The sequence below is a fragment of the Melitaea cinxia genome, chromosome 4 (genome assembly GCF_905220565.1).
Source record: "Melitaea cinxia chromosome 4, ilMelCinx1.1, whole genome shotgun sequence".
In the NCBI taxonomy this organism is placed as follows: domain Eukaryota; kingdom Metazoa; phylum Arthropoda; class Insecta; order Lepidoptera; family Nymphalidae; genus Melitaea; species Melitaea cinxia.
The window spans coordinates 13,680,349-13,824,527 of NC_059397.1; the positions used below are offsets into that span (position 1 = coordinate 13,680,349).

The window sequence follows — 144,179 nt, forward strand, 5'->3', positions numbered from 1 at the left end:
TTTATTTGGTGTTAATAATATCCTATTCTTTAATATTTCAATTTAAACTTTTTTTAGAACAGGTTCAGCAGAGGAACATGCTACCGTTGAAACACGCTTATTTCTTGGTCTCGGAGTTTCCTCTATCATTCATCTGGATAAAAGTTTTGTCTGCAACATGGACAGTTTCAAAAGGCTTTGAGATTATAGAATTATCAAACAATAGTTGAAATTTACGGTCTGCAGTATTGTCCGTGCTAGATGTCGTAGTCGCATCGTCGTTTGGATCAAAATAGGGGAGGTCGTAAGTAGCATTTATGAGTTTTTTTTCTTCCTCATCCAGCATCAAGTCTATTACAATCCCATCTAAATCTTCTGGTGTGGTGTGTGCCGGGTAGTTATTATCATGAGCATATATGACGTCGTCAACATTTTGCAAATTTGTATCTATGTTCATAATATCAGAATTCACAGGAATTGGTAAGTCAGCTTGATTGATGTCCACATTTTCCTTGTTAGAAGCCAGTACATCAGGAATTCTAGGTTTTGGTAAGCAGTCTAAATTGTCAACATGAATATCAGCTGCAAATGTAATTACCTCAAAATCAGAATTACATTTCTTGGAGACTTTTGGAAAAGATTTTTCTTTCTTCTTAATGTTTAGTGAATACTTGGGACAGTTTTTTCCATCAGTTTCAGCATCATCAGAGATATCAATAACTACAGACTCGGAATTAGCAACTTCCAGGGAAGATATGTTGTTAAAAGTCTTTTATAGATATTTACTAGTTTTGTCAATTTTTGGTTTATTTTTAAAGCAGTCTTATAATTCTTAATCAATTTACTTTGGTTTACTATTTTTTGGTTTCTTAGTACCTTTTTCTTCCTGAACTGGAAGCTGTTTTTTCTTTTGTTTTTGTTTACGTTTCTGATTACTCCAAATTTTTCGTTGCTTTTCCTTTTCCTTCTCCGTCAGATCTTTAACTGTTTTGCTTTTAGATTTTACATATTCAGCGTGTTTCTTTTTAATACTTTCCAATTTTTCTGGATTTAGTTTTAGTCGTTCTCGATGCCTCTTCATACGTTCTGCTGGTGTCAAAGCCATTTTTGTAAAACTTTATTGTCTAAAACAAAATTATTAAGTAATATAGTAATATTTTTATATAAAACACGCGGACAAAAGTCGTAATAATACTTTATGACACCTTGGTGAAAAATAATAATTTTACGTACATGTATCGCGCCTTTACCCTTACATTGAGTTACAATTCGTTCCACTGAGTTACAAAATTTCTCAATGGAACGTAACGTTTTGGGTGAGTATACAAAACTATTACTTAAATATTCAATGTTAAACTTGCAATTAAACTTGTTTAGCGATAATTTAGGAATAAACACAATAAGAAATCAGTTGCTTTCAAGCAAGTACATAAAATCATGCAATCCACCCGAGAAAACTACGTTTTTAAATGGAACAAAATTTTTACACTGCAACACGTCTTCTCGCCCAGCCGTTAGTTTTTGTAATCTAACGCTTTGCTTTCAATATTGCAGACAAATCAGACTGTTTAAGAGTATTTCCATTTAAAATAAAAGGATATTTTTTGGTAGTTTTTGAAGAGAGGTAAGAAAATAACGTAACTCAATAGGAATTTCCACCAAGTTAGATTTTGTGCCCTAGTAATTAATTGTAATTAATTTTGTTTAATATTAAAATAAACGAACGTGTGTTATTAAAATCATTTTAAGATAAATATTCCTTTCTTTGGAGATATAATACTCCATCACATGCTTTTTTAAAAACATTCTTTAAGGTGAAACATTATGGCCGATGTGTGGTAGGACATAGGTTTAATAACCATTTAGTAATCATAAATAAAGTAATTTTATTAAAAAAAATTGAGTAACACTAATAATTTGTATAAATTCCGAAAGCCAATAAAGTCTACTACAAAGACAAAATCAAACGTTTAAACTAAACACATTAAATGTTTAAGAAATACCCTATGAACTGGGTAGGACATGCATAAAAACCATACTGACAATGAAATAAAAAATTGCCCACTTGAGTCGTAATGTTAAACAACGTTGCGCTGATTTATGATGAGAGTTATTTATATGGCAATAAAATTTGTCCGTCCCGTGGCGTCATTCCATTTTCTTCATATTTCATGAACATAAGCTCACCTTGCGCTGAGATCGAAATGAAAAGTTGTTTCGTTTGTTCTTAAGCATTCGGAATTTTTATATATATTAAGCAAAAAAACTTATAGTCTAATAAAAATTATATTAAATCAATAAAAAAAATATTACTCACACACCATGTATTTGACACACACACGCTTAATATTTGTTCTCTTTTGTTGATTGTGAGTCTGTAGTCAAATTAAATTTTTTTTAAAAAGGTTCTTTATTTTCATAATTTTTTGGTTTCTTTTAATTGAAATTTTTAATAATAGTCGAATTTCGACCACTGGGCGACCACTAGTATATAGTTTTTGACAAAAATGCGTACCTAATATAGGTTTACTATAAGCAAAAAAAACTCAAGTTCTACTTTTATGTTCAAATTGTATTTTAATTAGAGTAGAAATACGTACAACATGATAAAAGAAAAGATAACCAAATAAAGTATTATTGCACAGATATATTAAAACAAAGAAAAAAGTATTAAGCAATGGTTTATCGAGTTTCAACAAATGAATTAAAAAACATGAAAAACAACAATATTATTGTAATATTCTTCTATTGCCTCTTCTTTAGTCTTAATTAAGTCTTTAGGTCTCATCCCGAATACTGCTTTCGCTACTCACTCGTATAAGACCAGTAGGGGCATTAGGTAGGTACTTCGTTGTCCTTTCAGAATGTAATCGATTATTTACTGTTAGATGGATCTTTCTTCACTATATACTTAAGTATTTTTAATATTTTTACCTGAAATCACGATGGATCAGTCGGAAACAAGCGCAAACCCGTTCGATTTACCTAAATTCTGCTAAGAGTATAAATGTGGATAATTGACTACAAGTTATATTCAACTGTATTGACCAGGAACAAAATCGGCAATAAATTCCATAACTCTTTAGCATAGCAGTTCTTGTTATTTCTTATCCTTAGCGTTCTGGTAATGGAAAACGAAGAAAGTAAAAGATTATCATATTAAGTTATAAAAACCCATAGACAAGGTCTTATTGTGTAATGATTGCAAAAGTATTAAAAATATCTACATACTATCATTACTGGAACATTGCCTAATGTGATAGTACACAAAAAATAATTTAATATAATAATCACTCAAACCTCATAGCATATAACAAAAATAGCCTGCCCTTGTAAATTCATTCAGAGTACAAGAAAACAGGTGACACACCTGATCTGATAGTTTATTAAAAAGGTGTGTGGCGCGAGTGAGCAGCGCCTCCCGCACCAAATTAGTGCGCTCACGAGGCGCACCTCTATATATATGATGGATCATATATATATAGAGGTCACATATGATATCCTTCCGAGCAGCTCAGGGTTATCTATCTTGCCCCTAATAAGGTGAAACATATACACAGCCAGAGCCAGTTGTCTACTAGCCTTCAGTTCTTTATATCCTACTCCACCCAGGATGAATAATGTAGAATACTTCAACGGGTAGAACAGGTATACTTCATACTGTTTTCATACTGATTTCCAATTCCCAAATACTTCAGCTTAAGGTAATCTGAGAACAGACATTTTGCCTCTTTTACTACCCCAGGCTGGGATACCTCACCATCAAAATGAATTCGAAAGATTGCGAGATTCATGTCTTTAATTACGAAAATCCTACCCCATGGTCAACTGGCCGCCTTGTTTACTATTTCTACTTTATTTATTTCTTCTTTATTAAAGCTGTGTTTTTACCGTTGACATTTGGACCGAATTTGATCATTAAGTTGAAAAGTTGTTGCGGTTATGTGTACAGCGCCATCTAGCAAGAAGTGTAACCACTTTGTGATACGTATCAAAAGGTAAATAATTGTGTTTGCAGGCAAACGAAGAAAAACCGACTTCAATTATATCGACAAGTAATACAACGTAGGTAGACAAAAAAAATATCAAGTAAATACGCATTATCAAAGATTAGTCCAAAAGTGGTAATCAGATCTCGATGAAATTTAAATATGACCACATGACAAACATCGGCTTTCGATTAAATTAAAAATCATCAAAATCGGTACACCCAGTAAAAAGTCATTCCAGTATTAAGTCAGTGCGGATTTTCGAGAGTTTCCCTCGATTTCTCTAGGATCCCATCATCAGATCCTGCTTCCCTTATCATGGTACAAAACTAGGGATATCTCCTTTCCAACAAAAAAAGATTTATCGAAATCGGTCCATAAACGACGAAGTTATCCCCTAACATACATTAAAAAAAACATATATAAGTTCGAATTGAGTAACCTCTTCCTTTTTTTGAAGTCGGTTAAAATAGTAAAAAACGTCGTAAACAGACTGATACTTTATCGTCTTTTTCATACTTCTTTGTGTGATACACCATCCCCCGTAGTTCCTTCGGTGCCAGTTGTACTCGTGAAGTGCCGCGACTTCACTTTAGCTGCGGTAAGTTTACCCTGCATCAGCAGTCATCCATTAGCATCCTCAGGCATGGCCGCCGCAAATACAGAAAGGGCCAAGTACCAGAATGTGATCATCGCCTAATGGTCTAGGGTCTTCACGAGCTATGAGGCGCTGCCGTTGATGACGACCATCATGCCACATGATCAAGTACTTACACCACCAGCTGCAGATTTTGCGAGTTTTTCTTATAAGTCTGAAGCAAACCGTGCAGAATACCAACACCCAAAAAGACAAAGAAACACCACGGTCGGGGTACCTGATAAATCCTGTCCAATGTACCTGATCAAGATCGCAAAGTATATGGAATTATATTATTTCACAAACTATATCGAAATACATGTAATTTAATATTAGATACAATAAAATTAAGTCTTTACACATACGTACTACACCATTATATGTATATAAAGCATTTGTATCAATGCCAGATGGTAAACTTAAATATGAACTTTTCAGAATTTAAATAAGTTTTTAAAATTCTAAGGCATAATAGAAGTTATAGTTATAACAATATGTGTTATGTAAGAGGTTCTGAGATATGTTTATTATTGGAGATAAAATGCGAACCCCTTTTTTTCACAGAATAAGAGTTCCATGATCAACATAAGAGGTATTCACAGTAGACTGGTCTCACTGCACTCCTCACTGTCTCAAAGAAAGCATTATAGTAACTATTCAAATTCGGGACAGATTGCTACTACATAATAAAACAAAACTGAATTTATAATGAAACAAACTTACATAAATAACTAAATTATATAATTGCTACACTATACATAAAAACAAATGTTCTAAATTTCATCGATTAATTTAAATCTATTATGCTGTGGTTCAGGTATAACATTAAAATACTTCTTATATATTGTTTGGTCTTCTCTGCCACTGTAAATTCTTTGTACCCAAGTGTGTTCCCAGAACGGATCAAATTTCTCACAGGTTACCACCACTTTACCAGCCTCCATCGCGAAGAGTGTTCCATTTCTTCCTAAACCGACCTGTAATATTTTAATAATAAGTTGTACAATTTCTTTTCCATGTTCCAAGTATATTACTATTTATTTATTTAAATAAATAATGCTAATAGAGCATACAATAAAAGCAATTATCCAAAAGCATCAGCCATTCATAGACAACTTCTAAATTACTGAAAATGAAAACAAACAAAAAACAATATATAACAAATTCAAAATCTAAATGTAATATAATTATACAATTTACTATTTTTGTATTTTTAATTCTATGGGACTTACCTACCACATCATTAAAATATCTCCCAATACTTTGGTTTCAAAATAACTATCACAATAAGTCCCGTAGAATCAAAAGTCACTATGAAATGACTGTGAGAGTTTAATAACTTATACTATTATACTTTTTTTTTAATTATAATCATAATCTATACAAATAAATAAAATTGGAGTGTCTGTTTGTAATATTAAAATAACCGCTTTTTACTAAATACAGGGACATATACCAAAATAACATTTTTTACAATTTGTGTCTGTCTGCCTGTCTGTTTGTTCCGGCTAATCTCTGAAACGGCTGAACTGATTTTGACAGGACTTTCACTGACCAATAGCTGATGTAATAAGGAGTAATACAGGCTACTTTTATTTTAGAAATTTATTTATTTCATAACTCTGCAAACTAAACAATAACCTTTTTGTTAAATTCCTCACGGACAAAGTCACGGGCACAGCTAGTAATAATATAAAATTAAAGGTGATATATAGAATCAAATTATGATGAAGACTCAAAAATTATCGCAATATAAATAGCAGCAGTGCACATTTATCATTAACAAAAAAACTGTTAAAATTTATACTGTATATAGTATATTATGTAACTGAGGTTTTTAATGCCTTTACTAATCGCTTTGTTATAGTGGGTTGAAATTTATTTAATCAATGTCAATTTTATTTCAGACATAATTACACTTACATTTAATCCTGGATGGAATCGAGTGGTTCGTTGAGTAGCTAGCATGTGACCGGCCTTCACATAATGTCCGTCCTGTACCTTCCAACCTCTGTGCTTAGGTTTTACTTTACAATTTGTGTTTTTAGTACTGCCTCCAGTTTTCTTACTAGCATTACGTATGACGTCTGAAAATATATATGATTTTCTTTAATTATAGATTAATATACTACTAAGTTACCTAGTAGTAATTGATTGAAATAGAAAAAGAGTAGTTAATTGATACAATAAAGCTGCAAAATGTGGTTATTGAAGTAACAAAATAATTTGTTTTTATTGTTCCAATTACATGATGATCGAAAATCACATGGTATATTATAATGTAAGACAACTAACCTAATATCGGAGTTCTACTTTTGGCTGTATTTAAAATATAATTAAACGACATTGTATGGTTTGTTTATCTTTTTTTAAGTGTTAAATCAGAAAATAACCTCTCAAAAATTACAGCAGTAAATCTTTGACATGTACAACAAAATTAAACGTCAAACATGTGTTGTTGTTGTTTTAAAATTTATCCCCAATAGGGAAAGGCAAAGGACTATAATCCATACAGCCCGTCAACATGTTATAAAAAATTAAACAGGGTATAAAAAAATGGCAACTCATAAATATAGTGTTTCACGATTGAAAAATATAATATTACTGTACAACATTCGAGAAAAACCGGTCACTATACCTAGGTTAATACTTTCTATTTACTAGCACAAATAGTATCTGCGTTACACTGCGCAACACTACCAAACATTATGTAAGAGCGTTAAATGGAACAGCTTAGTATCTAAAAACAACACTAGATGGTATTCTTATCGGTCAATCAATATTTACTTAATTTACAAACATAACTTTTTAACACGTTTTAGTACTTTCACAATTCGCAAGGATATAGATTATTATTTTATAGTATTAATAATTTTGATTAATAATAATTATTTCAACCAACCATTGTTTTAAAGAAAGTGGATTAGGGCATGTTTATCAGTTGTAGATAACGTTATTTGACGGATGACGATAAAAATAGACTTAGAAAGCGGTAGGTAACTTAAGCCAGTGGGAATTGTTTCTTCTTAATTAATAAACTGCAATTTTAAGATTTGAATATGCAAGTAAAGAAATATCTCAAAATAAAGTAGAATTATATGGTAAAAAAGAACAATAAATCAAAATACTGTCATCCGTCAAATAGCGTTATCCACAATTTGTGAAACAAGCCCTTTATCAAATTCAAAAATAATCATTCAGTAGCCTAACCGAATTTATTTGTTCTCAGCAGACATTTTATCAAAGTAATTATTCAATTACTGTAATGAAATTTGCACCTATACCAATGTGAATAATTAAAACTCTAGGCAGAGAGGAATTTTTTTTTCAATTGGTAGTTTGGACAAATCTCTATCAAACACGACTTTTCCAAATGTCGATCAGTTTAGATCTCTTTACAGCAGCGTCGTCAATGAGCAGTGCTTTATCGAGCACTGCGTTACACAGCATCGCATTTTGTTACAAGAAAAAAAAAAAAAAAAAAAAAAAAAAAAAAAAAAAAAAAAAAAAAAAAAAAAACATTGGAAAGCAACCGTAAAAATTGTACTAAATAAAGTGTAGCATAAAATTTCTGGCTGTCGGCTGTGTGGCTGCGGCAGTCTAGAATTTATTCACCCCTCTCTTACCGTGGATGTCGTAAGAGGCGACTAAGGGATAATAAAGTTCCACTTAACTACCACCTTGGAGTTATTCAAGTCGACCGATGGCGGGATAACTATCCAACAGCTGGCTTTTTAAATACACAGACTAAAGATGGGTAGCAACGTCTTCGGAACGATAAAGCTAGCCCTGCCGTCACCAACCCGCCTGCCTAGCGTAATGACTATGGCCTAATGAGTTCGCGGCAGAAGTTTCGGCCCTCAGTTCCTGGCAGCCCCACTATTCCCTGCTACTACAGCGGTCGTGGTAACGATGCGGCGGGGGTGCTACGAATCACCGGGTTACGGGATGCTACCACCCAATACTACACCTGGCAACGTTCAATGAGCGCACTCTACGTCTGGACCATCGCCTTACCGAACTTGAAGTAGAACTGAGTCATATTAACTGGAACATACTGAGGTTGTCTGAAGTCCGACGAGAGGGAATTGACACAATGATTCTGGACTCCGGGCACTTATTCTACTTCCATGAAGATGATGAGCTTTCCCAAGATGGCGTCGGTTTGTGGAATTCAGCCGTGTGTTAAACCGGGTAGCGCACCTTGTACTTAAACTCACTGACAGTGACTCCCTGAAAGTGTTACAGGTATATGTGCTGACACTTATCATACTTTGACGATGAAGTCGAAAACTTGTATGAAGATATTACAAGGGACATACATGGCACTACTTCGGCGTTCTACAACGGTGTTATGGGAGACTTCAACGCTAAAGTGAGAGTACAAGACACATTGAATCTAGAATCCTAAACATACCCAGACCGGTACTCTTTTCGAAGTTGTTCATGATTATGTCTACCTTGGTCATACCATTTAACTAGGCCGTAACAACTTCGAGAAAGAGGCTAATAGGAGAATTCTATTGGGCTGGGTGGCGTTTGATAGGCTTGTTCGAGTGTTCACTTCGAAAATTCCGCAATGCTTGAAGACAAAAGTCTTCGAGCATTGCGTTTTCCTTGTGTTAACATATGGAGCTAAGACGTGGACACTGGCGTAGGGACTGGTCCACAAGCTTAAAGTTACTCAACGTGCAATAGAACGGGCAATGCTTGGGTTTTCTCTCAAAGATAGGATTAGAAATGAGACTATCCGCGAGAGAACGAAAGTAAGCGACATTGCCCACATAATTACCAAGTTCAAGTGGCAGTAGACTGGTCACCTGTGTCGCAGAGCCGATGAGCGATGGAGCAGTCGTGTCCTGGAGTGGAGACCGCTTCCTGGCAAACGCAGTGTGGGCGACCTCCGGCTGGATGAGGATTGCGGAAAACCGGGATGTCTGGCGCGAACTTGCAGTAGTCTAAACTGAATTATTAAATCCCTGAGTATCTTAGTTTTCAATTCCATTTATTATTAGAATAAGAAAGAATAATAAATTAAGTTTAATTAAAATGTATTTAGTTATTTATTCAAATCTAAGCAACACATACTCGTATACTGAAGTTACACATACTAGTACCTTGGACTAATAGTCATATAATATATAATAGTCATAGACATAATAGATAGTCCAAGCAACAATCATTCTATTTTCAGTCACGTATATAAAGCGTAAAATAAGCGTATGTAAGCGTCGCAAGAGTACTTACTTTTTATAACGTCCAAAGTCCGAATTAGGTGGAATGAAATAATTAAATGGAGGCGACAAAACAGGTTCCTGTTTTTGCGTAAATACTAAAAGTGAAGTTCAGGGTCGTTATTGAATAAGTGAAATCTGTTTAAAACAAAGAGTTGTAATTTTTTACAGTTTAACTTTGCTATGACTATCGTTTGGAGTCGAATTATGATATCTGTTTTATTTTTTCATAAATAAATAAATAAAAATATCTCAATACACACACACGGTCGTCTGCTCCTAAAGTAAGCAACTTAATGCTTGTGTTATAGGTAACAGCCGCCTGGTATAGCTAAATATTTTATTTTTTCGATAAACATACATATAAATACTAAATATATAAATATATATATTACACCCAGACTCGGGATGGGAATCGAACCCACAATCCCCGGACCAGAAAGTAGGGACATTACAAACTGCGCCAACAGGCAAGTCATGTGTCTTTATTGTACACTTTGTTGGTTAGATTTTTATAAGCCTAGCTGTGCCCGTGGCTTCGCCCGCGTTGAAATCAGTGTGTTACAGCGTTTTCCCGGTAAACTTCCAGTGAAACTCTCATCGAAATCGGCTTAGCCGTTCCGTAAACCTTTCTCTTGAAGCCCTCTCTCCATCGGTGAAACCGCATGAAAATCCGTTCTGTAGATTTTGAGGGAATCGAACGCATACACTGTTGGGGACTTTGTTTTATATAATACACTAACTGTTGCCCGCGACTACATCCGCGTGAAGCGCGCATCGCGTCGAACAAAATGGTTCGTTGAATTCGTCAGAATTGTGGTATGAAATAATGTAGTAATAATATAGTATTGTAGTGTAAATATGTTTAAAATATACTGCATGCAATTTAGTTTTTAGTATGGTTCCACATAAATATATGCCACGGAATAGCGTAACGCACGCTCTTTCATGACTCCGTGACGACAGGGGTGAATAAAAAAGTATTCTAGTAACGTAAAGGTTGGATATTGTAAAAAATATTTTTTTTGTACTACTTAAAGGTGATCAATATAAATGTTTCTTGAACATATAGAGTTGCAAACGCGGTTATTTTCCTTTAAACCGACCCTACTGTTTATGTTTCATAGAAACTATCAACCCCAATTAAACCCCCATAACGGTGGAATATCGCAAAATCCGTTCTTAGCGGATGTCTACTAAGTATAATCTACCTGTCTGCCAAATTTCATCTTTGTCTATCTTGGATGGATGGACCATCCAGCGGTCTTTGAGTTCTCTAGAAGAGTGTGTCAGTGACCCTTCTCTTTTATATAAATTACGATGCATTATTTGGGCACCTTTTCACCACCCTTTCATGGAGCATACATTTTAAGTTTCAAGTCTTTTCAAAAACACAGGATTTTCATACAAACTTCCAAACCCCGCTTTATCGAGTCGAGTTTCGTAAAATCCGTTCTTAGCAGATGTTTTGGCCCTATAAGGAACCTACCTGCCAAATTTCAAGTTTGTAGCTGTTATAGTTTCGGAGATTTCGCGATGAGTGAGTCAACCTACCATCCCCAGTTTTAACCCGAAAAGGAAGTTGATTTCTAAAGATACATTATTTGGATACCTTTTCACCATCTATAGAGATTACATTTTAAATTTCAAGTCTCTTACTTCAAAAACATAGGACTTTCATACAAACTTCCAACCCCATTTTACCCCCTTAGAGTGTACCCCCCCCCCCCCCAGTTTCGTAAAATCCGTTCTTAGCGGATGTCTACGTTCTATAAGGAGCCTACCTGCCAAATTTCAAGTTTTTAGGTGTTATAGTTTTGGAGATTTCGTGGTGAGTGAGTGACATTTCGCTTTTATATATGTATATGTAGATATGTAGATTAAAACATACTTACAAAATGAATAGACACACGACAGTAGGCTTAATGCAGAAACAATAACATTCTTCTTGCAAATGTAGAGTTTAATTTCGCACTTGATGCTGTCAAATAGTTTATATCTGATCGCACTCATTGTATTCGGACTGTTAATAAGCTAACCTAGGCGTACCTTCTCTTTATCCTATTCTATTACGTGACTATTTTTATTAATTCTACAAATAATAGTCTTTCTATTTCTTTTTATTTATATGCTGACGAGTTGTATATTTTCCTGAGTACTCTTGTTGAAGATACAATTGCAGTTGTTGATCGTGCTGACAAGAAACATGCAGCTGTAATATCTTTTTGGTGTATATCGTACGCTTCGGCCTGTAATATCCCACTACTGGTCATAAGCCTCTTTCCCCGTGTAGAAGAAAGATCAGAACTTAATCCACCACGCTGCTCCAATGCGGGTTGGCGGATATATTCCTACTATGAGTAACGGTCGCTATCAGGTGTACTTGATAACAACCGGGACCGACGGCTTAACGTGCTCTCCGAGGCACGGTGGGAGACCCACAAGGACTGCACAAACATCCAGACCACGGCAAGCACCTGTTTGGCCAATACAAATGTTTGTCATGTGCGGGGATCGAACCCGCAACCGCCAGCGTAACAGGTACAATCCATGGCTGTAACCGTTGCGCCAACGCGGCGTGATTTATATATCGTTCGGTAAATTCTAAAAAGTGGCAAGCTTCTCTAATAGATAATTTTGTACAACTATCTAAAGTAAATGTTTCCTCTTTTCTGTCTGTTTTTAAGTTTTTTTTTTAGAATTTAATATTTATATGAAGAATATAAATGCTATTTTTGACAATACGTTTAGTCAGGGACCTGAATTGCTGAGATCAGCCTTAAAATATATACGATACAACAGCATTATAAGAAAGAAGAAAATTTACCGTTCTTTAAAACAAAAATATCACTTTCTTACACATTTCTTTATCCTATTATAAGTAAACTAGCTGACTCGGCAAACGTTGTCTTGCCGTTAAACGCTATTTAAAAATAGGGGTTGATCGTAGAGGGTTGAAAATTTAGGATTGTATATATATTTTAATGTTGTATTATAAAAAAATAAAATAAAATAATTTATCTAAAAATTAAAAAAAATAGGGCTGGACTACCCTATAGGGGGATGAAAAATAGATTTTGTTTGATTCTCAGATCTTCCCAATATGCACACAAAATTTCATGAGAATCGGTTAAGCAGTTTCGGAGAAGTTTAACTACAAACACCGCGACACAAGAATTTTATATATTAGATTATGTTATTCGCACCAGTCTGAGACTCTCCTTAACAAACGAAATTTTATCCATAATTTATATGATATATAATAATCAGATTATCGAGCACATCTTAATTGGCTTAAAATAAAAGAGTGTCGTAATTTTCTATTCCTTCTGTACCTTCTTAATACTCCTTCTTCTATTCGTAATCGCCTGCGGAGTTTCTTGCCGATTCTTTTCTGCAGAATCCACATTCCGAATCGGTGGTAGCTTTACTTTCACAAAAATAATAATTTATTTTTAAAGTTTTAATTTGTAAAATGACGATTCGAAAGTGCTCTTTGGGCCTATTTGACTTTGATTTTGATTTGTTTTTGAAACTAAGCCTACCATTTTTGAATTGAATTCTTAAAATACTTCTTAAATTTTTTGAATTTAGGATTGAATGCATGAACCAAAACAATAAAACCATAAAAAGAAGATTGAAAGTAAACTTAATTTTATGTATAACATATATGTAAATATCATGGGTGTATTTGCCAAAAGGGCCATAGCCCGGGACTTCACTCTGCTAGGGGTAACTCAAGCTGACCACGAAAACGCACACTCTAAAACACTAATAAACTCTAATACATACGCTGATTTTGTCTTTTTCCCATAATTTATGGGTCATCAAATTTAATTATAGCCCGAGACATCGAATTTTAAATATAAACATCTACCAAAACTGGGGTCGCTCACGTAAGCTTAAATCTACCCGTAATTACGATTCAGCCTGTAAAATCCCACTGTTATATGGAATATTCCTCTTTCCCGTGAGCAAAAGGATCAGAGCTTAATCCACCACGCTGCTCCAATGCGAGTTGGCGGATATATTCCCTACTTTGAGAAACTATCGAATTGTGACTCTCCGAGGCACGGTGGGCAGACCCACGAGGACTTACAACCAGACTGGAAATAAATATTTGTATAAACACAAATATCCACTCTTTAGTCCACGCTGATACGGCACACGCACCATTGAACCAGAGCAGTCACCACTCATAGTTAATCTTAAGCTAAATATTGCGGAATAAAATTTATTCATCATCCACGAATCTTAACAACAACTACATCACAAAACATCGGCTTAATAATAGCTTAAAATACTTACTATTCGACCTTCAACATTGTAAACATTATATTAACATTACTATATCACTATAAAATTTTAAATGACTAAAAAAGGAGGAGTTTATCAATAAGTCTGTATTTATTTTATATGTATTACCTAATAACTTTTTTTTTAATTCGAAATCTGATACTTATTATCTTTGAGTTATCCCTAATAATACATATTTAATTAACTATCACTGCAAATACCTACCCTACGTTATTTATTTTGTGGATGTAAAATAAAGTGGGTATTTGTTTCTATTGCGAGCAAACACAGTTATTTTATAAACTTATGTGTCTAGTAGATACAGAACACTTTGATCATTTTGAAATAATATAAGCGTATAATAAGTACTGTGATATAATCACCAGTTTGCGGTCAAGTTACAAATGACATATTATTTGGGTATAATTACGCTCGTAGCTTGTAAACCGGTTAATTGTTTACATTCGACGCTGTGAAACGGACGTTTCGATAACGAATTAACTTTTTTTTAAAAAATTCGAGATATTTATTGAAGTGATAATGATTGTGTTTTTATTATTGATAATATTAGGCTTTGTCCTTTTGACGTCCTGGTTGTTATTAAAAAATGATTGCCGTAAAATTAGTGTACCAGGACCAAATCCCTTACCTCTATTGGGAAACGGACATTTATTTGCTACTAAATCCAGAGGTAAGTCTTCTACAGTACCGTCTTTGGTTCCATTGGAAAGTAATAAGTAGTAAATGATAACCAACTATGTCGTTTATTTACGAACAAAACTTTAAAAACAAGAAAGAAAATATAAATTGAATATATAAAACACACACACGGTCGTCTGTTCCTAAAGTAAGCAACTTAATGCTTGTGTATTGTGTATAGGTAACAGTCAACTAGGTATATAGTATAGCTACATTTTTTTTTCGATATACCTACATATAAATACTAGATATGTGAATAAATATATATTACACCCAGACTGGGGGTGGGAATGGAAGTCACAACCCCCGGAGCAGAAAGCAGGGTCACTACAAACTGCGCCAACGGGCTAGTCAAATGCGCCAACGTGCTAGTCGTTTTATTAATAATAATAATAATAATAATAAACGCTTCACACTCAACGGATCCCCCAGTAGGATTTTCTCCTGTGCTGGGGCTCCGGAAACACATACAATACACAAACATAACGCCCAGACCACGACTAACATCTATATGCTCGATATAAATGTCTCTCGTGAGCGGGAATCGAATCCGCGACCACTGGCGCAACAGCCAGTGCGTTAACCGTTGCGCCAACGGTTCGTCTGAAATTCTTAATAATTGAATTTAACGATATTTTAACTCGTCCATTTCATTTTCCTACATTATTCATTTTAATTGATAACCTTTCCATGTTTTTTTTTTTTAATTGTTAGGTTCAACAACACCTTAATCTATTTAATATTGTCTACGGATTTCCCCTTAAAAGATACAATTTACCGCTCTTTCATTAGGTACAAGTTTGCGTAGGTACTTCGAATTATTCGGCATCGCGTAATTTTTACTATCTTATTTGGATACAGGAAAAAGGCAACTTCCTAAAGAGCGTCAAATTAGTAAATATTTACATCGTTTGTCTTCCTAAGTTACATTGGAATAAAATCACGTTGTTTTAATTAGAAACAAGAAATAAGCCTAGAGTGTGTATTTTTTTTTTATCGAGCCTAAAATTCGATTTTTTTTTTTTTTTTTTTGATAATGTTTTAGCGTAAATGTTAACATTTTATTGTGATGAACTCTCTAGGAAACTACTTTAGGAGTACTCCATTTACTGTTTTCATAACTATAATGGCACCGATATTGAATTTGAAATTGTACTTTATTGTGTACGTAGTGTATTTGTTTTTGTATAGTATAAATTAGCATTGCATTGCGTTCAGTCTGTAACATTCCACTTCTGGGCATAGGCCTCTTTCTCCGTGTGCAAGTAGGATTTGAGCTTAATCCACCACGATGCTCCACTGCGGGTTGGCGGCAATATGTCCGTTATGTACTATGAGTAACGATCGCTATCAGCTTTTTATGATAACAACCGGGAAGAAATGTTTGTACAAATATAAATACCCATCCCGAGCGGGAATCGAAACCGCAAACCATCGGTGTTTTAGGCGACTACACGCTCCACTACACCAGAGTGGTTGTTGTAAATTTGTACTTATAATTAAAAATATAACAAAAATTTGCAGCAAGTCATGTTAAGCAGACGGAACGTATTTGCATATTTACAGTCAAAAGAAAAACAAAATGGAACTACAAAAAATAAAACAAGTTTTAATAAACAATTTCAAATAACATAAACTCTAGGTATGTTTTATTTTTTTATTTTATTTTATTTAGGAAACAAACAGTACTATAATACAAGGTAAAAAATCATTTACAACTGATACAAAAACCAATAAAGTTTCCAATAGTAAATAATTCATCAATGAGCTAAAAAGCACACATTAATAAGAAATAATCGATAAATTACACACTGAAAATATAAATAATTCAAACAGTAGTATATTGAATAATTAGATAAATACGAATAGAAACATTTTATACATCTTATCAATTGAATAATAAATAATTAAAAGATAACAAATTCAGTTATATACAACATTAAAAATCAATCATACCAACTACAATACAATTATAATTAAGTGAATTTAAACAAAATCAAACTAACCTACTAAAAATTTATGAATGTGTAAATAATTAATAATAAATTAAAAATTTATTGCATGTCGTAATTCACTCCTTAAAGATTGCACTGAACAAGTAGCAAAATCAATGTTGTTAAATAAAATGCTAGTAGTTACTTTTAATCAATTACAGCAATGATTTTATTTTTTCTAAATTTATGTTCTACAAAATATACTTAAGAACAGTTAGCGAACAATTGAAATAGCAAAAGAATATATTAAAATCAATATTCAGTGATAACTTGTGTCAATTTTTGAAAATTAAAAAAAACTAAAAACGTTCAATAAAAATTTGGATCGAATATTGAAGAACAGTTAGCGAACAATTAAAATAGCAAAAAAATAAATAATAAACAATTGATTTACCCCTGCCAACTTAAGAGAGCCGTATATCTACTTCTGAATTCCCTTATGTTGTATGAGTGTCTGTTTGTAATATTAAAATAACCACTTTTACTAAATGCCTATGGATATATACACGGTACATATACCAAAAGAACATTTTTTACAATTATTGTCTGTCTGTTTGTTCCGGCTAATCTCTGATACGGCTGGACTGATTTTGATGGGACTTTCACTGGTAACTAAACGTTGTACGAAACGTTTCACGAAACCAAAAGTTGTAGTTTCCTTATTGAAGTGAAACAGACCTATTCTAATATATGTATATAGTTATTGACCTATTCTACCTCCTGCTTTTAAATTATTTCTTATACTATTTCGAATACCTCTAACTATAATTTCTGTGTGTAAATTTTTTTAGAGTGCAAAATTGTATTATTTAACTCACGCTATTCCATTTTTTCTTAGTTATGTAACCAAAGGACAAGGACCAGGACAAGACCTTATAAAATTTCGTCATGTTAAAACTTGGTTAAGGTCAACGAAAGTTGTGCGTCGTTTAAACGGCCTGTGTATGTTTAATATACGCGGAAAAATCATACGAGAACAAAAGGATAAAATTGAAAGTAAAGTTCATGTGAAAAACAATCAGTTGTTGTTGATTTTTCGTTTAGGCAATCAATCGTTTCTTTTATAAATACTGGCTGACCCCGCAAACGTTGTTTTGCCATATATGTTATAAACCTCCTTATTCCCCCTCCCTCCCCCTACCCGATATGCACACAAAATTTCATAAAAATTGGTCCTGCCGTTTCGGAGGAGTATTATAACTAACATTGTGACACGAGAATTTTATACATAAGATACGTTTTTATAGCATGTATTGGTTTGCGAAAGATGTGTTATTGTCCCACCTTTTTTTTTCACTTAAATCCTTTAATATATAATAATACCTAAGTCTTATGCATACGTAAAATCAAAGGCGTATTCTAAGATCCAACGCCCCGAGCCAATAAAGTTCGCCCCCCTAAATTGAGGTAAAAAGGGAGTTTTCGAAAAAAAATCGATAAAAAAATAATCGAATATTTTTTGGAATTTTTCAGCTTACCTTTATTTTAGGCTGCCTGTTTCGTTGTTATAAGACTCGGTGTAACTATCAATACCATATAACATATTTCAGCTGACCTTTTTTTATGTACAAATCGACTATTTTTCACATCCCTAGTATTACGTATGCTCGGCATGCATTGTGAAGGGTCACAGAATGTCGCCCCGAGCCATGGCCCCTTTGGCCCTAAGATAAATAATAAACATTACACGCGTATATAATGTAGAATTTATCTCCACGCATGAAATTCATACATCTTGACACTTAATAACAACAAAACTTTTTTGAAAAAAAAGTTAAAATGATTAGACTGCCATGGTCACTGGACAATTCGTCCGTTAAAATTAAGGTGTTAATAGTGACCGAGAAAGATTAATTAATACAATCATACATAAAGTGAACGAAAAACAATTGGTATCGTCATCATCATCATCACTTCAACTAATGCAGTCCACTGCTGGATATAGGCCTCCAAAAATTCGCGACAAAAATGGCGTAAACTCAAGTTTTTTGCCCATAGTCACCACGCTGGGCAGGCGGGTTGGTGACCGCAGGGCTGGCTTTGTCGCACCGAAGACGCTGCTGCCCGTCTTCGGCCTGTGTATTTCAAAGCCAGCAGTTGGATAGTTATCCCGTCATCGGTCGGCTTTTTAAGTTCCAAGGTGGTAATGGCACTGTGTTATCCCTCCTCTTACGACACCCACGGAAGATACGGGGTGGCTATATTCTTTGTTGCTGTAGCCATACAGCTTATTATGCTTATCATGTGTTACTATTAGTAAATACTTTACTCCTCCGAATGGATTTTAATGAAAGCTTACAATAATATCGCTTATAATTTTTAAAGATAGTGTGTGAATTGTCCAAAATATAACGATAATTGTCAAGTAAGTCGGAAAAACATCTGCCATCTGCGAGCTATTCTGGCGTACGCTGCAAAAACTCTATTGAGAAGATAATAAGCTCCAAGTACTTACTAATCCTGCGCAGACGAAATCGCGGGTACCAGCTAGCACGTATATAATTTTAATAATTAATTAATTTACAAAAACAAAAGCAATCATTTTTTTTTTCCTTGTGGATGCCGGTAGAGCAAGCAATTATCTATAAAATGATATTTAATTTATGTGGGATAATTGTGAGATTTTTTTCTAAAAAGGCAGGAAAACATCTTAATTTTAGCCTATTAATATAATATGATGATGATGATTTTAATATATTATCATCACATAAGATTAAAATGTTATATATCATAAATTTTTTCATTTAAGTAGGCTTTAAAATATTAAAGAGTCACTTTTTTTTCACACAAAATTACTATTAAAATATTTATCTATACCATATTCTTTGTATTGAAAAAGCTACGCTTTAGCAGTTAGAAACTATACTTAAGTTTCTTGCCCTGGGTGGGAAACATCGTACAGATCTTTTCTTTTGACTTATGGAAATCCCTTATGGATACACGCCCACGGCCCACGGCCCACGGTAGCCGTGGGTTATGTCGGACTCGCATCGACAACAATCTCTGGGGTGCTCTTTCGTAGTGTTTATGTCGGAATCGCAGGGGTGCTATAGCACTTCTGCTATCCCACCAGCGTTTGCCCTTGCGGGCTCTCTAACACTAAGCGTGCCCTCCTTCTCAGGGCTGATCAGCGAGGATGACGGGTCCCCTAACCATGTACACCCCGACTGATATAATTCTGCGAACTGAACAATAACTTTTTTGTTAAATTTCACGCGGACGAAGTCTCGCGTACAGCTAGTATTGTAATAAATTAGATAATAAAATAGTTAAACTAACATTTTACCTACAGATTATAATGAAGTATTTACTTTCAGAGTTCCTGCCTCTTCTTCACAAACTAAAAGTGGATCATGGAGACGTATATCGAGTACACCTATTCCACACGCCCTACGTTCTATTATCACACCCCAAGTACATAGAGGTTGCTATTAAAACCTTATTTATCTATTATTACAAACTAATTGTCATGTGTTATTATTAATAAATACTTTACTCCTCAAATGCAACTAAGAGCGTACGACCCAATGATATAATAAATCTATTCTCAATTCAAACCAATAAAAATATAATATCTGCTACCTTAATTTTTTTTATTGAAATATTAAATAAAATTTCAAATATAATATGTATGATGTTTTTACAGCCGCTTCTATCTCACACAGAGCTAATAACTAAAGGTCAATCGTATGACTTCCTGAGACCATGGCTCGGCAACGGATTACTGACGTCCACAGGTAAATAATTGTCATATATTTACTCAATATGCATATATCCATATATATAAAAATATCTTACCTTATAAATCGAGTGTTTAATAAATTGCTTGCAACAATGTAAGCATTTAATTGCATTATGAATTAAATTTATTCAATTATATACAATGTAGTAGCAAGCAACGATAAAATATAGCGATCTAACAATAAGGGAAAAAATCTAACACTATAAAAACTAAGGTAATGAAACCATAGTTAGAAAACATAAAATACATTGTAATAAGTGCGTGTCAACTATGTCACGCGACTGGATTACCGTGGCATTAAAAATATATTTACGAGTAATACGCAAAAGGAATGATGAAGACACTTTCTATACTAACGAAGAGATATTATTATTTAATTAGTATTTGAAAAATGTATTATTTATATTATTATACACATATTATACATAATTCCGAAGTAAACTGTGCGCAAGAAACGTTGTGCGGTAAAACTTAACTCTCAGTGTTATTGTTTCACACGATTTCTACCCTTATTTTTCCATAATATGACCCTTATATCATTTCCTAAGGAGTAAATTCAAAAAATTAAAATTTGTAAAGCAATATACGTATCACATTGATCAATTATACGATTTGTTTATAAATATAAATGTTATCTTGACTTTTATAAAATATATATTACTTATTCGTATATGTATGTTATTAAAGAATACATAGGATCTAAATTTTTCACTTCTATCTGTGACAACACTTAAAAGAAATTTAATAGACTATTTTATTAATAGGAGCACACCTCAATTTATGTTTAAGAAGTTTTCATTAAATTAGACGTGGTTTGAAAGTGAAATATTATTTTCAATTTTTTCAAAAATAATCTGTTTCAGCATAATTGATAGAACTAAAATGAATGTATGCGTTTAAGCAAAGTCAGTATCCTTCACAAACTTGTGAGCCGCAGATCAGAGTAGAAAAAAAATACTCAGCAGCATCTAAAAAATTTAGTTAAAATAAATTACATTTAGAGATCATTTTAACCAACATCAAAAAAGGAGGAGGTTGACAATTCAATTGTATTTTTTAAAGTGTGGTTACTCATAACTTTTTGCTGGGTGTACCGATTTTGACGTTTCTTTTTTTTTATCAGAAAGCCAGTGCTTGACGTGTGGTCCAATTTAAACGAGATCTAACGACTACTTTTTGAGTTATCCCTAGTAATGTGTATACTTATCGCTATAAATTGAAGTCGGTTTTTTTTTGTTTGACGTCAAACAATCATTCAAAATTATCAAGGTGAATAAAAAATAACTAAGCGTTTAGCAAGCACAGCGTTTTAATAAGAAAGTCAAACGAAGAGAGAAACATGAAATTATGTTTGTGTACCTACTTATTGATTAATTGTGGCCATAACTAAACGAAGGCTTAAATACAAGTTATTTACCTTGACATTGCATAAATAAACAATTTAGAGTTTTTTTTCTGTCCATTATGAATTATATATCCGTTATGATATAACTTCCAAATAAAATTAATATAAATAAATATTTTATTCATATAATTATAAGGAAGGTCATAGGCATACAAAAGTGTTAATGTTAAATCTTACGTCATTTTTAATTAAAATCTGATAAATTTATATTTACAGCATAAATAATTTAAGACCTTAAATAATCGTATTCTGATTTTTTTTTTTAATTTTATCCTTGTATCTTAATTTAAAAAACCTTCCAAGAACCTTTTCACACAAAGTAATAAAAATACGAAAATGAAATCTGTAAAGTCATTCTCAAGTTAAGGCATAGGCGAAAATAGCGATTAATTTACCTATAATATATGAGTATGAGTATAATATGAGTTACCTATTTAATGCCAATATAAATATACGCTTATTAAATTCGAATAAAATATAATGAAGTGAATAATGAATTCCACAATTTTTTTATCTATATAAATAAAAATGAATGTTGCTAAGCGCATAACTCTACAATGGCTCGACCAATTCGTCTATTTTTTAACTGACTTCCAAAAAAGGAGGAGGTTCTCAATTCGACTGTATTTTTTTTAATGTATGTTACATCAGAACTTTTGACCGTGTGGACCGATTTCGATAATTTTTTTTTAATCGAAAGGTGATGTGTGTCAATTGGTCCCATTTAAATTGATTTGAGATCTAACAACTACTTTTCGAGTTATATCTAATAATGCGTTTTTACTTGGCGCTTTTTTCGTCGACCTACGTTGTATTATACTGCATAACTTTCTACTGGATGTACCGATTTTGATAATTCTTTTTTTGTTGGAAAGGGGATATCCCTTGTTCAGTACCATGATAAGGAAACCAAGATCTGATGATGGGATCCCAGAGAAATCGAGGGAAACTCTCGAAAATCTGCAATAACTTTTTACTGGGTGTACCAGTTTTGATAATTTTTAATTTAATCGAAAGCTGATGTTTATCATGTGGTCACATATAAATTTTATCAAGATCTGATACCTACTTTTTGAGTTATCTTTGATAACGCGTAGTTACTTGACTATTTTTTCGTGGATCTACGTTGTATTACTCGTCAATGAAATTGAAGTCGGTTTTTTTTTCGTTTGTGAGCAAACACAATTATTTTTGTGTTCCTTAAGGCCCACAGAAGGTTTTAATACTTTAAAAAAAATTATAATTTTTACTATTAACTTTTGCCAGAACGAAGTCTGTCCAGGCAGCTAGTAAATAAATAAATATAAATAAATATCTTATAACATACACACACGATCATCTGTTTCTACTGTTCTTTTGTATTTTTAACTTCCAAAAAAGGAGGAGGTTCTCAATTCGACTGTATTTTTTTTTTTTTTTGTATGTTACATCAGAACTTTTGACCGGGTAGACCGATTTTGACAAATTTTGTTTTAATCGAAAGGTGCTGTGTGTCAATTGGTCCCATTTAAATTTATTTGAGATCTAACAACTACTTTTCGAGTTATATCTAATAATGCGTTTTTACTTGACGCTTTTTTCGTCGACCTACGTTGTATTATACCGTATAACTTTTTATTGGATGTACCGATTTTGATAATTTTTAATTTAATTGAAAGCTGATGTTTATAATGTGGTAACATATAAATTTTATCGAGATCTGATAACTACTTTTTGAGTAATGTTTGATAACGCGTAGTTGCTTGACTATTTTTTCGTCGATCTGCGTTGTATTACTTGTTGATGTAATTGAAGTCGATTTTTTTTTGTTTGCAATTTAATTGAGATCTGACAAGTACTTTTCGATTAGTCTAATAATGCGTATTCAGTTGACTATTTTTTCGTCGACCTCATTTATACCTCGTATCTTTTTACTGGGTGGGTACCGAATTCGATGATTCTTATTTTAATCAAATGCTGTTTCTTGTTTTGTGGTGCCATTCAATTTCCATCGAGATCTGAAGACTACTTTTTGAGCAATCTTTGATAACGCGTGTTAGCTTGACTATTTTTTCGTCTACCTACGTTGTATTACTTACTTATCGATGTAATTGAAGTTGTTTTTTTTTGTTTGCAAACAAACACAATTATTACTATTTTATTTAATTATTTTAAATGTTAGATTATTGAGTAGTAATCTTAAAAAAATTTTGACTACCCCGTTGGCGCAGTTTACAGAGGCTTTTTTTTTCTGCTCCAAGGTTCGATTCCATAAAAATATTTGGCTATAACAGTCGCATTAAGTTGCTTACCGTAGAAACAGACGACTGTGTGTATATGTTATATGACACATATTTATTTAATAATCTAATATAAAATTACAAGAAAAGAATTTCATTATGCTATATTTATATATGTATAGTACCTACTTATTGGTATAAAAATGGATCCCCATCTCATTTTCGTTCCCCCTTCAGAAAATATTTACAATTTACAGTTAAGATTATTAAAAACAATTGTACCTAAACGCATACTTAATAATTATAAGAACAACTATAATCAGCTCTTTCGTCATTGTAATGTTATGAATATATATGATAGAGTTAAATTTTCTGTTCTAACCCAAATTAATAATACAACCTTGTTAAATGAAAAACTAAGACCTATAGGCTTACGTAAACTTGATTCAAACCCTAAATATCACCTACCAAAAACTAACAATAAGTATGGAAAGAGAACTGACGACTACTTAATACCCGAATATATTAACGAACTGCCCAGAGAACTGCAAGAAATGTATAAGAGTACCACGAAAACCAAATCACGTTTAAAAAAATATTTTTTACAAAAACAATCTGAATTAACTGAGTGACTCTCTGTACCCAGATAAACCCGCGAGGTTTTCGTGGTACTTAAATTTCAAATTAAAATGTATTTGTTATGTATTGGCCAATAAATTGAAAAAAAAAAAAAACAAATTTCAATATTAGCGTATCCGATTATGTTTTTTTTTTTTTAATTCTAAACATTTTTTTTTGGATGAAAAAGTAAATAAATTGCCTTAATTTTTAAAAAATGTTATAAATATTGCCATTATTAAGTTCATCCGTTTGACAGTCCGTAAGACAGGCTAACGACTGACAGGTCAGGTAGTAGATTAATAAAAACTCTTATAATAAACATGTTTAAAGCAATAATACTTATAAATTATTTTTATAGGTAGAAGATGGAGAACGACAAGAAAATTCTTAACGCCAGCCTTTCACTTCAACATACTGCAGAACTATTTGACAGTTTTCTTGAAAAACGAAAAGATTTTATTGAAAAAGTTACAAAACTTTACGGATGGTAAAGCTTTTGACACTTTCCCTGTTATTGCGTTGACCGCCCTGGATAACGTAACAGGTTTGTAATAAAATGTACCGAGGGAATGTTAAATAAAATCAATCAATCAAAAATATATTCATATTTTTAGCATCCACTCACGATCGACTGCTCCAAGATACGCAACTTAATACAGAAAATAGCTATATGATATACAAATTTATAATGCATTTGTTTATTGAATTCGTAAAACATATATAAATATACGGACTCGGACTCAGAACCCTGAGGCAGAGAAAGCAAGAAAGAATCTCGGTCGGTTCCTGCGCGAATGGATCAATCATTATTTTTGAATACAATGCTACACTCTCAGGCTACACTTATTAAACTACATAATGACTGTGTATTTTCTTTTATGTCGATTGATTTTTATAAGTGCAAGCTTAAAAATGTCTTATAATTTTGTACATGACGTCTTAAAGTTATTCCTTTTTTTATACAACAATGTCGACAATTAAGCGTACGGCTCACCTGATGGTAAGCGATTACCGTAACTTATAGAATGCTTCAACACCAGAAGCATCGCAAGCGCGTTATCCTTACCCCCCCCCCCCCATGAACTCTGGTCACCTTAATCACCACAGGAACACAACACTGCTTGAAAGCAGTGCTATTTAGCTGTGATCTTCTATAAACTTGCGGTACTTCCCCAGTTGGGCTGCTCTAGATTTCGATCAGGACATTCCTGCTGTGCCCTACCAACATTTAGTATTCATCAACGTTTTATTTTAATTGTCAGCACTATGAGTTTATTTCCTAATGGCATAATTTTATTGTTTTGAACTTTGATTGTTTATTGTTGAGGAAAGTATAGATTCTAGTAAAAATAAAGTATAAATTCTATATAACGTTAAATAATTTTGACTGGTCTTCTTTTTGGAGCAATTCATTTAGGACATATACATATATACATATATATATATATATATATATATATATATATATATATATATATACGAAAAAGCGTTTTCAAATATTAAAACTTAAACTAACTAAATTAATAAATAAATGCAACAAATTAGCAATGTACTAAAAAAGCAGTTTTTTTTTAGAGTCAATCATGGGAGTCTCTGTCGATGCTCAGAATAACAGTGAATCTGAATACGTTAAAGCAATTGAGATGTAAGTAACATGCAAATCATACAAATAAATCAATAATTAAAAATTAATAAATGTTAAAGATACTTTAACAATATTACTTTACTTATTTTACTATAATTTATATGTAAAATGAGATATTTTCCATGTGCATGGTCACGTCACTAGTCAGTGCACTCCCCTGCTGAAAGTTCCAAATAAAAAACGATGATTGTATGAGAAGCTATTGTAAACTATTGTGAAACAGGGATTCCAAAATTATCACACAATTTTCATAAATTTTTTATCTGTTTTTATCTGGGCTGGAATTTTCACCAGGGCCGTGACCATGACGCTTGAAATAGTACCTAAATATCGGAAACTCAAAATGATTAACAACAAATATGGTAAATATCCCGGTTTAAGTAATTATAAGCCATAGTATTAATGACCATGAATTTAAAAAAAATATATTTCGTTTCAGTCTCGTAAAGATATTGTCGATGAGAATGAGGAATCCATTTTTCGGTGTTGAAGCATTTTTCAAATTGTTTAAATATAAAAAACAACAAGACGATGCTCTGAAAATTCTCCACTCTCACTCAGAAAAGGTCATCAAAATGCGACGTGAAGAAATAAAAAATTCAAACAAAAGTTTAAATGAAAATTCTGATTTGGGTATAAGATAAAATACTATATTATTAAGTATATGTTGGCGATAGGCCAGAGTTTCGGCGCTCTGAGTCCATTACAGTAAAATAACACACTAAGTATTTCTTAGTTTATTTACGCACAATCGCTGATAAAGAACAGAACGATCCTCACATAAATCAACCGCTTTTATAGTTTCCATACAATAGATACATATCAAATACAACTTCTTTTTTAAAAAAATCAAATAAAGTCAGGTACTCTAAAATAATTCTTAAAATACAGCCTACTCGTAATATTTATAATAAATGTTTTACTAAATTTAAATAACTTCAAATGATTTATGTAATACAAAGGATTATTTATTCGATCATTTGTAAATTGGGTAAACACAGTAAATTGAGTATTTTAACAATAAATGAAACATCAAACGTCTTCAAAACATTCAAACAGTCAAAAATGTGGTAAAGCTTTAGATTAGGTAAAACCGAATTTCGGGACCGTGGGGGGATGGGGGGGGGGAGAGGGTGGGGAACGCTACCCCTGGTACCACTGTCACACCTCGGAACCCCATGGTTATGGAGATATCCATGGTTAAAGTTTTGAGGTTAGAAGAAGAATTTCGAAAGTTAGAGGAACGCTTGGCTCCGGCGCTGCGGGAAGTGCAGCCCTTCCGCCCTTGCGTGCGAAAGCACGCTCACTCATGCTCCGTTCCGCAGCGGAGGCTGGTCGCCGAAGGCGACCAGCCTCAGCCGCTCCTCTACGCATTCGTTCGCGCGCTTTCGCACGGCGGGCGAGGGCTGCCCTCCCTCCGCGCCTCCGCGGCACAAAAAAAACACTCTAGGGGTAGGACAGACCAAGACCACGTGGACAGTGGGGTGCTCCGATTCGGTTTTGGGTATTTTTCGAATTTCTAAACCTATATTCTAGCACGCAATGTTACTAATTTTATTAGAATATTATGTCTGACGCGTTATTTTGTTTAAAAATGTCGATTTGTCAGTCGTTAAGCGTCAGTTCGTATCGTTTGTTGATCTTGCAATCGAGATCGTTTTTACGTAAATTTGTTCGAAAATAAAACGTGAAAGTTGGTGAATGGAGCATATGAGTGCACTTCCCGCTGCACCGGAGTTAAGGTGGAGTCGGACACGGAGCTCTAAGGTATTGTAATATCTCTGAATCACGTAAAGTTAACCCCAAAACTTCAAACACGATATCTTCGAAACCACGAGGTTTACGCGAAACGCACACTACGGGGGGCTAAAAAACCCACCCTCCCCACCACCCTTTACCCTCCCACCCCCATTTCACCCCATAAATTGGAGGCCACTTAACTAACAAATGACCAATTCTTCTTCTAACCTCAAAACTTTAACCATGGATATCTCCATAACCATGGGGTTCCGAGGTGTGATAGTGGTACCAGGGGTAGTGTTCCCCACCCTCCCCTCCCCCATCCCCCTACGGTCCCGAAATTCGGTTTTACCTAATCTAAATCTTAGCCAAAAATGTGTCTATTAAATATTAGATTTCAATAAATAACAGTTTTGTGTGGGCCAACCATGTGGCCGAACAGCCGAATTTCCGGCCACCGGATATCCGGCGGAACTTAGCTGTTTGGTGTATCGCACACACACACACTTGCCTTTCTTCTCGTGGGGGTCGTAAAAGGCGACCGAAGGATAAACCTGGATCAAAATCATCAGAGTCCTGGAGAAGGAAAACTTCATTTGAAACCCGGAATGGGGTCTCCGTCAAGCATTCGTGGCATAGCTCTAAAATGCAAAAGACTCCTGCAGCCGAACTGGCTCCACACGTATCGAGTCGTCGTTCCTGTGGGCCTAGCCAGTGAGGTCGAGAGGGTGGCGCATAAGCAATTCTGCGTTTTCCTGAAGAGTGTCCTAGGCGACACAGTGTCTGTCTGACACTGTCTAAATCGTCTGCAATAGACGTACTTAGACCAATGATGAGAATACTGAATTACTATCCGGTATCCGGCCGGATACTGAATTACTATCTGGTATAGGGCCGGATAGTGAAAACAAGGCCGGATAGGCCGGATACCGGATAATTACCGGATATCCGTTTCATCGCTAATATTCACTTTAACGATAAACTGAAAACATAAATATCCATAGTTGCCAATCATTGGCGATTTGTGCCCATATATACCACAAAAAATACATATTTCAAAAATATCATTATCATTATCATTATATATAATAAAAGTAAGTTGATAAAATGTGCGTGCCGATATAACTCAAAAAGGAGTCCCGGCACGATAAAGGGACTTATATAGTGTGATAGCCTTTTATCCCCCCTCGAACAAGAACCGGGACACCCACGGGAAGAGAGGCGGTGGCTACAATATTTACTGCCGTAACCACACAGCAGATATTTACTTAACTTCTGTAATATATCGTCAATTTAATTTTTAGGTATTAAGAACAAATATGCATTTTTGGATCTACTTCTCCTATCTGAAGTCGATGGTGTTAAGATTAGTGACCAACACGTCAGAGAAGAAGTAGAGACATTCATGTTCGAGGTAATTATTTAATTATTTGTATTTTTTATGTACTTATTAAAATACTTTTATTTTCAGGTTTTTTTTAATTATTTATATTCCTTTAAGACAATTTATTAGAATGACGTCTTTCTACTTTCTAGCATTGTTAGGACAAGAGGCCTATTATCTTTGTAATAACAATCGCGGTTTCGATTCTCGCTTGAATTTTATATGTATTTGTAATTATAAAATCTTTTTATTTTTTATCTCGTATGTGTCGCAATACGTTTCCATCGCGAATTAGAGATCTAAAGTCATCAGACTTATCTTTAATCTTAAGTAGGTGTCTAAGCACTTTAAATTATTTTTGTTAAGGAAATTCTCTGCAAACCCGCAGTAGTAACTGATGTAGGGCATAGCAGGAATTTCCTGCTCAAAATATGGAGCAGCCCGACTGAGGTTGTACCTCGACCTTACAGAAGATCACAACTAAGTAATACTGTTTTCAAGCAGTATTGTGTTCTTGTTGGCGAGTAAGGCGACCAGAGCTCCTGGGCCCCCCCAGGCTGGCATTGGGGATTGGGTCGGCAACGCGCTTGCGATGCTTCTGGTGTTGCAGACGTCTATAAGCTACGGTAATCTCTTACCACCAGGTGAGCCGTACGCTTGTTTGTCGACCTAGTGGTATAAAAAAGAAAAGTATTTTAAAATTAAAATCCACACTTTAGGGACTTTTATAGGCAATTTTTTTAATTTTGCTTAATTTACGCACTTCAGACTGTAATATCCCACTGCTGGGCCTCTTTCCCCTGTGAGAAGGATCAGAGCTTAATCTACAACACTGCTCAAATGCGGTTTGGCGTATAAGTATATTCCCTACTGTGAATAACGAGCGCAATCAGGTGCACATGATAACAACCGGGACCGAAGGCTTAACGTGCTCTCCGAAGCACGCTGGTGGAGCCACAAGGACTGCACAAACACACAGACTACGGCAAACATCTGTATGGCCAATACTAATGTTTGTCATGTGCGGGGATCGAACCCGCCGCCGCCAGCGCAACAGCCACAAACCAGTGCTGTAACCGTTGCGCCAAAGCGTCGTATATAGTGCTAATATATATATATTTAAAACTTTATTATGTCGTTTCTATATCAGGGTCACGACACAACGACGTCTGGAATCTGTTTTACGCTATACTGTCTTTCACATCATCCCGACATTCAAGAAAAACTTATAGAAGAACAGAAAAAAATACTCGGCGAAAAATTAGATAGGGATCCAACATACACGTATGTATATTTTAATAACAAAAACGTTGAATTCTTGTTTTTAGAGGACAAAAGCAACATACAACTTTAACTTTAATATAAGGTAACCATGGTAAGTACTTCATCAAATGCAAAATCAGAACTGAATTATACGGTCCTTATAAGCTATTAATATTCAATTGTTTATTTTTGGAGATATTTAATGAAAAAACCACTTTTATGTAACATTTCTACAGAAAATTGCCTGTTATATCGCATCGTAACATATTTTCGTATTCCAATTACATAAAAGAACAATTTTTTATTCCGAGATCAAGTGAGACACTACTAATAGCATCACAGCAAAATAATACTGTTTTCAAGCAGTATTGTGTTCCTGTTAGTGAGTAAGGTGACCAGAGCTCCTGGGGGGATTGGGGATTGGGTCGACAACGCGCTTGCGATGCTTCTGGTGTTACAGGCGTCTATAAGCTACGGTAATCGCTTACCATCAGGTGAGCCGTACGCTTGTTTGCCGACCGAGTGACATAAAAAAAATTCTTATGCAATTAACGTTATACCTAATTGAATATACTTTTTGACACAGGGAATTGCAGCAAATGAAATACCTTGAACTTGTTATAAGAGAAGGTCTTCGGATTTATCCTTCCGTACCATTGGTAGAAAGACTTGTGACGAAAGATACTGGTAAGTTTATAATTAAATTAAAATAGTAACTTTTCTACTTTGTCGAGTTGAATCGAAAAATTAAAAACAATTGCATTTAAATCAAAACGCACAAAAAATCGTCTTGTATATGACTTACCTATATCACTTATCACTGGAGGCATAGATATTATCTAAAGTTTTAAAAAATATGGGACATTTTAACAGGCCTAATTGGAAATAACATTATCTAATTTTATAGTCTGCATCGTGAAACTAGGGTTGTAGGTTTCATTTCAATACAACATTGCAAGTATGCAAAGTCTTGACTCAAATCTAAAATAATAGAACATAAATTATATTTGCTATCCGAATAAAATATTACACCTCATTATAGGTGCCTCTTTTTGTATTGATTCAAAATATTACGATATATAATATATACGATATATATTATATCGGAACAAAAATATGTATACTACATTTTTATATTCAACAACTAACAAGGTTATAAATATTTTAAGCAGCCTCTCTTTTGTCTAATGCGCTCTAAAGGAATGTGTGATCACGGGGAATATGTGATCACGGATTTTTGTTTGTATGTATTGTTTTGCGTTTAATATTTGGAAATATTTGCCAAATTTACCGTCAAACTGAAAAAAAAGAGTATTCAAGAAGAATTTTAAAATAAGTCTTCATAACTATTCGAAATAACAATGCTTTAATGCTTTATTCATAAAAATATTTACATACAATAATGAGTTCCCTGGTTCGTGTGATAAGCAAAGCCTGTGTCAATGAACCACTGTGCTCTTCAATAATTTATTTCTAAAGCAAATTTTAAAATATAGGTATCTTATCTTATCTTATACTAGTTTCCCGCCCCGGATTCGCACGAATATTTAACAAAAATTTCCAATTCCTCTTTTTTTTAAAATAACTTCTTTCCTTTTCGTTTCGAAATCGCTTGCTTCGCTGTTCAAATCGAACTAACTTTGGTGGGCGACACCGGGCTCTTATATATTCAGAGAGCTAGGCTGTAGGATATTCGAGTAAGGTTGAGAATATTTTCTTTCTCACACCTTCTAGAATGTTCTCGACATTATCGTCCGCCGTAACAATAGGTTCTGCAGCTGTAACATACGTAGTAAAGGCGCGAAATTTATAAACTAAATTTTAAAATGTTGTCAGAACTAATTTGAATAACTAAAACTATGTCGCTTTAACTCCAAAATATAAGTTAGCTACTGCTGTATAAATACCTAAAATTTAATAACTTTATTATAATAACAAATGTAATTTAAGACTTTATTGAAATTGGAATTTTTAATTTCGCGCCATTACTACCATGCTGCAATTGCTCGCAGCGCCTTTCGAAATGCAACCTAAATAATCGTTGTTCTGAATGAAGTCAAATACTCGACAGCAGATGGCGCCACACTTATTTTCCAAGTTGAAGGGTTGGAAAAGCCCTTATATCTTTAAAAACACGTCCTTTAGGTTAAAACGGGAACTTTCTTGTTCGAGGGGGAAAAGGGCTATCACACTATAATATATATAAGTCCCTTTATCGTACCAGGACTCCTTTTTAAGTTTTATCGGCACGCACATTTTATCAACTTAGTTTTATTATATATAATTATAATGATAATGATATACTAATAAATGGAGAGCCAGTTTTTTTCTTTAGTTATACTACGAAAACTACTGAACCGATCGGAATGATACTTATATATACAAATCATAAGATGCATCGTGTGTCGGGGAAGGTTTTAGTAAGTATATCATATGTTGTTGATTACTTATCGTGTAAAAAAAATATGTACGGGCAGAGGTCGTTAGTTTAAATATATGTATATTGTCATTTGGGTTTTTTTAATAATCAAATCTATAAAGACAAAGGTCATCGCGAACGTACCAAGTACACAAGTTTGTTTTGAATTGACTTAATTTGAGCTCAGTATTTTAAGAAATATTTATTAACATGGTACCTACCTTCTTTTAAAATATTAACACAAGTAATTCGTAGTTTTACCCGCTCTACATGTTGTTCCCGTCTTTATTCACTACCATCATCATCACTACTTATTATAAAACGAACCCCGTATTTGTCTCTCTATTCACGAAAAACTCAAAAAATACAGAACGGGTTTTCATACATATATATTTCACAAATTAGCAGAGTGAACAATGAGGAAGGTGTAGGTGTATAGCTTGTTATGGTTTTGTGTTGTTAATAATGAACGCTCTATCTATAAAAATATCTTTTAAGAATAGCTAACTACAATAATACCCATTTTACTTTATATCTAAAGAAAGAATATTAATAAAATTATATATATTTTTGTTTTAGATCTTGGTGATGTAAAGTTGTTAAAAGGTTCAACAGTTATCGTTAATTTTTTCGAACTGCATCGGCATCCGGAACTTTATGACAACCCCTTAGAATTTCGTCCTGAGAGATTGGACACTGTATCTGCTAATTCGGCGAAGAGCGCGTTTAGTTGGCTTGCGTTTAGTGCTGGTCCCAGGAATTGTATTGGTATGAATAAACTTTATTTATTTAAAACAGGCATACTTAATTCTAAAAGCATAGGTATTCTACCAGCTAATCTTAAAACGTTCCTACAAAAGCGGGCATTTGTTGAGGTGCAAAATTGGAAACTATGCATATGTATATAGGGAATATATATAATATATATAGCTACCAAATTTGATTCCTTACCTAAGGATAGCAGCGCCATCTACCAGGTCCAATTGAGATAAAAACTACCCTATCTACCAAGTTGGACCAAATTACAGATGCTTACAAAATTTGATAAAAATTCATCCCACGAAATTTTTATATATATAGATTATTGTCCGATGTGACAACAAATTTACGTTTCGGACACAGACAAATAATAATACACGTGTATAAAATTATTAATACTTTCTGTAGGTATGTATGTATGTATGTAAATGTTTGTTTCCATATTTACCAAGTTGTAATCTTTAATTTTTAATTGATATTTTAAAATGTTTTTTTTTTTTATACATTTATTTCAACAATGTGTAAGGTTGTTCTTAAGGTCAACTGGTAAATACGGCTGTGACAATTAAGGTCCGCCTTTGGCGCAACGTTTTCGGTGTAGATGTATAATATATTCAAATAAATTAATAGGGACTCGTTTCAAAAACTGGAATGGAACACGCATTATAAAATACGCACCTTTTTTGCAGGTCAAAAGTTCGCTATGATGGAAATGAAAGTTATAATAGCGAGTATTGTCAAGAATTTTGTTTTGTTACCAGTGGAAGTGAAAGAATTAGGACTATGTGCGGAACTTATATTGAGATCGGATGAAGGAGTCCACATTAAACTGAAACCTAGAACTAAGAACTATTAATAAATATATACTTTATACTTTAAATTATAAAATACACCCTTGGTTCATACGATAAAACGGTGGTAACATAAATTAACCTTACATTAGTTAGCTTAACCTGGGGTGTCCTAGCATTTGAATTTTGAAGAAAACCTGCAAAAAATATAAAACAAATAATACTTCTGTAAATCAAATATTTTAATAAACGTTAAAAATATTTGTTTGGTACTTAGAGGTATGAATCAATGTTGACACATTGCAATAACAAAATAAAATAGTGCGAAGCTAGGGCGACACATGTACAACAGAAAAGTACTAACAATTAAGATTTGGATTAATAAAAAGTGGTTTAAGTAGGAATTACGATTCCAATAGGTATATTGAATAAATTTTGCTTCTTGTTTTATTAGTTAAATTAATTATATACATATTTTTAACGAAATCATAGGTATATTTTTTTAAGCCAAGTAATTTTGCAAAGCAATACTTTAAAGATAAATATTATAGCTATGACATAATATTATATGAATAAAATTAGGTGTCTAATAATAATAATTAGGTGTTAAGTTAGGTGTTTGTTAATAAAAAATTAAAATATATATTTGTAGCTGTCTGCATATGTTAATCTATAATTATAATAAAATGGTAGGAATGTCAAAACTGTACATTTTTTTTAAAAGAATACTTGGGGTGTAATCTACAATCGATACCGAAAATATAGTTTTTAGAATTTTTGTCTGTTTTTCTGTGTGTCTGTATGTATGTCCGAGATAAACTCGAAAAGTACTGCATGGATTTACTCCAAATTTGACACGAATATTATTAAGAAGTCGGGTCAACATATAGACTACATATTATCACGCTATCACCTACGGGGAACGAGCAGTAAACCTTTATTTCTTCAACGCATTCTATAAGAACGTGTAATCTAACGACGCATATTTGAATGTTGTTGTTATTATGTTAATAACCATGCTATAAGCTAGCTTCACACTATAAAAACCACGCAATATAAGTAACTTAGGCTGATAAACATAATTAAATGAATATGAGTAGTTTAAAGACAATTTTAAAGCAGCGCCATCTATGAGATTTCAAAAACGTCATCATCAATCTCTTTTTGGATATAAATAATTTAAATTTGATCATGTTGGCGAGGTTAATAGTTGTTTTTAATATGTAATAAGGAGTAACTTAGGTTACTTTTAATTTACAAATTTATTTATTTTAAACTCTGTGAACTGAATAATAACTTTTTTGTTAAATTCCACGCGAACGAAGTCGCGGGCACAGCTAGTTTATTATAAAAGTTGTTCGTATGATAATAAATAACTTTCAGTATGTAATGTGTGTATATATATGTAAGGAAATAAATAAAACTTTTCTTTGATTTGAATGTTACGTACTGGCTGTAAAGCAGTGCTGTCAATGCAAATGAAGATATTTTATATTGATGGATTGGGAAAAAGATGACATTGCGGTTAAGACTAAACTTTATTTAATTTGTTTAGATTATTAAAAAAGATTAATAAAGAAATTGACACTGTGAATAATAAACGTTAAATGTCGTTTTATAATGTACGGATCTTGTTGACAATGAAATAAAACGATGTGTTGCTCTGTAAACAAAGATTTATTTGCCTGAGTTATATTCTATGAGAAACTTACACACTATTACACTCTTAAACTTAAGTAAAACTCACCTGTAAACAAAACTTTGATTTGAATGTTACGTACTGGTCGTAAAGCAGTGCTGTCAATGCAAATGAAGATATTATAAATTGATGGATTGGGAAAGAGATGATATTGCGTTTAAGACTAAACCTTATTTAATTTGTTTTGATTATTAAAAAAGATTAATAAAGAAATTGACACTGTGAATAATAAACTTTAAATGTCGTTTCTTTGTTTACATGATTCTTTGAAACATGACCTTATTTTGAATCCACAAAAATATTCATTCACAGTTTACCCTAATATTCCTCGTGGATCTAATATAACCCATTTCTTTAATAGTTTTATAGTACTTAATATGAAGCATAGACGTACTCTTAAATTGAATACTATCGTATTTGATCTGAGAAAGCACAATAGACCATCATACTTGGCACAAAAACTGAGGTGGCTAAACGCATCTGACACAGATAATTATCGGTCATCGCGTATCGCAAACCTTATTGTTAATAGCATTTAGAGGTAGTGTTCGCTTTGCAGCTTTCAAATGTTGGAACGACATCCCACCTCCCATTAGATTTGCTGCAACTCGCTTGAAATTTCGTTATCTTACCAAAAAATGGCTCCTTGAGCAGCAAAAATCGGAATCAAATTTGCAAAAAGTGAAGCTATCAATACATTAATATAGGCGACTGTAGAATTTCATCAGACAGTTGGTACGTAACGCTCACTGAGCTGGATTTGTGAAGATATAAGCTGAGTCTACGACCTTTTCACCAGCATTTTTCTAAAATCTATTAATTCACCATTATCGTCATTGGCCTTAGTCCGTCTATTGCAGACGATTTAGACAGCATCAGACTGTGTCGCCTAGAACGCTCGTCAGGAAAACGCAGAGTTGCCTAAGCTCTGCGCCACCCTCTTGACCTCACTGGCTAGGCCCACAGGATCGACAAGTCGATACGTCAACGTCGTTGTGGGCCTTAGGTGGAACGCGCCCACAGTTAGCGTGTCATTTTATTCAATCAATTCTGTCAGTGTCAATCAATGTGTAAATAAAAATATTATCGTATACTAAAATACACAGGTATTTGCATTTTGCAGTGCTTTGGATAATTGATAAGAAACTTAGTAATAAAAACTTGTGTAAAGTGTTAATGCTATCCTGAATTACAATTCTTTTCAATTGATATTTCAATTCTTCCTCACGTGTGAAATAACTTATATTTTAAATTTTATACTTAATTACATTAAAAATAAAATGTCCACGGACACTTTAAATGTATCTCGTAGAAAACTGAACGATGCTTTAGGTGAAAAGTCAACAAAATACTTCAATCACATGAAACAATGGTTCCGGATGAAACTAACCAAAGAAGAGTTCGACACAGAAGCCCGCGCTTTATTGAGCCCCGACCAAGTGCATTATCACAACGAATTCTTACTCGCATTACTAAACAAAGTTGAAGGTTTGGCAGAAACTTCGATAACAATTGCTCAAGAAAAGGCTAATTCACATAACAGAAATAGCAGACGGAATAAGAGAAATTCTCGCACATCAGAGAAAACAAACTTTGAGCCTGCCGAGTTATTGGAGTATTTGCCACCAACTTCGCCCCCAGGAGCGGGTAGTGATGGAGTCAAGTATGCAACTCAGGTGAGGTTAAACAAAGATCTGAGCTTTGTTAATATTTAATTTAAACTCTGTTTGATATTTAAGCCACTAAAACTACTGACAATTTTTATTTTAATACATGCGATGCAAAACAGAAAAGTCAAAAAGTCAAGAGCACATTCTGACACCTTCCAGGAGTACTGTTTCTGGTTCTAAGTCAAAACCACTTATAAATGTCTTTATATTAAGTTTCTTCTACTGTGAGCTTACGAGACCTATAAATTTTATTCTTCTTCTTCTTCTTGATTAATGGCTTTCAATAGTGCCAAATGAGCACAGATAATTTCGCCAATCTATCATAAATAGAGTTGGCATAAGATTACTTGAAGGTGTCAATTTATAAAAAAAAAAATTTCTTTTTTAACTGTATTTTTGATATTTGTCACTATAATTTTTATTATAAATTTACTTTAATGTCATAATTATTTAATAGCAACATTATGAAATATTTACAGGAAGTATTTCTCCCAGACCATGCCCTGGTTGTGGGTCGGTTTATGTTAGCAGCCTGGGAACTGGGTTTAGAAGGAGCGGATGATGATGCAGCAGATATTATAGTGGTTGCCGTTCAAAATTTCCTCAAAAACATTATAAGTACAGTGGTTTCACAGAGAAAGGGTTACAAGTTAAGAAATGAAAGATTTTTGTACGATATTGGTGGGGATATGCCAAATATGTGGCTGCGTAACAGTAATAAGCTATATGATCCTCAAAATTATGGAAGGGTTCATCTTGATGACAGTATGGATGCCTTAGGCCCGAGGTGTCCACCCACTATTGATGAAGTTGAACATTCAACGGCATTTGAAATAGCATGCAGGTAAGAATAGTTTCTCTTTATTAAAAAAAGCATTTAAATTTATATAAGACTTGCTTTTACCCGCAGCTTTGCTCGCATTGTTATTTTTTTTAATAAAAAGTATCATATGCTACTTCTAATACCTCCAAAAATATGTGTACAAAGTTTCATGATGATCGGTTGAGTAGTTTTCGTGTGAAAGCGTAACAAACAAACTTACATTCACATTTATAATATTAGTAGGGACTAGCTATCCACCCCGGCATTGAAAGGGTAGTATGCTTCTGTCTAAGTAGCATTTCAATACCTGTATCATATGTAACCATTTTTTAGTAGTTAGAATGGGTGGTGGTACAATAATAAGCTACCATTAGTTACTCCGGCTTTTAACAATTATTGTCATTCAACCAAATTACATCAAAGTTAACAACATGTATCCTAAACCTTCCTTGTGAAATGATAAATACCATGTGAAAATCCCAATCACAGTGGGAAACTTTGTTTTATAGTATAAAAAGACCAAGTAATAATAGCCTCGTATTCAACTGTTTCCACAGGATTTACTTCAGTCAGTGTCCAAAATATATAGGTAAAGTCTAGAGCCAAAATAATTTAGTAAAAGTGGACGAAAGCTAGTTTTTTATATTATTACTAAAAAACTTACTTAATTGTGATATTCATACAAGAGTAGATACATGGATATAGATAATTACGAATGTATTTATAAGTAAATTAATGTTTATTTTGTTTATGTCAGTAAAGAATATAGCCACCCCTCTCTTTCCGTGGGTGTCGTAAGAGGCGACTAAGGGATAACACAGTTCCACTACCACCTTGGAACTTAAAAAGCCGACCGATGGCGGGATAACCATCCAACTGCTGTCTTTGAAATACACAGGCCGAAGACGGGCAGCAGCGCCTTCGGTGCGACAAGGCCAGCCTTGCGGTCACCAACCCGCACACATGAATCCACACTATTTTTGGCGCGAACTTGTGGAGGCCTTATGTCCAGCCAGTTGCGGTTTTAGTTTCGAGGGCGCCCCCTGATTGCAATTCAATCCTATATTTAAAAAAGCAATGGATGTAATTACATAACTGTTCAGTAAAATCAGCCCTCAATATACAAAAAAAAAAATGATGAAATTTTAATTTTTCAGTATTTATATCGGCGGACTCTTTTCTTCTCTCATCGTGGTTTTCAGCAATTTAATATTTTAAATATATTGGATTGGATAATTGACATTATTCAGTATTCATTCAACAATTATCTGATCTACCTACCTATCAGAGTCAGAGCCTGTGGCGTCCCCTTATATTCAGCGCACTGGGCGTTCGCCCTACCACGCCCTACCGTGCCCTACCCTAACGCCCTACTGTGTCCAGCAATGGACTGCGATAGGCTAAAGTATTTGTTTATGTCTATTTACTCCTATCCTTTTAGTAATACAAAGAAATAGTTTTTAAATCATTCCTGCAATAATCTTCTTTTATATCAGGTTAAAATAATACATTTTATATAGTATAATGAGAGATTAATTTAAAGTATGAGCCTTGAGAAGATATTGTTAGAGAAAAAATGATTTGCAGTAAACATTCTAATAAGTTTAAAATTTTATTTTCAGTTCACAAACTGCGGAGCCAAACGACGAGAAGTTAACCATTGACGAGTTTTATAATACTTTATTGATTCATAAAAATGTTATAGCGTGCCATTCTGTGTATGCTGTCAATATGGAGAGATTAGCTGTTATGTTAAATCATCCTAGTTATTAAGTGAATATAACTTTAAAGAATAATAAAAACTTAATTATAAATTTATTTTTATTTTACTTATTTATGGAAAACACAGTTAAACCTTAGTAAGTAAGAACTGGATAAGCGAAAAAACTCCATTAGTATGAATATTATCCAGGAACCAAACTTTACATGTATATAATTGTGTTTGCAGGCAAACGAAGAAAAACCGACTTCAATTATATCGACAAGTAATACAACGTAGATAGACGAAAAAATAGTCAAGTAAATACGCATTATCAAAGATTACCTTAAAATCTTATCAGATCTCGATGAAATTTAAATATGACCACATGATAAACATTGGCTTTCGATTAAATTAAAAATCATAAAAATCGGTACATCCAGTAAAAAGTTATGCGGATTTTCGAGAGTTTCCCCTCGATTTCTCTAGGATACCTCCTTTTTTGAAGTCGGTTAAAAAATCTCTATGAGAAATATAAACCAAAAAAATTATGTGGTGTCATGGGACACCAGGTAGGAACGAAGTTCCTTTGGATAGTATAGAAGCAACACAATTTGGAAAAAAAATGTTGAATTTTATATATATATTCTAGTTCTTGATTTTTTTATATAAAAGTAATTAGGAAATTTAGTATTTTAGAAAATAACAAATACCGTAAAATAAAGTAAATCAAAAGTAATAATAATTCAAACTATTAAGTGAAATAAAAAAACATGTCTATTTATTTTTGTCAACCGTATAAAATTACATAATTTAAAAAAAGTTTACTTGTAATATTTTAGTTTTACAAACGTCATATTATACACGTCGTGTGACTGATATTACGTCACTTCCGTTATATATTTTTCTTACGGTTTTAGTATTATACATTTTTTTCAATTCAGTCGCCCAGCCAAATGTCAAGCCTGCCATAAGGAACTTCGTTCCAAAAATTTTATGTGAAAATCCTATTTTCACTTGTAAACTATTCTATAACTGACACTCGGTTATAAAATACTTTACTTTCGTCCGTGTACCTTTAACATATTATGTACGTTATATACCTAATATCCGTTAGTTATCCCTTAGTCGCCTCTTATGACACCCACAGGAAGAGAGGGGATGGCTATATTTTTTACTACCGTAACCACACAGCTAAGTAATGCAATTATGTAAACAATAAAAAAATATATACAATTAATTTTAATTTATAAGATAATGAAAAATACAACATTACATGAACAGTCTTTTTAATTTTATTTAAAATTATTTGTACATAATTATTACATTAAATATTAACAAATGATGTGCTATTACAACATAACAAAATAAAACTATTTAAAAAGGACGTATAAGTCGATAATAATTTTATTGGTATACCTAGAAGAAGGCAGTACTTACCTACTTATTTGAAATAGTTAGATGAAAGAATTACTCGAGAATAGATAATAGACAAAATTGTATACACTAATAAGAATATAATACGAGTTTAGAAAAGAAACAATATTTTGTTATGTACGTAATCAAATAAAAAAGTCAATAAAAATCATAAATATAACTATATCATAAAAATTCCTTTGATCCTGCAAATTTTAAAATAATTAATTAAATTATTGTAATACCAAATAAAAAAACAAACAAATAACGTAAATAAGATATATACAATTAATAAGGACTTCCTGGTTTATATATATATAAATGAATTTTAGGTCGGAAGTCATTTCCGTTCAATACTTATTTCTCAAGACATGAATTCCTACACTATTAGTATACCTAGAGATTTTTCCTATGGGGTGTTGGAGTGTTCAAGGCTGCTGAGCGTGCAATGTTTGTGAACTTGTGTACACAGTAGCTGCGTGTAAGTGTTAAAAGCTATCGGGACAGATATTGAGTATTCGGTAACAGAGTGGGAATCACTGCGCACTGCAGAAATAGTAAACAACAAATCCCAAACAGAAAATATTAAGTAAAGTATCAAGTAAAGAATAGTTTCATTCCGTAGAAAAATAAAAGTAAATAAAATGTAAAGTATTAAGCAATCATTAAATATTTATATCTATATTCATAAAATTATGATTACTATTCCTATTGGTGGGTAGCAATTCGTTATAAAAATTCAATATATTTTTTAATCGAGATAATAATTAGTACCAAATTTTTAACGCCCCTAGAGCGAGAGAAAAGAATCACGACAAGCGCACGAGTGACAGTTTTGACACGAAGTGGAGCAGCTGATCATTGTAAATCAATATGATTACGTAACCCCAGTGCCTCACTTCTACGATGATACAACCCAAAAACCAAAAGACCCAAATATCGTTACTGTTATGTTGAAGGTCAGCGCTCAATATCCGTGCCGATAACTACACAGTTAAGTGGGTTTTTCTTATTTTCTAATTTCTGGTTTTTTTTTTTCAAATTTAGGAAACTATGTTTTGAACATTTGTCGAAGGAAACATTAAAGTTTTATTTTTTTAATAACTGTATTTGCACATCGGTACGATAAAAACACTCGTTGCTTTAACCACTATAACGATAACAACAAGATCTTCATAGAAGCGCGTTAAGAAGTATTGAAAGATACAAAAAAGGATCGTCAGGATCTCACTCTTAAAAAAAACACTATTACCACACCTGCCTGCCTATCTACGTCCATATTCTACACTTCACTATGGTACTTCCTACTGAAAGCTTTATGACCTTGTCATAAGTGGTGAAGATCCTGGCTCTCCAGGATCAGAAGGTGACTGAACGACGACCATTGGCACACTTCGCCCTGGCTGTGGACTACTTGAGCGCTGTTGACTCATATCCTCGATTTCTATCTCTTCTTGCGCCGCAGATCTGTGACCTAAAAATCTTCTCTTCTTCCACACTATATACCCCAGAGAACCAAGTGTAACTGCTATTAATATACCCCCAAATGTTATACCAGCGGTCGATGCTCTTGACATCGCGTTCATACCTAAAATTAATCGAAAAATGTATTAACAAAAATTAATGGATCTTTCAATTTGCAAGTTTAATCTTATCGATTGATAAGATTACCATAGGGGCTGGAGGGCTGGGGTCGGCAACGCGTTTGCTTGCTCCTGGTGTTGTAGGTGTCTATAGCTTATGGTACTCGCTCAGGCGGACTGTAAGCTTGTTTACCACCCTAGTAGTAGGTATCAAAAGATTTACCACAATTAATTTTTGTGTAACAAACGTAAATTAACAATTTAGCTCTATATACATATATATATTTTTAATCAAAGTAGAATCAGAAAATATAAAACAGAAGAAGATTAACAACTTCCATTATTGTACGCCTCCAAGGAGGCTGTGCTTTATTCTTACAAAAGAAAAAATATGGGAAGCGCTCACTCTTAAGCTTCTATATTTCTTATAACAATGCAATAATATGCTTTTAACAAACGCTCTTTCATAGTGGTGTGAGTAGTCGCGTAAAATACTGACGGATTGCAGATTCGATTCCGGCCCGGGATAGATATTTGTATTTGTACAAATATTTCGTTCCGGTTTGAATTTCCTATTCCAGTGGGTCTCCCCATCGTGCCTCGGAAAGCTGTCGATCCCGATTGTTATCATAAATACTTGATAGCGATCGTTTCTCATGGCAGGGATCATATCCGCCAACCCGGAGACTTCATCCAAACCGGCAACGAATTATTTTAACTCTCTCTTCTACTAATCCTTCAAGATTTACTAAAAATACCGAGCTGAGCTTGGTCACCCAGGTACTTAAATATAATTTGAAATATTTTATAACCGACTTCTAAAAAGGAGGAGGTTACCCAATTTGACCGTATATATGTATATATTTTATGTATGTTCGGGGATAACTTCGTCGTTTATGAACCGATTTTGATAATTCTTTTTTTTTTGTTGGTGGTACCATGATAAGAAAATCAGGATCTGATGATGGGATCCCAGAGAAATCGAGGGGAGACCCTTGAAAATCCGCATAACTTTTTATTAGGTGTACCGATTTTGATGATTTTTCATTTAATCGAAAGCCGAAGTTTATCATGAGGTTATATTTAAATTTCATCGAGATCGGATTACAACTTTAGGAGTAATCTTTGATAATGCGTATTTACTTGACTAATTTTTCGACTACCTACGTTGTATTACTTATCGATATAATTGAAGTCGGTTTTTTTTCGTTTGCTTGCAAACACAATTATTTAATACTGTTATAGTAAAAAGAATCGATTAAATAAATATTATGTTGGACATCAACTATTTATATGTACGAATGATAGCAAAACAACGCGAGAACCACTTGACGAGATAAGCTGTTTTATTATTATTTCAGAAAACTATAAACTGAGAAGCCTATTGAAAATAAAAACTGAATATTTCTTAATTTTTTGCAATAAATATTTTTAGTTTCTAACATCACAAAATATCATGTGATGTGCTGAATCAGAGCAATCTTTTACAAATAATTAAAAATAAACAAAAAACCCGCCTGCGTGAAGAATAACTAATAGAAAATCAACTGAAAAAGCTGACAGCAACTGAAAAAGGAGACATGCACAAAGAGAGAATGATTTGACTTATCCTTCAATTTCATGCCTCCGACTGCATATTATCTACGACGTTGCATAGAGTTTCGAAGGACTACCATATTAATATATTTTAAATGTACAGCACAAAATGTTTGATATGGTTTCTATTTATTTCGCTGACTTTGTGTGCATATTGAATTTTTATCTTGTTCCAGCTTTTTCAGTTGATTTTCTATTAGTTATTCTTCACGCAGGCGGGTTTTTTGTTTATTTTTAATTATTATTTTATTTATGTCTTTTTAGTCAGACAAATTACGTAATCGGTTCAATTCATTAAAACAATTTACATCATGTGGTTGATTAAGTAATTTTTTAGGGTCAAGAAAACTGATAGCAAGCCCGGAGAAAGATCTCACTCTGCTCAAAGCAACGTAAGCCTGACCTTTAGCAAATAGGTGACTGCTTAAGTCAACAACTATTAGTTTTAATATAATTAAATTATTATTAAAATTATTTGTTTGTATTTGGTATTATGTATTTGTTATTGATTTTATTAATGTAATTGTAAATTGGTGTGACATTTATTAATTTTTATTTGTAATTTTAATTGTATGTTTTTTTTTTAACCATTGTATTTTATTAGAAAAGCTACACCCCGAAGTTGATCGTCGCCTAGGAGGCGAGTTTGAAATGGCATAGGCGTGGGAAAGAGCAAAGTCCACATTTTTTAAACTTTAATATTGTATTTCTTTATTAGTATTACGGTAATAATAATCATGATATACCTTTTTAAAATCCTTATATTGTGCCCTTCAATTTGATACCCATATTGTAGTATTCGAGAAAAAAAATTTTTTTTCATTAAAATGGCTTCGCGCAGCCGCCATGTTTGATTTTTTTTAATGTCACCTATCTAAGAACACTTGGGCAGGTAAGGCGAACCTAACGATACCTCAATTATGTAAATCCGTTCAGTTGTTCTGGAAATATGGGGTAGTAAAGAATATTACATACATACATACAAGATACGCGCGAAAAACATAACCCTTCCTTGGCAGTCGGGTAATTAACAATGCCAAAAGTATTGATTTTGTTATATCTACTATTAGGATATGAAACAGGCATACAGTCCGCCTATTTGTAAGTAGTTACCGGGGCCTATGAAAGCTTGCAATACTAGGAGCTTTATAATAGATTTAAAATTGTAACAAAATTATTTTTTGTGTGCAAGTAATTGTCGGCGATTACATTGTAATAATTACTTCTCCATATCATGTGATACGCACCTTCGACCTCAAGTGTGATAACGTCGAAAATTTCCTTGCCGTCGTCGAGTCCAGCCCCACAGGTCCAATCTCCCATATCTTCATACTTCACTTTACTGATCGTAACAGCACAGTCTCCTCGATCAAGGCTACTGTTTGACGGATAGTAATATTTCTTCAAAATGGAACTGAAAATAATAACCAAAAGTTATTGTTGTTCGTGTTTACCCCAATAAACCTCGTATAATCTTCATAAAAATACATGTTTTTAATCAGTTAATATAAATATATAAAAAACAGAACACTATACCTACCGAGTACCTACCAATCGTTAATTATGTCGCATTATAATTACTCTTAATAATTTCTACGAATTCTTAAGAATTCTTGATACATATAAATATCACATCCTACACCTCTATTAATACCTACAATTCTATAACTCCATTTTTTTTTTGCTTTTTTAATTAATATCGATAATAATGTTGAAAACATTTCAAGGCACTTTGGAATTGTGGCAAGCGGTAACGTGCTTATGTTACTTTTGGATGCTATAGACGTCCATAAGCTAAGATAACTGATTACCATCAGGAGATCCGTGCGCTTGTCTCCTGCCCTTGTAGTAGAAATAAAATCTGATATTACAACAATACTAACTTCTCTGCGGTTACTGATGAATCTATATTAAAAGATTGGCCATTTGGTGGTTCAAAACGACAATAGCTCAGCGGGATCAATCCCTTCGTGGTCGCACAGGCGATTGTAATAGACTTCCCCAATTTAGCTATAATGAGAGGTTCAATGGCCGCCACTTCATTTACTATTCGCACGTGTATCTTTTTTATTGTTTCCAGTCGATAAGATTTTCTCCCAATATGACACCCCCACTCTCCACTGTCTGCCTTTGTTGCTTTAATCTTTTGGACACATTTTCCATCACTAACAGCTCGTTCTGCAAACCTGTTTGGTAAAAATTTAAGCGATTAAGGGCCGGTTCAACCGGTTGTTGATAAATTTTATCCTGCAAATAAGTTACGAATAGACTTTAACAGTAGGATGTAGAATAGGCCATTAGGACCTCTCTCCTCAATTAATAAACTGCGATTTTTAGAGTTAAATTTTCGAACAGAAGTATCGTATAAATATATTGGAATTAAATGGTAAAAAAAGAATAGTATATCAAAAAAAAATTAACTGTTGGATATTATTATCATAGAGTAGTGTTATCCACAAACTGTGAAACTGGACCTACTTAAATGCAAGATATCCTTGCAAAATCTGTCCTGAATGATATACCTTACTACGACGAGTACTTATTTAGTCTAATGTAGTTCTTAATCTGTATCAATATAAAGTAATAAAATATAAAAAAAAAGTTTTTTTTTATGTATGGTAGGTGCAATATATATCTTTGATTACCATCTCTTAATTGAATTAATGCTTTAATTTAAATCTATACACAATAATAAAATTAAAGTATCTATCTCTGATTTCACAATAACTGTGTTTTATCAAGCACATTTAGTTATTTACACGTTACTAAAACACACACAAACGATTTTAAGATTTTTGTCTGTCTGTCTGTGTATCTGTTTATCCGGGCTAATCTTTCAAACAGCTAAACCAATTTTTATAGTACTTTAGCCAGAAGATAGAGGAGATTGTGGAGCAACATATAGGCTACTTTTTATCCCAGAATTCCAGCGAAATAGGGATTTAAGCTGGAAGAACCGTGTATAATGTGTGGGAGTACCGACCGCTCAGATATATGTGAAATAACCAAACGTTTTCTAGACAATATGACAATTTTTGCTAGCGAATCTATACATTTATAGCCCATTTACCGAGGAATGCTATTTTTTCCCAAATTAACGCAGATAAAACCGCGGGGCACAGCTAGTAATTAATACATATTATTGTAGAAAATGTTGTAGAATGTCATTAATGAATTTGGTCATTTGGTATTTGCAAATTAAGCATTATACCTATTATCCAATATAGTGTTAATTAATTTGCAAATTAATTATTAGATATATTATCTAACATAATGAACATTTAATAAATTACTATATAGGTACATATTTACAATTTACAACTTAAAAACAAATGACCGTTCAGTAAATAATAATTATTACGATGACATTCCGATAAATATCAAACGCTTTTTTCGATAGAAAGGTCGATGTTATCGGTTACTATCTATTACACATAATAATAGAATGAAACCATGTCTCATTACACGTATCGTTCCATTTCATCGGTCAAGTTTTGACTGCTTCGCCTTAATTTACGGTCTTAACGAAACATAGAAAATAAAAGAATAAATGATACGACTCTATTGTACACAGCTAGCCTGGCACGGTTTTTGTCATTTGTAAGATTTACCGTCAAATTTATTTTAATAACCGTGAACTAATTGGCATATCCAAAAGTTTTTGTTTTATAACATCCTTCGGTATATCGCCATTTAGACACCTTTACATCCAGTTTTCTATTGAATCTGTAGCATGTGTGATTTTAACTGAATTCGATTTTAAGATGTCGGGACATAGTCCCTTGATACTATGCACAAAAGCAAGAAACGCAGGGTGAGCAACACTAGAAATTTTTCTCATGCCGATGCCACCGTCTCTAAACAATAAAGTGGCTTGGTTCCATGAAATTATACATGAAAAGATAAATTTAAATAAAGATAAATAAATAAACGCTTGACATTCAACGGACCCAGTAGTACACACACAATACACATGCACAAACGCCCAGACAATGACAAACATCTATATGGCCAATATAAATATCTGTTGTGAGCGGGATCGAACCTGCGACCGCCAGCGCAACAGTCAGTACTGTGACCGCTGCGCCAACGCGTCGTCAATTTTTTTATAATTGAATTTCAGAATGTACCTACATTAACTTCGGTACAAAAAGATAATGTTTTGAAATAGAATAGCAATTTAGAGTAGGTACTGAAGGAATATGAAAAAAAAACCAAGACATAGGAAATAAGACATGACATTGTTTTTACGCCCTCATGAGAAAAATATGTGGGTCTCTGGTGCGTAGGGTATGGGTAGTGCCAACGGAATTCTGGACATGGTGTCCAGTAGACAGGATTGCATATACATGAATCATTGCTGTGCCATTGCAAATGGAACGGTGCAGCTGTGATTCGTGTGTATTGTAACATTTACTTGTAACATTTATTTATTTAAAAAAAATTGTAATAATTAAAGTAAATTAATGTAAATTAAAAATAGTATGTAAGAAATATTGTTTACTAACCAAAATGAGTTAATAGAGAATAACAAAATGGTTACTTTAATAAAGAATATTATAATAATAGGCATGGTCATGGCAGTTAAAGGTTTTATGTTACAAAATATTTGATCTAGTGTCATTATCCAAGTAGAAAACAGCCAACTACATTTGTATGGAGAAAGAGCCGGTATCCTTTCCTCTTAAACATCTCAATCATTTATCTAATAAATATAAATATAAATTAAAAATAGTTTGGATAATCCAAAAGTACACGCCTCCAAATTGTAGATATTTATTAGATAATCAATAATTGAGTTTACCACTCATAAAAAGTTTTCGTATAAGTTAACAATTGTACTTACTAGCTTAAGGAGAAAAAATACTGAATAAAAATTGGATAAATATTCAGAATAATAATTCAAAATATTATGAAGAGGAAAGATTTGATTCTTTGTTTGCATTGAAAAGGCTCCGAAACTACTGAAACGATTTGAAAAATTCTTTCATTGTTGGGAAGCTACACTATCCACGGGTGACTTGGGCTATATTTAAAAAAAATGTATCAATTAATTTTTATTGTTTTAAAATACCCGTGCGAAGCCGGGCGAGCCGCTAGTACTCAATATTCTTCTTAGTTGAAAAATAGTTAACTGACATAGATTAACAAAAAAAAAACAACTTATTTCGTCAAGTGATTCTCGCGTTATTTTGCTATCATCCGTAAATACAAAATGTTGACGTCCTACATAATATTTATTGAATCGATTCTTTTTATTATAATAGTATTAAAAAAATACTTGATAAAATACGATGATATTGATTGTAAAAAAGTGTTCATTTTATATCATATTAATGTAATTTAAAAAAAAAATAGAGGTTTAGGAAGGAATAAGCGCTTCCCGTACTTTTCATTTTGTGAGAAAAAAGCACAGCCTCCTTGGAGATACACAATAACGATTGTACACAACGGATATTTTGTATGCAGCATACAGTTTTAATATATTTATAAATATTTTTGATGAAACTGTAAATATAAATAAGTATAATTAAAACTCGGATTAATTGAGAACTATAAGCATTAAACAATTTTTAATTTAATGAAATCGATTATTTTTGTATTTATATACAATGAAAACAACACTATACCAAAATTATTTGATAAAAACACAGTTAAAACTTCACTTTTTGATAGCATAAGGTATTGAATCTAATAATAACGTACGGGTAACAAGTTACTTGATGTACTTTATATGTACTAATCCAGAAAAATAAAACACTATATTTAAAAATTATCGTAAAACGTAATACTACTTATGTAAGTTTAAAAGTAATTAAAAGACAAAAAATACTCACGAAAATCGCTTTCCGCTTGGATGAACAAACCCACAGTAAGTCATGGGATAATCAGATTTACATTGTATACTTATGTTCTCATTTTCTGACGCTAATATTGTTTCTTTTCCATCAATTTCAAATATTCTAAAAGCTGAAATAATTAAACGTAGCTGAATCACTGAATAATAAATGAATAATCACTTTCTTTTTAAAAAACCATACCGTTTACGTGGACATTTTTTTCACTAGGAATGATTAAAGTTAGTACAACTACGAATAGGCTTAGGTGTAACATCTTACTGTCACTGAGGCAGGACTAACTGTAATGAGCGCCGACTACCCTCTGATGCTAGGTCATGCCCAGAGATAAATGCTTAATGTATATGTAAATATCATATCAATAGGTCACAAATTAACTATAGTCTTCGATATTGCTATAATTTGAATAAAAACAAATAATTAATTGATAATATGTTAAATGTAATATTCATCATTATCGATATTTAACTATTTAAATAAATATTGAAATAATTTGTAATCAAGGAAAAGATGTCGTTTGACAATTCCTATTCGAATTTGATTATTTTTGGTATGTAGGTACCTACTTAGTAATAATTTTCGTTATAACTGAACCAATAACCTCCAGGTAAAGCCAAATTTGTTTAGTTTGTGAATAATAGGTACCTAATATATGTAATGATAATAACGAGATAAAAAAAATTTCAAGGTTTTATTGTATTTATTACTAGTGGTGCCCGCGACTTTGTCTGCGTGGAATTAAAAAAAAAGTTACTGTTCGATCGCTGTTGTCAAATAAATAAATTTTTAAAATAAAAGTAGCCTAAGATACGCCTTATTACATCATCTGCCAGTACAAATCCCGTCAAAATCGGTCCAGCCGTTTCAGAGACTAGCCGGAACACAGACAGACAGAAACAAATTGTAAAAAATGTTGTTTTGGTATACGTACCGTGTATAAATACATATGCATTTAGAAAAAGCGGTTATTTTAATATTACAAACAGACACTCCAATGTTATTTATTTGTAAGTTACGATTGTTGCAGCCGCAGATGCCAAAAAAAAGCAATTTACTTATAATAATTTATTAATCTACATTATAATTAAACTTAATACTAAAGAGGTGATTCCCTACTGATGTTAAGTAGAAGAATGATTTAATAAAAGAAGTTGAAGAAAGGTTTCCTCGGTGTGGCCGTCGCTGCGGTGGTCTCTGCGGTGGTCGCTTTCCGTTGCTTGCCATCTTCATCCGAAATGATGTTGAAATCTTGCACGTGTGCCGTACAGAGAAAATAAGGCTGTGGGCACACCTGGGTTTCTTATATTCAAATATATGGTTTAATTATCTTCGTATGAAGTTAAGTCGGAGGCACATTGATACCGTGGGGTTAGGCTAATGTAACATGTATAAATGTTTTTCAATTGTTTGTTGTTTTATTATTATCATACATATTTTGTACCTATATATATAGTTTATGTAAAAAAAAAATTGAAAAATCATTCAAGTAATAAGAGGTCACAATCGATGTTAAATATTTAATGTAAATATGTACGGTTATATACATACATTCATACTGACCGTACCCGCGGTTTCGTTCGCGAGGTAAAATCTATCTGGATGGATACTCATTATTTTTTCAATGGCGTGATCCTGATCCTGATGATTGCAATTCAATTACATTTTATTTTATAACTTAAACCTTTTGGGATTGAGTTATTTTTGCGCTGTTTTGTTGTTTTATATTCTTGTATTTAATAGAAAAATGTTCGGTTATTTCGTATCTATCTGAACGGTAGATACCCGCGCCCGGTTAACGCGGTTTTTCCCGCGTAAATCCTGATTTCGCAGGAATTTTGGGATCAAAAGTAGCCTATATGTTGCTCCACAACCTCCATTCTCTTCTAATGAAAGTCCCATACAAATTGTTTCTGTAGTTCCAGAGATAAAATCGTTTTATTGTCGTGAAATAACTATATGCACTTGAAAACACAGTTATTTTAAAATGACAAACAGAAACTTCAATTTTATTTACATTATAGAATATGTGGGTACGCCACAAGGTGTCATATGTTAATGTTAAATTGGAACTAAAGATATATAAAGACCTACAAGTAGGAATTGTTAAAACGCATAAGAAGCTTTTGTTTCAGAGAGCACAAGGGATCTGCGATGAGCGACACCTGGAGACCGAACTTCAACATGTCAAGCAAGTACTGCAAGACAACAAGCTTCGGGTACCGCGTCCTCATCACAGTGAACGTGTGAAACCAGCCACCGTTGAACGAGTACCTGCTGTGCTACCTTTTATGAAAGGGGTCACTGACAAGATTGGCTTCATCTTAAAGCGAGCTTCTATAAAAACTTTTTTCAAGCCGCCAAAAACGATAAGTCAATTTTTACCATCTGTCAAGTGTCATATACCCTTACAAGATGCAGGAGTATACAAGCTTGATTGTGACTGTGGTCTCTCATAAATAGGACAAACAAAGCGATCAATCAAAACTCGCGTTAAAGAACATATAGCTGACTTGAAACATCGTCGCTATACTAAGTCTGCAATCTGTGAACACAGTCTAGACACAGCTAGCCATTATATTAGATTCGATAAACCACAGATCCTCGCAAAAGAACACCGATTCCAACCAAGGATGATCCGTGAGGCTATTGAAATTAAAAAACATCCAAATTTCAATAGAGAAGATGGCTGGCAATTACCACCTGCTTGGGACCCCATTATTAATATAATTAAATCAAAAACCAAGCATAATTTACCACAGATTAAAGACTCAATTAGCACATTCTGCGTAGATAGGACTAAATAAATATTGATGTATGTCGGGTAGTTTCGAATAACTTTGTAACGTTAGGACGTCTGACACCTCAGTCCTCCCGTGACCATGGTTGCTGTAAAGTATCCGAAACGTCGGGAATCAAAAGTTAACAATAAACCGCGATAAAATCCGAAAAAAGTGTTTTATTAAACGCATAAGAAGCTTAATAATGAAGCACTCTCTTTTCACATTTGAGAAAATAATTTAAAATCTTACAAATGTATATGTAATGGGTGGCTTTATTAGTGATCGGGACGATTAGTATTAAGTGAAGAATATGATGTGGTTTAAAATAAATAATTATTTATGTCTCTTATAGTTTTTAAACAACTTGTAATATATTTGAAACAGAATCACGACAGTCGTGACCTACAATTCTTTTACAATTTTACTCCAATTCTATAATTTACAGCTTTAAAAATTACTTAGCATTTAGATATTTTTACGTAAATAATAAAACAACAATGTGATAAACAGGATACATTTTATTTTACGACACACGTTCCTTCAATTACATTTACTCAACACTTAATTTAAAAAAAAAAAACTAATTTATTTTCTTCTATTCCGACCTCCTTTGTTTCTTCTGTCTGTTTTATCCGTGCTTAATTCTTGCTGTAATTTCTTTAGCATCTGTGGTGTTATTAAGCCCTTTAACAAGAAAATATTCTAAGCATATAAAATATTTTAAGCCAACGATTAATAAATTTTTTAATACTTATACTCTGTTCGCTTTAAAAAAAATAGAAACTCATCGAAGTCACTTAGCTTAGCCATGCCTTAAATAAATCTGATTAAATTTGAACACCATGTTCAAAGTGACCAATTAAAGTAGACCTTTAGACAGGTGAGGCGTAGATAATTGCGAACTAAGAGACAGCGATGACTCACTATTTTCTTAACACAAATAGACTATACATATTATTATGATAATTAATTATGTCAAATAAATATAAATAATTAAGTGTAGCTTTGTTTTTGCTGTTTTAAAATAGTTTTATTGTTACTCTAACAGCACATCAAGCAAATTAACAGAATATCAATAATTGAACTGTTACAACCGCGTTCAATCACACAGTTCAGGCTTTTTCATAATGTTACTTAATAGTATAAATAATAGTAGTTATTTTTCGATAAAGAGGTTTTCTAACGTGAATCGAAAAAAAAATTAAATTTAAATAGAACTCGAGAGAAATAGGTTTCAACAAACAAATAAGTCTATTTTATAATATTATCACAATAATATTATAAAATAGACTTATTTGACTTATAGACTTATTTACTCACCAGTAAGGTGACCAGAGCTCCTGGGGGGATTGTGGATTGGGTCGGCAACGCGCTTGCGATGCTTCTGGTGTTGCAGGCGTCTATAAGCTACGGCAATCGCTTACCATCAGGTGAGCCGTACGCTTGTTTGCCGACCAAGTTGTATAAAATAAAAATAAAAACAGTACACGTAGATGTTATAACTTACCCTCGCTACAAGCATTTCCGACAATTTTCCTTTAGACTCGTCGACTTTGACTTGTGTATGCATATTACCCATTTTCTTGCCCCTTCCCACTTCACTCATCTCGGGTTCACTACGAAGCATTTGTTCTGAATTTCTTAGTAATCTGTATGCAAAATATTTAAAAAAAAATCTGTCAGTTAACTTTTAACTTTAAGAATTGGTCAGTTGGAACAATAAAGCCTCAAACAACCAAATTTACACGAAATAAATTGTTTTCAATCTTTAGTAGTTTAGACATTTTAAATGTTTGATTCAATAAAAAAAACCGTTTGTTAATCTAAGATCAATACTATAAATAACTCTTACCTTGTGATCTGAAATATTCCTTGTTGGATGATAGCGTCCAACTCAGTCTCCATTTCGCGGACAAGCTTGACGTCAGGAAACATATCCGGGAATCTATAACTGTGAATTGAAAATAGTTGTTTCAATAAACATAATCGTATATTTTTTTTGTATTCAATATTACAATAATCCCTGTTAGTGTACAAAGAAATGGATTTATTTACATTATGTTTTTGTAACAAATAAAAAAAAAAGTTACATGTATTTACAAATGTAGCAACCTAATTGATAATTAAATGGTTTGAAAGCTACCTATTACTTAAAACTCAAGAATTGAACTAGATAAAGTTAACAATACATATACAAAACATATTTTATTGTAATTGGTATCATTTCGGTATAATTCTTTTACCTGAGCCACAAATATAGTTCAAGGACGTCAAAAACCGCTTCTAGATGAACTAGATCCATGATAGTTTTAGGTGAAGGCAGGGGCCAATCAACTACGTTACGCATCCAATTTCTTGTTATTGGCTCATTTCGACTGTATTGACGTACCATCTATATAACAAAAAAAAAAAATTAATGCTATGTAAATTGTATTTTTTAATGTCATTACAGCCTATACAGTCACTGCTGGACATAGGCTTCCACGAGTTTACGCCAAAAATAACGTGAACTCATGTTTTGCCCATAGTCACCACGCTGGGCAGACAGTTAGATGGTTATCCCGCCACTGGTCGGCCTTCTAAGTTCCAAGGTGGTAGCGGAACTGTGTTATCCCTCAGTCGCCTCTTACGACACCCACGGGAAGAGAGGGGGTGGCTATATTCTTTAGCACCGTAGCCACACAGTAGTATTTTTTAATGTGCAACAAAGTTATTCATTATTATTATTACATACATACTCGTTAACAGCATCTACATTTATTGGATATAATGTTGGTTTGTGTTTATAATAATTAACTTGTTTATTACAATACTTTTTTATGTAAGTGACTTCTTCAAGTGAATAATTCACTGTAAATTATTTACTCTGTATCTATTTAATATTAAATAAATGATTTCTATACTAACCTTGAGGAAAGTAGCACAAACAAATGGCAGCTTATTGTTGATAGGCGCGCAACAGAAGACATATCGCGCCCTCAAAGGCAACGGTACATGTTGGATCATTTCCGCCAGGAACTTAAACCCTTCCGTGTTACACATGAAGTAAAGCGAATCGTCTACTGTGCACAGGTGAACGAATATATCCTGAAAATAAAAATTAGAAAATTAATATAGTATAATTGGGTATATTTTGTTTTATGTCTTTGTCAGCAAACAAGCGAACAGAGCACCTGATGGTAAGGATGCTAAGAGAAGTTCGGGTGTGAAACCGCTGTTCTGGTGTTGCAGGCGTCTTTAAGCTATGATAATGCCTTACCATAGGATGAGCCGTAAGCTTGTTTGCCGATCTAATTGTATAAAATAAATGCAGTCACCATAAGGCTACTAAGGCTGGCATGGGGCAGGTGGTAGGCGTATAGCTCCATCTGTTCCGCAGTAGGATGTAATCCAGCCTGTGTTACTGGGTCAGGTGGTTGAGCCAGCAAAGTCTTGAGTGTGGGTAGATCCTCTGGCTTGAAAGTAGTCACGTGGCCCGTCTCCCACGCGCTACCGTATCTTCCCGCCCGACCTGCCGAATAGTCACTTAATTTAAGTACTAATATTATATAATTTTATAACAATTGTTTGATGTGCTTGCGTGTTGATAATTTTAAAATTCGCGTTATCAAACTCAAAAATAACTCAAAAAGTACTAGGCAGATCTCAATAAAATTTAAATGGGTAGTCCCGTTGCATGGCAAGCACCACCTTTCGATTTTTAAAAAAATCATCGAAATTGCTCCTCCCAGTTAAAAGTTCTGAGGTAACTGAGCACCTCCTCCCTTTTTTGAAGTCAGTTAAAAAGAGAAGGTAAGATTCACTTCACTGTATTAGGGTGCAGCAGAAAATGTCCTGCTCAAAATTTGGAGCAGGCCGACTTAGGAAGTACCTCGACCTTACAGAAGATCACAGCTAAACAATACTGTTTTCAAGAAGTGTTGTTTTCCTGTGATGAGTAAGGTGACCAGAGCTCCTGGGGATTGGGTGTTAGGTCGCCAACACCCTTGCGATGCTTTTGGTGTCTATAGGCTACGGTAATCGCTTAACATCAGGTGAGCCCTACGACTGTCTGCCAACCTAGTTTTATAAAAAAAAAACTAATGATGCTATAAAAAGGCCAAGCTATATTCTAATAGAAACAAATGAACGAAATACCAAACATAAGAGAAAAGATCTTAAATTAAAATGCAAATGAAGCAAGCAAATAGTGACATAGCATAATAGTACCAAAACAGAATTACCCTATACTTTCACAAGAGTAGATCAATGCGGAAACGCTTAGTCAAAAACGTCTGCATATAAAAATTATACTACTTTTTTATTAAAATTTAAATCTTAATATACCTGCAATTTGTAGAGCTTGAGATATACTAATAACATCCATCTCTTTATCACCATCTTCGTTCACGACGGGTTTTATGAGAGAATAAAATATTATCCTTCGTATACTCCTGGAAGATTTAAAGCAAACGGTGTCAATATATGTGTATATAAATAATATAGCTCGAGATTAAGATAGAATAACTTGGTTATATTTATTCGCATGTATGTAGATTGAACAAACGATTTTGCAATTGTCTGAGAATAAATTTAAAGTTTATATTAAAAAGAAAACTAATAACTAATGCTTATCATTCGGTGCAGGATTACATAAATGATAGATGTGTGGATTTGTAATTTATACAAGATTTTTTACACAATTTTTTTAAAAGAGCTAAGTAGCTGTGGAGCTTGTTCCTGATTCTTCTCTGCAGAATCTACATCCTAAATCGATATCAGCTTCACTTTGAATGATAATTAAAATTGTAATTTGTAAGATGACGATGTGAAGGTGCTTTTGAAGCCTATTTGAGTAATGTTATTTTTGATTTTGATTGATTGACGCACAAATTTTTTTTCAGTTGAAAATATATATCTATTATGAAAAACGGTAATGATGTACAAAATCGGCCTCTAATTTATGGGGCTAGGGGTGAAGGGGAGGGGGGTTGGGTTTCGTTTATCGTACGTTTGTTCGAAAATAACGTATGAGTCGTGGAACGGAACATGAGTGCACTTCCCGCAGTACCGGAGTTAAGGTAAAGTACAGAAATAACAAAAATTTAACCACCCATAAATTAGAGGCCGGCTATGTACATCATAGCCTGAAAAACAAAACCTTAGCAAGTCATTAAACATTTTTAGTCGCTTTCATACTTGGACATATTTATCTTATACATCATTTATCTTATATAAAACAACAGAATAGCATTCGTAAGAGTTAATTAGTCTGTTAACCAACCAAAAGATTGTAAAAAAACTAAGATCGAAGATTTAATAAACATTTGGAGGTTATTTAGGTTTAATTAATAAAACGAAAAGTAATCGTCTTAAAATTAGTTATTATAAAAAGTTTTCAATGTCGACCTTCGTGCTCGATACATGTTCTACATCGTCTTAAAAAGTTTTCTTTGAGTCTTACGAATGCTATTCTGTTGTTTTTAATTGTTTCTTCTGCCTGTCTCAATTTTCGTCTTAACTCCGCTACGTTGCTAATGTTTTTAGCGTAAACTATTTCTTTATAATATCCCCAGACAAAGAAATCGATTGGATTCAAGTCTGGGGACCGCGGCGGCCATGCAATGGGCCCTCCACGGCCGATCCATCTGTCTCTAAATCTTTCTATTATATGTTGTCTGACTATTCTTGCAAAGTGGCATGGAGCACCATCGTTTTGGAACCATATCACTCAGTCTACGGATTTATCATTTTCCTCCGCACGAATCCTATACGTATGACCCAGCTAGAGCGCCGACAAAACTATTTAACCTTAAAGGAATTGTTTAGGCCAAATCGCACCTTAGAGCGATTGCCCTAGGGTTTAGTTTGCGGCCCGCGTTTAACCGTTGTTCTGTCGTTTCTTACATCTAGTCCATTTACTACTTATGATTTTGTAATACCATTTCGCTGCGTTAGCGACGCTTTTTTCTGTATGGGCTTCATCGGTGATATCGCCAGGTGGCACGGCCCCCCGCCGTCGCCGTCGCCCGCGCCGCTTAGCGGCGAACAGTCTCGATTCCGCTCTCACGGTAGCGGACGTATCGCTGCTCGATACGGCGAATAAAGTCTCGCGTCCGCTCTGTAAGGTGTGGCCGTATCGCTGCTCGACGGCCGGCCAGTTCCCATTGTTGGACTTATTGTATTGCGCGTGCCTCGTGGTTTATTAACTGCTTACTTACTTACTTTACTGATATCGTTTTATTTGCTGTACTTATAACTTAACTGTAAAAGTCTCGCGTTCGCTCTGCACGGTAGTGGTCGTATCGCTTCTCGATATGGCGAAGTGTCTCGAATTCGCTCTGCACGAACGCAATTTTCTGTGTAGCTTTATGAGAACCCCAATGTTGGGTTTGGACTCTTTGCTGGCGTGACCGCACGCAGTCCTGTGAATATATCTAACGATTTATTTGGTAACTGTAAATATTTAATTGCTGTGCTTATAACTTAACTGTAAATATTTGTTGTTGTGCTTGAGACTGTAACTGCTTGTGTATTGACTGAGTTATTTATTTCGTTATAATCAATTCTGTGACGTGTCTGCTGGCGAGTGACTGGGGGTGTCTACTCACTGTCGAAGTCTGGGGGCCTGGGGCCTCTTTCTCGAGGACTGTCAGGACACCTATTTTACACTTAACGTCACACTACACCACACGACCTACACACGTTCCCTGGCGATCTTCGACCCCAATAGACCCTAGCTGCCCTTCGAAGGTAAGTGCAATTTCCTTCTTATTTTTCAACCCCCTTTTTGTATTTGATTGCTCACGCCGCATATCCTGATAGCCATAGGTATTCCGTACCCGACCCTAGGCAGTCCGCCGGGAGGTCGCTGATGGGCCCCGACCTCTGAGGCTCTGCTGGACTGGCTAGGGCCGTAACATTTTGGTAGCAGAGCGTGGTTGCCGTAACATTTTGGTAGCAGAGCGTGGTTGCCGTAACATTTTGGTAGCAGAGCGTGGTTGGAAAAAAACATTTTGGTAGCAGAGCGTGGTTGGAAAAAAAAAAACATTTTGGTAGCAGAGCGTGGTTCCCACGCCTTGAGCTGCGTGAGCTTGTCACTGATAGGGTTAGGTATTTGTATTTTGAGTAGCTTCGGGTAGGTTTAGCCTATGTGGCACATCCCTATATATATTTTTTTTTACTGTTTATATATATTTTTTTTACTGTTTATATTTTCTTACTGTTATTACTGTAATTATTGCTGTGATTTGTATCTGTATTTTTTATTGTTGTATTGGTTGTTGGAATTTATATCACTGCATTTGTTTATCGTTATATATGATGCCGTCACACAAGCAACCCAAGGCACCTGCGCTGATAATTCAGGAGCAGCTGCGCTGGGCGGCGCATGCCCACACACTGATCGGGCGCGCCGACCGAGTGTATAATTTAGCGCAGCGAGCGGATCAGGTTCGGGATCGACTGGCCTTGGTCGAGAGCGCATACACTGAGCTTTTGTCTGCGGATGTGGAGAGCGGAGTCAAGGACTCCGCTCGTCGGGATTATGAGCAATTCGTCGACTTCACGGACGACTTGGTTGAGGCAAGGGGCAAGCTGGCGCATGAGGCGCGTGAGAGCCAGATGGAGGGTCTGGCGAAACTGGAGTCTCCGCGGCGGAAGCCAGCTCAAGCTGAGCTATTAGGTAAATTGCCCACATTGGACTTGCCCAAGTTCTCGGGTGCTATTGGTGAGTGGCTGGCCTTCATAGGCCTCTTTGATAGCTTGGTCCACGCCCGGGGGGACTTGTCCCTCGGTCAAAAAATGGCGTACCTGCTATCTTCTCTTGAAGGGGAGGCCCTTGCGGTCGTTGGTCACTTGAAGTTGGCCGACAACTCCTATTTGATCGCAAGAGACCTCCTCGAGAGGAAGTACGCAAACACCCGGCTGCTGGCTGACGAATATGCCCGACAGCTTCTGAATCTCCCGCTACTGACTGACAGGACGAGGCTACGTCAGGATATTATTAATCCTGTCGTAGTCGCGTGCAATTCGCTGAGGCGCCTGGAGCTTCCGGTCGACGAAGGGGCCGGAGGTTCTTTTTTGCTGCTCCACCTCGTACTGTCCCGCCTACCCCTCGATCTGCGGATCCATTTTGAGGAGAGTTATGGCGGGGACGGAGCGGATCATATCCCGTCTTTTAGAGACCTGCTGCTCTTTTTAGAGCAACAGTGTAGGCAGGTCGCAAACGCGGCGGGCGCTGCTGGCACCTCCAGGGCATCTGAGGGGCTAAACCCGCCCGGGAGGTCATCGCCGACACCGCGGAAGGCAGCTGGAGCTCCTTCCGGAGGGCGCCGCCCTCTCCCTACATATACCGGCCTAGTGGCCAGGGAAGCTCCTCCTCCTCCTACTAACTGCAACTACTGCCGCGGGTTGGAGCACCGGGCCGCGGCTTGCCCTAAGCTGCGGGCTAAGCACGCCAAGACGAGGCGGAACATAGCTCGCGATCGCCGCTGGTGCTTCTCTTGTTTGGAGCGGCACTTGCAAAGGGACTGTCCGCACCAGCGGCCCTGTCCGCACTGCTCGGGTCCTCATCATGAGGCCTTGTGCCTGGGCCCGTGCAGCGCTCCTCCTCACGCCCCTTCCGACCGCGTCTCTGCCACGGGCGGGGGCGCTAGTCAGCGCCCTCCGGCGCGTGACGCTTCTCGCTCGCCCACCAACCACTTCGCCCCAGGTTTGAACAGGGGACATTCCCCTGAGCAGTTGGGGGGTCACCCTGTCAGGGGCGGGGGGGTCTGCACCCCCCCTCCTCAGCGGGTCGAGAGAGAGTTCGCCGCCACTCAGCTGTCGTCAAGACCACTGTCTCCTCCCTTAGCTGAGTGGCCGCGACTGGAGCGCCACCCTTCCCCCCTTGGTCGGAGTCGGCGACCTTACCAGGTCCCTAGGACCTCTTATCTGTCCCGGCCCGCTAGGCCGGGGCCCTCTGAGTTCCGGGCCTCTCCGCTTAGCGCTACCTTGCCGCCGGTGGTCGAGTTGTCACCTGACTGCCGCTACGAGGACCCCCGGCGCGAGGACTGGTCCGATGGAGGCAGCTCCAACTAGGTAGCTGCCGCCCTATCTCCCACCACGGCCACCTCCACTGAGCCTTTAAGCTGTCAAACTGTCCTTTTGCAGACAGCCTCAGTGCAGGTGTACAACCCGAAGGGCGACTGTCTAACATCTCGCGCCTTGTTGGACTCGGGTTCACAACATTGTGTGGCCTCTATTTGGTTGGTGGGAAGACTAGGGCTCCCCTGGAGCTCTGAATCACGTCGAATGTTTGGCATCGGAGGCCTGGAGCCTCCCGCTCCTAGGGGAAGAGCTGAATTAATTTGCTGGCCCTGTCTTAGGGCCGACGCACCATCCGGAGCGTCATCTTTAAATGTATCCCGTGCTACAAACTGAAGGCCGCCATTTCTCACCCTATGATGGGCGACTTGCCAGCCGATCGCGTCACTGCCATCCGACCATTCGCTGGAGTCGGAACTAATTTCGCTGGCCCTGTCTTAGTCAAGTCGTCCTGCTTTCGTAACGCGTGCTCACATGGAGCCTACCTGTGCGTGTTCGTGTGTCTCTCCACTAAGGCCGTTCATCTGAAACTTGTAAGTGCCCTCAGCACTGAAGCCTTTGTGGCCACACTAAGCCGCTTTGTGTCTCGCCGTGGGGTCCCTGACCTGATCCGATCCGACCCTGTTTCGTTTACCAATTTGCTCGCGGACATAATGCCATTCTGTCCGGGACGGGGGATTGTTTAGGCCAAATCGCACCTTAGAGCGATTGCCCTAGGGTTTAGTTTGCGGCCCGCGTTTAACCGTTGTTCTGTCGTTTCTTACATCTAGTCCATTTACTACTTATGATTTTGTAATACCATTTCGCTGCGTTAGCGACGCTTTTTTCTGTATGGGCTTCATCGGTGATATCGCCAGGTGGCACGGCCCCCCGCCGTCGCCGTCGCCCGCGCCGCTTAGCGGCGAACAGTCTCGATTCCGCTCTCACGGTAGCGGACGTATCGCTGCTCGATACGGCGAATAAAGTCTCGCGTCCGCTCTGTAAGGTGTGGCCGTATCGCTGCTCGACGGCCGGCCAGTTCCCATTGTTGGACTTATTGTTTTGCGCGTGCCTCGTGGTTTATTAACTGCTTACTTACTTACTTTACTGATATCGTTTTATTTGCTGTACTTATAACTTAACTGTAAAAGTCTCGCGTTCGCTCTGCACGGTAGTGGTCGTATCGCTTCTCGATATGGCGAAGTGTCTCGAATTCGCTCTGCACGAACGCAATTTTCTGTGTAGCTTTATGAGAACCCCAATGTTGGGTTTGGACTCTTTGCTGGCGTGACCGCACGCAGTCCTGTGAATATATCTAACGATTTATTTGGTAACTGTAAATATTTAATTGCTGTGCTTATAACTTAACTGTAAATATTTGTTGTTGTGCTTGAGACTGTAACTGCTTGTGTATTGACTGAGTTATTTATTTCGTTATAATCAATTCTGTGACGTGTCTGCTGGCGAGTGACTGGGGGTGTCTACTCACTGTCGAAGTCTGGGGGCCTGGGGCCTCCTTCTCGAGGACTGTCAGGACACCTATTTTACACTTAACGTCACACTACACCACACGACCTACACACGTTCCCTGGCGATCTTCGACCCCAATAGACCCTAGCTGCCCTTCGAAGGTAAGTGCAATTTCCTTCTTATTTTTCAACCCCCTTTTTGTATTTGATTGCTCACGCCGCATATCCTGATAGCCATAGGTATTCCGTACCCGACCCTAGGCAGTCCGCCGGGAGGTCGCTGATGGGCCCCGACCTCTGAGGCTCTGCTGGACTGGCTAGGGCCGTAACAGGAATAATAAATTGAGCAAAAAAATTTTTTTTATTCAAATTGGAAATTTTAAGAATTTTCCACCTTGATGTCTTTGAAGGCAAATTTTAGCAAAAGTAGCCCCATTAAGTACAACTTTTTATTTATGATTATGAAAGCTGAGACTTTGGAGAAGTTTTTAAAGCCTAATTAGAAACCATAAAATTGCCTGTTTGGATTTTTAATTCTAAGTTGAAAATTGAAGACATAGTTCTCAAAACGTAAAATTTTCACTTTACACTTAGATTTTCACAATTTCCATCAAAGTTAAGAAGCTGAGTCTTTAAGCGGGAAGCTACAGTTCATGACTATTTAGATACAAAAACAAAAATTCTAAAAAGTCTTCAATTTTTTTTTTTAGAAATTTTTTAAGTTGTTCAGGTGGAAAATTCTCAAAAACATATAAAAAAATTCATAACTCGAAAACTATGCAAAATCGCTGAACATACATAGGGGTGATTCGGATACCCCAAGGGGTGCCCTATCTCTGGAATTCCGCTTATCACTACTTTTTGGGACACCTGTATATTAACATTATTAATAAAAAAGAACTTTTAAAATATAACTTACATATTTAAAATTCTTATATGCTTAAAAAATACTCACAAATTAATACCAAGTCCGATAGCGTCCGTGGCAACCATAACTTTACAAGAACTCTCTGGGTCATTGAATTTGTTCGCTTGTGCTAACTTCGTCCCCGGAGGCAAACTGCCATAAATCACAGCTACTTCATGACCTCTAAAATATGACATTATATCATTGCACATCAATGTTTGTATAACATACACACACTTTAACACTTAATTTAGTAAAAATAATATAAAAAATTTCATAAAAAAAGAAATTATTATGTGCAGGTACATTAAATATAACATAAGAAACATATGTTCTATAAATAAGAAAAGTTTTATATAACAGTACTAGCTGTCCCCGCAAAAGTTGTTTTGCCATATATGTTAATAACCCCCTAAATCCCCGCCCCCTTGTAACTTAGGTGTATGAAAAATCGATGTTGGCCGATTCACAGACCTCTCCGATATGCATACAAAATTTCATAAAAATCGGTCCAGCCGTTTGGTAGGAGTATGATAACTAATATTGTGACAAGAGAATTTTTTATATAAGAATACATTATGAAATAATGTTTTTCATACTTTTTATAAAAAAAATTCAAACAAAAAAATCCTTTTATATTTTATATATAACAAAAAGGGAGCCTATAAGATTATAGGTTAATAACTGTATTTTAGAACATTTTAAATTTAATTTCTATTCGGATACCTGCCTCAACCAGGAACTGACCTCTGTTCTATCGCTCGACTTACACTGTAAATGTCGTTCTTATTGAAACACACTATACAGTCGCCGGCGCGGATATTGTCTAATGAACCGAGTGCCGCGTCTTCCACTTTTAATTCTGTTAGTCTTTTATATGAACGTACCTGGAAAAAAAATTTGAATATAAACAAGACAAAAAACACTTGCATTTTTAATGTTATACTTGTGTTAATAACTGTGTTTGCTCGCAAACGAAAATAAAACCGACTTCAATTACATCGACAAGTAATACAAGGTAGGTAGACGAAAAAATAGTCAAGTAAATACGCATTATCAAAGATTACTCAAAAAGTTGATCGCGATGAAATTTAAATGTGACCACATGATAAACATGGGGTTTCGATTAAATTCATCATCAAAATCAAAAAATCATCAAAATCGGTACACCCAGTAAAAAGTTATGCGGATATACGAGGGTTTCCCTCGATTTCTCTGAGATCCCATCATCAGATCTTGGTTTCCTTATCATGGTACCACACTTAGGATATCTCCTTTCCAACAAAAAAAGAATTATCAAAATCGGTTCATAAACGACAAAGTTATCCCCGAACATATGTATTTTTATTTACTTTTGCATAATATGTTTACCTTTGTTGAACCTTTGGAAACTACACCGATTTTAATATATATACGGTCGAATTGAGTAACCTCCTCCTTTTTTTAAGTCAGTTAAAAAAATATATAATAGTGGCATATTGTTGTTAAGTATCAATTGGAATAGTTATCAGTACATTCAAATATTATTTTTTAGTTTAGAATTAGCTAGAATTGATTTGTAAAACCAAAAAAACAGAGAAAAAAACAAAAAAAAAAATTGGAAACATTCTTTTTTCAACATTTAGAAGTAGCAAGAGATGGTTATATGAAATCAAAGAAAAGATAAAATATAAAAATGTAAATTTTCCAAAAATCTAAATATATTTCGCTATAATTATGTGACACTAACATCCATCTCCTCTCCGGTAGTGTTACAAATTTCTTCTATTAAGCCGATAGCACCTGCTTCTCCACATAAATGTATTTCATCAGCTTGTAAACCTGTTAAATAAAATTTTTGTAGCAACACTGTATGCATAGCAAAATTAACAATTTATGAACTATGTGGTAATGTTTGACTGCTATAATAATTTTTTTTTAGCTTCATCTACAGTAAATATATTTCAGTACTTATCATTACAATTATACTTGTTTAAATTGTTCTGTTTTTAAAATCTGTTTTTATTAGTGTACTTTTTTGTTAGTTCATACTTTTAACAAATAAAAAAAAATACTACCTAGAACTGCTCTAGTCCAAGCCCAGCCTCTTCCTCTGTCACCAATCATCTGAATTTCATCAATTATCGCTACTTCATCTGTAAAAATTTATAAAAATTACATTTATTTCACAGTACTTAAACAAAAATGTTTTTTAACCGTTATATATCTATACAGAAGAATAAAGTACATAAAATATACGATGACAATGAAAATTTCTCTGTTGGTTAGTTATTACATACAGAATTGATTCCAAAACTTTGAAATATTCTAAACAAAATATCCACTCAAGAAACACTACTTTAATCAATCTTTACATGTATGTGTGTTTTAATGCAGACATTTGTATAAGTTTACTGTATAACTACACCATAGTGTAAAGTATGAGAAAAAAAAAAAAAAAATATTATATTTATTTTAAGCTTACAAGTCTCATTTAATGACGTCATTTCAACTGTACATGCAGTATGTTTTGAGGGAGTCAGCTCAGGTTCGTTAAGTAAAAATGACTCTTTCTCGGAGTCCGATTCTGTGTCTTCAGTATCATCAATAAGTGTTGTATATTGAGAAGCATGCCTTCTTTCCTCGCCTGTGATTAAATCACATGGAGTACCCTAAAACATATTACTATGGGAGAAAAAGCATTGTGATATCTTAATATTTTAACTAAAATTTCTTAGAATATTCCAAAGAATTTATAGTGTAATAAAATTAGATATAAATCTTATATATAAAATTGTCATGAAACAATGTTAATTACCATACTCCTCCGAAACGGCTGGACCGATTTTTATGAAATTTTGTGTACATATCAGGTAGGCCTGAGAATCGGCCAACATATATTTTTTATTCCCCTAAGTTATAACGGGGATTAGTAACATATATGGCAAAACAGTCTTTTTTTGGTATCGCAGGGGAACCCATTTATGGGTGATATCCAGGACGCCCGGGTAGGCAGTCCTAGACCGGATGTCGGCTTCAGCACTTGGTGGTGCAATACCGACCAAACCCCTGCGGGAGCCGTCAGCCACTTTAATTGTAAGGTCCCTGATCTGCAGGCAACAGGATCCCTCCAGGGACAGGCTGGCCTCGGCAAAAAGCCCAGACTTCTCCTCCATGGGGACTGTCCCGCTCACCTCTGAACAATCCCGACAACACCATGTCTAGCAGGACCGGGTTCCCATCCCGGCCCGACACGAGCCCCGGCGGGAATTACTGGAGGTGCATTAAGTAGCGCCTCTTACGCACCCCCGTTCGTCGCCTGCGGACGGAGGCCTCTCCGGCGGCCTCCTCTCTCATCCGCTCATTCTCCTTCTGGGACATTACTGTCTCGCAGAAGGAGACCATCGCCATCCAGGACTCGCCGAGCATCGCGGTGATGATGCTCAGCAGTGACAAGTCCCCTCCGAGGACTGTCGTCAGATCGGAACGCAGCGCCACCCATCTCTGGCACACCTCGAGGGTGTGCTGGGCCGAGTCCAACGCCGTGCCACAATCGTGACATCCAGTTGTCGGCTCCCTTTTTCCTTTGGTATGATTAGGTCTCGGCAAGGACCTCCGCCACGAGCTCCCACGGGGGGTCGCCGGCCAGAGCAGTAGCTGCAGCCCACAATACCGTACGGTAGCCCTGGATCACCCTCACCGCGATGATCCTCTGCGCCGACCGCAGTGCGGCCTTATTCCTCGCAGTGAGGCGATCCGCCCAAACCGGGGCTCCGTACGTCGCCATACTCCGGCAGACTCCTGAATGCCGGCTGCCTGCAGGCGGCACTGGATCCTCCCGGGTTCGGGAGGAGTCTGCCCAGTGCACTCGCCACCTTCACGACCTTCGACCCCACCATAGCGAAGTGTGGGCCGAAGGTCCACCCTCCGTCAAGGATCAGCACCAGATATTTAATTTGGGGGCTCATCCTGACCCTCCCCTCTCCGATCTGCAGGGTAGCCCCCGGTGGGGGTCCCTTACGTCCGGTCCCGCGGAAGAGGGGCTTCGGTCTTGTCAATTCTGACACGAAGCCCCCAACTCTTTATGCGGCCACGCAACCTTCTTGTAGTCTCGTCCCCGGAGGTAAACGAGGAGGACGACATCCCGGGGAGGAGACGGCCTCGCAGGACCCAGTCGTACCCGATGTCCCACAGGATCGGACCCAGCACCGATCCCTGTGGGACATCGCATCCGATCCGCCGCCACTCCCCGGAACCCGAACGATTTTAGAAGCCTAGTTTGCGATCGGAGAGGTAGGCCTCCAGCAGCCTCCCCAGATACGGGGGCACTCCCGAAGAGTTTCAGTGCCTCCCGAATCAATGCATGCGGGAGGCTGTTGAAGGCGTTCGCGATGTCCAGCGACACCGCGACCACCACCTCCTTCCCGTGTTCCACTTCACCCGTCACCGCCCGCAGGCATCGAAACCCGAATTGGGATTCTGAGATTCCGGGTCCCGAGCCCTCCTCCAGGTGCTGAACGAGCCGGGAAGCCACTACTCTCCAAGACTTTCCCAGCTTCATTCAGCCACAACACCGTTGCGGGCTCAGCTAGTATATATAATAGTAATCAAATTTTTAACTAAGGAACACAGTAAGTTGAAAACTAGAACACATGATTTTAACAAAAATTTTACCAAATAAAATAATTTAATAAACATTATTCTCTTGTACAAAAGTATACATAGTTATTTTTTACATACCTTACTATTAGATTTGTGGTAAATTTCCGTAGCTAATAATTTTAATGGTCCACAATAGACACCAGATTTTGACGTGAGAAACCTTTCCATAGCATGGTAAGTTTTGCCGGAGTTTGTGGGACCGGCATGAAAAATTATTTTTCTATTCATATTACGAGCCTGAGGATACCTGAGAAGTAATAATAGTGAGGTAAAGCTAAGAAACCATTCTTTAATATAATATAAAAAATAAGCATTTTTGCCCTAATCATAGTGCCTATATTTATATGTTAGAAATATTAAAATGTAAAATTTGTAGTGCTCTCGCAAGTTTCTTGTTAGAACCTAAATACAGCATGTTTCGTAAATAGTGGATAATCCGTTAGTTAACTGGGGTAGCCCTAATGTCGAGCTTCAAGAAAATGTACTTTTTATGTCAGGGTTGCCCAACACTGTAAAAATTGTGAATATTTTTGTGTTTTTTCAAAAAAATTCTACCACGACTAGTAATTTGGTTATAATTTTTACAAATAAAGGTATTTTAGTGTACTTTTTATTTTATTTTACTCGGGAATACTTGTACTATCTAATGAAATTACTATTTCAGACATCATTTATTCTAAACTTATGAAAATTAGCGTGAGAAGATATTTTTATTCGTTATCTTTTGTCAAGATTTAACCATTAATTGTGAAAAAAAATGTACTGCTTGATTTGATTGAATGCTTAATTTGTGTAGTTTCTAAAAAGGTACAACAATTAGTGTTTGACACGCAAAATTACTTTGTAGGAGCGAAAGAACTTATCACGGTCAGAAAATTATTTTTTCACGCAATGCGTCTATGTCCCAATTTAGGCACTAATTAATATCATTTATTCAATAAAAAATGCTATTGCATAACGTAATCTAGCCCAGAGAACTATTCAAAATTATAAAATTAATTTAAATTAAAAACTTGCGACTAACTTCATACCAGTTGTTTCAAGGTTACAACTTTATCTGTACCATTACCAAGGGGTTCAAACTTTGATACCAAGAGATGGCGCATTCAGGGTAAAAGGAAAAATAAGAGAAGATCCAAAAAATTTCGACAAAATTTTATGAACAGATGAATCGACGTGCCGGTGAGATGGGTTTTTAAACATGCATTATTATTTACACAGTTGGCAACTTGAAAACCCGAGACTGATACGTGCAGACAGAGCACAGCAACAATTTATAATAAATTGGGGACGGGAATCATTGGTGGGATAATAATAGGCCCGTATGAATTGCCAGCAACATTAAATGCCAAAATGTTTTTAAATTTTTTACAAAATAATTTACCTGTGCTGCTGCAAAATTTATACTGGAGACAAGAGAAGGAATGTGGCTGCAAAATGACGGGTATCCCGCGCATTTCGCTGTTCGGGTGTGAGAATATTTAAACGACACATACCCAGATAGGTGGACTGGGTGCTTGGATCCAATTTTATGGCCACCACAATCGCCTGACCTGAACCCCCTGGACAAGGCTACGCCCAGTTAACGGATAATCCACTATAAATAATTGTGTTTGCTCGCAAACGAAAAAAACCGACTTCAATTACATCGAAGAGTAATACAACGTAGATCGACGAAAAAATAGTCAAGCAACTACGCGTTATTAAAGATTACTCAAAAAGTAGTTATCAGATCTCGATGAAATTTATGTGACCACATGATAAACATCAGCTTTCGATTAAATTAAAAATTATCAAAATCGGTACACCCAGTAAAAAGTTATTAGGGATTTTCAAGAGTTTCCCTCGATTCCTCTGGGATCCCATCATCAGATCCTAGTTTCCTTATCACGGTACCAAACTAGGGATATCCCCTTTCCAACAAAAAAAGAATTATCAAAATCGGTACATCCAGTAGAAAGTTATGCGGTATAATACAACGTAGGTCGACGAAAACAGCGTCAAGTAAAAACACATTATTAGATATAACTCGAAAAGTAGTTGTTAGATCTCAAATAAATTTAAATGGGACCAATTGGCACACACCATCTTTCGATTAAAACAAAATTTGTCGAAATCGGTCCACGCGGGCAAAAGTTCTGATGTAACATACATAAAAAAAATACAGTCGAATTGAGAACCTCCTCCTTTTTTGGAAGTCGGTTAAAAAACCGACTTCAATTACATCGACGAGTAGTACAACGTAGATCGACGAAAAAATAGTCAAGTAACTGCGCGTTATCAAAGATTACTCAAAAAGTAGTTATCTGATTTCAATAAAATTTATATGTGACCACATGACAAACATCAGCTTTCGATTAAATTAAAAATTATTAAAATCGGTACACCCAGTAAAAAGTTATTGCGAATTTTCAAGAAGTTCCCTCGATTTCTCTGGGATCCCATCATCAGATCCTGGTTTCCTTATCATGGTACTAAGCTTGAATTATCTCCTTTCCAACAAAAAAAGAATTATTAAAATCGGTACATCCAGTAGAAAGTTATATGGTATAATACAACGTAGCTCGACGAAAAAAGCGTCAAGTAAAAACGCATTATTAGATATAGCTCGAAAAGTAGTTGTTAGATCTCAAATAAATTTAAATGGGACCAATTGGCACACACCACCTTTCGATTAAAAGAAAATTTGTCGAAATCGCTCCACCCAGTCAAAAGTTCTGATGTAACATACATTAAAAAAAAAAAAAAAAAAATACAGTCGAATTGAGAACCTCCTCCTTTTTTGGAAGTCGGTTAAAAAATTTAAATAATAATATTTTTATATTCTATAGAATTAAAAAAAAAAAAAAATTCTATAGAATGAGTATTTGTTTTGGGAACCAAGAACAAATTAGTACATGAAAAACAAAAACAAACAATTGTCTTATCAAGTAAAATTATGATTTAATTATTTCAACTTATCTTTGTATGTTATTTGTAAATATATATATATATATATATATATATATACAAAATGAAAATTAAATAATATTATAAGATAAATAAATTGGTTGTGTCGTTACAGCAGTAAGAATATAGCCAACCCCTCTCTTCCCAACCAACTGCTGGCTTTGAAATACACAGTCCGAAGACGGGCAGCAGCATCTCCGATGCCACAAAGCCAGCCCAGCTATCACCAGCCTGCCTGTCCAGCGTGGTGACTATGGGCAAAACAGATGAGTTCCCACCAACAACGGCAACAATTGTGGAGGCCTATGTCCAGCAGTGGACTGTATTAGGCTGAAGTGATAAGATAAATACTATTTATTTACCAACTAGCTGGGGTCCTTAGGTCTGAGATTTTCTTAAGGTCATCTAAACAATCTAGGTGTGGGAATGCAAGTCTAGCATGTCGAAGGAAGTATGGAAACAAATCATCTACGTGTCCTGCACCTGTAAGACAGAAAACCTGTTTGTCTTCAAACAATCTTGCAAATTCACTTTAAATTTCAATTTTGAAGATAGGAATTTTAGGATAACATGTAGATGTGTTAAGGTAGGTCTTTATCTTGTCTATGCTTCAGCCTGTAATATCCCACTAATGGGCATAGGCTTCTTTCTCTATGTAGGAGAAGGATCAGAGCTTAATCCACCACGCTGCTATTTATCTATATAATCACTTAATTTTTTTTAAAAGACATTTTTGGATTGGATGTAAAATGAATTAAATTTTTCATACAGGTACAAACATATGTGTTTACGCTTCAGCCTGTAATATCCCACAGCTGGGCATAGAGCTAAATCCACCATACTGCTCCAATGCCAGTTGGCAGATCATATAAACATAAATGTAAAGATGCAAAGATGCTGTAAGAAGCTACAGTTAATATCTCTACATAATCCAGACTTACATCAAAGAGTTATGAAAGGTTTTTTTTGGGATAAGTAAACTTTAATTAAATTCTACTTACCTACTAAGATATCACTTATCGTTATATGTAAATCCGGAGGTAAATCATGTTCTAAACAATGTCTTCTAAATGATAAAAAAGCCTGATGCAATAACTGATCATCAAGACCGTTTTCTGAAGCAAGTAGTCTAACCTCTGGCTTTTGGTAAAACTTATTTAATATTTTCAAGAGGTCTTGTTTCTTTAAGCGTCCCGTAAACTCTTCTCCTACGTTTATATCATCAGGATTAGGCTTGACCGGTACAGGAACGAATAAAGCTGATGTATTTCCTTTATCATGTTTCTTAGTTCTCTTAAAAACATAACCTATGTTACCAAGTTTTCCTTTTGGAGAATTTAACACACTGCTTATAAAAGGAGAAACACACGGTTGCAGCCGTTCTATACAATATGCGGTATATATTCGCGAAAACCCCTTGTACATTTTAATAAAAACAAAAATAAATGTACAAAAATTTTATATTAGTCTGTCACATTTCTTACAAAAAAAAGTGTTGCTACTTGCTATGTAGTCATATTACATTACTTGGTCTATGATGTAGTCTTGGGTAGCACATGTACGATGTACTAAAAGGTTACGTTAATTAGTAAGGTACGAAATGTAATAGTACCAAACGTCAATTGCTATTCGGACCTAATCGGACTAATCGTACACTGTAACAGTACTATCAACTATCACAGTTTACCGCCACTTTACCGCGGTCCGACGAGTTTATATTGTACGTCTATGGGTCCGAGTATCACACTGTCAGAGTGTTCGATTGCTGTCCGACTGTCCGAGATGATGTTATTCGTACGGCGTTCCTTAGCTCTGAAATGAAACAGCTATGCAGCAGAACGGTACGAACGAACGATTAATGTTGAATTTGTTAAGACCGTACGAGTTACATCGCGTAGCGCATTCTATTCATTTCGCGTTTTAATGTCCCCTTTTTAATCAGTTTTATGAACATACATAAACTAATTCCTTTTACGTAAAAGTATTTTTTTTTTTGGTATCGTTTTTATTTAGCGTAGGTAAGTAAGAGTTGAGAATTCTAGTGATTTAAAAAAACCTTTTAAATACACTTTTACGTAAAAGGAATTTGTTTACGTTATATTTATGGAAATCAAATATTGTGTATAATGAGGTTTGTTATTTCACAATCGTATCTTTGATGCTGGAAGACAAAAAAAATATCAAAATAATGAAAAAAAAAAACAAAAGTATTTCGACCTGTACCACTGTCTTGTAGCCAGGTACTATAAGTACTAATAGTACTAATGAGGCATACTAGTACATTTTTCGAATTGTACGAATAGACTGCGCACCTGACAACGTCCGATTAAGCCCAAGACTATGTGATTTTGTCGTACAAAACAACATAGTAGTACAACATTTTCTTGTTAGTAGGTCACGAACAAAGAGTATATAAGTATTCACGAAACTAAGCCCAGTTTCAAACTTTCAATGGTGAGCCGTGAGAGCAGTGTTGCCAATCCGAATTTTAGAAAATTAGTAGATTATTTGCCAAATGTTGATAGAAGTTGGTAGAGTGTAAAATGCAAAATTGGTAGATGTACCAACTCAATTCAGAACATTTTTTAAGATTAAAAATGCATGAACTGTTCTTAAAATGTTTATTTTTGGAAATTATACATATTTTTATTGAAAAATTTTAAATGTTCTGCGCTAGGCTGCCTGTTGTTTGCTGTGAATTTTTTAGTTCGCAACATTCCCTCTAGAGTCTCCGTGTAAATTCTATTTGACACACTTGCTCCGTCTCATGTCAGGGAAACAGCCTTAAAAGTGGGAGCCGCAGTGGAGAAAGCTCAAATGACTGAACGGCACAAATATTCGTCATAACGTCTTTGTGCCGTTTGCAGTCGAAATACCATATAGTAGCAGTGCTAATTTTTTTTTAACGAGTTCAAGTCATTGACTCTATTGATGACAAGAGGGCTAATGCATTTTTTACCCAGAGAATCGGCATAGTGATTCAACGGAAAAATGTTGCCAGCATTCTTGGCACAATTCCTCGCGGACATGATTTGTACCAAAACTATCTGTAAATATTTAGTTCTTAAGTTGTGAAATGTAAATATGTATAATTTATTTATATTAAATTGCATTTTATTGGTTATATTTCAAAAATTTCTTCGTTACACAGCACACCCATTGATCGTCATGCCTCTGGCGGCCGTAAACCAATTAGCCAACGTACCACCATCTGTAGTTGCACGACCTGTGTATAAAACCGTGGTATGTACTGTACGCTTCAGCCTATAATATCCCCCTACTGGGCATAGGCCTCTTTCCCCATGTAGGAGAAGGATCAGAGCTCAATCCACCACGCTGCTCCAATGCGGGTTAGCGGATCTGTGGCGGTAATTTGAAAAAAAACTATCAATGTCAAATTGTGAATGTAATCATAACTCGATGAACTTTCCGAATCATTCCATATGCGTTCCATCTATAAAATTCACCTTCAACGCCCGACGCATTTTTACGTTAGTGGAACAGCAAATTTTAGCGGTCGTGGTCAATGGCGTCGCGCTCATTGTCGATGGTGTCGTGGGAGTTAAGTGGAACATTTTCTCTTTGGTTTTAATTTTTTTCATTGACATTTTTGACGTGAGTAGATTTCGGACACGACGACGAGAGAATTATTTCGGCTTAGTCCAATTTTTGCATTGATTACGTTTCACATGATAGAAATTGCAAAGTATTTGATAACACAACATTTCATCACAGGCATCGTGACTTAATCGACTAAATAAAGAGAATGGGTAAAGCAAAAAAAGGCAAGAAAAGTCAGACGCCTGAGGATGGGTAATTTTCTTGATATATCATATGTTTCAGTTCTTTTGTATGCATTTCAAACATTTTATTAAATCATTTGTATAATTTTAGGAATAGCGACCTGGAAACGACTACGATTGAGAACTCAAAACCTATTCAAAACAAAAGCAAAAAGTAGGTACCTTATAGGTTAAGTGATACTCTACTTTCTATTTAAGAAACACAATAATGTTATGATGTTATTAAATCTCTTATACGTGTAGTAGTTAACAATACATATGTGAGATAAATGAAATCATAAGTGTTTTGCAATGTATTTTATTAATTTAGATGATGTTGAATCATTCAATATGTTACAGAAAAATAATAGAGTTTGATGATAGTGAGGATGACAAACCGAAATCTAAAACAAAGCTGAAAAAATCCAGCGATACTGAAGTTAAAGAAGTCACAAAGAATATGAAAAATGTGTCTATTACAAACAAGTCACAAAAGAAAAAGGCGGATATAAACAGTGAAGGTAAAATATTCTATATTTGTATAAGACTATATAACAGTAATAATCGTATATTTATTTACATTATACAAATTTGAGAAAAAATATGACTGCTATTAAGAGTGATTCGAAAACGACTCACTAGATCTCAATTAAATTTAAATAGAACCACATGAGAAGCACCAGCTTTCCAATACGAATATAAATCATCTTTTAATGATCAGTACACCTAGTATAAAGTAGTGAGATAATACATTTAAAAAAATAAAATAAAATTGAAAAACTACAATTTTTTTTAAGTCTGTTAATAAGGAAAATAATAATGTAGGCACATATTCATTAAGTATAGCTAAATTAATTTCCTACAATGATTTACCATTCCCACTCAAAGTACGTTGTCAGTTGTTTGTGTTACTAAAGCAATATTGATACTTGAACTTAACTACAGTAGAAGTGATTTGTAACACTTACATTGTATAAAACAATGGTTCCTCCTGGTGTATTTGTAAATATTTAAAAATCAAGTTTTTCTTCGAAAATAGTATTATTCTGTCTGTTGTTTTGTGTTAGCATCTTTGTTTCAACAAAGCCAGCCCTGCAGTCACCAACCCGCCTGCCCAACGTGGTGACTATGGTCAACACACATGAGCTCACGCCATTTTTGGCGCGAACTTGTAGAGGCCTATGTCCAGTAGTGGACTGCGATAGGCTGAAGTGTATGTGTATGTCTATCAATATCTTATCTTATCAAGAAGCAATATTTTATAACTTGTATTAAGTATAAAATTTTGACTGTGTTTTTTTATTTTGTATTATAATATTTTCTTATCTAAATAATTGTTAGAAAGCTTTTAACATCAAATATAAGTTTAATTTCTGTGTGTTATTTATTTTTTTGCCAGCAAGGAATATGAGATCACACATTTAAAAAAGGGGCATTAATAATTAAATTTAAAATTAAATTTTAAATTTTAAATAAATGCATTATGTCAGTGATATTATTATAATAATGTCAGTATTTAGTTTTTATATTAAAACAATTTGGGATTTAAACCTGAGCCTAAGGAAATGTTTAGATTTGTTACAAAAGTTTTCAAGTTCAAAAAATAAATTTGCTCTAACATAAGTATCAAAGGTTTGTTCCAGCCTAAGTATTACTACAGATATAATTTTTATACTTAATTTTTCAATGTTGATACTTTATTACTGAACTAAAATTCAAGTAGTCTGTTTATACACACTTTTGATTCAAAGTGAATTGAAAGTGTTCTTAATGATAGTAAAAGTTTTAAATTTAACAATATATATATATATATATATATATATATATATATATATATATATATATAAGCTTACTTACTACTAACTTAGCTTCTATTAGAGATAGTAATTTAAACTATTACTGCAAAAGACCAAGAGTAATAAATAAAAAACAAATAGTAATAAATAAATACCTATAAATAGTAGTCATGTTTAATATTAACCATTCATGAAATGTTTTACAGTTTTCCCGAAAATTATTTTATCTTTACATGTACAAGATGTATTGCAATTGTTATTTTGAAACTCACGATATTTTGCCAAATTTCGGCGACGTTACATGCGCCACTGTTGCAGGTGATTCGCCCGTACGAACATCGAATCAAAAGTTTTCATAGTGACCATGATAGTATAAAAATCCTGATTAAGTTTCTCTAAATGTAAACAGTAAGTTAATAATATTTGAATTTTTTTTTAATAGATGACTCAGATGTAGAAGTTGACGAAAAACCTAGAAAAAACAAAAAGAAAGAAGAAAAGAGTGCATTTTCTCTTTTAGAAGTTGAAGATTCGGCAGGTTCGGCCCCAGAGGCTCCTCCTTCTTCCGAAGATGAAAAACCCGTTCAAAAGTCTCAGAAAAAGGGTGTGCAGGAAAAAAAAGAACCTGCTGGTAAGAAAGGAAAAAAAGGTAGAAGGAAGAAAGATGACAGTGATGAGGATATAGAAAAAGTGCTAGCGGAACTTGAAATGGAGTATTCAGGTATTAAAAAAGAAGTGATCCCACCACCTGAACTAGAGAAACCTCAAGAAGTTGTTGAGGAAAAGTCTAAAGCTAAGAAAAAAGGGAAAAAAGATGAACCACAGCTAATTCAAAATGAAAACGCAGTTGAAGATAAAGCTAGCGAAGATGAGAACGATATAACCATCAAAACTGCGGCACAGAAAAAAAAAGAGAAGAAGGAAAGGGAAAAGTTAAAGAAGCTTGAAGCTAAGAAAAAAGAGAAAGATCAAGAAGGTAAGAAAGATGTAGAACCAAAAGAATCAGCAAAGCAAGTAGAAAAAAAACCGGATAAACCCGTTCAAGAAAAAGTTCAAGAAGTAAAAGGGCCATCAGAAGAGAAAGAAGCGGAGGGAGAAGTTCCTGCAATTGAAGGCAAGAAAAAGAAAAAAGGAGAGAAAGGTGATAAAGATGATAAAGGAAAGAAAGGCCCCACTAAGAAGACTATTGCAGCTATGCAAGAAGCACTAAAAAAAGTCAAGGAAGAAGAAGAGAGACTGAAGAAAGAAGAGGAAGAGAGAATAAAGCAAGAAGAGGAGAGAGAGCGTCAGCGTTTAGAAGCTATAAGACTTGAGAAAGAACGAAAGGAGAGGAAGAAGCAAAAGGAAAAGGAGAGAAAAGAAAGACTGAAAGCTGAAGGGAAGTTATTAACTCCTAAACAAAAAGCTGAGAAAGCAAGGGCGCAAGCTATGCTGGAATCATTAAAGGCTCAAGGAATAGAGATTGGTTCTACGGAAAAGAAACCTCCAAGGCCAGGTACTAGAATTAAGCCTGTTAAATTAAAATCACAAATGTCGCAAGAAAGTCAAAGTACTCCAGTTGAGGAAAAGAAAGTCGAACTAGTGGTAGAAGATAAAAAAGTAAGTTTACATTTTTTTTATTGAAAAATTAATATTTAAGTATTATTAAACAAAGGTTATCATTCTACAGTAGTAGTATATATACATAAAATGTTATTCAGGAAGAAACATCCCAGGAAGCGAAGAAAGAATCAGACAATGAGTCTGTAAAAGATGCATGGGATGCTGAGTCATCCGATGAAGAAGTAGAGCCGGCTAAGGCTGAACCTTCTCCACCTGTTCAGGAAGTAAAGAAATCAGTGCCAGTTGAAGATAAATCTAAGGAGGTAAACCTTATCCTGCTAAACTTATAAAATAAACCACTCGAAACTTTATTTTTTATGCAACTAGGTTGGCAAACGAGCATATGGATCTGATGGTAAGCGATTATCGTAGCTTATAGACGCCTGCAACATCAGAAGGAACACAATTCTGCTTGAAATCAGTGTTATGTAGCTGTTAGGTTGAGGTAATTCCCCAGGCAAGCTGCTACAGATTTTGATATTTTCTGCTGTTGCCGTACCCCAGTTCAATGTTATACAATCAGCAGCACTCTCTAGGCTTTACTGATGTGTCTAGTCGAGAAACATATACAAGCACATAAGCCCAGACCACTTCAACGCATCGTCAAATAATTAATACTTTAATTGCAATGTATAGTTGATGGTCAGTCTTTAACATAATTATTTAGTTTTGTTGTTATAACAAAAGAAAAAAGAGTATCTGCGGAGTTCCTTGCCAATTCTCTTCTGAAGAATCTATTAGGTATTAGCTTCACTTTTGACAGTAATTGATTAATTAAGACAAATATAGTTTTAAATTGTAAAATGACGATTCAGAGGAGCTTTTGAGGTCTAACTAAATAATTTTTGACTTTGATCAAAATAAAGTTTCATGTTACAGAAAGAAGAAGAAGAAAGTTCAGACGAAGAAGATGAAGATAGTTCAGAAGAAGAATCTAGTTCCGATGAAGACTCAGAGGATGAACAAATGACAGATGCACAGAAGAAACGCGAAATAGTCTTGAAGAGATTAGAGGTATTTTTTATTTATATTTGCTGCTGCTCAAGCTGACAGCTCTCCTTGCAGCGCGGCTCTCGTCGCGTAACTATTAATTAAGAAATTGTGCTTATCAGTTTAATTTAATGACAAGTATATTCGACACCAACAATTTATACTACGCCAACTCGAATTTTCGATAAGTTGGTTTTCTTAATGCAACTTGAATAAATGTGTGTTTTTTTTTTTAAATGTGAAATCGTAATGAATAAATTAACTATTAAAGATACCAAATTTCAAATAAGTTTCTTAATTAATATAAAAGGTATCACGTTTTTCCCTTTTATAAGCCTCTATTGTAAAGTTCACTTTTATGAGTTAGCTTGTTGTAATGACCCATTTAACCTAATTACTAATAATTTACTTAATTACTAATACTTACCTAATTACTAATACTTAATTATTAACCAACTTCAAAAAAGTAGGTGGTGGTGCTACATCGTAACGTTTTGCTGGATGTATCGATTTTGATGATCCTTTCTTTAACCGAAAAGTAGTGCTTGTCGTGTGGTCCCATTTCAATTAGACCGAGATCTGACGTCGATGTAATTGATGTAAATTAGTCGCTTTTTTTTCGTTTGCGAGCGAAAACAATTTTTTCTATAAACATTTTTCAACAGAAACGTCGTGAAGACAACGAGAAGAGTAAAGCTAATAACCCACTACGTGCTGCCGTTGTGTGTGTATTAGGACACGTAGATACCGGCAAGACTAAAATATTAGATAAGCTGAGAAGGACAAACGTTCAGGATGGGGAGGCTGGAGGTATTACTCAACAGATCGGAGCCACTAATGTTCCTATCGAGAATATCAAGGAGCAGACTAAACACGTGAAGGGTGTAAGTTGACATTTAATAAAATAACGTAACAATAGTGTTCTACTAGGCTAATAAACTAAATAACTAGTATACTAGGAACTGGTGTACTAATTGAGTTGACATCGTCATCATAATTTAATTTGGTCTGAATGCTTTTCATCTTTTTCAAGTAGTTTTTCTTTTTGTCTAATATAAAACACTGTCATATAGTTAAATATATAGATTTTAGTTTAAACAAATTGGTCTAGTCGCTATCAAGAAATGCTCGTAGTAATGAATATAGCAAATAATTGGTTAACCTTAATTAACATATTATTTCAGTAAGAGATAATATTTTTCATCTGTATATTCTGTATATATTACATAAAATTGTATGGTTTGTTATAGGTTAATGAAATTGCGTTCAAGTTACCAGGTCTACTTATTATTGACACTCCTGGTCACGAGTCGTTCAGTAATTTGAGAAACAGAGGTTCTTCATTGTGCGATATTGCAATCCTGGTAAGTCTACTTCACTACATACTATGAAACAAAGTCGCTTCCTATCTGTGTGTTCCTATGTATGCTTAGATCGTTAAAACTACGCAACGGATTTTGATGCGGTTTTTTTTAAATAGATCGTTATTCAAAAGGAAGGTTTATATGTATAATACATGCATAATATGGTAGAGAAACACTGATAATTTTATTGATTTCTAACGAATCTTTTGTTGTAGATAGTATTTATTAGCATTGCATCCGTGCGAAGCCGGGGCGCTTCTATAATAAATATATTTTGTCATTGAAATACTTTGTGTATCTGTCTCAATAGTTTTTTGAAGTAAAACTTTTTTACGCACACTTGACTTGGAGAGTAAGCTAGTGAATGCTTGATGAGAGCGTTACGAAAAGTGTGATCGAGCGAAGCGAACGGAAGTTGGCGAGGCGAATGGAAGTTGAGAGGGAGATATAAGTTAGTGAAGATAGAGATAGAGATTAGAGATAGAGATGCTGTGTGGCTACGGCACTAAAGAATTTAGCCACCCCCTCTCTTCCCGTGGGTGTCGTAAGAGGCGACTAAGGGATAACAAGGTTCCACAACCATCTTGGAACTTAAGAAGCCGACCGATGGCGGGATAACCATCCAACTGCTGGCTTTGAAATACACAGGCCGAAGACGGGCAGCAGCGTTTTTGGTGTGACAAAGCCAGTACTGCGGTCACCAACCCGCCTGCCCAGCGTGGTGACTATGGGCAAAACACATGAGTTCACGTTATTTTTGGCGTAAACTTGTAGAGGCCTATGTCCAGCAGTGGACTGTATAGGCTGTAATGATAAAGATAGAGAAAGAGAAAAAAAGAAGTTTTACTTCAGTCGAAAGTACACTCGTTTTTATTTATTATTTATCATGTTTTGAAAAAAATACTATATTAAGAATAAAATTATAATTTGAATAATGATCCAATATGTTATGGCTATAAACTTTTGATTACAAAGTGAAAACTAAATTCTTGCTAATTTTTTTTTTTATGTAAGTATTTAAATGTCTATATATATTCATACGACTTTATATGTGTTATTTCCATTACGTGTGCTGTTCTCTAGTATAAGAGCCATCACATTTTCCACTACTACTACTATACCTGTGCCCATAGTTGGCGGAAGTATTGTTTCTCAAAACGCGCAACATGTAGGCTTCTACATTATCTCCTTTACAACAGAGAAATGTTCATTTTAATTATTGCTAACCCCGATTTAATCCTATTTTAACTTTGGTAGCCTATCCTCCATCAAGCACTTGTCTTAGCACAATATCATAACATTTAATTTATTTTTTAATATTTTATAGGTAGTAGACATAATGCACGGTCTGGAACCCCAAACAATTGAGTCTATTAACCTCCTCAAACAAAAGAAGACACCTTTCATAGTAGCGTTGAACAAAATTGACCGTCTCTATGACTGGCAGAGTGCCCAAAGGAAAGATGTTCGAGATATTCTTAAGTTGCAGCAACCTAACACTCAGTTAGAGTTTGAGAAACGAAGCAAGGATGTTATCATACAGTTTGCAGAACAGGTACAGTAATAACTAATACATATTTAATTTTCTTATACGACTAGATTGGCACACGAGCCGTAAATCAATCTCATCTGATGGTAACCGATAGCCTCCGGTAACTGCTTACGAATAGGTGGACTGTACGCATGTGTGTTAAAAAGAATTGCTTTATTATTACAGTAGTAGAGTTAATAATACCTATGTTTTTCACATTTTTACTTTTCCTAGGGTCTAAACGCAGCGCTGTTCTACAATAACCCTGATCCCCGTACATATGTTTCTCTCGTACCAACGTCCGCAGTTACTGGCGAAGGCATGGGAAATCTATTAGCTATGATCGTTCAAGCTTGTGAAGGGCCATTGCATAAGAGGCTTATTTTCTCTCAACAACTACTCGCTACAGTGCTTGAGGTGAGTAATGATATAACAAGTATTAGTAAAATTCTTTCAAAGTATGTAAGAATGATACATATTTTACCCAGTTTCTATAGTAGTGTCTTGATTTAAAATATCTCATATGTAAGTTTAAATTAGTTTTGCAGTTTAAATCTTACATTGTAGGTTTAATATATTTAAATTAATGTTTATAATTATGTCAAAGAAACAATCATTTATTCATATAAAGGGTTGGTTTTTACAATTTAAACAGCCTAAGTCCAAGTAAAAAAAAACATTGAAACCACATTGTTCTTATCTTACTTATTATTCTGATAAATTTATATTATTTCAGGTTAAAGCAATACCTGGATTGGGTACGACGATTGACACCATTCTCATCAACGGTACCCTGAGAGAAGGGGATACCATAGTATTAGCAGGCACAGACGGCCCTATTGTCACTCAGATTAGGTCCTTACTTATGCCTCAACCAATGAAGGAACTTCGAGTGAAGGTTAGTTGAGTAGGGAATGAAAACATTTCGCCATAAGATGATACACACACCTAATGAAAGTCAAAACTAATATAATTTACAATAAAAATTTAACAATTGTAAAAGAAAGTTAAGGTAGCAAAAATATCAAGCAATAAAATAAAAATTTACATTTTAACATGTACCTAATATTACAAACTTAGGTAATATACCCAGTCTTATAAGCAACCTTAGCTAAGTCGATACAGTCAAAATATTAAGTTTCTCAAAATGTTGAATGTCTCGGTAGACATTACCTTCCATATATCCTCGGCTTTATTAAATATTACAATAAATAAGATATGGTAATGTTAGGTAGTATGAGTAGTGTAGGCCAAGAGAAAAAAAGCCGGAGGAAAAAAATATCAATACTTGACGACCCTCAGTAGGATTTTGTGTTATATTTTCGATCACAATCACGATTCGGCTTATAACATCCTACTGCTAGGCATAGCCTCTTTCTCCATGTAGGAGAATTTTCGATTCATTTATTTTGTAACTTTTAAGTAAAACGAGTCGGTTTTTATCTTGTAAATAAGTTATGATTAGATTTAAATAGCAGGAGGTAGAATAGGGCATTAGTTTGTTTCACCTCAATGAATAAACTACAAGTTTTAGAATCATATTTGCGAATATAATCTCATAAATACAGTCAAATCCGATGGTGAAAAAAAATTATGTATCAAAAACTTAACTGTTGGATATCGTCATCCATTAAATAGCGTTTTGTGGATAATGCTATTTGACAGATGACCTGAAACAGGCCCTTAATCTGCTGCTGCGCTTATCTGCAGATAAGCATTATGTTTTAAAAAATTTCTACGGTTTACTGTAATAAATTTTGTAAATAACAATATTATACTCAAGTAAGATTGACAAGTCTTTCTCAAATCCAAATTATTTGGTTTAAAATTTAAATTGATTATGATGTACAAAATTTAGAGTTGGCACCCAACGTGGGACGTCCTTTTAGTCAAAAAATTTGTATAGATAGGTATATGTTATTGTACTATATATCTTTAAATTTATTAAATTAATGTTTTAGAATGCCTACATAGAACATAAAGAAGTTGTTGGCGCTCAAGGAGTAAAAATAGCGGCTAAAGAATTAGAAAAAGCTATCGCTGGACTTAATTTACTGGTGGCTCAGAAACCGGATGAAGTCGATGTACTGGTGTAAGTTAATGTGTAGTCAATTATATAATTATATTGAATAGAAAAAAAAATATTTTTAGCGAAGGGCTGTATATGGTGTGACAGAGGTTATATGTATATAAGAAGTGGCGAATTAATAACACGAACAACTGAACGATATATTTATTATACGTCCGAGTATCTCAACCAAGTGTCTCATCCTAACAGAGCTGCAACTACCTATCATGAAATGTGCTGACAGCACATGTATATAGAATCTGACATACCCATATTGCCCTGACATATCAATATTAAGATTAAAATGTACACATTACACTACTAAATTAAAAAAAAAATTAAAAGACTAACATTTTAACCCATATTATAAAAAAGTATGAAAAACCCTAGACAAAATGTCTGCTCTTAAGAGACAATAGAAAAACGAATTAACATCCAGAAATGACTACTCCCCAATAAATATAATTTTAATAATTCACCAAAAGATCCTGTTTGATAGATGAATAACTTTGCAAAGTACCTAAACTGCAAGCTTCTTAAAGAAATTAATAAATTGAGTAAAGCTACCATGTACACATTTAAATATAGTGGCTTAGTAGTTTTACTTTTTTCAATATCAACTTAAACTATATTCTAAATATAACAAACAGTTAAACAGTATAAACAGAGTTGCGGAAATAAGATACTACAGTATTTGCAATAAGTTCTCTGAATTATTTCCAAATTTCTTTGAATGTTGCCAGTTTCAGACTGACCTATATCTATTTTTATATATTTTTCCTTTGATACCAGTTAATAAATAATAAATAATTATATATAATTACTAATATTTTAGAGAGGAAGTAGCCCGTGAACTGAAGTCTGCTTTGTCGTCGATCAAGTTATCAGACAGAGGTGTATATGTGCAAGCGTCCACCCTTGGTTCACTTGAAGCACTTCTTGAATTCCTTAGGACAAGTAAAATACCTGTGAGTAATTGAAAATATTTATAACTTCTTTTTTAAAAATCAATTCACACTGTTATATTTTGGAAGGAAACATTGGTAACTATTGTTGAATAACATGTTACGATGCTAAATAACATTGTCTAACTTTGGAGAAAATTAACATTGTAGTAAAAAAAAAATATTTGCTGCAAAATATATACTTCTCATTTCCTTTACTTGTTAAATTTATTCTTATTACATTTTGTCATTTATTTTAAGTTTGCTAGTACTAATATGATAAGTATTAAGTATCAAACTGCTAGTTCATTTGAATTAAATTTTTTAAGCTTTTCATTAAATGAAACAAATTTATCTTATTTTTTTTTCTTACAGTACTCCGCCATTAGGATAGGGCCGGTCGTGAAACGTGATGTCATGAAAGCTTCCGCCATGTTGGAACATGACTCGCAATACGCAACTATTTTAGCTTTCGATGTCAAGGTGAGTGAGTTTGATACTTATTTTTAGTACAGATTTATTTAACACTAAACAAAATAAGAAATGGTAATTCTCAAACATCCCTTTTTTATATGCTATGAATACCAGTATTTAGCGAGCCATTCCCTGAAAAAGTCATCATTCATCATCATCATCATTTCAGCCTATTGCAGTCCACTGCTGGACATAGGCCTCCACAAGTTCGCGCCAAAAATGCGTGAACTCATGTGTTTTGCCCATAGTCACCACGCTGGGCAGGCGGGTTGGTGACCGCAGGGCTGGCTTTGTCGCACCGAAGACGCTGCTGCCCGTCTTCGGCCTGTGTATTTCAAAGCCAGCGGTTAGATGGTTATCCCGCCATCGGTCGACTTCTTAAGTTCCAAGGTGGCAGTGGAACCTTATTATCCCTTAGTCGCCTCTTACGACCCCCACGGGAAGAGAGGGGGTGGCTATATATATATATTCTTTGGTGCCGTAGCCACACAGCACTGAAAAAGTGTCTATGACTATTTACTGGCAAGTCTCATCCATTATGTACTGTATAAGATTTAAGAATAATCAATCTTTTAATTTATTTTATTATATATCCTAATTTTAATTGAATTCTTGAAATAGTTTATCAAATCATAAATGCCTTTGTTAATTTTGAATGATCAGAATTTTCAAAACTTGTGATTAAGTAATTAATCACACTAAATTTTTAAGCCATTTCAGCAGTGTAACCAATGAAAATTAGATTGAATTTACAATAATGGTATTGACTACCTTGTTTGATCTACTAGGCCATATTAGCTTCACCTAACTATTACTCGTTCTATTCCGTATTAGATTGAGTTACCCTTGAAGGTGTTTAACAAATATTATATGTATTGTTAAAAGATCGAACGAGATGCTCAAGAGTTGGCAGATAATTTAGGAGTGAAGATATTCGCAGCGGACATCATTTACCACCTGTTTGATAAGTTCACGGCCTATCGTGAGGAACTTAAACAAAAGAAACGAGAGGAATTCAAGCATATCGCCGTCTTTCCATGCAAGCTTAAGGTAAATTTTATATTTAAAAAAAATCATGTCAATTCCTTAAAAACAACGGGATTTATATTGTAGAGAAGACAATATATCAGCACGGCAAGTCAATTAAATTCTAAATATTTTTTGTCTATAATAGAAAATCGTTCAAATATTTTAACCCTATCCTTTTCACAGCTGGTCACATTTATAATATCCCTCACCTACCTAATGTGACATTTAATACTTACAATTAGTTATATTATATTTTTATGTGTGTATATTATGTTTTTATGTGTTCAACACGTTTTTCATAGTAAACACTGAGGGTGCCACCTCACACCTCACCCTCCTAACCCCCCCCCCCCCCCCCCTAACATGTGTCGTAATTTATGGATGAATCCACTGCTTATTAAATCTATAAGTTTTATTAAAATTGCATCAGTAATGTAGCAATTATATACATTTTATCTATAGAAACTATTCTATACATTATATAAACCGAATTGGTGTAGTACTCAGATTAAATAAAAGCAAGCTATTATAACAAATGTTTAATGTATGTTTGTATGTATGAACAGATCCTGCCTCAGTTCGTATTCAATTCCCGTGATCCCATCGTGGCAGGTGTCATGGTGGAGGCTGGCATCGTAAAGGAGGGGACACCCATCTGTGTGCCCAGTAAAGAGGTAACTATTGTATTGGTTCATAGAAATATTCATTATCTCCTAATATCTTGCTATTAATTAAGCACAGAAACGGACTTGCAATGCTTCTGGTGTTACAGTCTATAGGCTATGGTATCCTCTTATCATCAGGCGAACCGTACACGTATTTGCCAATGCTGTAGTATAAAAAAACTGATAGGTCTGAAGTTAATTCGTTTTATACATGTGTGTTTTGTGCAAATATTTCTTTCCGGCCTGGGTCTTGTGAGCACTTGATAGCTATTGTTACTCATAGTAGGCAATATCCGCCAATCCACAATGGAGCATTGTGGTGAGTTAAGCTTCAACACTTCTCCTACATTGAGAAAAAGACCAATGCCTAGCAATGGGATATTACAGATTGAATTATATAAAGTGCAATAATGGAGGCATTCTTAGTGGCTGTTTACTCACATCGGTGACGCCATAAAGGGATATTAGTAATATAATTCAGTTCATTCATTCGGAGTTACTTATAGGAGTAGTTTTTATAGATAAGGGTAAAGGCTTTGGTTAAATTCTAGCAAAATCCGATATATTGACCATCGCGACTAGTTAAAAATTAATTTCTGCCATAACTGTCTGTTGTTCTTTTAGTTTGTGGAGCTGGGAATTGTGACGTCGATCGAGGTGAACCACAAGCAAGTGGAGACGGCTCGCAAAGGCCAGGAGGTGTGCATCAAGATCGAACCCATACCCGGCGAGTCGCCCAAGATGTTCGGGCGGCACTTCGACGAGACAGACATGCTTGTTAGCAAGGTATGTGCCGCACTATTCCATCTTCTATTCTTATTGACTACAGACTTCCATTTGTTTGTGCTACCTTTCTCTAGGCTAATTTTTCCCTTGATAGTTTTTTTGAGATAGGGTACAGCAGGTTATATTCTGCTCAAAGTCTGGATCAACCGGACTGGGGTAATAGGGACCTTGACACTACAGAAGATAATAACACAATAAGGTCCTGTGGTCAGTAAGGTGACCAAAGCTCCAAGGTCGGCAACGCGCTTGCGATGCTTCTGGTGTTGGCAGACGTCTGTAGGCTATGGTAACTGCTTACCATGAGGTGAGCCGTACGCTTGTTTGACCTAGTCAATAAAAAAAAATAGTTATAACAAGTCAACTGCTGAAGGAGAAAGTCTCAAATTTTAGTTGTCTGGTTATTATATACCCAGAAAATTATTCGTTGATTTTCGAACAGGATATTTTTAAATTGAACTAATCATTGGTAAGCAATCGAAACGTTTTTGTATATGTAGAATAGAATTTTTTTTTTAATGAGGGTAGTTCGTCATTTTTCTTGGTTCCGTATGGAAGAAAATGGAACGGTCTTGGTCTGTTACAAAATGGTATATTTGATATAGAGGTAGCTCTGTCATTTGTACCTACGTATGTTGGTAAAATGTACATATATATAATTTTTTTTAAAAAGAAACAAAATGGTAAAATTAATCTTCAGTTAAGTTATACTCGCACTTTAGTTTATTTTAATTTGTCTGTGTGTTGTTGATTTTTAATATATTGTTACGAAATGCAGTTATAAAAAGTCACTTTACGCTGATTTTCTAATGTTTGATAATGGTGCTACCCACTAAGATCAAGTAGTGTACTAGTACCCTTTATAGTATTTGGCTAGAGTGGGCCTACATGAATTTAGAAAATAAGTAATAATAAATAAATAATAATATCAACCGCTATTTATTAATTTCGACATGCATATGTTAAAAGTAACGTCAATTCTGTCATCTATTCCTCTGGTTCGAATCCCGAACATAACAATTACAAACGTATGTTTTGATCTGGTCGTTTGTGCTTTTATGTTGTTGTGTGTTTCGAACCCCAGATACAGGATTTATTTCCTAATGACGGCTGTAAAAGTACATTTTTTTTTATAGAAATTAAAAAATGATATATTCTTATTAAAATCATAATTTTAGTTAAGTATAATTAAAATAATAAATAATAGAAAAAATTTGAATATTAAAAAAACTTTTCCTAAAAAACCTCTAATTCTCTTCTCTTTCTCAATAAAAAATAAAACTTAAATTGCAAAGTTGATCGTTTATGTAAAAATCAAAAACGTAAGAATTACGATACTCACTTAATATGTAAATGTTTATAAAGCAATTAACAAAGAACAACGGTAAAAATTTAAAGTTTCGTAACAAATATAGTTTTTCGTTCGCTATGTACGTAATTACGTACATATCTGCGAATTTACCCTCAGCTTTGTCGTAGATTCTTAAAAATAAACTAAATTTAGTGAGACTAACATAATCGTAAATCATTTATCATCATAAACAAATCAATCAATCAAATCAATGTGATCAAGGTGACTCATTGTTATTGCTATTAGTTTTATTTATTAAAATCTTTTTAGTTTAGTTAGTATTACGAATTTGTCGCGGAATCGATTCGCCTTCGGAGCGAATGTTTTTATACATATTGTTTGCGGATCTCTCCTATCTTTTGAGAGAATAAAGCCTGGATATTGTCATAAACACCTGATAACAATCATTACTTGAAAAAAATCTGCCAACTCATAGTGGAGTAACATAGTGGATCAAATTTTTCCAAAAAAAAATTTCTTGAATACAAGAAAACACTCACAAAATTAAATTTAAAAAAAAATGTAAATAAGACGATATAAGAATAATAATCATGATATTATTTTACACTCATTTCTGTGTAATAAATTATTAGTTTTATTAGAATCGTCTTTCGTTACTACCATTAAATTTAACCATTCATACTTTCAATAAAGCCTACCCATATTGCGCAAACGAATTGAAAATCATATTTCGAATCGACGTCGTTACGACATAAGAAACAGGAAATAAGTTTCGACATAAGTTGTAAATATAAAGAAATCGGACACTCGTCATAATTTATAAGAAATTTTCCGTTTTTTTATTTTTTATTTTTATTAAGCGTTTGACGTCTACAGTTAAATCCTACACGCGTTTTTGTTATGTAAATGGGAAGGAACGGGTTACTATTAATAGGAATGAATCCTCAGAGATCAGATGTAAATGTATATCATCAGAATTAATTAGTTGTATATTTTTGCTTTTCAAAGGGAAACGTGAAAGTTTTATTGGTCGGCTTAATAATGATAGTTTACTATGTTTTCCTATGTTAATGGTATTCACTATGATACTGTTTCGGTAGGGAAAACTTTTGATCTTTAGGTATTAATAATAATAATAATATACAGGGTGTGCGGTAATTAATGGATAACCCCGCAGGTGCTTGTGGGGGGGGGAGGGGGTGGCGCGGGGCCAACTCAGAAAAAATAAATAAAAAATCTATCTGCGTCTCTAGGATTTTTTTACAAATTTTTTTAAGTACGAAATTTGATATCTTTGTTCAAACTTTTGGGAACTACGGCTGCAAATTCAATAATAACGAATTGATTTTCTCTGGAAATAGCCGTGGATAATGGGCCTTGCTATTGCGCATTATAAAATATTTCTAGCCACAAGTTTTTCTTTTTTTCAAACACTTAAAAATAAAAAATAGTGTATTCGATTTTTTTCTGATAAAGGTTGAGCACCTCTGGTATAAAAAAAACGTAGGGAGACCTAGGTGGTCAATAGCTTAAAAAACATGCCTATTTTATGAAGTTATACCATATTATAATATAATATAAAATTATAATATAATATAATATTTTTATTTTATTTTATTTTTTATTTTATTTTTTAATATAATGTAATATAATATTCTACTGAGGTAGGGCACAGCAGGAATTGCCTGCTCAAAATCTGGAGCAGCCCGACTGGGGTAGTACCTCGACCTTACAAAAGATCACAGGTAAATAATACTGTTTTCAAGCAGTATTGTGTTCTTGTTGGTGAGTAAAGTGACCAAAGCTCCTGGGAGGGATTGGGGATTGGGTCGGCAACGCGCTTGCGATGCTTCTGGTGTTGCAGGCGTCTATAAGCTGCGGTAATCTCTTACCATCAGGTGAGCCGTACGCTTGTTTGCCGACCTAGTGACATTAAAAAAAATTGTAGAATATCCATTAATTACGTGAGCTACTTTTCGATCATTTTAGACTGCATATAATAATAAATGCATAACAAATAATAAAAGAACAAATAACTTTATACCCAAGTATTTTATATATACCAACATATTTAAAATACTGTGTATTTAAAAGAAAATTAAAGAATTCTTTGAAATATTCCAAATTCTCAATTTTTTAAATCCTTTTCTGGACTAGACCGGGCCCTGATTCTGTATGCCTTACCATACTTGATTACATTTTACATCAGGCTATCCTTATCTGGACCAGACCTGGTCCTGATAGGTCTTGCTGGATCTGGCATGCCTCATTCTATCCTGATCCGGTCCAGATACATGATCTGGTTGAGCCTGACATGTTTTCTAGTCGGTATTTAGCGATTCATTATCATATATAGGTAAATTGTGGAAGATTAGTTTGCAAATATCTAAAGTTAAGCAATTATTAAAGAACGTAGTTAGCAACGTTAAATGAATATTACGCAATTCACCCGTCCCCACACATTGCAACCGAAGTGCAAATATAGAACGGAAACAGTGTGTCGTTGATGTATAGTATTAACAAAACACGCTATATTGATATTTACGGGATGCGTAACTTAAACACATCTAGATAATTATACTAATAATATAAGGCTGAAGAGTTTGTGTGTTTGAACGCGCTAATCTCAAAGATAGGTAATCCATTTACCTAGGAAGGCCTTAGGCTGTATAATTTTATTTTATATATTGTTAGAGATAACTAAAAAAGTACTGTACTGCGTTGTGTGTGAGTAGCTGTACTGTGTGGCTACCGTACTAAAGAATATAGCCACCCCCTTTCTTCCCGTGGGTGTCGTAAGAGGCGACTAAGGGATATCACAGTTCCACTACCACCTTGGAACTTATAAAGCCGACCGATGGCGGGATAACCATCCAACTGTTGGCTTTGTAATACACAGGCCGAAGACGGGCAGCGACGTCTTCGGTGCGACAAAGCCAGCCCTGCGGTCACCAACCTGCCTTGCCCAGCGTGGTGACTATGGGCAAAACACATGAGTTCACGTTATTTTTGGCGTAAACTTGTGGAGGCCTATGTCTAGCAGTGGACTGTAGAGGCTGTAGTAATGATGAACTAAAAAAGTAGGTACTCGATAGATCTCGATCCAATTTTCAAAAGAATCATCAAAATATGACACACCAAGTAAAAAGTTACCAGGTAACAACACATTTAAAAAATAATGCAGTCGAAATGAGAACCTCCTTTTTTTGAAGTCGGTCAGCAATCATTTTATTAGTGTATTTGCCTTTGATGCCATTGTCAATATTGTATTACCATACAACGCGGTTCCAGTCTGCATCTTAACGACTTTATGAATTTTTCGTACTTTGAATTCAATATCGAAGCCGTAGTAATGTTTTTATTATTAACATGTTTTCTAATGATAAAGGTGAAGTATTTGTTTTGTTGAATGCGCTAATTTTAAGAACTAATTATAAAATAATATACGATTTAGTTAGTCTGGTTCAAATTAAAAAAAAAAAAAGTGTTGGATGGGAAAAAGGGTGTAGGCTATATAACATAAATATGGAACTTGGATTATTCTACATAAAAAAATGTTACAAAAACGGGACAAATTTATTTTTTTCCATAGCATAACAAATGGAATAAAATGAAAATCTATATGATAATGGAGTCGCTGGCAACAGCTCGTACATAATATTTTGAAGTAATTATATAACAATAGGTTATCTATACACACACAGATGAGTACTAAAGAGTACTTAATATTTATTAGCTTAAAAATTATTTTGCGGTTATAGACTTCGATTTTTAAAAGTATAAATACTTATGTCATTTAGCAATTTAAATTTTCTTTTTCTAACAAATATAAATATATTTTAATATTTGAGCTACAAACAGAAGTTTAATTTCGCATTTACAATACCGTGAATTCATCGTTCTATTTCCATCCCTCATTGACTGCTCCGGGCATGAATGCAGTACCCGCGCGCCTGCGTGCTCGCAACGGGTCACTAGGTCAAATGTGGGGTTGCTCTGTCAGCTTGTTGACTTGAGCTTGTGTTGGTTGAGAAGACCCGGAGCCTGACATTTGTGCTCTTATAACATTATTACATTATTTGTATTATATTATATTACATTACTAGCTGACTCGGCAAACGTTGTCTTGCCGCTAAACGCTATTTAAAAATAGGGATTGGTGGTAAAAAGCCAAAAAGGTGAAAATTTAGGGTTTTATGTATTTTTCAACGTCAAATCATAATAAAATAAAAAATAAATAATTAAAAAAAAAATAGGTGTGGACTACCCTTAACATTTAGGGGGATGAAAAATAGATGTTGTTGAAAAATAGATTCTCAGACATACCCAATATGCACACAAAATTTCATGAGAATCGGTCAAGCCGTTTCGGAGGAGTTTAACTACAAACACCGCGACACGAAAATTTTATATATTAGATGTGTATTTTTACAATTATTTGTACACTTCCTAACCGCTTTTCTATGCCCAAACGTTGTCTGGAGGAAATCGCCCTTTTAGCGATAAGACCGCCTTTGTACATCTTCCTCTAATTGTATTTTTTTTTTTTGTATCTTTTAATTGTATGCAATAAAGAATATTATTATTATTATTACATGAAGCAAAAAACATTAGATTTCATTTGCTATTTCAATTTTTTTTTTTTATAATATTTTTGTTGTAAAAAAATGATATTAAAGTTATTTTTTTTTTATATATAAGAACGATGTTATTACTTTTTGTTTTTCTTTGTATTTTATTATTTATAGAATAATAAGACAAAAGTAATTATTTTTTTAAATAATAAGAAACTACCTTTACCCAAATATCATCAACAAAATATTTATGATATTTAACTAATGCGAGTCGAGACAAGAAAGAATAATACCACAGAATCTTCTTGATGATATGGTTGTATGGAAGTCATCTCATTCAAGAGTATAACGTATCCCGCATCCTTCATTGAGCAGCCAGTATGAACGTAGCATTTCGCGGCTTCATTGATCACCCGGGTCACTAGGTCGAGGGGACTTGGCTACATAACGAACTGTTACACTTACTACTAACGTGACGATGTCAATGAAACGGATACTTTAACTAGGATTATTATTACATTTAAATGAATAAATAATTTGTTTGCACGAGTTGAAGTTTCATAGATGATACATCTATGAAACTTCAACTCGTGTTTCAGACAAATCACCTCATTACGTACATTACCTTCAGAATAAGTATGGTTCAGTATTTATTGATATTAATGCAATATATTTCTGAATATTATTGTTTATTATTATTATTATTTTTTAAAAGAATAATGTATAAAATTATTCACATTTAAATAATCGGGCAGTTCTAGTCGAGTATCTATCAAATGTATAACTATCTGCATCTGATGTCTAGTACTTTAGGTATATGACAATTTTAAAAATCGAACCTTAAAAGAGATGTTTGCGTGAAGAATCGGGCTTATAAAACCATATGTATGTATATTGTTATACATAACGCTCATTAACGATATAACTTTGAATGGATTCTTTTGGCAGAGTGATTCTTTTGGCAGAGTGATTCTTTTGGCAAAGTGAGAGATGTAATCAAAATCAAAAACAACTTTATTCAAAAAGCACTTTCGAATCATCATTTTACAAATTAAAATTTTAATGTTATTATAATTTTAAAAGTGAAGCTACCACCAATTCGGAATGTAGATTCTGCAGAGAAGAAACGGCAAGAATCTCCGCGGTTACTCTTTTAAAAAAATAAACTTCAGCTTTATAATATTAAGCTTATATTATTTCAACTTTATAATATTAGTATAGATAACTCAAAAGTAAAATTAAATGGGACCACGTGACATGCAACACCTTTCGATTAAAAAATAAGTCCACACATCTTTACCATCAACTATGTAATCCTGCACCGAATAATAAATAATACGCTTTATCCATTAATTTCTTTTTAAAAAAGCTTTCAATTTATTTTGAGACAATTGCAAAATATGTAACGGTTAACATATATCATATTGAATTTTTCAAAAGGTGAAAGCGTCGATCTTTCTTCAATGCTCCTTCTATAAAGTCGGTATGAACTCAGCAATTTTCCGTCACCCTGCGAAGGTCGTTTTATTTTCGGTTGTGACGTCACAGCTTTCAATGCATAAGGTAAAAGCGAACCGCGTGTTGGTCCCATGTATTATAAAAAACGCGTTTACTTGTACGAAATTATGATAAGAAAAATTACTTCTAATATATAAAAATCTCGTGTCACGGTGTATGTGGTTGCACTCCTCCGAAACGGTTCGACCGATTTTTTATGATTTTTGGCTATTGGATAGCTACTAGAAAGAGTCGAAAGGTATATGATTACAAAAATCGAAAAAGGTATATGCTTTTAACTGACTTCAAAAAAGGGGAGAAGGTTTCACAATTCGACCGTATATATATTTATTTATTTATGTTCGTGGATAACTTCGTCGATTATTAACCGATTTTGCTGATTCTTTTTTTTTTTTTGGAAAGGAGATATCCCATGATTAGTACCATGATAAGGAAACCAGGATCTGATGATGGAATCCCAGAGAAATCGAGGGGAATCTTCGAAAATCGTAGTGACGACTAGTTCGTTTGTTAATTTATTTCCTCTACTTGTATTACTTGTCGACGTAATTGAAGTCGTTTTGGATTATTCTCAAAAGGAAAACTTATGTTAAGACCGTTAGTAACGGCTTACGTTCGATATACTTGCGTAATTTATTATTATATAGCATTTTAATTAAATAGACTTGTAATGTCTTGCAAAGAATTCCCAGTTTTACACCAAATTATGACAATATGTTTTGCCTATCCCAATCAAATTTATGCTGCTTCGCAATTAACCTATTCAGTTTAATAGTTTTTTAATCAAACATTTTAATGTGGAAATAATTCCACAGTCAACGGATGAAATAGAGAAAAACTGCAAGATAATTTTCGATTGCACGTTTGCATACGGCTACATGTGTCGGTGTCTATAAACGGGTCGAAACCTTGGAAAATTTTCTCACGACTGTGTACAAAGCGAGCTCGGATACGTCTATAGGAATTATTGAGGTTTGTTTCTAATCTCGCTGAGAAAGTTCCAGAAGTGTTTACATTGTTGGAACATGTGGCGTCATTAGTGTTCAGCATGCTATTATTACGTTGAAGAACTTCCCGTATCGCGTCCCAGTAATGTAACGATTTATAGATTCGCTAACAGCTCAACCCAGCACCTATCAAGCACATTAAAAATTTAATCTTAGGAAAAAATCTTACGATATTCCGATCGCGTTCACGAGGCGTATATAAATTGTACACGAAACAAACATGTTACCTAAATGTGAAATTCATTCATAACGTCTAAATCTATCGACCTAGTCCATGAAATCTGACATTTGGACGTCTGCCGAGCGGCATCGATTAAATTTAATTAAAAGCTCGATCTTAGAGATTTTAATGTTTAAAAAACACCGACTAACACTAAATTCGCAACGAGTAATTAGAACGGTACTAAAGAATCGTAATTGTGTTTTGTTAATAAACGCTAACGTTCAGTCGACTAGACGAGCATTCGTTGAAACTATTTTAAATATTAAAAAGTTCAATCGCCGACACTAAGGCAGTATACGGGTCTTTTTATTGCAATGCTATACAACTTGAGGACGAGGTCAGGCAACGCGAGTGCCTGTGTCTTCTGTCTTTAGCAATAAGACACAGTCGGCGTCGCTAGGGCGGGGCACGCACACAGCACCGCCGCCGCCATGGCAGCACGCACACAGCCGCAGTGACCGGGTCAAATCCCATTCTCGAAGCTCCATTGATATTTCGCATCGCGGTTTCATTGATGAAACTTCTCTGCTTTGCCTCGTAGCATATTCGCAATGGACCGAGGACGTTGTCGATGGCTTGTTTCGTTTTTACTCGGCAACGCGTGTCTCTGCAATATTTCTTAATAAGAAACTCCATACTCAATTTGATTAGTTAACATTTTAAGACATGGATAGTATTGAACATTTTGAAATATTTTAGTTCAAAATGGGTAATTGGCATATGAAAACTATTGAAAATTTATGATAATCGACATATTTACTATGAAATTTGTATATTTTTGCAGTTTAAAGTTTTGATAGAGTATATCAAATAATATCCCTTAAATAATTTTTAGTTTTGTATTTTCCAGTGTGTATTTTAAAATTCTATTTAATTTAAATCTAGTCTAGAACAGTTTCTTATTAAGTACTTACTACAAATAGAATCATGTGGATTGGTATTGGATTTGGCTTACGATAAATATTTGTTTGTTTGTTGTATTTGTTAGTATGTACTTCATACGACATCAAATACAATTTAGGTTTGATAGATTTTGGTTGTTTTTTCTTCTTATATTATTTAATAAAAAAAATACATTTTTTATACTCTATAATATTTCAACGATCATTCTTTTAAAAATGATTATTATATAAAACAAATATTATTGAATAAACATAATTTACTAAATTTAATTTACATAATACTATATCCAATAATGTTATACCTATCAAATTAACGTTAAAGTTAATCTTGTACGGAAAAATAAATCAAACTTCAACAAACTCTGTACCTAATTTCATTCAGTGTCCCGGATATACTGTATGACGTCAGAGCGGTTGCAGCAGGGTGCGGCTGACCCAGTTCAGCTTGCACAACCTGATCTAATTCCCGGTGACGTCATTCATTCAACCCTGGAAGGTGAATCGATGAGAAACTAGGTCGACCTCAATGGGCCCCCTACCCCCGTACATTCACATGCTATTTTTATCAACGATCCATTATTATGTACTTTTATTAAGTTAATTTTGATTGAAAAGGAATATGTATGGAAAATTTTATTTGATTCGAGGAAATTGGTATTATTTTTCATTTAAGGGAGAAAAAGAATGATTATGTTCAGATATACAGATTTGATTGAAAAATATTATTTGTTTCTCTAAGAGCGGAATGTACGACATACATATTATTTTTCTTAGAAGTATTTTACTTCTTAGGGGTTGTATCAAAAGTTGTTATTGATAGACTTTATATTGCGCGTTACTACTGATAGGCTTTATTAGCGGGAGCTTAAACAAGCGGTGTGGGCTTGTGGCTTGTTTCATGTAAACACAGTTTCATCTAAAATGGAGCATGTCCTTAATATTGTTTTTAAAATAAAAAAATTTAAACCATTTTTTTTAAATCGATTGTAAGGAAATAATACTTTGTTTCAGATATCGCGTGCAAGCATCGACGCCTGCAAAGATTACTTCCGGGACGACCTCATAAAGTCAGACTGGCAGCTGATGGTCGAACTGAAGAAAATGTTCGCTATTTTGTAAAGGAGTGGAGATTCTTTACTCCGAATCCTCTCCCATCGCGTCGCACTTGTCCGTCGAACTCGTGTCGACTCACCTATCGTCTTTATACTTGATTTGGATTTATATATTTGCTTTTTTTATAAAGCTCTCATCCTAATAGCAATTTCTGTGGTGCAATTTTTTAAAAATAAATCCCTCTGTCTGTTCCATCTAGTTAATCCGTTGTATCATAGAATCTCACGACTCTGTCTACATACTCTAAAGTAGCCGCGTCCATAGTTCTTAATTATATTTTGTACTATGATTCTTATTTTTAAAGTAACGCGAGCGTTAAAACGGTACGTGTACCGTCGTCGGCATGTGTAAATAGTCCATTAGTAACAACTATTTATTGAAAATGAAAACGCGTTTCATTCTCAACCTTTTGCTATCTTTCATTGGATCTCGATGTTTGTAGTAGAGAGGAAGGTACTTTACAATTGCAGGTAATCGTTCTTTGATGCATGTTATATCACAGAATTCCTTGTAAATATACGTATGATTTATAAACTATTGTAACTTTGTGTAAATAGTGCGGCAGCGGACGTATTTTCTTTGTATATGAACGTCAGAGGGTGCAATAATTGATCTCGTTGAAATGTTTTATAGATTGTCTATCAATTCTTCAATATGAAATGTAATAATTTTAATCTTAAATCATGTTTTATATGTAACAAAAAAAAAAAAATTGCACCTAAAATGCGCCTAAAGAAAAAAAATTTTTTTTCGTCCTATTTGGCATGAGGTTTAAAAGAACACTGAGTCCACATCAAAGATACGGAAGGTTGTAATTTTTGTAGGTATTATCCCTTTTTGAAATGCTTGTATTATATAGATGGAATCGGACATAATTATTCTTATATTGAAGAAATTTTAATAAATTACAAAATATTATATATATGAATTTTATTGTTTCCCTTCCTTTAAAGTTATAAAACAGATTTTTTTTATATATTTTAACTATTAATATTAAAAAAACATTTTTGTAGTAAAAGAAAATATTATGAACATATTTTATACTACTATACAACTTATAGGAATCTAATACCATTTTTTTTTATCGACTAAACAAACAAATTAATGGCGTAACTTATGTACGGATAGGCAAACATGGCACCTACTCAAAACTATGAATCTCATAAGAAAGACCACGTTTATTATTCTTGGCGTGTCTTATACTTGGTCAAATTAGAAATGTTGGGGTCCATATGATTCAAAATAACCGACATATGACAACGACGTTGTGCAAAGACAATGAATTGGGGGACAGGGAATTGGTTAAAAAATATCGATCGGGTCCCACAGTGGTCACTAGATTGGTTTCTGACGGCATAGAACTGTCAGTGTTCAATGACCATAAGGAAGGCAATGTCCAGCAGTGTATGACTATTGAATATGACGACAATGATGAATATTCCTACAAAGACGAAATTTATTTACTAATTAAAATAGATGTAAGAATATAAAATACAGTTACTAATAATAATATGTCACATAAACTCATTTGAGTTTTACCGGACATCAGTAATGTCGACATCGTCAGTAGGTAACTAGGTACATAATATATTCGACTTAATGTTGGAGTACATCATTTTATTATTAAAGCATTTATTAATTATACAATAATCGTCACACATCAATCGGTTAAAGATGTTTTTGAAAGATATCCTTGTAGTGGCTAGTCTGCAACTACGATTGAACTAATAATTCCTTCAATTCTTGAAAACAGTATTAAGAATCGTTTATATTATTTATTTATTTTGTGCATAAATGTAATTAAGAGATTTCAGCACTTTATAAATAGTGATTTGTCATATGCGTCTGATATTATTTATTTACAACTACTGATTACTAGTTAACGCCGAGTTGCACGAAACAAAATTAAAATTTAAGTAGAGATTAAACTACTTAAATCACAAGAATTTCATATAATTCTTGCGATTTTTTGGATTATCTCCTATCTATCAAATCGTACCTTCTTCGTTGTGGCTGATGGTTATAGGTCGAATGAATTCAAAATTACTTCAGGTGTTCCACAAGGATCGCATTTGGGACCTATTTTGTTTAATATTTTTATTAATGACCTCCCGAGTTGCTTCCTATATTCTACTCCATACTTATTCGCAGATGACTTAAAAATATCTCGTGTAATAAAATCCAATACAGATGCAATGTTACTTCAAAGTGATATTGAAAGACTTTCTGAATGGTGCAGAATTAATGGTATGCAACTAAATGTTAAAAAATGCTCTCAAATAACTTTTACCCGTAAACTAAATAAGATACAGTATAGTTATAATATCAACGACATAAGTCTCAGTCGCGTAGATACTGTTAGAGATCTGGGTGTAATGATTGATTCCAAGCTAACTTTTGTTCCTCATATTGATAATATTGTGAAGAAAGCTTCTAAAATGTTGGGATTTCTTATTAGAAACCTAAAATCATTCCGGTCTCCAAATACTAAAATTTTGCTGTATAATGGTCTTGTAAGAAGCATACTTGAGTATTGCGTCGTAGCTTGGCGGCCTCATTATGCAACACATAGCCTAAGAATCGAGCGAATCCAAAAGCGATTTGTACATCATCTAGCGTACTCTACCGGTGTTGCTAAAAAACAACCTAGCTATTTAAAACGCCTGAAATATTTCAAAATGGATTCATTAGAGAAGCGTAGGAACTTATCCGATTTATTATTTCTGTTTAAATTGTTAAGTAACAATATTGACTGTTCTGAATTACTATCAAAATTTAATTTCACCGTCCCTCGCAAATATCCTAGAAAACCCATTATGCTCCTGTATCCCCCTTTTCGAAGATCAGTTTTGGGCACTAACTCGCCAGTTTCACGACTAAGTAAGATATACAATCACTACAGCAAACAGATTGATATATTTGGCACAACATTTCTGCATTTTAGGAGCCAAGTCCATAATCTTGCTTTTGATTTGCCATCAGTTTTGTAGTATTAGTTTAATCACTGTTTTGGATAACTGATCTGATATATAACTGTTTACTGAATTGTATTTACCTATATGCATGCGGTGTTTACCTACATGAGTTGTGCACTTAGATTAAGTATAATGTATGTTCCGTTTCGTAATGAATGTTTTAGTGTAATAACTGCTGGTAAACCAATAAATAAATAAATAAATTAAAGTAGTTTTATCACTACTTAAATTTTAATTTCTTTTCGTGCAACTCGGCGTTAGTCTGGTAACTTAATCGTGAGCACCCACATACCACGACTAGCACAGATAAATCGGACAGAATTGTGGTGAGATTAGGCTTATAACCTTTTTAAATAAATAGGATTTCTTAGAATTTACATAATAAGTTAAAATAATCTATATTAAAAGTATTAAAGTAGTGAACTAGAACGTAAATCTATAAGGTTTAAGGTCTCTAAACATTAAACAAATATAAGCAAAGAACTTATAATACAGTTATATTACATTAAATCGTATATAAAAATAAGAATAATTTATGATGATATCTATATATATATAAAAAATCAATTGCTGTTTGTTTGTCTCGCTAAAACTCGCGAATCGGTCCACCGATTTGGCTAATTTAGGTATTGAAATATTTGTGAAAGTTCAGGGAAGAGATACATAAAGAGTAACGGAAAATAATAAAAACGACAATTTAATTTTCCAATACAAAATGTTCCTAACTGTGAAACATTTGGTGTCTTTTGTTAAAAAAAAAAATGTCACTTTGTTGTCAAATATTTATAGGTGCGTTCAGAAAGTGGTTTGTCCATATTTTTGACAAATATATGTAGGTGAACGAATTTCTACTACAATAATAGTGACTAACTGCCAATAGTTATTTCTAATTACAAAATAGACCTGATAAATCGATCAGGCCCTATAAATAGTCTCTCGATTATACACATAAATGTCAAATCAGCTAATCATTTTTCGAAACTTCGATGGCAAATAAAGTTACTTAGAGAATTTTATTTTACTCTATAACAAACATTTAGCGACCTGCTGTGAGAATAGCGGCAGTTGGCCAGTAGTAGCAACAAGCTTGCTGAAATTACATGGTAAACAATGTATGCGTTTTGTTAGGTCAAAGGTAAAAAAAGTATTTTTATCCTTATTTTACATTATTATATTTTAGTTGCTTTTCGTCATCATCGTATGATAACTCAATTATATAAAAAACACCATTTATTAATATTTCTTAATTTATTCTATTATATTTTATTCTTAAATATTATTTCAATAAGCTCGTAAGTTTTCGAGTTTAACTTATCATTAGATCTTAATTTACCATTCAGATGTTTTGCCTATTTAATTTTGATATTAAATAAAATAATATTCAATATTAGCTTAAGCGTCTGGCCTACCCTGATCTTTAAAATTAAATAAGCCAGTCGCCAGTTTTAGTAAATCCATTTGTTAAATAACTCCAATTTTTTTTTATCATAACTAAGATGATGATGATGATATCACTACTTAAGATGTGGTATTTTGTAGGTGCCTACAACCGTCGATCTAGATATACAAAATAATTAAAATAGTTTTATTTCGTTTTTTTTTTTTTAAGGAAAAAATTATCTATACGTACTTACGTAAAGATCAAGAATTTACATGCTTTTAATATACTAGATGTTCTGGATATTCTGTCGTCTCTTTCCCTCAGATATATTTTTATTTTGGATATCTGTTTAATTTCGGTTAGGTTACGGAATAGAGTATTAGTAATATATGAAAGATTATAACGCTTAAACGAGTATTATTCAAGTTTGTGTGTGCTGTATTAAATTAATAATTATTATTCTAAAACAATAAGTTGAAAGAGTTGATTAAATTATTAAATTAATATACGTTATGAATTGATATTCTTAATTACATACTTTAAATTATTCATACAATGCATCGGTATGTGATCGTAAACATAATGATATCATAGAACGTAGTAGACTACCACAAGGAACAATTCATTAAAAATGACATACCGACATAATTAACAAACGCACAACTTGATTAAATAAAGCCATTCAGTGTAGTACCCAGAATTATAGCTCCAGTCGTAACCTTTGACACGCTAATAGACTCGCAACATACGTTGATCTTGTTTTCCAACAGTAATGACTCTCGGAAGGACAGCACTCATATCCAATGGAGGAACCAATGCAAACGAAGCATAATCGTTCAAAGGGAGGAGCAAGAGTGTGTAGGTAGTGCGTTACTTCCTTGTAACTTAGACGTAGTGAGCCCAATTCTGACCGCTACAAATACATTATAAATGAGATGCTTATGATGTAACAGGTACATACACTTAGAAATGAAATTGGTGACAATTAAAAGGTTTCAATGACTGGATTGCAATTCGGTTGCATTTTTGTGTCTAATCATGGAAGTTGAGCGTGGGCGGGAGGGTGGTGTTTTCAGGGTCTAGGTCACGCCCCGGAGCAAAGGCGCAGGCGCGGGCGACCTGTGACCAGATCAGCTCAAACCGCGCTGGAGCTTGCAGATGGAAGACCAACCTTCCGTTCTCCTCGGTTTCGTGAGTGACAAATATTACCTAATTGGCAGAATATTCATACAGTGCTCGTAGTGAGTGATATTTTACAAAATTGCGTGAGGTGTAGTTTGATATTTGAATGGTGTGTTCATTTAAGGTATACATAACATCTATTATTAAATTTAATTTAGCTGTAAAAGTAGATTATTATCAGTGTAACATTCATATATAATTAAGTCTATTGGGCCGACTTATCACCATCCCATTTTGAAATAATATTATTTTTATGTCTATTAATACCAATATAATAATTATTATTATCAAAGAAATAGTTAATACTCGTCATGTTTTAATTTTGTTTGTTTATACAATAAATTAAACTTGAAATAATTACTTGTTCTTCTAATACGAATCTTCCTATGATAAGCACTTCTTTATCTATCAAAAACGACAGAACCTGAATGTTTAATCACAAAAAAAATTAATACAAGAGGTTAATGTAGACTACATTAGCCTTGTTTCTCCATTAAAATAAAAAAAAAATACCAAATTATTCAATTATTTTAAACACAAATAACAAATATCAATCCTACAGATAATTTTCTTAAACTTTGTATGTAAGAAAAAAGAAATGTTCAGCAAAACTGTCCAAGTACAAATTGTCATTTTTAAAAAGAAATAAATGTTTTATTAGTTTTACAACTATTTTTAACAAAATATTTAATTCGAAAACTTATTTAAAATTTCAACAACTAAGTAATATTTCTAATATTTAGCAAAAAACTTATGTAGCACAGGTTTTTCTTATCTGACTGCCGACGGGCGATTATTTGTTTATTTTTTTTCATAAATTTTTGAAATTTAATGATTTTCGTTAAAGGATTCAATTCTCCAGTTATACTTTATTTCGATTTAATTAATAAAATTTTCTTCGTTACAAGAATACGTAGAAACAAATTTATATAATTCCTATACATGACAAGGTTAACTTCACGATGGTTTTGGAATAATACAAACTACACACAACAGGACATTACATTATTAATTTTCGTTCTTTTACTTCCAATTAAAAGAACGCAAATTAGTTGAAATAACAATATACCACCACACCAACCACTAAGGCAAATGGGCGAACTAATTATCATTTATCAAGTACCCTACCCATTCGCCATCCTATGTTGTTAACTGTTACCTGTAACAGTTAACAACATAGGATGGCGAATGGAATTTTAATAGAATAATGAGTTGATTAACTTAAAAAAAAAAATTGAGGTTACCAACTTCGCCAATTGTATCGAATCAAATAGTTAACTGCATACGCTTGTATTTTTTTCCACAATTGCTTAAACATTTTATATATAAATAATAAATGTAATATTATAAGGTAACCAAAAGTATTCAATACGCACTATTTCCGTCGGTAAACTGTAACGCTGTACAGTTGAGAAAATGTAAAATGTGTTTGGTCAAAAAAATTTCTATAGATGCCTACATATTTATTAGTTGGCTTTACTCTTCCATATCACAATATAACTTATGTACCTATGACAAATATTATTATTCAAATACTATGTACTGGTGTAGGCTAAGAAATAATTTCCCCATCAAGAGTATTCATTATTGAGGATACAGGAATCTACCACAGAGCTAGAAATAAATTTTATGCACAAAGGCAATCTTTCATACGTACCTATATCAAACAATTATTGAGAAAAATTAAACAATATTTAAGACTTGTCACTGTAGAAAATGTTTAAAAACGTCGTTTTCATCAATAATAGTCGTCTCCGTTAGCATCTTAAACCTCAAATATAGAATGCCAACTGTCATAATCATATTGTGCTAAAAAACAGCGGCTCGGGATTCGTCGATTCCTTTACCAATGATAATTGTTTTTCTTAATGACAATTGAACTACTCATTTTATTAAGTTTAATAATGTAAGCTGTTTTAAATTGATTTTTTAAGACTTTTTTTTCTTATCTTATCGTATACCTGTTCATTTTTCGTAATAAGTTATTTTGAAAAATGATAGTCGAAGTCTGACGGACGGTACAATGAATGACAAAGAGTGTCGTTTTGTATTTTCTAGTCTTAAGACTAACGTGCTTAAAACAATGTTATCGAATATAATGTAAAAGATATGGAGAAAACTAGAAAAACATATATAGTAATTAAGTTTAGACTTATTTTTCATAGAGATTTACTCCAATATTACTTGTACGTATATCACCAAAATACATCTGAAATATTTTGTAAATTAACTGTTAAGTCAAGTACTAAAGAATATTTTAAAGTAGTTACAACGTTTCACTTGATTCATTTTTCGTTGTACCAAAATGCAAATGTCGATGTTTCCTTGCTTTCTTGTATCCATTTAGATCGATAGATACTTCATTGTCATCTGGAATCATTTTATCACAAGTGATAACCCAAATTCAAACAAGACAAGAATAAACCCATCGACCGTGTCTTTTAGAGTCAATTAATGTTTGATACAATTTTGAGTTATTCAGTACCATAAAATGATTTACTTCCGTTTTACGAAATTTACAACTTGATATAGTGAAATACTCTTAATTTCGATGTGGTTTCAGACGAATCTTGCGGCGACAGAATTTTGTTGTTTCTATTAAGAGAAATCATAATTGAGTTTGCTCGCCAAGGAAAAAAAAGACCACTTCAATTATACCGACAAGTAATACGACGTAAGTAGTCGAAAAAATAGATAAGTAATTACTTACACTACATAGTATAAAACAAAGTCGTGTCCCGCTGTCTGTATGCTTAGATCTTTAAAACTACTCTTTAGTAAATAGAGTGATTCCAGAGGAACGTTTATATGTATAATATGTGCATAATATAGTAGAGAAACACCGAAAGCTCTTGCACCCGTGCGAAGCCGGGGCGGGTCGGTAATTATTAGATATATTTCGAAAAGTACTTGATAGATCGCAATTAAATTTAAATGGAACCACATGACACGCACCACCTTTCGATTAAAAAAAATCGTCGAAATCAGTCCACCTAGTCAAAAAAAAAAACAATCGAATTATGAACCTTCTCCTTTTTGGAAGACAATTATAAAGGCGTGTGAAGGTTCCGAAGTATCCAATTTGATACATGCAGTAATTTTGGTTTCATTGTAAGACAACTGTTGCTAAGATTTTAAACAAACTTTTAATGATTTTGAACTCCAAGTGGTCACGGCACTCATTATTTTAATCAAGTTTCACAAAAAGACGTCTGTCATTCATACATTGTATGTTTTTTGGTATAAGCAAAAGATTGGAAGCGAATTTTAAATAGACCAACCAAAATAAAAGTCAATAAACTTATGTTATGTTGTAATTGTTTTCTCTGATGCGATATTTTATATTTATTTCTCTTTATTTATTTATTACTTTACTTAAATAACGACCACAAACAGTTTATATTGACCGTGAAGAAGTTTAGTTCTAAACTTGAAAGCTTTGGATTTCGATACTATTCTTATTGATATACCAGCTGTGCTCGCGACTTCGTCCGCGTGAAATTTAACAAAAAATCTATTACTAAAACTATTCATTAATCTAAAATTTTATAAAAAATCTATTGTTCAGTTCGCAGAGTTATAAAATATATAATTTTCTAAAATAAAAGTAGCTTAAGTTACTTTTTATTTCATCAGCTATATGCTAGTGAAAGTCTTGTCAAAACCGGCCAAGCCGTTTCAGAGCCGGGACGTTAGCCGGGTCATTAGCCGGAACAAACAGACAGACAGAGAAATAAAAATTGTAAAAAAATATATTTTGGTATATGTAGGTACCTTGTATACATCTATTATATGCATTCAGTAAAAAGCTGTTATTTTAATATTACAAACAGACACTCCAATTTTATTAATTTGTATAGAAGAGTACCCGGTTGACGAAACCTAAATAAATAAAAAAAGTATGGTTCAAATTAGTCGACGCGATAAAAAGCGTGCAAGTTCGTGAAAAATATGAAAGAAATGTAAGTATATTTATTTAAACGTACTTGGATAACAAGGGTCAAATTGAAAACTTCTTTTTCTGCGGGTAAATAGAAAACATTTCAACAAAAACACGTTATTATGTGTAATTTTTTGTGGATCACGAAAAACCCATTCTCCTTTATAACATTTTTGAAAGTCATGTTTTATGAATCGTTAAATTATAAAAAAATCATATAAAAAGTAATATTTAAAGTTTACATATTACATACGCTATTAATATTCATGTGTCGAAAAATAAAACTATTATTTTAAAATGTTTGAAATAAAAAAAAATCATGATGATACTCAGCGAGGCGGATAGTCGGCAACAATGTTCGTGTGTATGTGCTTAACATAACAAATTCAGTCAACATCAGATACGTCCTGCAACTGATTTATTCTCAGTAGATAACGTTATGTTGCTCTATATTTGTTTGTAGTATTTGTACAAGTATAGTACGTACGTAGGTATGTTAGTCCGCACTCAACTAAGTCTAGTCACCACAAGGTCGATTCAGTGGTTTCCTGCCAGAGCAGTTTCAGTATTTTTCGGCCACGTGCTGGCATCATTCATTCATGCGTACGGTCGTACGAGTGAATGGGGAGCCGCGAGCAGATACAGTCGGCTGGCGATCGGCCGCGCGCACGCCGCGCAGCGCAGCCGCCTGCGCCCCGCGAGTGACTCCGAGCCATTGCCGGCCAAGCTGCCAGTCGCGCAGCCACACACCAGCTCACCAGTCACCAGTAACAATTGGTGCGTCATCTATTTATATATTTTAACTCCCTCGACCTAGACGTTTCATTCACTATTTATTCTCGACGTTCTCGTCTTATCGATCGGAGATTCGCTAATTGGAGATAATTTATATGATCTAAAATTGTGTCTAAGTGATTAAGAACGCACGAATCGAACGACTATTAGATTTCGGCCGTTTCGAAATCGTTCATTTTAGCTTCTAAAACGAGAACAAAAACAAAACAAGAAACTAAATCGCTGCCGTTTCAAGTAACCGATAAACAGTAATATACGACGATCGGCAAAAACTACTAATTACTAGTTCGTTATGGTAGATCCTTTATATTAACAGTTATATACCGAGAAATGTTGGCAGGAAATTAAAGTCGTCAGTAGGGCCGGCGCGAGCGCAGGCGGCTAACAGTAGCCGGGTCCCGTTGCTCAGTGTCTCGCCGAGTCGTGGACACTCGAGAGTCGACACTGTCATCGCAGTAAATATCACACTGATCATTTGCAGGAAGTACACGGTACAGCTATCAACGTTATCGGCGTCACAGAACAAGACTTCGTTGATATCTCGCTCGAACAAAGCGCGTGCCAAATGCCAGCAACAAAAAACCACTCCGGAACACTGTTTCATTGATAAGATAAGGTATCCACAAAGAGATAACAGAAACTTATCCGTGTTTTAAAAGAATTACGACCGTTATTTACTTAAAAGCCAATATGACAGGGCTTTTAAAAAATTAAGACGGTTATCAAAGTGGCGCCAGACGTTTTTCCAATACATTTAAGTTTTAATGGCTCAGACTAAAATATTTGCCGTCTAGTTTTTGTAAAACAAAGACTTAAAAGTGCAATTTTTGGTATACATACTGAAAATTAGATCCGATATTCATTTAACAAGTAAATATCGAGCATCAGTATAACTTACAGGCTACCAAAATTCGTGGAATACTCATTAGTCGAATGGCTGATTTCCCGTCGGTAGTCGTTTTAAATTAAATAAAAAAAAATATTTTCACAAATGAAGCGTATTTATTTTTAATCATATATTTATCAAAATATCACGCCACTCATGGAACCAAAACACATTCATGTAATTTAATTTGGCACAGACGATAAAGGAAGCTAAATCTACTATTGGATCCAGTTCCTAAATATTTTTCCTGATTACATACTATACTTATTGATATATCATTCTTTTAATTAACAGCTGAATATTTAGGCGTTGAATAATGGAGTAAGTTTTGAAACGTGAGGTGACCGTTTGCGAGTGTGATAGCGGTTCGGTGCGGGCGTGGGGCGGGAACGCGACCTCGCGAGATAAATCTATCAATGAAGACGATAAGGGGACCGCGTGTCACGTACCGCAGGAAGTGCCCCGACTCCGCTTGCGCCCTGCACTCGACACACTACTGTCGCTAATAATAATGTAACGAACATTTTCATTTGAGGAAGAATAAAACTTAAAAAAATTGTCATGCTTTAACGACGAGTTACTACAGTATATTGTCGTACCTATACGATCTACTATCGATATCTATGAGCTTCAGAAATAAGATATTCGTCTTTGTGGGTTTGGGGAATAACTTAAAAACATAACTTTAATTTTTTTTTCATGCTTTCACACCTATTTCGAAAACCATAAGTTGGATCTCCATTACATATATTCTTAAATCCATTATATATCGTTATAGGAGCAATTTATTGAACACCTTACATTCTGTTTTTAATCTTCCATAAGAACAAAAATTGAAACAAAAATCAAATTCATTATTAAATTCCAAACCACATTTATTCTCAATAGGTGTATTATAGTTCGCTTTTCCAATTTTACATATTTTTCTTTGTTATTTATATATTTCCATGCAGATTTTTTGTAAACTTTTCATTTTATTAAGTGTATTATTACATCTATGTATATTTATGTAACGAACCTACTTAATCTACGGGGACTCATTGTATTCTTACTTCCTATTCCGTATCTATGCTCTATATAACATAGCATGTCTTCCCTAATAAATAAACTAACTAATGCAAAAGCTTTTGTTTTAAATCAGAACTGAAAATCTTAAGATTAACGCGCTTAAACAAACCCACAATACGAATAAATAACGTTACAAACCTTAAGAGACAAGAAAAGTTTTAAACTATTTCTTTAGCCTCAGACTGTAGTAGACGTTAAAGGCAGAAAGCAATTCATTACCTAGAAAAAAAGAAAATATATATATATACCAATTGATTAATATTAGCATAAAAAATCTTCTACATAAAAATTGGAAAAACACACGAGTAACTGAATTATTAATAAAACATCTGTTTGGCAATAGAAATGTTTGTCTTGTGCGGGGATTGAACCTGCAACTGCCAGTGCAACAGTGCTGTGACCGTTGCGCCAACGCGGCGGCGCTGCGTCGTAACTTATTGATTACTGCAGCCTATTTTTTTTCTGTATTTTTAACAATGAAAATGGAGTGCATTAGAAACACGAGAAAGATAAAATATCGGTAACTTTCAATTTTTTTTTTAAGGAAGAAAACTATTTCCTTTTCAGTTTAACTGTATACAGTATTTTAACGTGTTCAAAAAGTTATTAATAAATGTTATGGTACTGAATATACTTACAACTCTTGCAAGTATCACCGTTGAGTATTTACTTAATATTTATTTAAATAAAACACGATATAAATTATTCTGTCTGTGGAGCTTGTTAATTATTTATTTGTGTTAGTGTTGTTTCTAGTTATCACAGCCGGAAACCCTAGTTTGGCATCAGACCAATACGTTTGCCGTGCGCATAAATGTTTATATTATTGCATGCAAATAGGGATGTACGATTACCAGCATTGTTGTGCTTGGCGAACTTTATCATTTGCTCACTTTATTTTTTATTGACACTCAATAAAATCTATTTTCAATATGGCTATAACTATTATATCCAATCAATATAGAGATTTTTATACAGATACCTAATTCATATCAAATTTAAAATAAATTTAGCCTTCCAATTAATCTTACCAAGCCAGCCTTACCAATCACACCGCTAAAAAATTGCATAAGCATATATATATATATCTTATATATAAAATTCTCATATCACAATATTAGTTAACATACTACTCCGAAACGGCTGGACCGATTTTTATGAAATTTTGTGTGCATATCAGGTAGGTCGCATAATCGGCCAACATCTATTTTTCATACCATTAATTTAATAATTCATTAAGTTATAAGGGGGCTTAAGAGGGTTAAGAACATATATGGCAAAACATCGTTTGCGGGATCAGCTAGTATATATATAAACAAATTTTTACATGTGAGGACATATAGACGTATCTGTTTTTGATTAAGCCGTCTGTCAAAACGATTTTTTAAGAAGTCAATGATAACAGTACTTTAATCCTACGACTTGCGGCTTATTTTATAATATCACCAAAAGCAACGCTCGTTTTCGCCTGCGGGTTTTTTCTGCTGTGCTCCTATCAGCGAGTCAAAAGATGATGTTTTCTAACCCGTTTTTACCTGCGTTCCTTCCGATGCAGTAAAATATATAGACAAAAACTAACTAAGGTAACTTCTAGATTTTAGCTTTCTATGTATCATTTTTTTTTGCCATTGGTAGTTCAGTACCTAGTATAAAAACTATTACGATTCTAAGTAGTATGGTAATAGTTTTTTTTTTTTTTTTTTTTTTGTCATGAAAAAGTAACAACACTATCCAAACTTTAGTCTTTATAATATTAATATAATAACGTTTATAAATAAAGGCATTTTAAAAATCGGACTGGAGTTAATAATCGTATTTTAAGAACTCATCACCTTTATATTAGATAAAAGTAAGACAATACAATAAATAAATAACATTATACAAGCTATAAATTAAAACATTTAACTCGATTTACATTAGACCTTGATTAGGCGATTAGGTACACGTTTGGTAACAGGTAAAATGTGTTTTTCGTGACATTCATGATAACACCAAAATTAAAATGCAGCGTAGGTTGCATAACCTACTTATAGTCGCTGACGAGGCGACAGATATATACCTACGAATCTTTAAATTCAATTCGATTTTTTGTGGTCAGTAATTGGCAAGTAGGCGGTATTTAGATAGTGTGCATTTGTAATAAATAAAATGATGAATTTTATCAGTTGTCGAGATGATACTATAAACGAACGTAGTTTTACCGTTATTAATGTCACGTTATTTTAACCGACTTCCAAAAAAGGAGGAGGTTCTTAATTCGACTGTATTTTTTATTTATTCTAGAGGTAAGGTTTTTAATAGTTATAATACAAAACTTTTTCGTATTACTTAACATAATTACATGACAGATCCGAATTTTGACTTTATTTAATTTTTCACTATCTATAACAATAACGCTTTTAAGTTTTGCAATATTTTTTAATGAAAATAGACAGATTTAAAAGTCATCATTGAACGGTTTCAATTAATTGCATTAACTTATATGTTAACTATTAAATATCAATAGTTACTATGTGTTAATTTTTCGATCGTTAGAGAGTTATTTTACATTTAAATATGCCTAGACTTCCTAATAATTTTATGCACAACAGAAATTAATAAAGTGCAATGTTTTTCTTTTGAATAGATTATTAGAATTAGATATTTACATATGAAGGGATTTTTAAAAAATAGTGCAGACAGTAGGTATTGTGCGTAGCAGATTAGCGCAGTTATCATTTAACTAGTACATTTATATTTTATAATAGTGTACAAGACAGAGTCATATTAGTGCCCAGTTATAATAATACATCAAATGGAACGCCATAAGGTAAGTAAACTACAGGGGGTCTAGATAAAGTGATATAGCGATGATATTAACAACTTTGTTTGTCGACATCGCGTGATTGCTTTTCGTTATCATCAGAGTTATCTAATGTTTATATTTTAATAAAATGTCTTGACTCGTTTCAGGAAAATTGAATTGTTAAATAGGTGATTGGTAAAATCGGTGGACAAAATGATATAGTTAAAAAAAACTTAAATTAATATTGGAATAGGGTGCATCAGGAAATCTTTTTCTCAAAATCTGGAGCAGCCAAGTAATTGTGTTGTGTTACTGTTATGAGTTGATCGGTCGGTGGTAGGGTCTGCTGCGCGCTTGTGATGATCCTAATGTTGGAGGCTTCCAGAAGTTACAGTAGCCGCTTACCGTCAGCCTGACCGTACGCTTGTTTACCACCCGAGTGGTAGAAATCTAGCCAAAGACGTTTAAGTGAACGTAATCTAGGATACCGCTTAAGCATGTCTTAATATAAGAAGTTAGAACTGGCAGAAATGTTTACTAACGTTTTTACATAAATGACAACTTCATCTACTTACGTGTTTTCAAATAAAATTTGCACGTAATTTTCATTTTAACTTTAATCATAGCCTTTGATTATCTACTGGAATAATGGTTTTCACATATCCGCGATAATTTCGACCAACAAGTATCCAATGGCCTTACATATTATGATGACGAGATATCACAAGTCTTTCTCTCTTGAGATTTTATATGTTTTATTTGCGAGTTAGATTAATAGCTACACGATACCACTATATGCTACGGGTTTTTATATTAGGGTCTCTAAAAAGTGTGAATTATAAGTGTCACAACTCTTAATTATTATTATTAAATGCGTAAGAGCAAAGCACAGACAAATAAATTTATTTACAGAAACATTTCTTATCAAACTGTTTTTTAACATGCGTTTTTATTACACTGATATTTTTAATTACAAATTATATTAATTTTAAGTAAGGTTTTTCTTTACTTAGTTGCCAGTTACGTCACAGTACTAATAATGTCGTCAGTGTTAACTATTTAATACTTCATCTGCTCGCAATTTACTTCGTGGCCATGTTGATGAAATTATTGATGTACCTTTATTAAAATTAAAGAAGTTATATTCCACAATCATCGACTATCTCTTGAGAATATCGGTAGTATAATTATGATACTAAATATTTATTTGTGTTTATAAAAATCGATTAAATAAGAGATTATGTACTCGTGGTAATAACTATTTCCTTTCTATGATCCGTAGGAAGTATCCTGTAAATGTGTATTTATACACTTACTCAATAAATAGGTTTTTAAAACTATAATAATTTTAAACATATTTCCGAAAAAGGAAACGTTGTGTTCTGAAAGAAGATGTAGTGACAAAAATTGAGAAAGGTATGCTCAGATGGTTTGGTCATGTCGAGAGAATGAGTGAAGAACGATTGACGAAAAAAGTGTATAATGCGAGTGTGAATGGAAGGGTTAGGAGGCCTAGGCGGACGTTCCGAGACTAAATAAGGGACATCTTGAAAAAAGGCCAGGTCAAGAGTACCCTAAACCGAAGAGCATGTATGAAGGGAAAAATGAAAGTGAATGAATCGAAAAAAGTATGTAAGGATCGTAGCAAGTGGAAATAAGTGGTCTCTGCCTACCCCTACGAGAAAGAGGCGTGATTATATGTATGTATGTAAATATTTCCGAAAAACTCGAGTCACAGTATTTTTATTTAATTTTGCATAATATGTTTACTCAGCTACTTAAAACCTTTGGAAACTACACTGATTTTAATATACATATATATATAGCTTGTAGCCTATTTTCATCCAAAGTTCCATCATTTCTTTTCCAAAATGTGTCCGTTTTATTCACGTCAACAATATAATGCTTTTAGTAATAAACTACAATCACGTATTCTAGTCAAGATACAAACTATGAAAACGAGCTCTAAAACACAAAAGCAATATTTCGAAGTACCATACTGTTAGTTTAATCGTCAATTCTTCGAAGTCTCTGGGAAGCGACGAATTATGCAAAACATTAAATTCTACGAAATTAACGTAACATGTACCCTTTTTGATTTAATTTCACAATTATTAAAAACGTTACTTTTCAGATACAATCGTGAAAATAAAGTTGATGGAACCATTATGTCGCTTAAGTAAATAAAAGTAGCTACAATACGTATTTTACGTATTGTAAATACTCATATAAATAGTTTTTTTTATCTTTTATCTATTTTATATCTTTACCTATTGATTGTTATGTTTATTAAGAAAAAAATGCATATATAATGTATTAGTCAACATAGTGTAAGTGGTGCTGGAGTGTTTCTAAAGTGTTATTCTGTTAATCCTCAGGTATTCTGGTACTCTCATCACTCATTATTGCAGTAAATTACCGCTGAATGAATACAGACGAAATCGCAAAATTATAGTACATTTACTTTTGATTCTCTTTTGTGTGTCCCCTAGTGTCCACATTAAGAAGTGTCAACATGTTATGATAACCTTAACCAATTACGGTACAGACGACTTTCGCATCCAATAAGGTCCAGACCATATTGAACGATTGCATAACGCCTTGCTCCGCTTTCCACCTGCCCACGTGTGGCTGTGGGCTAAGAATTTGGTACCAACCTCCATGCATCGCTTTGCGAAACTGATGCGTAGGCGCAGATTGTGAAGCAGTCTTGATATTTCTATCGGTTTTATTGAAGTAGTATCAATAATATTAAATAGGAATATGCATATTTGATCACTGTTTGAGAATTTAGTAGCAGATTCTAAGTGATCTTTATATAATATACACCATAGAGGAATGGAATATATTTATTTGTAAATTATCTGAGTTAGTAACTATATATATATAATATTTGTAATTTAAAAAAAGAAAGAGAATATATTTGTATTGAAATAATAATAATAAATAATTTCAATACAAAAATGTCGACAGTATGTAATTATGTTTCATAGCAAGAGTTTCTTTGTAACTAAGCATTTAACAATTTTCTTTTAAAATGTTAAAGAATTGAACCTAACCTTCCATTTACCTTTACGTTCTGAATTCATTTATATCTGAACGAGATTTAATAACATGATTTTGATATTTAAATTAGATAGCTTATGCAAGATGTCAGTAGTGGGTGGTGGTAGATGGTAACTGTACCACTTAGTGCGGTAGGTGTGGTATCGCCGTGCTCCGTAGGAGCGCCCCCGCCCTGATAAAATTATATTGCCTGCCATTATATTACAAATTATCGACTTATTCACTCAATAACGATTAGTGATCATATACTAAAAGGCCATATAAAAGGTTGTATAAAAGGAAGGAATTATATTCCCCATATTGAAATCAGTCATATTATCATGTTGACATATTTTGTGTTCTAAATTATAATATAGGTATGTACTTGTTAAATTTACAATTTAGTTCTGTCGTCATACAAAATAATACAGTAACCAATAGTTTTTTACTGTTTATTCTGTTATTTAGGTCACTTGCTAATCTATACTTTCTGTATGTTATTCTTTTTAACCGACTTCAAAAAAGGAGGAGGTTACTTAATTCGACCGTATATATATACGAGATATCCCAGGTGTGGTACCATGATAAGAAAATCAGAATCTAATGATGGGATCCCAGAGAAATCGAGGGGAAACCCTTGAAAATCCTCATAACTTTTTACTAGGTGTATCGATTTTGACGATGTTTCTCATGTGGTCACATTTAAATTTCATCGAGATCTGACTACAACTTGTGGAGTAATCTTTGATAATGCCTATTACTTGACTATTTCTTCGTCTACCTACGTTGTATTACATGTCGGTCTAATTGAAATCGGTTTTTTTTTTCGTTTGCCTGCAAACACAATTATAAAGGTTAAGTTTCGTTCAATAATGTCAATCAAAGAGTCAATTAGTCAATTTTAAGATTGTTTGCATAATCATGGCATGGATTGGATCCAGCAATACGCACAAAATACAACCACAAACGCCCAGACCACTGCAAACATATGTACGGACTGTACAAATGTTTGCCATGTGTGCGGGGATCGAACCTGCGACCGCCAGCGCAACAAACAGTCCAGTGATCGTCGCGGCAACATGTTGATATTTCTATACGTAGTTACGTCTCTACTATCTCATGTACATATACATTTAATCTATACTAATATTATGAAACTGCAGGGTTTGTTTGTTCCAATGCGCTTATCACATAAAGTAGTGGTTTGAATTAAAAAAATCATTTACCAAGGAAGACATAGGCTATATAATATTTTAATACGTTTTTTTCTTAAATTAACGCGGGTCAAAACCGCGGCGCACAGCAAGAGTACATAACGAAAATTATTACATATAGCAATCAGACTTGAGTTATTCACGAATCATATGACATTCTTTACAAAACTTTAAGTACATAATTATGTTCAATACAAGCAAAATATAGAAACGTGTTATTAACGTGGGGAACATTACGTAGGTATTTCATTATTGTTTTATATGTTTCATTATCTACGACTACAATTTAATAAAATATATTTATACCAAAATGTGTCTATAATTGTAATAATAGATAACGACGATTTTGAATACATATATTATAATTATCTCTTGAGTAGATCAAATATTATTTTTACTCGTTTTTTGTGTATTTTAATAACAACTAAACAAGTACAATTCATTCATGATTTTCTTTTTTTGTTATAAAATCCCACGATCGAACCTAATTCATTTGAATAAATTATTGTTATTCTATTGTTATTCTATTTTGAATGAAACGTTAATATGAATCTATAAAACTACATACTTATAAGCAAAGATTTAAATCGCATATAAGGTGGCCGGCTCCTACCTGCGTTCCTTCAAATGGGGGACTCTGTTTAAAGGCTAGTTTACACTGTGATTAGCGCAGATGTTTAGTAATTGCGAGTGCGAACGCGAGTCCTTAGCCTTAGTCCGAGCTAGTTGTCTCCAATACTGTTTAGCTCCTGCGCTCAGTAAAATTCAATTGTTCTACGTCAACAGCAAGTATGGACTGGATTCTATTTAGGATCTTCACCATTATAAAGACATACAAGTAATAGATACTCCTGTACAAATTTATAGGTCGTATCATCGGTCCACTTCGACATTTTTCCTTTCTAAATTGTATTTATTCCAAATAATGCTAAACAGTAAACACTAATCACTAAACAAGCATGTCCAAACGTGTAAACGTAGACAAGCTAGGCAGCGAGTCAAGGGAAGAAAGGGCGCGCAGGACGGGGCTACTCGCAAAAAAATCGAATACTTTTCTATTCACTTGACGACGCTAATTTCTAATCATTCGCACTAATCAGCTGCAGTCCACATGTGATTTGTATAAAACGTACTAATCAAAGTATAAACTAGCCTTAACAGTCCACGTTACGCGTGAAACAAAAATCCTAGACCATTTTTAAATTTGACTGTTTAAATAGACGAGCTACTTTGATAGGCTCGTTCCGCATGATACCTTTTTTGGGCACGTAAGCACAGCTTTTATGTTACAGTGAAAAATATTCTAGGAAAAAAATAATTCGTTTGCATATGCGATTCTTAAGTTGTATAGGGCAGTAAGTATTTTATTTTGTCGACGTTTTTTACGTCTAAGAAAAATAGTATTGGACGGTTATTTAGAAGTACGTTGCGAGAGCAGCTCGTATATTAAGATAATTGTGTTTGCTCGCAAACGAAAAAAAACCGACTTCAATTACATCGACGAGTAATACAACGTAGATCGACGAAAAAATACTCAAGTAACTGCGCGTTATCAAAGATTACTCAAAAAGTAGTTATCAGATCTCAATGAAATTTATATGTGTCCACATGACAAACATCAGCTTTCGATTAAATTAAAAATTATTAAAATCGGTACACCCAGTAAAAAGTTATTGCGGATTTTCAAGAAGTTCCCTCGATTTCTCTGGGATCCCATTATCAGATCCTGGTTTCCTTATCACGATACCAAACTAGGGATATCTCCTTTCGAACAAAAAAAAGAATTATCAAAATCGGTACATCCAATAGAAAGTTATGCGGTATAATACAACGTAGGTCGACGAAAAAAGCGTCAAGTAAAAACGCATTATTAGATATAGCTCGAAAAGTAGTTGTTAGATCTCAAATAAATTTAAATGGGACCAATTGGCACACACCACCTTTCGATTAAAAGAAAATTTGTCGAAATCGCTCCACCCAGTCAAAAGTTCTGATGTAACATACATAAAAAAAAATACAGTCGAATTGAGAACCTCCTCCTTTTTTGGAAGTCGGTTAACAAAGTAGGAATTTTTTTTCACATGTTTTTTTTCACATATAACAACTACAGACCACCATACGTAGGAATTTGAAGGAACGCATTTGAAGGAACGCAATTAGGGAGTCGAACACCTCATACATTTATTACTAAATGAGGTTGTGATAGTAAAGTAACAAACAAATCTTAATCAACATGGTCTTTTTTTTTGTAAATGAAGTAATATTTAAAAAAAAACGCACAAATTTACCCTTTTTAACCGACTTCCAAAAAAGGAGGAGGTTCTCAATTCGACTGTATTTTTTTTTTGTATGTTACATCAGAACTTTTGACTGCGTGGACCGATTTCGACAAATTTTTTTTTAATCGAAAGGTGGTGTGTGTCAATTGGTCCTATTTAAATTTATTTAAGATCTAACAACTACTTTTCGAGTTATATCTAATAATGCGTTTTTACTTGACGCTTTTTTCGTCGACCTACGTTGTATTATACCGTATAACTTTCTACTAGATGTAACGATTTTGATAATTCTTTTTTTGTTGGAAAGGAATAAGGAAACCAGGATCTGATGATAGGATCCCAGAGAAATCGAGGGAAACTCTTGAAAATCCGCAATAACTTTTTACTGGGTATACTGATTTTGATAATTTTTGATTTATCGAAAGCTGATGTTTATCATGTGGTCACATATAAATTTTATCGAAATCTGATAACCACTTTTTGAGTAATCTTTGATAACGCGTAGTTACTTGACTATTTTTTCGTCGATCTATGTTGTATTACTCTTCGATGTAATTGAAGTCGTTTTTTTTTTCGTTTGCGAGCAAACACAATTATTGATCTTATTTTTTACACTCAATCTAAAAGCCGTTATCACTAACATTTAATCAATTATGAAAGATTATAATATAATTTCGCATTACGTAAATGACACCCCCATATTGTAATTTAGAAGGATTGAAGCTACCAATATTTCGGTGTGGCAGAGCGCAGGGTCGTCGACCGCGCTCTTCAATGTTGTGCGTGCTATTTCCAGCGCGAACGCGCCCGAACTCCGCCGAGTACACCCGAGCGATGCGCACGCGTAAACAAACATGGCTGAACTGTCATTCACTAATTCATTCATAAGATATCATTGTATTTGACAAATTGACATTAACTCATTATCTGCCAGAATGTAATAAGACCGTGGCCAGAATACTAGCGACAGTGGTGCACGAATCTAGTTTGTGAGCTAAATAATAAATTAATTTACGAGAATAACAGCAGAAGAAACACGTTCAACAATGTGTACTAGTTAAGATATCTTGTAAAACTTTTTACAATTCACGTATAATACATAAATGAATGAAGAAACTTCTTATATTTAATTAAAAAATAAAGATATGAAAAACTGCAGTTTTAGTATTAATCTAGGCTGTTAACTACACCTCTGCTAAAACTCTGATTGACTTTATGCCCGTGATGAATAGTTACCACGCTTTTATTAGCTTGGGTTGTATGTATTTATGTGTGTATGTATCTGTGTATGTATATATGTATGTATGTCTGTATGTATGTATGTATGTATGTAACGGAATCTTTGAGCATAATTTTTACCAATTTCCAGAAGTTTGATTAATTTGAAACTTTGCAGACGTATCAAGGACCGATGGCAATGCAATAATTTAATGACAGTTTTCCAATATCCCTATTAGGACCGCCTGGATTAATAAATTCTTTAGTGGATCCTCTGTAAGGAAGTAAGAGAGATAAAGCTAGCGCGCGATCTGCGCATGCCTGCAGTTTCGGACTAACTCTTTCGCTCGGACACTCGGCACAGCACAACGGAGGCAGATAGTTTTTCAAGCTAGTTGCATTTTTACCTTATTTATTCCTTACTAGCTGTTTCCCGTCTGCTTCGCGTGGCGTAAGTTCGTGGCTTCGCTCCGCGCGGCATAGTTATTCTATTCGGAATGAAGAACTTGATTGCTCTAATTTAACAGGAAAAACCCCATGCAACAGTGAAGCTTTAGACAAAATGACTAGATAACGAAATAGTTCGTAAGGCATTTTAATACTATCACATGTCCGCTAATAATTAATTGAACAATCGAACTAAAAAATAAAAAAAAAAATAGTTTAAAAAATAAATAAAAAAATCACGCTTTTATAGCTAATCAAACTAAAAAGTAGAAAATAATTTTTAATTACAAAGAGCTTATAATTTATATTACAAACAATCAATCATACAAGAACAATCAATCATAATTAATGGGGGTGGGAAGTTCCGTTCGAAAATTATAAATTTAATTCGAAAATTATAATTATTTGTTTAATTTTATTTAACTACGTACAAAATTGTATTACTATGTGATTGACGTTACTAATAAAAACTTCGCAAATATAGAAAACGATCGTTAGATTCCATTATCTTTATTAAAATTTATAGAAGGCTTAACATGCATCTATTTATACGTCAATCGTAGGTAGTGATTATATATATTATGTATATATATATATATATATATATATATATATATATATATATATATATATACATTTTTTTTTTTTTTTGATGCAATGAATATTCCTGATAGCGATCGTTACTCATAGTAGGAAATATATCCGCCAACCCGCATTGGAGCAGCGTAGTGGATTAAGCTCTGATCCTTCTCCTACATGGGGAAAGAGGCCTATGCCCAGTAGTGGGATATTACAGACTGAAGCGAATGAATATTCATTCATCTCTTTATATAAAATTTAATCTTATGTCGACAATTATTTTATTTTCACTCTTTTAAAAATAATTGGATAATTAATACACATAGAAATTATATTTTTATCCCCGAGAGACTACAAAAAAGATAGATAAATACGTTTATAAAATTAAATTTCTATTTGTGTCAAAAAAAATATGTTTAAACAATACAATAATGTAAGGAATATCTGCAGCACAGCTCATGCTAATTCTACTGTTTTAATTACTGAATACATATTTTCAGCATAACATAAAGGATTTTCTTCAATAACGAGTACTATAATATTAATAAGGTATTTTTAATGAAAAAGTAATACGGTTTGCAAACAGACCAACTATTCCACTTTATTGTATTAAAGATATGCTGTGTGCTGCAGCGTAGTTACGGCAGTAAAGAATAATAGCCAATCTCTCTCTTTCCGCGGATGTCGTAAGAGTCGACTAAGGGATAACACAGTTCCACTACCACCTTAGAACTTAAAAAGCCGACCGATGGCGGGATTACCATCCAACTGCTGCCTTTGATATACAGACCGAAGATGGGCAGCAGCATCTTCGGTGCGACAAAGCCAGCCCTGCCGTCACCAACCCGCCTGCCCAGCGTGGTGACTATGGGCACCACACATGAATTCATGTCATTTTTGGCCCGAACTTGTGGAAGCCTATGTCCAGCAATGGACTGCGATAGGCTGAAGTGATGATGATATTTAAGATATGATTAAATCTTTCTAAAATTACAAATAAGCAAGCACAGTTGTCTTAAAACAAATTGCCCTTCACGCTTTGTAATTTAAACAGAAAAAAATTTGAAATTCTATTTAAAATATACATATTTTGAAAGAAAACGTAAATGGTGTGTATGACCTTCATTGTTATTTAATCTTACTAATTTTTATGAACTTAATATAAATGAAATGAATAATTTTAGGATTTGTATTTTTTTGCTATAATTGTAGATATTTCTTTTTAAAAATCTTTGTAATGCAAATGAATTCTTTATTCGCGCCAAAACTAGCAAGTAACGCACGATGTCATACTTCGGCTGTATAAAGGTATGCATTGTTCTTACTCCATGAAACGACAGGGTTACTGGTTGCATATAAAATGTTTTATTTTTAATATTAAATAATTTTTATTTAATGGAATATTTATAGTTTCGTGTAGAGATGTAAATGACAATAACTTCTTTCTGAAAATCACTTCAGCCTATAGCAGTCTACTGCTCGACATAGGCATCCCTAAGTTCGAAGGAAGCAAATGTGTGAAGATATAAGTAATTTCTAAAACAGATTGTCATTTAATTGTTTTCCATGTAGCATAAATTATTTTCTTAAAAAATTGATAAAAAATTATACTTTGTACCGTAAACATTAATTTTTATCCCAGTGTATAAATTTTCGAAAGTATTGTTTTGAGCCCTCTAAATTAATTTAGTCTTGTTGTTTTCAGCGATAACGTTTACATTAACATAAACATGGGCAAATTTCTGAATAAAAGCAGCAAGTATATAAATGTCTATACATTTATATACTAGATTCTATTTTGATTTCATGTCTTTCGAAATTTGTGCTTGTTTGACATTATTGTATGTATCTCAATGTCATGTTGTTTTGAATATGGTACCGTATTTTTGACAAATGTTTAAGTAAGGTATAATGTAAATCAATGCATACTATTTTAATCATTGCACAGAGCAGAAAATGATATGTCAAAACTGTTGCTAAAACAATATTCCATTGACAACAAAGGTCAAGTTATTAAACTAGACATAATTCAGTTTGTCTTTTCTATCCCACGTGACATTGGCGAAATCAACACTGCCCCCTGGCACAACTGAAAGCCATTGCCCAAGAATTAATTAATAATTCCGTTTCGTTTGAACAAGTTTTAACAAATACGTTGGACGGGCTTATTGTTGGTGTTATTTGTATACGTTTATACATTACTAGCTGCACCCCGCGATTTCCTACAGCCTTCCTCGGTAAATAAGTTATCCAATACAAAAATAATTTTTCAAGTCGAACCAGTATACCCTGAGATTAGTGCGTCTAAACAAACAGACGAATTTTGCAGCTTTATAATATTAGTATAGATATTGGCTAAAACGTCTGCGTTCGTTTGGCGCCATTGACAACAATTAATCCTTGTTTTAATATTAATTTATGTATTTGATTTAATTTTTAAATAGTTTACACATAATAAATAATAATAATATTTACTTCCAGTAGAGTATCAACCCTGTGGGTATACCACAATATAGCACATCTGTAGAACATATTCAAGCGTGCCTTTTGTTCCTACCCTGACCATGTGGCCCGCGATTCGTTTTGTCGACGTTTTTTTCTAACAGCGTTTTTTTTTCGACGAACGAAATTTAAAAATAATTCATGTGCCTATTCGAGTATCCGGTCACTAAAATAAGCCTTTCCATGACAGTAGAACGGATATTGTATCGTTAAGTTACGCTGTAGGCCATATTAAATGTATTATAAACTGAAAGAAATAATTATGTTCGTATAAAAAATTACTTTATTGGAATGTCACATTAAGGAAAACTAATTTGATACATTCTTGTGATTCCGCTTGCGAAAAAAATCTTTTACGTTATCTTAATTATTATATCTATTAGGAATACACAAATGAGAATTACAATGTGTTATCAATCAATTATGTTTTTTTCCCAATACTCACAGTCATAGAGTTTTGCAAGTCATTATAAGTCGTTTTATAGGTATATTTTAATCAAATAGGCAGTACATAGGGGCACATGAGATATAGTGGGCACGGTCACGAGTATGCGACGCTCGATGTCGCCGACGTCAAGCACGTGTCGTTGAGGAGCTGTCAACTCGCTACGACATTTCCTGTCAACCGCTGCGCCGCGCCCGCGCCGTCTCCCGCACGCCTGAATGAAACATACCATTACAAATATTTGATACGAGTTCAAAATCAACTTAATCGTTATTATTATCTTAAAAGATATATTACGGTAACTTTGTTAAAATTTAATTAGTATTATTAAATTATATTGCTGTGTGGTTACGGTAGTTAGAATATAGCAACCCCCTCTCTCCCCCTCACCTCCTCCCGTGGGTGTCGTAAGAGGCGACTAAAGGATAACAAGGTTCCACTACCACCATGGAACCTAAAAAGCCGACCGATGGCGGGATTACCATCCAACTGCTGGCCTTGAAATACACAGGCCGAAGACGGGCAGCAGCGTCTTTGGTGCGACAAAGCCAGCCCTGCGGTCACCAACCCGCCTGCCCAGCGTGGTGACTATGGGCAAAACACATGAGTTCATGCCATTTTTGGCACTAACTTGTAACATTTTTTTACAATCAATGAACACTAAATGTCAAATAATAATATAAAAAAATATTATCGTTAATCGTCGATACGATACGATTATTTAAAAAAGTATCGCAACATTACAATTATTATCGGTATTACATTTCGATATTAGGTAAATAGGTGTTTGTTATCAAATTGTAAGAATTTAGTTACGTCCTTAAATTGTCCCCAGTAACTTATTTGACATTGCTCAATTCTCGTGGTTTACATCAACACTTAAAAAATCTATTTTTTTCTTACCAAGTTTCCGTTTGTTGAATCTCGATTTGAGAGTTCCGCGTATTATGTGGCCTTGGCGAATGTTGACCGAAGGTTTGCTCCTACTAGCTCGTTACACTGCTACACATCTTCATGGAATCTAGAAAACACTGCGCTAATTTATAATTACACTAATCATAATTTTTAAGCTGTTAGGGTATGTTAAAAAAACTGAAATATCTTGACTAGCCCGTTGGCGCAGTTTGTAGTGTCCCTGCTTATTGTACCGCGGGTTGTGGGTTCGATTACTGCCTGAGTCTGGTGATCTATACTCCTATTCGCTAATAGAAATCTTAAAGTTGTAGTTTATTAATCGAGGAGAAACAGGTCCTAATGGCCTATTCGACCTCCCTCTGTAAAACTCTATTTGTAAATTATTTGCAGGATAAACTTTATCCGCAACGAATGAAACCGGCCCTAAGCATTTTTTACACACACATACCTAACACATTGTATAACTTTATCTAAATAACGAGTGTCGATGGTTCTTAGTTCGAATATGCAAAATAAACGAAAAAAAAAATCGAATTCGATTTAATTCAACTATTCATTATTTAATTCAACTTAGCCGGGGGAAATATAGAAATGTATTTTATTTATATGAATTAAAAATCAAAATAAATAATTACCTACTTTATTCAAGCAGGCATCAATAGCACTTTTGAATCGTCATTTTACAAATTAATATTATATTTCTTTTAATTAATTATAGGTAAAAGTGAAGCGATCGCCGATTCGTAATTTGATCTAGCAGAGAAGAATCAGCAAGAAACTCCGCAGTTACTCTTAAAGAAATGTATTTTATTAAAACCGTGTTAAGCATAATCCAGTTTAACTTAATAATTACACAGCAATGTTTAATAGTAATAAAATTAATCGTTAATATTTTCATTTAAACGTTCGCATCATTAAATCCGTTAATGGTCTCACATCCGGCTGGCTACCGAGTGATACTTCGGGTTTTTTGTGTTATTTGTAATTTTTTATTGTAAATCAATATACGTAAGTTGGTAGCCTAAAGCGATGTTAATTATTATTTAGTTGTATATAAACTGTTGGTTCAGATTTAAAGTGCCAATTATTTTTATATTACAACTTATTAATATTTAGAGTAAGTCGAAAAGTGAATAGTAGCTAGCAGGTAACTAGTCGGTATACGGACAACATTAAATTGAAAATAGGAGAATATACATACATACATACATATAATCATGCTTCTTTCCCGTAGGGGTAGGCAGAGACCACTTCTTTCCACTTGCTACGATCCTTACATACTTCTTTCGCTTCTTTCACTTTCATTATTCCCTTCAAACGAACTTACATTATTCCCTTCATATGAAGGGAACAATGAAAGGGATAAAATACAGGAGAATTTAACCAGATACAAAAATATTGTTGCATATATATAGGATAAAACTCAAGACCGCCGTGTTTTAAGCCAATTTCAAAAAAGAAGGAGGTTCTCATTCGACTGTATTTTTTATATCTCTCACTCACAACTTTTTACTGGGTGTAGCGATTTTGATGATACTTTTTTTAATCGAAAGCTGGTGCTTGTCATGTGGTCTCATTAAAAGTTACTTTTTATTTATTTATTTAGTACTTTTTGAGTTAAATACCAGATACAACTTATTAATATTTAGAGTAAGTCGAAAAGTGAATAGTAGCTAGCAGGTAACTAGTCGGTATACGGACAACATTAAATTGAAAATAGGAGAATATACATACATACATACATATAATCATGCTTCTTTCCCGTAGGGGTAGGCAGAGACCACTTCTTTCCACTTGCTACGATCCTTACATACTTCTTTCGCTTCTTTCACTTTCATTATTCCCTTCAAACGAACTTACATTATTCCCTTCATATGAAGGGAACAATGAAAGGGATAAAATACAGGAGAATTTAACCAGATACAAAAATATTGTTGCATATATATAGGATAAAACTCAAGACCGCCGTGTTTTAAGCCAATTTCAAAAAAGAAGGAGGTTCTCATTCGACTGTATTTTTTATATCTCTCACTCACAACTTTTTACTGGGTGTAGCGATTTTGATGATACTTTTTTTAATCGAAAGCTGGTGCTTGTCATGTGGTCTCATTAAAAGTTACTTTTTATTTATTTATTTAGTACTTTTTGAGTTAAATACCAGATAATACGTATTTAATTTACTTTTTATCGAGTATCTACGTTGTATTTCTTGTAGATGTGGGTAATCGAAGTCGTTTTGTTTTTCGTTTTATAAAATTTTTGTTACAAATTTTTACGACACACAACAAACTTTATTTCAATACAAATGCTACCCTAATTAAAGGTAAAATAATTAAAAGCTTGTGTGGAATTTTATTCAACTTATGTACATATAAATCCAGACATCAACTCATAGATATAAATATAAACATAATACTAAAATGTAACTCCATTTTCATTTCCGTATTCAATAACGCAACTAAACGCAATAAGGCAGGCACGGAACGCCATCACATATCTCATGTCTAATGCCACGGCGTTCACGGGATACAACGGTAAACGCAATTACGTTCATAAAACAATCACCGGCATACATTACCTGCAGTACTCGCAACTAATCAACACTTCTTGCATTGTGGAGCAAAAATTTACTTCTTTGTACAGCAATCGCGCAGTCTATTTAACATTAACGAGGTAGGGAACATCAGGAAATATCTTGCTTAAAAGTTGAAGCAGCCTGACTGGGGTAATTCATCCTTACACAAGATTTCATCCTTACAGAAAATCACATCTAAATAATACTGCTTTCAAGTAGTGTTGTGTTCTTGTGGTAGTAAGGTAGTAGGGTAGTCAGAGTTACGAGGGCGGGTAAGCGGTTAGTCAACAATGTGCTTGCAATGCACCTTTGTTGAAGGCATCCAAGGACTACGGCATCCGCTTTCCATCGGGCTGACGGTACGCGTATTTACCACTTTTATAGCATAAAAAAGTCTATATAACATATATAGTGTGTACTAAGTTCTTGCAGAATCCGGGATAGGCTTAACGGGGGACGCAATTATGATGATTAAAGCAAACTGGTTGTAGCACACGCTGTACGTTCACTGTGACCGGAGCTATGATTACAGCGATTATATTCAACGTAGACTTATAGAAATCAAGTTTAAAAAAATAATTATGTCAAATAAACACTCATTGAGCTGCTTGTGTTGTTTAAAGAAAACTCTTTGTCTTTCTAGATTACATATTATAATATTAAATACTTATTAGTGGTTACACAGTGGTCGAAATTCGAACATAATTAATTTAAATTATAAGTTTAACCATTATTAACGTTCTGTTGTCAAAGACCATGCTTCTGTAATACAATAAACAAAAGAGTATATATACGTGTGTGTGCCAAATACATGGTAGTGTGTGTAATGTTTTTTTTTATAGATTTAATCTACTTTTTACGCATAATTTAAAAATTATATGAGCATTATGCCCTCTTTCCCTATATAATCTATTAGTGTGAGAAATTTCATAATTCTTCGTCTGCGCAATTTTTGTAAAAAGGGTACAAAATTTTTTGCTTCACTTACTAATATATACGAGTACCTACATATATTGAAATTGATTTTAAAGTCACAATGTAAATGACAAATAGACTCATGAAGCAACGTTTCTGTTTACTAGATATGTATTACGATTCAGTCTATAAGATCCCATTGCTGGATAAAGGCCACGTTCTCCATGTAAGAGAAGGATCGTAGCTTAATCCACCACACTGTTCCACAGCGGATTGGCGGAAATATTTTCTACTACGAGTAACGATCGCTATCAGCTGTATATGATAAAACGGTAGGAGACCCACAAGGGCAGACATACAAACCGGAAAGAAATATTTGTACTACTTAATACAAATATCCATCCCGAGCGAGAATCGAACCCGCAAACCGCCACTACACCAGAGCGGTTGTTAGATATACACATGAGTTTATACCTTTTTTATGAGGTTACCATTTTGTAAAGAAAGATGGGCAAATAAGCTAATAATAGATTAGGTTAGGATTAGGTATATATGATATACATATGATAGATAGTGCTTAAAAGTAGGTATGTAAACATATTTAATATATATTAGATAAGAAAATAAAAAAATATTAAAAAAAGTCAGTCCTCAAAAAAGGTCAAAAGTCAACAGGTTTTCGCATAACCACAATTTAATTACATGGAAGTTCAGTAGCTAGTAAAAATTTGTTACAACATTTCTTTTTAACAACATGACAGATGATTGTTTAAAACCTTAACGTCGGAAACTTGAAGAGGGAATTTAAGCAAACTGAGTGAAAACACAAGGGCGGTGTTTCAAAGGAATATAAATATAGCTGGCGCCGGCTACAGCGACAGAACACTTCCCAACTAATCTCTGATCTTATGCGATAGCCAATTTACCTCCCCTTTTTTACGAACGTAAAATAGATTTTTTTTCTTGCAATTCTTCCATATTAACCCACATTCCTTAATGTTTTATCAATTATAATTACACAATGAGTTTTTATCGTAAAATATCTGAAATGTATTATAAATTGTCTATTACTTTCTAAATATCCGTGTATTAAAAGTTTTTATCGATTTTACAGATAATTAACTGCATAATTTCTATAGAATAAATTTAGTTGCAAAGTTCCGCTGTAAGTTATCTTAATAGAATATTATTAAAGAAATGTCGACATGCAGACTATTGTTATTTATATAATAAGCAGATACTTATTATACATTTACTCGATCAATAACAAGGTTGCCATTGATTTTATTATTCTATTACGGACATGATTTTTCTATTGAAGTAGTCACATTAAATATGTAGCGATGATGATATGGGACAATGATAAAGAACAACAAGTCATTCAATTAATAATGTTATAACGGGTAAAATAATGAACGCGTTTTAAATCAAATTAAAAATCTTCGCAAATAACAATTATAGTTTAGAAATCATCACGAAATAAAACTTTATAAATTAAGCATACCTATGTCTGGCATTCTAAGATTTAGGTACAATTAGCCGACTTCCAAAAAAGGAGGTGGTTCTCAATTCATCTGTATTTTTTTATGCATGTTACCTCAGAACTTTTTACTGGGCGGACCGATTTCGATTATTTTTTTAATCGAAAGACGGTGCTTGTCATGTGATCTCATTTAAATTTAATTGAGATCTAACAAGTACTTTTCAAGTTATATCTAATAATATATTTGTTTGACTATTTTTTCGCCGATCTACATTTGTATACCACATAACATTTAATGAGTTTACCGATTTTGATGATTCTAGTTTTAATCGAAAGCTGATGCTTGTCTTGTGGTCGGTTCGCTTTTTTTTGTTTGCGAGCAAACACTATTATTTTTATTGCAATTTTACGAAGTTTTTTTTCTTTTTCTCTTGTTTTTCTATATTTTATTAAAATGTGTAATAATTAAAGTGTTTAATAAAAACACAAAGTGACATACGCATCTTTTAGGTAAAAACTTTTTTTATTGATTTACATAATTTGTTCCATTAATTTTATTTATTGTTTTACCTTATTGCTCGTTTTCTCAAATATAAAATACTACAAATAAAAAAAATATGATAGTACTCTTCCCTTCAAATATTAAAAAGTATGCTAGTCAAGTCACGTGCAAATCCAGTTTTAAATGAACTTTTTAAATGTATTTATTACATTTGGTAATATAAATCTTCTAGTGTGGGAAAGGCGGCTCAGCACTCAAAACGCGGTGCTAGCTCGTAGGGCAATAAATAACACTTTGCAATTAATACTATGTTAATAGATGTTAAATCCTAATCGAACCATTATAAGTATATAATATATTTACATATGTCACGTTATAACAATTTACTTTGATAAAGAACACTTTATACAAATTTTATTACAAACGACGATACATTATTTTCTAATTTTATTCTAATTTTATAGGATTGTTATTTTAATTTATAATTACTAATTGTGTTCGTCCACGCCTTTTATTAGGTTACTGTGTGCGATGCATTTTAATAGTCGTATAGACATTAACATTATCGTTACTTAATTTTTTATGATGTAGAGTCGATCATGGTACTTTATAGCGTATCTATAACGTATATCCAATTTAGTAGCTATCATTTTAGGAGCACTTAATAATCCTTACCGATAAATTAAAAAATATATATATATATCAAATTCTTACATTTTTGATTAAAAAACAGTTGATTTTTACTATTATGCCATAGGTACAACAATTTCTGCAAAAAAATTGTTAAACCAAAATTATGTTTAAAATCTTCAGTATACTTCAGTAACACGTACATACGGGTTCATACATATAACTTTGTTATTTGGATAGTTAATCTTGTTCTATAATCTTAAATATTTCGTCGCAAAAACGTCCTGTGCATCTCTTAGGTTAACATTTCTAGCCCACATAATGGTATTTAGAAGTTAGTTGTAAAAACCAAAAAAATTGGTTAAACATAATAATGTTCTTTGGGAATTATTATATCATTGTTGACAAACAAGTCAAGAAATCACCTCTATATAGAATTACGAACGAGTTTAAAATTAACGCTGTAGCGTGATTTGATAGTCTAGCGTAAGGAAGTCCCGTCTAAAATAACAAGCCGCTTGCCGTTTGCTAACCGAACACTTCCACTGCATGTCCTATTCAAACATTTTATTGACAGAACGTTATAGGCACCTACTATTATTCTTTCGTACGTGCATCTATATAAATATATAAAAGATAAAATCGATCCATTCCTAGTAAACTAAAAAAAACACTTAAAAATACACACACACACACACACATACACACACATAGGCAGATCAAACTATGATTTCAAATATAGGAATAATATCTATAGAATTAATGGCGCTTGAAACAGCGATATCTAGATCGTAAATATGGTAAAAAAACTTAAAAAGAGTCTAAAAAACCAATAGTCATCAAATAAAAAAAAAATAAAAAACCAAAGTCTGTTACATATTAACATATCAAAGTTTAATTGTAATGAGTTGCCCATTACATTAAAACCTTATTGATAACTGTCGTAAAATTAAAGTGCTTGATGGTAATGGCGGTCGTAGACTTAAATTAGACAATTATGGCGGATAATATTATACTTAAAATGCAAAATAATAATAAAATACTAAAAATGCGTAAAACGTACGATGTTTCGTTTATGAGTGAGCGTTATCTCTATTGTCAAGGTTTCAAGCGTTGTTTACAAACTTCGTACTTAATTTTTTTTTAAATTGATTTAAATAACTCTACTTAGATGGGCGTATTTTTTTATTCGATTTGAATAAAGAATTTAAATAAATATAATATTTATTACTTATACTTTAAATATTACAGATAAGTCTTCGCGATCAAAGTGTATAATAAAAAATAAAAAAAGGAAAAAAAAAACAAATTTATAAGGAATATTTTGAACGAAAAATACTTATAGATATGTACTTATTTATGATATCTAAGCTAAGTGCTATAGTATCTAAGCTAAGCTATTCTTTAAAGTGTTGTTCTATTTCTCTTGTAAGTGTTAATTACTAGTAACTTAGACTGCAATAAATTATAAGCCAATGGTATAATTTGTTACCGTGAGTAGGTATAGCAGATATTGGAAATAGAGCTTTCTCTGCCTTATGGGTATTTTGTGAATCTATAATTACATATTTAAATGAATAAAGATTATTTTGATAAAAATGAGAAACTTGTTTTAATAGTGGAATGTTTTCATGTATGTATGTCTTAAATTTTCTTGTATACATGTTTCTATAATGTTAAAAGATAAAATATGTGGTTATCTCAAACTGATATTGATATCAAACGTACCTTTTTCTTTTATATAGACTAATGTGTGTTGTATTCCCACAAAGAGATAGACTTTTATAATAAAATTAATATTTGTTCTCACGTCTACGTCTCGTCGTCACGATCTATCCTCGTAGGTTTGCCCGATATATAACCTCGAATAGCACTTATTGCTATCACTACTTTTATGACCAACATCTTGATAATGTGTGTTACTCTGAAGTAATTATTTTAATCTGAATCGTTGCGGAGATCGGGTGACCGTTGTGCTATTTAAAGTCAATAACCTGTTTGAAGAGCCAATTACTAAAACTTAGCAAATAGTTCTGTGTTACCTTCTATATTTTTGAAGTAAAACTTCTTTACGCGCGCTTGACCTGGGGAGTAAGCTGGTGAATGCGTGACGAGAGCGTTATGAAAAGTGTGATCTGGCGAGGTGAACCGAAGTTGAGAGGGAGCTATAGGATAGTGAAGATAGACAGAGAGAGAGTTACGTTTCGTAAGTCTTCCTTCAGTCGTGTTGTCTAAAGCACACTCGTTCTTATTTAGTTATAATAGGATTTTTTTTAAAGAAGGAAATTAGTAACTAAAATTTCCTTTTCATACCAAATACCTAGTATTGTATTTGCTCGCATTTTTCTCCTGTATTGTAAGACTTAAAAGTCCCTTTCCACTCTACATAATTCCCAGTCTACGCTGATAAACTGTTCATTAAGCTGTTGTTAGTATTATTATATAGTTGTATTAAATTATAATATCAAACGGAATTATTTATCTGTGGAGTAATATTCTCGATGGTCTCGGGTGGGCGGCGAGAATGTGGATATTTCGGGCTATTATCGCGCGCCCACGCCTCACTATTGGCAGAAAAATGTTACAAAAATACATCGTCGCAATTCACACTCGTCTTTTGCCACACGAAGACTGACATTGAGGCTGCCCGTGGCCGGTAAACCAGTATCAATGAAATTTCCTCCGTCCGCTGCTAGATTAGAACTCATTAATGGCTACCGTCGATATTGTTTTCCCGCCGGCTTACACCGCCCGTCTTAGGCTCTCTTATCTCCACCTTATCATTGTTACAAAGAGCGAGGAGACGTAATGGAAGATATGTGTTCCAAATCACTGAGATCTCTCGCCCGTTTCCGGTGGTTGTTTACAAAAAATAATATATATCTATATATAAACTCGTTGTCCGAAGCGACCGTACGAACCGGCCGGCCGAGATACTTGGTGCGATTAAAAATCGTTACAACTTCCGTTCGAGTCCGAGTCTCGGAGCGGAGGCCCAGATAAAAAAGATAAATAAAAAAATAACATAAAGATCGATACGGCAGGACGGCGCTACCTGTTTTTTTTTCTTCATCGAACTTAGAGCTCCGAGGCAATTGGGACGCTTGTGTCGCTGTGGCCAACTTATACATTGTACTTATATATGCACGCATTCCGCTACAGAGTGCTTCTTGTATGAAATAAACACGAGATAAAAAATAAAATACGAAATCAATTATCCTAGACGCGATAACGATCTGAATACATTAAACTTGAACGAGAAGCTTTCTCTATCTCTACATTCCTGCAATTGAATCTTCTAGTAATGAAATGAGAAAGAATAAATATTTTCATATACCTATGTACTACACAAAATGCATATCTATTTGTTTTTCTATTCTAAAGATACTATATAAATTCGAATTGCGTTCTCAGAAATGTAAACGTAAATACGAGTCAAATAATATTAGTAATAAATAATTACTTAGTTGCTTGAGTAGAATAAACTAAAAAATCGGCCAAGTGCGAGTCACACTCGCGCACGAAGGGTTCCGTACCATTGACTAAACTAAATATAAGTAAATGTTCTGTAAAACATTTAATTGTTACATAAAACTAATTATTTTGTGAATATTTCAAGCGTTTACCTAGTGCTGAGTTTAATATCGGGCAAAAAGCGACAAAAAATCACTTTTTTTGTATGAGAGTCCCCACTGAATATATTTTTTATTATAATTTTATTATTTATTATTAAAGTAAATATACAATTAAGTATTTTGTAAATATTTCAAGTGCCTACCTGTTACCATTTATTGATATCGAGCAAAAATAGGCAAGAAATCGCCTTTGTTGTATGGGAGCCCCCTTAATTTAAAATTTTATTTTGTTTTTAGTATTTTTTATTATAGCGGCAACAGAAATAATAATAATAATAATTTATTTATTCACTCCTATTAACAAAACAATTTACAGTACGTTAAGTATTCACATTTTAAACAGAAACATATACAAGTTAACGTTGGCAGCCGTAATAGTATAAACTGTGATACAGCTGCCTGCGTCTTCCACTGTGAGATATAAGACATAGCAAACATTACGTACATAACAGGTGCAAATCTACTTGAGAAATATTATAAAAATAGTATTTAAACAATATTGTCTTTCTTTTTTGGGGGTAATAAAGTGTGTGCGGGTGTGCTCATTTTTACTCCATATCTATATGTGTGTGTGTGTGTGTGTATGAGTGTGGGTGTGTGTGTGTGTGTGTGTGTGTGTGTGTGTGTGTGTATTTGTGTGTGTGTGTGTGTGTGTGTGTGTGTGTGTGTGTTTGTGTTCATGTGTATACGTGTGAGCGTGCGTGTGCGCATGTGTGTTAGAAGAAACATTTTTTTTTTTTTAAATAATGAATTACATTTTCAGTCTCGACAAAATCAAGTGATTGAAGCCAGCCGCGAATTACTTTTTTACAGTGCATTGTTTTAAGGGGAAAAATATTGTTCACTTTATTTGCATTATTATAGAGGTGAGCGCCAATGATATAAAATTGCTGTTTTGCAAGAGATGTATTATGTGACGGTATTGTACACACCCTACTTCTGTTGCGCTTTTGAGAGGGATTATATATTAAACTTTTGTGCTTACGAAGTATTGACTGCATGATGAATATCTGCCTGACAGTGAGAACAGAACATTCACGATATAGGAGTGCTGTGGAATATCTTCGTGGTCTTTTAGACAAAACTTTGAGAATTGCACGCTGCGCACGCTCCAGTGGTAGCAGCATAGTAATATTAGTGCCTCCCCATGTGACAACACAATACTGAAGCAAGGTCTGAACAAGTGCATAATAAACATTCATTAGTATGTCACGGTCTGCAGACATCCTAAGTTTATAGAAAATAGGAATCAATTTTCTTACACGTGCTGTTAAAGCCTGAACATGTAGGGACCAGTTGAGATGTTTATCTATAATAATACCAAGATATTTTGTACTGGGTGTAGAAGTTAAGCTGGGACAGTGACATTCACAATCGTCGTCTGACTTATCACAATGATGAGCTCTTATACAAAAATCACTTGAGGGCTGGGTATTTGCACGTAGTGAAAAAGTCATATATGTGGTCTTATTCAGATTAAGAGTCAGCAAGCTATCATCTAAATATTTTATAATTTGTTTCAATGCATTTTCTGTGTGATTGTGTACCTCTGCCCAGTCTTTCCCATGTAGAATCAGCGCTGTATCATCTGCGTAGGTAATTATTTCACAGTTAGTTAATCGCAGACCACACAAACTGTTAATGTAAACCAAAAACAATGTCGGACCAAGGACACTGCCCTGTGGGACTCCATATGTTAACTTAGTGTCACCACTGGTGCAATTTCCTATTTTGACACATTGGGTACGATTCGAAAGGTAATCACGAAAAATATCCAATGCAGTTCCACGTATTCCAATTGACTCCAGCCTTTCCAAGAGTAATGGTATAGACACAGTATCGAACGCCTTAGATAAATCTATAAAGACTCCCAGGACTTTATTTCTATTATCTAGGTGCTTGACAACAGTCTCAGTGAGTTTTAAGGTAGCGTCTTCAGTAGATTTACCCTTTACAAAACCATATTGATTATCGGCAATGGCATTAGTTTTATGTAAAAATTTGATAAGCCTGTTATTTAGAAGTTTTTCTAGTATTTTTGAGACTGTTGTCAGTACTGAAATTGGTCTATAGTTACCAACACTATCTTTGACGCCATTTTTGTGGATGGGATGCACCAAAGCTCTTTTTAAAATGTCTGGAAAAGTTCCCGTGGCAAAGCATTGATTAAAAATGTGCGTCAAGGGACGAATAATATATATCTTTGATAATTTGATAACTTGAGTTGAAATTTCATCCACACCTGTAGCACAGTTATTTTTAAGGTTGTTAATAATGGTCTCAACCTCGCTCTGATCCACGTCAAATAAAGCCATTGAGTCAATCTGAGAGAGTTGCGCGGTTGTTTTCACTGCGTTAGGAAGGCAATTAGGTCTTTTAGATAGTATTTCATCCGCAAGAGCCTTGCCTATTTCTGCAAAATAATTATTTACAAATACACAATTTGTGAAAGTTTCAATTGTCTAGCTATCGCGGTTCTTGAGATACAGCCTGGTGACAGACAGACAGACGGACGGGTGGACAGACAGCGAAGTCTTAGTAATAGGGTTCCGTTTTTACCCTTTGGGTACGGAACCCTAAAAACGCAATCTAATGTTTACAGATACAAATAAAACCAAACACAAACTGCCACTTATGTTTCCGGTCATTAGGGTCTGCTGATTAATGAGTTAATAATATACCTTGTAAAAGTGATTACAGTTAGTGACCATTATTCACTACCTACTGTTTGTTACTGGCTATGAATATCGATTCCGCTTTAAATCTTCCAACGAGCCACTCGTATTCTCATATCTTTATAACCTAAATTAGAATTTATGGACCCTCTTAGCTTTGAAATTTAAGTAGGCATAAGTTATTTTATCCAGCATATTATACGCCATCAAAAAACATCCACAATCGTCATTACATATTATAATACATTCCTCTAAACGAAGCTTAGATAAACAAATTGATGATATAAATAATTATGAATAAATACGTAGATATTAACGCCAATATAGTTTTCAAACCATTTATAAAATAATTATCGCGAGAGAAAAACGTTCAAGCTTCGTAAAGTGTTAGTATTTACTTCTAAAATAATTAGTTTCCAGTGAGTTACGATCGCGTCTCCACCGTGAATTACGATTCGAGCTGGTTACATATTCAAATTAATTGCAACTGTAGATATTATCGACAGCCGATAAGAGTAGATGAGATCGGCAACAATTTCACGATGATAATTAAGTGTTCGGACGGCGTAGTGTGCGTGGGCCCGAGCGAACGCGCGGCCGAGCTAGCGGGCGAGGCGCGGAGAGCAGGCATATCAAGTCTGGTAACTATGCGGCGTAACTCCGGTAGCAGTGCAACAGGTCTGGGGGGTGCGCGGGTGCGGGCGGAAAGTAGGAAATCCTTTGCTCACGCGCGCACACAGCGAAGCGCGCTCCAGTGTGCGCCATCCGGTTTTGTTTGCGCGTGAGCAGCGTGTACACACGAGCTGCGCCTGTGCTGGTGTCTATCGAGTCGATCGATCAATGAGCTCGACATCGACTCGGACTGTTGCCTGCATGCAACTCATTGATTAACGCTATGAACGTGGAATTGTTTATTCATTCATGATGAATATTTTTATTTCAAATAAACGTTTTTGTTGTCCGCAATACACAGGTTGACCTTCTTGAAGCAGACATACGACGATGCTTGCGTACGCGTTCAAAGAGGTCGAATAATTTCTTTCCGCAGATGTAACAACTCTTTTGTGTTTCCATACAATATTGACGCAACTCTTAACGCTGTCATGTGTGTTAATTATTTTAAATTTAAAAGAATTAAGGCTACGAATATACTTGTAGAAATTCAATTGTAGTTTACTACTTACATTTACAAAAAAATATTATCGTGTTTTCTTAATCTAAATAATTTGTTCAATAACTAAGCTATATTTTTTTAATATTTAATAACCATGTTTTGACTTTCTTGCTTAATTATTATCCATTAATTATGCATTAGTGTATCTTCAGATTTTACTCAGTTCTTAATTACTGAGATAACCAATGCAATGAGTGTTAAAAATAATGAATAAAAGTAATAAAAATATGTTATAATTTTCAGATTTATGCCAGTCCCCGCATAAATGTAGGTAAGTACCGGTAATCATCAATCAAATACGAAACTCATTATATGATCAAAAAGATTTTTTAGTATATTTAGATTTTAAAAGTAAAAATCAGAAACAATGAAAAATATGAATTTATCCCCCATGTGTCCAAAAATGCGAATATTAAACATTATATAATTTTAAACTCTATTGCTATCGATGTAGAACTTCTATTTCTACTTAGAAATATAGATTTTCGATTGCAGCTCCTTAGTACTTGGTAGTCAAATGGACGCTAGGTATTTAATCAAAGATTGCTTCATAATATGCGTTAAGAATAATTAATTGACATCGATACATTGTCTGTCATGAGTATCTTTTATTTTTTAAATATATTGATTTCGACCAAAGAATTTTTAATAAATAATTGTGTTTGCAGGAAAACGAAGAAAAACTGACTTCAATTATAACGTAATACAATGTAGGTAGACGAAAAATTGTCAAGTAAATACGCATTATCAAAGATTATTTAAAAAGTTGTAATCAGATCTCGATGAAATTTAAATGTGACCACATGATCAACATCGGCTTTCGATTAAATTAAAAATTATTAAAATCGGTAAACCCAGTAAAAAGCTATACGGATTTTCGAGAGTTTCCCTCGATTTCTCTGGGATCCCATTATCAGATCCTGGTTTCCTTATCATGGTACAAATCTAGGAATATCTCCTTTCCAACAAAGAAAGAATTATCAAAATCAGTTCATAAACGACGGAGTTATCCCCGAACATACATTAAAAAATATATATACGGTAGAATTGAGTAACCTCCTCCTTTTTTGAAGTCGGTTAGTAAATCTTACCTTATAAAATCTAAGTGTTGTGTTTTGTTTGATACAACAGCGTTAAATATTAACTAAATGTTTGAAAAAACAATTAAAATAATTTATTAAATTTGTATTTCATATAGATATGTGCCGACTAGTCGGTGCCTATATTTCTCAGTAATGTATGTAGGGGGAAAATTAAATAAAAACCTTGATTATTTATTAAAATTGTTATTTTATAATCAGTCTTACACATTTTGAAATGTAAAGTCACACTTAACGGCCCCCATCAGGATTAACTGCCGTGTAGGAGGTCTGGTAACACACACAATAAACCAGCAAAAACGCTCAGACTACGGCAATCGAACGCACAACCGCCAGCGTAACCGCCACAAACCATTGCTGAGACCGTTGCGCCAACGCGTCGCAAATCATTTTAGAGTAGTAAGAAGTATGAGCGAAAATGATCGACGCAATAGAGTATGTACGTATCCGTATCGCTGGATCACATGAGTCTCGAAGTTGTAAGATAACGTGGACCGCAGATGTTAGGTGTCAATTAGTTCGGACGCGTGGTGTCACCAGATCGGGGATTAGAACACATCACATTGTAAACACCCATGCTAGTATGTTTTTACGCATTTAGCGTTCAAAGTTTTTGATGAAAATAAACTTACCTACTTAGTTTTTAAATACTAGGAGAGCAAAAAGAAAAAGTAGCAATAGAATCCTTGTAATTAGAATTTTAAAGTAATCTAATCCAGTAATCACCTCTGTTATTTACTTACATCACTACTATAATGACGACGTATTTATATATGTAGTTTCTTTCAGAAGTTTACTCTTTGAAAAATAATATACGGCCCGTTGTATGAAAATAAATACGGGAAGTGAAATCGTATGAAAAAAATTGACTCTGACGCGTAATACTAAAAGTAACTTTTCAGTTATTATAATTTTATTCAATTAATAACAAGCAAGCTCCAGTCGCGTGTCACAGCTTACATATACACTTTTTTTTTAACTTCAATAAACTTGATTTCTGTCGTAGACAGTTGTTAACATATTATTGTATCTGTAATAGAATGTAAGTATGTATGGAGAAATAGTTGTGTGTATGAACTTGTACATCCTGCACAAGGCTTGTGACTCTTGTGAGGCAACACGGTACGCAGGTGTGGGCTCGGAATTTGCGTGGCGTGGTGTCGCAGGCGTCGCGTGGGCGGCTTGGTCGCCCACGGCGCCGCACCT

The 144,179-nt window shown here is 34.0% G+C and overlaps 7 protein-coding genes, 1 long non-coding RNA gene and 1 pseudogene across 9 annotated transcripts in view; 5 read left to right on the forward strand and 4 right to left on the reverse strand.

Annotated features, from left to right (window-relative positions):
* Positions 1-1,848: 1,848 nt before the first annotated feature.
* Positions 1,849-18,709, reverse strand: LOC123670253. Its single transcript, XR_006745888.1, has 3 exons — positions 18,698-18,709; positions 14,188-14,194; positions 1,849-2,043 (listed from the first exon to the last, which is right to left on the reverse strand). It is a non-coding gene; the product is annotated as an uncharacterized LOC123670253 (long non-coding RNA).
* On the reverse strand, positions 5,364-7,586 carry LOC123670251 (50S ribosomal protein L27). Of its 2 annotated transcripts, none has more exons than XM_045603760.1 (3): positions 7,504-7,586; positions 6,529-6,692; positions 5,364-5,582 (listed from the first exon to the last, which is right to left on the reverse strand). In XM_045603760.1, the coding sequence occupies exons 1-3, from the start codon at positions 7,508-7,510 to the stop codon at positions 5,379-5,381; spliced, it is 375 nt and encodes a 124-aa protein (XP_045459716.1). In that variant the 5' UTR covers positions 7,511-7,586; the 3' UTR covers positions 5,364-5,378. The 2 variants fall into 2 exon arrangements, with proteins under 2 accessions (XP_045459716.1, XP_045459715.1); XM_045603759.1 differs by lacking the exon at positions 7,504-7,586 and adding an exon at positions 6,901-7,080.
* On the forward strand, positions 14,594-34,938 carry LOC123670250 (cytochrome P450 4d2-like). Its single transcript, XM_045603758.1, has 11 exons — positions 14,594-14,826; positions 20,146-20,252; positions 20,475-20,565; positions 25,174-25,359; positions 26,391-26,460; positions 26,900-27,093; positions 29,505-29,614; positions 30,735-30,868; positions 31,434-31,534; positions 33,846-34,034; positions 34,715-34,938. Exons 1-11 carry the CDS (start codon positions 14,676-14,678, stop codon positions 34,879-34,881), a joined length of 1,500 nt encoding a protein of 499 aa, XP_045459714.1. The 5' UTR covers positions 14,594-14,675; the 3' UTR covers positions 34,882-34,938.
* Positions 34,939-37,789: 2,851 nt separating this feature from the next.
* On the forward strand, positions 37,790-40,822 carry LOC123669921 (transcriptional adapter 1-like). The gene is made up of 3 exons (XM_045603439.1): positions 37,790-38,191; positions 38,665-39,029; positions 40,631-40,822. The coding sequence occupies exons 1-3, from the start codon at positions 37,796-37,798 to the stop codon at positions 40,779-40,781; spliced, it is 912 nt and encodes a 303-aa protein (XP_045459395.1). The 5' UTR covers positions 37,790-37,795; the 3' UTR covers positions 40,782-40,822.
* A 2,290-nt stretch (positions 40,823-43,112) lies between these two features.
* Positions 43,113-52,771, reverse strand: LOC123670414. Its single transcript, XM_045603911.1, has 5 exons — positions 52,726-52,771; positions 51,140-51,272; positions 47,186-47,488; positions 46,550-46,716; positions 43,113-43,711 (listed from the first exon to the last, which is right to left on the reverse strand). The coding sequence occupies exons 1-5, from the start codon at positions 52,769-52,771 to the stop codon at positions 43,440-43,442; spliced, it is 921 nt and encodes a 306-aa protein (XP_045459867.1). The 3' UTR covers positions 43,113-43,439.
* A 413-nt stretch (positions 52,772-53,184) lies between these two features.
* LOC123670415 lies at positions 53,185-53,940 on the forward strand (annotated as a pseudogene).
* Positions 53,941-54,440: 500 nt separating this feature from the next.
* Positions 54,441-74,376, reverse strand: LOC123670254 (ATP-dependent RNA helicase SUV3 homolog, mitochondrial). The gene is made up of 15 exons (XM_045603761.1): positions 73,953-74,376; positions 73,314-73,434; positions 70,081-70,249; positions 67,826-68,012; positions 67,419-67,496; positions 67,091-67,182; positions 66,109-66,248; positions 65,410-65,544; positions 58,267-58,373; positions 57,258-57,451; positions 56,848-57,027; positions 56,184-56,332; positions 55,793-55,891; positions 55,448-55,589; positions 54,441-54,624 (listed from the first exon to the last, which is right to left on the reverse strand). Exons 1-15 carry the CDS (start codon positions 74,374-74,376, stop codon positions 54,526-54,528), a joined length of 2,316 nt encoding a protein of 771 aa, XP_045459717.1. The 3' UTR covers positions 54,441-54,525.
* Positions 74,377-76,380: 2,004 nt separating this feature from the next.
* Positions 76,381-101,548, forward strand: LOC123670255 (eukaryotic translation initiation factor 5B). The gene is made up of 18 exons (XM_045603763.1): positions 76,381-76,764; positions 76,846-76,908; positions 77,094-77,254; positions 78,972-80,128; positions 80,230-80,394; positions 81,011-81,145; positions 81,787-82,005; positions 82,372-82,485; positions 83,813-84,040; positions 84,251-84,433; positions 84,753-84,914; positions 85,978-86,108; positions 86,920-87,052; positions 87,404-87,511; positions 88,388-88,552; positions 89,098-89,205; positions 89,821-89,982; positions 100,527-101,548. Exons 1-18 carry the CDS (start codon positions 76,718-76,720, stop codon positions 100,632-100,634), a joined length of 3,549 nt encoding a protein of 1,182 aa, XP_045459719.1. The 5' UTR covers positions 76,381-76,717; the 3' UTR covers positions 100,635-101,548.
* A 40,567-nt stretch (positions 101,549-142,115) lies between these two features.
* Positions 142,116-144,179, forward strand: part of LOC123670257 (protein sprouty) — a 20,232-nt gene continuing 18,168 nt past the window's right edge. Inside the window, exon 1 of the mRNA XM_045603766.1 lies at positions 142,116-142,144. The gene's annotated coding sequence lies outside the window, so the exon portion shown is untranslated. The remainder of the gene's footprint in view (positions 142,145-144,179) is intronic.

Excerpts from the sequence above, each read along its gene's own strand:
- LOC123670255 (XM_045603763.1), top strand. The coding sequence starts at position 76,718 with ATGGGTAAAGCAAAAAAAGGCAAGAAAAGTCAGACGCCTGAGGATGG. Across the intron at positions 76,765-76,845 it reads AGTCAGACGCCTGAGGATGG|GAATAGCGACCTGGAAACGA; the intron begins GTAATTTTCTTG and ends GTATAATTTTAG. Across the intron at positions 82,006-82,371 it reads AGACTAAACACGTGAAGGGT|GTTAATGAAATTGCGTTCAA; the intron begins GTAAGTTGACAT and ends GGTTTGTTATAG.
- LOC123670250 (XM_045603758.1), top strand. The coding sequence starts at position 14,676 with ATGATTGTGTTTTTATTATTGATAATATTAGGCTTTGTCCTTTTGACG. Across the intron at positions 20,566-25,173 it reads CGGATTACTGACGTCCACAG|GTAGAAGATGGAGAACGACA; the intron begins GTAAATAATTGT and ends TTATTTTTATAG. Across the intron at positions 26,461-26,899 it reads TACGTTAAAGCAATTGAGAT|TCTCGTAAAGATATTGTCGA; the intron begins GTAAGTAACATG and ends ATTTCGTTTCAG.
- LOC123670254 (XM_045603761.1), bottom strand. The coding sequence starts at position 74,376 with ATGTACAAGGGGTTTTCGCGAATATATACCGCATATTGTATAGAACGG. Across the intron at positions 66,249-67,090 it reads CTACCGGAGAGGAGATGGAT|GTACGTTCATATAAAAGACT; the intron begins GTTAGTGTCACA and ends TTTTTTTTCCAG. Across the intron at positions 57,452-58,266 it reads TCAAGCTCTACAAATTGCAG|GTCGGGCGGGAAGATACGGT; the intron begins GTATATTAAGAT and ends ACTATTCGGCAG.
- LOC123669921 (XM_045603439.1), top strand. The coding sequence starts at position 37,796 with ATGTCCACGGACACTTTAAATGTATCTCGTAGAAAACTGAACGATGCT. Across the intron at positions 38,192-38,664 it reads GAGTCAAGTATGCAACTCAG|GAAGTATTTCTCCCAGACCA; the intron begins GTGAGGTTAAAC and ends AAATATTTACAG. Across the intron at positions 39,030-40,630 it reads GCATTTGAAATAGCATGCAG|TTCACAAACTGCGGAGCCAA; the intron begins GTAAGAATAGTT and ends TTTTATTTTCAG.
- LOC123670251 (XM_045603759.1), bottom strand. The coding sequence starts at position 6,952 with ATGTCGTTTAATTATATTTTAAATACAGCCAAAAGTAGAACTCCGATA. Across the intron at positions 6,693-6,900 it reads AAGTAGAACTCCGATATTAG|ACGTCATACGTAATGCTAGT; the intron begins GTTAGTTGTCTT and ends ATATATTTTCAG. Across the intron at positions 5,583-6,528 it reads GATTCCATCCAGGATTAAAT|GTCGGTTTAGGAAGAAATGG; the intron begins GTAAGTGTAATT and ends AAAATATTACAG.
- LOC123670414 (XM_045603911.1), bottom strand. The coding sequence starts at position 52,771 with ATGAGTATCCATCCAGATAGATTTTACCTCGCGAACGAAACCGCGG. Across the intron at positions 47,489-51,139 it reads CCAAGCGGAAAGCGATTTTC|GTTTGCAGAACGAGCTGTTA; the intron begins GTGAGTATTTTT and ends TTTACCAAACAG. Across the intron at positions 43,712-46,549 it reads TATCACACTTGAGGTCGAAG|GTATGAACGCGATGTCAAGA; the intron begins GTGCGTATCACA and ends GATTAATTTTAG.